The 144,179-nt window shown below is 40.5% G+C and overlaps 1 long non-coding RNA gene across 1 annotated transcript; it reads right to left on the bottom strand.

The window, feature by feature from the left end:
* Window positions 1-10,834: 10,834 nt before the first annotated feature.
* Window positions 10,835-120,524, bottom strand: LOC123386067. Its single transcript, XR_006599570.1, has 3 exons — window positions 118,429-120,524; window positions 83,658-83,729; window positions 10,835-12,943 (listed from the first exon to the last, which is right to left on the bottom strand). It is a non-coding gene; the product is annotated as an uncharacterized LOC123386067 (long non-coding RNA).
* Window positions 120,525-144,179: the final 23,655 nt, after the last annotated feature.

Consider the following 144,179-nt stretch of genomic DNA (forward strand, 5'->3'; position numbering starts at 1 on the left):
AAATCTATAAAGAACTCAACAAACTCCACACCCAAAAAACAAATAATCCAGTGAAGAAATGGGCAGGAGACATGAATAGACACTTCTCTAAAGAAGACATCCGGATGGCCAACAGGTACATGAAAAGATGCTCAATGTCACTCCTCATCAGGGAAATACAGATCAAAACCACACTCAGATATCACCTCATGCCCATCAGAGTGGCTAAAATGAACAAATCAGGAATCTATAGATGCTGGAGAGGATGTGGAGAAACGGGAATCCTCTTGCACTGTTGGTGGGAATGCAAACTGGTGCAGCCACTCTGGAAGACAGTGTGGAGGTTCCTCAGAAAATTAAAAATAGAACTACCCTATGACCCAGCAATAGCACTGCTAGGAATTTACCCAAGGGATATGGGAGTGCTGATGCATAGGGGCACTTGTACCCCAATGTTCATAGCAGCACTCTCAACAATAGCCAAATTATGGAAAGAGCCTAAATGTCCATCAAGTGATGAATGGATAAAGAAATTGTGGTTTATACACACAATGGAATACTACACGGCAAAGAGAAAGAATGAAATATGGCCTTTTGTAGCAATGTGGATGGAATTGGAGAGTGTTACGCTAAGTGAAATAAGTCATACAGAGAAAGACAGATACCATATGTTTTCACTGTTATGTTGGTCCTGAGAAACTTAACAGAAGACCATGGGGGAGGGGAAGGGGAAAAAAAGGCTAGACAGGGAAGGAGCCAAAACATAAGAGACTCTTAAAAACTGAGAATAAACTGAGGGTTGATGGGGGGTGGGAGGCAGGGGAAAGTGGGTGATGGGTACTGAGGAGGGCACCTGTTAGGATGATCACTGGGTGTGTATGGAAACCAATTTGACAATAAATTTCATATTAAAATAAAATAAAGAATAAAGTGAGGGAAAAAAAGAAATACGGCCTTTTGTAGCAACATGGATGGAACTGGAGAGTGTTATGCTAAGTGAAATAAGTCATACAGAGAAAGACAGATACCATATGTTTTCACTCTTATATGGATCCTGAGAAACTTAACAGAAGATCATGGGGGAGGAGAAGGGGAAAAAAAAGTTACAGAGAGGGAAGGAAGCACACCATAAGAGACTTTTAAATACTGAGAACTGAAGGTTGATGGGTGGTGGGGGAAGAGGAAAGTGGGTGATGAGCATTGAGGAGGGCACCTGTTGGGTGAGCAATGGGTATTGTATGGAAACCAATTTGACAATAAATTTCATATTTAAAAAAAATAAATTAAAAAAAAAAAAAGAATCCTGCAACAGTATGTGTGAGAATGGATAAGAACACTCCCTGCCCTGAGAAGTCTGTGGGCTTTTCAAAAAGCCTAATCTTTGGATAGGGGTTCATAATATAATAGAGTTAAGCAGTAAGCCTAGTTGATAGCTAAACAGAATTGTGATGTAAACACAGCTTACCCAAATGCCCTCTGCTTCTTAGCACTTCCTCATAGCCACAATTCAGCTCAAATTTCTCAGATTCTCCACATAATATTACTGTGTCATGAGCTATTAGTACATACATGAAAAAAAGGGTCTGTACTAAAGTGTGGGAAATACTGCCCACAGTCATACTCCTGGAAAGATATATTAATCTATTAGCTCTCTGAAGAAATCACTCCATTGCGAAATATGTGAAAGTATAGTTGTATATATTCAGCAATGAGTCTCAAAAGTGTTTAAAATACTTATATTTTTAACTCCACAATTGACTCCACAATTTCAAGTATAGGAATGTATCCTAAAGAAACAACCATGGACCTGTGCACAGATTTTGCCACAAGGATGTTTATCCCCCGTGTTGTATATTTAATAGAATAAACAAGGGATTATTTAAAAGCCTAGTAGAGCAGGGGATTGGTTATATAAAGCATGGCATATCCCTATAATAGAAAATAATACAGACAAAAGCAATGATACAGAACATTTAATGACATGGAAAAATGTTAATAAAATATTAAGAGGAAAAAGGTTACACCTGAATATGAAAGGATAACTCCCTTTTAAAAAGCAAACATTATTGAAGAGGGAAAAGATGAGAAGGACTCATAGCTGGGGTTTCAAACCCAAATATCTTGGGGTACAGGCAGAAAAAGCAAGACAGGGGCTCCTTTCCTAAAGATAGCAGCTCCTAGTCAGCTCTGACCCTTGACATGCCAGAGTGCAAGTCACATGATGCCAATGTTGAATATATCAGAATTAGCTAGATATTTACGTGTTTGTGAGAAATCACCCAATTTTTATATGTAGAAATTTTAATTCAAATGAAAGTAAATATTACACAGCCAAATAAAACACATCTGCAAACTACCATTAGCGTCTCTGACTTCTGCAGAATGTCAACAGAGCATTCATCAAGTTTTATTTCTTTTGTTTTGCTTTTTATGCTCTTTCCATATTTTCTACAATGAGAAATTATTTTTAATGAAAAAAAATCTTGGTTGAGTTTTTAAGTTCAATTGTTATCATTGCCACTGAGAATAAGAGGAAAGTTAGAATTTAAGAATTTAGGCTAGGGGCGCCTGGGTGGCTTGGTCGGTTAAGCGTCTGACTTCGGCTCGGGTCATGATCTCACGGTCCGTGAGTTCAAGCCCCGCGTCGGGCTCTGTGCTGACTGCTCAGGGCCTGGAGCCTGCTTTGGATTCTGGGTCTCCCTCTCCCTCTGCTCCTCCCCTGTTCATGCTCTATCTCTCTCTGTCTCAAAAATAAATAAACGTTAAAAAAAAATAAAAAAAAAAAAGAATTTAGGCTAGAGATAAAGTACAAACCAATCCATATAGTGGCAATATGAACCAAAACATTTACACATAGTGTCGGAAAAGTAGTGTACTTCCTTCCTATCCTTGGAGTGACCTGGGAAAAAAAATCTCTGACGTTTTTACAGATTCTTTCCTTCTGTTCAAAACATTGACAATATTACAATTACAAACAACCTAAGGTTATGGGAAGTTGTATTATAGCAATTTTTCTGCAAAAAAACATAAGAAAAATAGATCCATCCATCCAAAATAGTATTTTCCAAACTGGGTTCCTTGGCAGTTTCATGGTCAAATAAATTTGTAAAGTACTACATCCTATACTCCTCAAGACTCCAATGCATATTAACAAGACAAGGCTCTGACCTGTCTTGCAGTTTAAGGCTCTGACCTATCCTGTGTGAGCATGAGCTCGCGAGCGTGCGCACGCACACACACACACACACACACACACACACACACACACAAAACCAGGTGACTTTGCTTAGCCAGAGTTTCAAACTGATTTGTCCATAGAACTCTCTTTTATGGAGTATCTATTACTATCCCATACATGCTCATATTCTTTCAGACACAAATTAGAAAATGTAAAATAGTCAAGAACAGAAAAAAAATTATCTTAGAAATCCATTCTGTATTATTGATCATTTGTAGTGAATTTATGAATTACATAGTCAACCTGTCTTAAAGAAGAAGACAGATTTCTGGTATTTAGAAACTCAAAGAACAAAGAACTGGCTCTTAGGAGATTGACCCAACCATTCTCAATAAGGTGTATCTAGAAAATCCACACATTAAAGGGTCTCTTGAGGTCAGATTTTGGAGTCTAATAACAAAATGATACTGAACTCAAAATCAATGGGGGTCAGCCAAGGGGCAAAGTGACAGAGTACCTGAAAATGGCTTTCCTTTTTTGAACAATTTTACTTAGACCTCATTTAACAGGACTTCCACTCAGTGTGATGGTAAAAATAAACAGCATCACTTTACTTTAAAAGAAAACAACTCTTGGGGCACCTGGGTGGCTCAGTCGGTTAAGCGACAGAACTTAGCTCAGGTCATGATCTCGCGTTTTGTGAGCTCCAGCCCCCGTGGGGCTCTGTGCTGACAGCTGGGAGCCTGGAGCCTGCTTCGGATTCTGTGTCTCCTTCTCTCTCTGCCCCCCCCCACTTGTGCTCTGTCTCTATCAAAAATAAATAAATGTAGGGGTGCCTGGGTGGCTCACTCGGTTAAGCATCCGACTTCAGCTCAGGTCACGATCCCGCCATCAGTGAGTTCGAGCCCCGCGTCGGGCTCTGGGCTGATGGCTCAGAGCCTGGAGCCTGCTTCAGATTCTGTGTCTCCCTCTCTCTCTGCCCCTCCCCCGTTCATGCTCTGTCTCTCTCTGTCTCAAAAATAAATAAAAAAACGTTTAAAAAAAATTTTTTTAAATAAAAAAATAAATAAATGCAAAAATTTTTTTAAAGAAAACAACTCTTGAAGCTCCCAGTCAGTCTCAGGCGCTCTAGCTCAACATCAGAGCCATCTCCCCCGGGAGTCAGTGGTTTTAAAATAGACTCTAGCTTCCAAAAAGGCCTGATATTTATTCGTTTTTTCACCTACCACAGCCTGGAGAGCACCTAGCCTGATTAGACAGCAGCACACTCTCTTCTGATCCTCTCTCCTCTCCCCACGCTCCTCCCCCTGTCCCTCCCCCTCTCCCTCCCCCGCCTGTATTCCCCTGGTTCCCACCATCACCAACTGAACCCTTTGTGAGGTTTGCGCTTGCAGGAGTCAGCTTACGTTAAGGAATCTTCACACTGACTGCTATTTATTTAAAATGGATTGTTTTGTCTGCAAAGGATATATACCTGACAGCCTCCTTCGACAGACCCCAGCAGCACACATCCAGCTCAGCCTGCTTTCCCCCTCCGCTAAGCTGCAGCTGTGACTCCTCCTGTACTGGAAATGGGCAGCATGTTCCACCTGGAAAAATTTTTTCTTTCCGGGGGATTTTAGTTTGGGTTTTGCCTGTTCTTGGTTTTTCCAGGAGATTCGCTATTCCCGGCTGACACGGCATTGGCTGGCAAAGTTCAGGAAATGGCCTCTTTGGAGAACTCTACCTCTTTGCTTTTGTTTGTTCGCGAATTCTAAAGAAACCAAACTTCTGGTCAATAACCACTTGTTTCAGAAAGGGTGCAAACCACTAAAATGCACCCAAAGTACAAAAGAATTAAGAATTTTTCAGGGCCAGGAAAAAAAAGCTACCCTTTTCAACGACCCCAGTACATACAGGGAAGATAAGGACCCTACAGTCTTTGTCCCATAATAAAGCTTCTGTGAAAGCAATTTTCCAGCCTAGAGTTCTCTTTCCATGGCTTACCTCAGAAAAAGCCTGTAGTGGGATTTTTTTTCCCCTTTGAATCATGTTCCCCTTCTCATTCAGTTGATAAAAAGCCTGCTTTTGTGAGAGCCATTTGATGTTAGAAGGCTCTTCAAAATGCATGTGAACAGCCTTTGGAGAATTCTTGGAACACCCATCTAAATGTGGGTCTAAATAACAGGAAAGTTTCATTACCTGTAAACAAACTGCAAAGCCAGAATTCCAAATAGCAAGAACTCTTGTCCTCCAAGTCGTCAGCCCCTGAAGTCAATCAAGGACAGGTAAGAGTTTGACCTTTGGCACACTTTCCTCCCTCACCATTTAAATGTCAGTACTGGAGGAAGGATACTGGTAGACTGTCACGGTTAAAGTCAGCTCTCTTCTGCTGTTGTTGAATCATAACACAAGAAGTGTAAAAATATCCATGGTCCCCACCTTTCAAGAAAACTCCTACCGTAAAGTCATAGACCCAGGTTCCCCACATGCATGTGTGTAGCTCTGTGAACACACAAGGGACGATGTCATCAAGGCTTGCATCCTTTTTTCCCATTTGCATTTTTAAATACTTTCCATCAAAGAAACAGACCTTAAAGCCCTAGGAGACGTGGCTAAGAACTGGGTCAAAAAGAACAGACTGACTGGGGTGATTTTCCATTTTTTGGCTATTTAGTCCAAATACCAACCACTTTTAGGCTGGGTTTTATTTGGGGTTTTTCTTTTCTCTTGCCCTTTGGAGGAGATAGATTCTGAATCCTCTGCCAACTACATGATCTTGTAGACAATCCAGAAAATGAACCCTAGAGAACTCTAATTCTTTGTGCTGTATTTATTTGTTTTTGTTTGTTTGGTAATTGAATTTCTGGTAAATAACCTCTAGTGCCTGAGAGGTCACAGCCCCAAAAAACAACAATTCAAGTTTTTTAGGAACTCTCACCAGTTGACCAATCTTCTATTCTGACTTACTTTAGCTTCTGGCTAACTATGATAATTGAACTAACCAAGTGTACAGGGCCCTTACTAGGTGCATCTTACTGTCTCACAAAAATTCCATTTAATCCACATAGATTCTCCTTCAAGTGTGGGAAGTGCAGTGCGAGTTCTGAGCGAAGACAAAAGCTACCACTAATCCTCTATGTCCACCACCTCAAACCTATTTTCGAATCCATACCTCTCCTGGGTCAAAGACCCAAACATTCAATTCAACTGGGATATCCTACAAGCACCCCAAACTCAGTTTCTCCAAAACTTACTTTACCTTTTTTTTTACCAACCTTCTATTCTTCCTCTGTTCTCTGTAGTAGTAAATGGCATCAACATCCACCCAAGACTAAAACCAGAAGAAACCAAAGAATCATCCTAAACTCTTCCCTTCCCCTTCACCTCTAAGACTGCTTTAACACTCCCCTCTGTTGGTCTAACCCTTAGTCAGGTTTCTTCCTCAGTCTAGGCCTTGATTCCCCTTTCATAGAACATTTCCTTTAGAAAACTTATCATTGTGCATTCTTTCTGTGCCTCTTTGAAATGTATATAAATCTTTCTAAAAACTTCTTGCCAGTTTTAGAATCCAGGACTGACTTTCTGGAGGACCTGGGAACCATCTCTTTGAAATGTAATCATCAAAGAAGAGACCCTGTCTCCCAGTCTCTGTGGGAGGATAGGAGCCTAACTTCAGCTTCAAGTTGTAAAACTATTATCTGGCACAAAGATACACAGGGCATCTTGCTTTTCCTTTGGGTAAAGACAGTCAACACTGATGATCTGTGTTCTCCCTCTCACCCCAGCTCTTAGGAATCCTCTCACACTTTGTTTTGGGGAATCCACTTCAAAGTGAGTTCTGCTCTCTCTCCCCCTTCTGCAATAGCTTTGAATAAAGTCTTCCTTGCGTGTTTAACTTCCTCCCTCATGCCAAGGCCCAATCTTTCATTAGGTCTGCCAGCTCACTCCTCTGGATGATTACACTCTTTTCCTGATCAGTCTCCCTGATTGCAGTCTCTCTCTTTCCAGTCCCTTCCCTGCATGGTTGCAGCCAAATCAGTTCAAAATATGACATTTAATCATACAGTATTCCTACTTAAACATATACAGCCACATTTCCCGGAGACAGTCCTGGTTTATGCTTATTGCCCCAGATTAATTACTATTAACAGCCTCCTTTTACTATCAAAAGAGTCCCAGGTAAGAAGACAATGACACCTTAGTATGGAATCTAGGAGCCAACCTCTGACTTCATCTACCTCTGCTCTTCTACACACACTCAATTCCAACCGTAACAAACTGCTTATGCCAAAGGATCTCAATGCTGGCTGCGCATTAAAATCACCATATACGGTTAGGCTTAATAACAGACTAACCAAAACTGACTCTTTGGGGGTGGGCCTTAAGCATTCATAGACTTTTTTAAAAGCTTCCCAAGTAACTCTAATGTGGAACCCAACAGAGAACCCCTGGCATATAATTGCCAGATCAACCATATCATGTTATTCTGTTTCTTCTGCTTGAAAGGTCTTAATGCCTGGTGAATCTCCACTTTTCTAAAAAGTCCTCTCATCTGTGAAGCTTTCTCTGACCTTTTACAGTACCCTATATATGCCTTTATTACAGGACTCGGAGCACTGAACTACATACAATTACTTCTTTACATGTCCATCAATAGCTAAGTCCTATTGACCCGTATTCAATCTGTCTCTCACAACTGTCTCTCCTCCTCATTTCCCCACACTAGCTCATTATCGTCTCTCACTCAGAAGATGGCATAAGCTCCTTAGTACTTTTTCTGCTTCTAATCCCACTACCCTCCAAACTGCTCTCAGTTACTTTTTAAATATCATTCCACCATTCAAGTTCCTGATGGCTCATCACCTACAAAATAATATCTAAACTCCCCAGTGTGGAATTCATAGGCCTTCCCAAGTGACTCCAACACAAACCAGATTCCTCTTCCACTCACTCCTGATACCAGCCACCTCCAACCACATAGCGTGGCTCATCCATCTCGGATCAGGCCACCATGCTTTCGTTTGAGCAGCTCCCTCTACCTAAAATGACTTACTCTCGTTTTCCATCAGACACTCTTTATTTTTAAAAGCTCCACTAAAGTATTACTTCTCTAAAGCTGCCCCCCCAGCATGCATCACTCCCTCGTCTTTCACACATTTCCCATTTTAAATAGCTACGGGGGCGCCTGGGTGGCGCAGTCGGTTAAGCGTCCGACTTCAGCCAGGTCACGATCTCGCGGTCCGTGAGTTCGAGCCCCGCGTCGGGCTCTGGGCTGATGGCTCAGAGCCTGGAGCCTGTTTCCGATTCTGTGTCTCCCTCTCTCTCTGCCCCTCCCCCGTTCATGCTCTGTCTCTCTCTGCCCCAAAAATTTAAAATAAACGTTGAAAAAAAAATAAAATAAAATAAATAAAAATAAAAAAATAAAAAAAAATTAAATAGCTATGGATCGATCACCATAATTTGGTCTATATTATGTAAATGCCTGCCTCCCTCATGGCAGTAACCATCTCTAGGGCAAAGGCCAGGTGATACTAGTAAGAATCTCCCCCCTATAAGTGATTGGTGAATTCATTTGGGAAAGCATTTTAAAATCCCTAACTGGTAAATATAAGACAAGCATCTTTAAAATTTTCTGTTCCCCTCATCCATTGGAGGAATTGGCAATAGACACAGCTTCTAAGTCTTAACATTATAAGAATTGTGGACCACAAAGAAATCTTTGGAGACTGGTCCCATATACATTTTGCTGGTTAAGAAAAAAAAAAAAATGAGACACTTTCCAGACAAAAATACTTCCAAACAATGAAATCTATTAAGCCAGTGCTTTCTAGCTTTTCAATTTTGATTCTGTATTTCAAACATGTTCACTGGAAAGTCATTTATTGACAGAAATAGCAACACCAAGTGATTTCTTACAAGATCTTAAGAGAGTTCAAGAAGGATTTCTCATTTCTAACCTTTATAGTAGTTTCAAAACCCCTGGTTTTATGCTAAGAGCTACTATGAACTACAAATTGGAGAGGTTTGAAGGCTTTTTTGTGCCTCAGAAGACTGATACCACCCTAGGAAATCTGCTAGATTCCTAATTTTAGGTTAGTAATTGTTGATTTGTATAAAAAATTAATATCCAATGAGAGAATCTCCCAGACACTTCCATGAATTACTTCTACTGACTTATCAAATATCAATGTGGTATCTGACTCTACATTTAGGATAAATGAAGTTTAGAAGAAATATATTAGGGATAGGGTCCAGAATTTTTTCTGAAATATTCTAAAACACATACTATTCTCTGAAATTCCTCACCCAAAAAAAATGGACATAAAGACCTTGGTGCAAATGAAAAATGTTTTAACTGTTCCTTAAATCAACCCTCTTCTACAAAGAGAAGCCAAATATACATGGACCTCTTCCCTCATGGGTGATAAGATGAGGTGGGCAACTGTTGAGTTATGAGTTACACCAGAAAATATTTTTTATAATTGTGTATCTATGTTAATGCACCTTAGGAAAAAATCTATAACTGTACAACACACCCAAGGATCTTGTGGCTTAGAATGAGAAAAGTTATGACTGCAGTAACCTATCTTATGTCGATCAAAAAAGGCTCTATGCCCTGGCATGGGTATGAATGCTTCACATCTTTAGTAACTGACTTTCTTAACTGCTTAGAAGCATTACTGATGATGATGGTCTAGATCTCTAACATGGATCTTCCCATGCCATATCTCCATACATGTCACTGAGCTCTTGTACTTGTAAGCATGTGTAATTTTATCAGAAAATGCAACTAATTATCCTCGGCTCTTTCTAACCATATACACCTGTGAGTGACAATCTCAGGGATAAGTGATATCCCAAAATCCAAGTTAATCAACTAAACTTCCACTTTGTTTTAAACTAGGTGACATGAAACCTACTATTCCCTTACTATTGACTGCTCAGAAAATTCCATTCTTCTCCTCAAGGAACTTACCTTACTAATTCCTTACCAATTCCATTACCAATACCTTAGCAATTCCATTTTTAACATGATGTTATTGTTTGTCCTTATTCTTTTTTTTTTTTTTTTAACATTTATGTATTTTTGAGAGAGAGGCAGAGTATAGGCAGGGGAGGGGCAGAGAGAGGGAGACACAGAATTCGAAGCAGGCTGCACGCTCTGAGCTGTCAGCACAGAGCCCGATGCGGGGCCAGAACTCACAAACTGCAAGATCCTGACCTGAGCCAAAGTCGGACGCTCAACCGACTAAGCCACCCAGGTGCCCCGGTCCTTATTCTTTATTTAATGACAGTGCAGAGTGAGAAGGGTTTTATTTTTCATTTTATTTATTATTATAATTATCTCCTATTTGTGACTAATTAAACTGGCTTTTACTTGTAGTAATAATAGAATGTTTCTCTTTAAAAAGAATTTAAAGGGGTGCCTGGGTGGTTCAGTCGGTTAAGCGTCTGACTTCAGCTCAGGTCACGATCTCGCGGTCCGCGAGTTCGAGCCCCATGTTGGGCTCTGGGCTGATGGCTCAGAGCCTGGAGCCTGCTTCCGCTTCTGTGTCTCCCTCTCTCTCTCTGCCCCTCCCCTGTGCATGCTCTGCCTCTCTCTGTCTCAAAAATAAATAAGCATTAAAAATAAATAAATAAATAAATAAATAAATAAATAAATAAATAAATAAATAGAATTTAAAGTTAGGGGCGCATGGGTGGCTCAGTTGAGCGTCCGACTTCGGCTCAGGTCATGATCTCACATTTTTTGGCTCAGCCCAGAAAAAGGACTACATTTCCCAGCCACCATTGAAGACTGAGGTACCAATACCACTTAAATTCTGAACAATAGAATGTAAGGGAAAATATTAGATGCAACTTCCAGGAAGAGCCCTTAAAGGAATGAAGCATAACCTTCCACTTTCCCTTCCTCCTTCCTGCTGGCTGGAGAACAAAAGTGATGGCTGGAATAGGAGCACTGTCTTAGAGCATGAGATGGTCTTCAGAAGAGAAGCCAAATGCATAGCAGAGAAACAAGATGTAAGGAGGCTGGATATCTGAAACCATGTAGCAAAGGCCCTGAAGCACTTACCTTTAGACTTTCACTTGAAAATTAAATAAATTTCCATCTTGTTGAAGCTGCTGTTATTTGTGGTTTACTGTCACTCTCAGCCAGACCTAATCCTAATGCATACATGAACACACTTTCAACCACGCATGAAATGTGTTCCTTCTACCAACTCTTTACATTGCTTGAGTTTCACGATTTCAAATTTTTTTAGAACACATTTATTGTGGATTGTTTAAAGCATTAACTATTATGAGTGAATTGTACCAAATATATATACAGATAACACAGAAAGAGTTCAGCAGTTAATCACTTAATACAAATGTTTCCAATGCTTTTAAAGTCTTACATTTCACTGATGAGCAAAGGAACGACCAAAAAACAATAGCAACGATAATAAGTAATTTGTTCAAGTTCACATTCAACATTCAACAAATATTAAGTAAATGATAAATGGGAAGTGAAGCTTAGATTCTACTAGGGGAGAAGGACAAAAAAATAAGAAACAGAAAGTATGAATAGAGATGCAATGAAAGCAGTAAGGAGCTGAGACAGAACCTAGCAAGAAGGAGGAAGGGAAGTGGCAAGCCAGCTTTTGCTTAAGGTCATGGAAGGCTAAGGCCTAAAGGACAAGATGGAGCTAGCCCAGCAAGGCTACAGGAAAATACATCGCAGGGAGAAGCAGGCTCAAATACCTTCACGTGGACAATGCTTTACATTTGAATAACTGGAGGTGCCTCTTCCACATTCCTCCAGCACACTATACTTCTGCACTTCCCTAGGTACCATAAAAGCATCCATAAATGCATGATTACTTTTTTGCCCGACAGAGTAAAATCAGTGGAAGCATTTGCACTGAGACTTAAATCCGCTAATGTCAATGCTACCGTGTGGGGAATGGATTAGGAAGGAGACACCAGGGGCTACCGTGGATCCTAGCTGCCAAAATGGGACATTGGAAGAATAGCCAATCTGAAAAAAAAGGGTCAAGCCCAGTAGGTCCAGCATGAGGATCAGAAAAGCCCAACAGGCTTGTGAACTGGAACATTCTCCAAAACTATCTCATCTCCTACTCCTGTCTCTCAGTCCCTATTATACTTTCTTCTTGCCCCATGTCTACAGTTAAAAAGAAAAAGGAAAAAAACAAAAACCTAAAACAGTACAGAAAGTTACAGAATGAAAAGTAGCAGCTCCTGGCCCTTTTCTAACATTTCATAAGTTTCTGCTTTTAGTTCCTTTGGTGGGTATCACCACATATCTAAGTGGTAAATTATGCCTATTTCCTCATTTATCAGTTTGAAACTGTTTCTATTTGCTGCTTGCTTTTTTTGTTACTTAACTAAGTATCTTGTAGATCTTTCTAATATCAATATAAAGAGTCTCTTCATTGCTTTTTAACAGCAGCAATTATTATCTCCCAGATATCCACATAGTTTATTCCACCACTTCTTTCAAATCGTTATTCAACTTAACATAAGGGCCAGGCACAGCAACAACTCATAATAAAAGGAAGTGGTACATTTAAGATCAGGCCCAAGCTGACCCATAGGTCACAAGTAAGCTGCACTAATAAGTGTCCCAGAACCCCATGTTACCTACCTCTGTTGCTCTGATGTCTTCCCCTCACCTCATGGGGGCTCCCTCATGACCAGCCGATGGAGGATTAAAATTCCCATGCCTGAGTCACAAGAAAGTCAGCTCAGTAGGGGAGTGCAAGCAGACAGGCACGACACCGTAGCCCCACTCAGGTGGACCTGAAAGACAGGAGGAAGGGGAAAGTCTCCCGGTGGATACAACACCAAGTCGTCTACTTTCTCCAGAGAGAAAGGGGGAACTGAGATAAGAATATACGCCGCCACAAAGGTGGTTGGTCAGGGGCCTAGGGTGAGCAAGAGTGGAAGAGGGGACAAGGAGATCTGGGGAAGAAGTGAATCAATAGACCCATTGGAGGGGACACAAACATGAGGATCTTTGAATCGCACATTAATGTCCACCACGCTTCAGAAGAGAACACACTTCAGAAAAGGTACCAAACAATTCAAGTAGACAAGATAACTCAGCCAATGGATGCCAGTCAGATTCTGTCCTCAGCCAACCTAACATGTACACGAGGTTCTCATGAGCCTAGTAATCACTTTGGCAGTGCTGGAAGCGACTGTCGGGCCTGCAGGCTGAGATCCCTCTCACCAAAGCTTATCTAGCTACTGCTGCTGAGAAATATCTGACCTACCAGCCATAGAAACGAACACTGAGCCCCTAAGACAGTACCAACCTTCTCACCAAATCACTTGGTGGCAAGTTGATTACATCAGACCCCTTCCATCCTGGAAATGGTAATGTTTCATGCTGAGTGGAAATGATACATACTTCGGGTAGGGGTTTGCCTTTACTACTCACAGTGCCTCAGCCACACCACTCTTCAAGCATGGGATTCTATGTGTTTTCCAAGCTGGCACATCAGCTATGCCTTCAAAAGGCAGTTTCATCACTCTATCAGATTTACAACCTCTGAATGGCATAAGGTATGATAGGGCCTATACCACCTCAGTAACTTTGTAGCAAAATTCATTATTTAGTCTGACTTACCAGCTTGGAGATAACACCCTGGAGAGACGGAATATTATTCTTCAAGACAGAGCATACCTTAAACCAACAGTGTTGTGCCTCAGTAGCCAGAATATGTAGGTTCAGTAACCTAACAATAGAAAAGGAGAGACCCTGTTCATAAACACTCCTAGTGACCCACTTAGGGAATGTTTGCTTCTCTACTCCCATGATTTTAGGCTTTGTGGGTCAAGAGGTCCTGGTCTTCAGAGGGTCGAAACCCTTCCGTCATGGGGAACAGAGAGAGTCCCACTAAACTAAAAGCTACAGTTGCTGCCTGATCACTTTTTGTTCCTCATAGAGTAGACCAGCAGCAAGCAAAAGAGTTATCATACTTTCAGGGAAATTGCAATCATCATCATCAGGAGGCAGGGCTGTTGCAATAATAAAGTCTTAAAAAAGTGTGTTAGGCATTAAAATAGAGCAGTGGACATATCCAGCTATTCCCATGCCCAATCTTAACTATAAATGGACAGATCACAGCAACATGGACTAATAAGGGCATAGAGCCAAGAGCTCAGACTCTCAAGGAATGGAGCCTGGGTTCATTCACCAAGCAAGTCATTTACACCAGCAGAGGTGTTCATCAAAGAGAAGGGGAGTCTGGCAAGGGTGAAAGGGGAGGAGAATTATGATCAGTTACAACATTGGGGAAAACTACAGCAGTAGAGGGCTGTTCATCCCTCTAACCTTCCTCTCGTAAGTTATCCCAGAAATTGTGAACACCCAAAATCTTGAATTGTGTCTGAAGGTAGTGAACTTAATATAAGCAGCAAAATGACTTGGGTAGTGCAAGGGGTGTAGTTTAGTGGATGCTATTGGTACTCCTCCCCAGTGCCCTTTACAAGCCAGCACACCTATCCCTAGCTAGGAGTGAGTGATGACAACTCTGCTCCCTTCTGGGAGAATTGCCCTCTTTCAAATGGGAATATCTCACCCAAGAGGCCTCACTCACCACTACCAGGAGGCAGATCTTGGCCAATGACTGGATAGAACGTGCCTCAAGATGGGATCAACACTACAATACAATTTATACTCCAGGGCTTCCCTGTGGGTTCAGAGTGAGATGGTATATACCTGAGATCACATTCTTGCTTACCTTTTTTTCCCTGCCTTATGCTACTTTTCTCCCTCCCTTTCCATAGAGAGCACCTTCCCCCCAATAAATCATTTGATTTACTAAGGCCCTATCTCCAGGTCTGCTTCTGGGGAACCCAGTCTAGAACCACCACAATGAATTGATTCTACAAAAAATAAAATTCACTCACTACTCTCTCACAGTTTACATTATATTTTTTCCTAACTAGTAAAAACAGAACACATTAAATGTTTAAATAAGAAACAGCATACTCTAAACTGAGTCAAGGAGGGTATATCCACTTAAATTATTTTTCTAAGTGGTTTATTCAAAGCATGACTTTGTGAATAAACCATTAGGGTGATATGCCCTTTCTATAATCATACTATATGGCCAGTATAACATGAGCATTTAAACTTATAGCTATGGTAACCTCCCTAAGAAACTATGTGTATGTTCTCAGACACAGCAACTCTGATCATTGAAGGCAAGCCCTGTCACCAGCTCTGTCATGGGAAGATTACAGGCCAAAAACCTTCTCACTCTACCTGTAAAATAAACAGTCAGCCAAATAGCTTCACCTACCTACCTTAGAATCTCATAGGGGAATTGTAACCTGTCTAAAGCAAAATCGAAACCTTTGGCTGTGGGGGATACTACTTTTATTTTACTGGCAGAGTACATGAACTTTATCTGATCCACTCCTAAATATTAATCAAGTGTTTTAAAACTATCAGAAGTTTCTTCCTTTGACTACCCTAAATGTCTCTTATGGCAATTTTGTTATAGACTTAGAAAAGAGGTAACAAACTATTTTTCATCTTAAATAATTCAAATGTCCACACATTTCCTTACAGGCCCTAGCTTTCAGAACAACCAATATGTCAGGCTATTTACTAACTTTTAGAACATCTCATCGACATATCTATTGTCTTCTCAAAATTAAAGGTCCAAATATATGCAAGATTGCTCATCAATCATCATGCTAATAGTAGAAATCAGTCTTAAAAAAGAAAATCACTACAATGATAAGACATTTAGCATTACTGTTATTGCTTGGTTGCTCCTATGGCTTGTCCTTTATTCAGATTTCATTTTGGTCCCCTACTTTTTCTTCCTCTCCACTTTATCCATTGAAATTCAGCTTTTTTATCTAAATGTTTATCAAACAGTCTACCTTAACTGTTGTTAAAATCACATCAACTACTCCAAAAGCATTAGCAATGGCTCTCAGTTACATATTCAAATTTAAATTTAAATAAGTACAATAATTCTTTTTCCTCCTTCAAGATGACCTTTGAGAACAACTGCCAAATGACCCCATTCAGTGTTCACTTGGACCAGTGTTTCAGAGTCACATATCACAATCACCTGTGGATCTTTCTAAAAATAAACACATGCCTGGGACACTGCCCTGTGGATTCTGAATCTAGACAAGGTGCAACCTGGACATTTAACTTCAGAAGCTCCACAGTTAATGATAATAATTAGAATCATTGGTTTATCAAGTGCCAAGCACCGCACTAAATGTTTCAACATGATTTTGATGATTAGTTCTACTTAAGAACTACTTCCTTAACAAGCTAGAGGCCCTAAATTACCTTTGCAATAAAGATTATTAGCCTTGGAGTCCATGGTCAAGCTTAGGAGTCCATCAATCTCTTCCTGTTGTAGGCAACATTGCATCTCTCCCTCTGTCTCTCTCTGTCTCCCTCTGTCTCTGTCTCTCTGTCTCTGTCTCTCTCTCTCTCTCTGTCTCTCTCTCTCTCACACACACACACACACACACACACACACACAGAAAGGGAGAGGGAGAGGGAGAGGGAGACAGAGAGAGAAAGAGAGAGAGAAAGAATTTTCCTGGGAAGAGGTTCCATCATACCTTTCATCATTTCCTTAAAAAGATTTCTGACACAAAAGTAGTTTAAGAACTACTGCTTAGAATAAAATTCTCCTGTCATCATATCATTTATTTACTCACCCACATTTATTCATTCATTCACCAAATATTTGAGCACCTACTACATGCCAAATATACTTTCAAAGTTTGAGAATATCAATAAACAAAACCAAGTCCCTGCTTGCCCTCAAGGAAACCTCTATTTTTTTAGGAATAAATATATAATTATATAATATGTCAAACAAGTCTTTGCTCAGAACATAACTTCTTAAACTATTGACACAAATTGTACAATCAATGGTGGCATTTGAAACTCCCATTCCAAAGCTAACTCCAAAACCCATGCTATTTCCATGTCTTGCTATTTTCAAATACAACATATTTCATGATGACAAAATTCTTACCTGTTATCATGAAATACATATTTCATGATGACAAAGTTCTTACCTGTTATCTGTTACTGCTTACAGCAAATCATCTCAAAACTAAATGGCATTTTTCAGTTACATAAAATGTTGTGTAGTGTTCAGTTATTCAAAAGTATTTCCAAAAAGTTGAAATAGTCATGTTGTATTATTTCTCTAAATTCCATGTGGAAATGCAGAAACTAGCAGATGAGGCAAGCTTTTTGTTACTGTTATCACACATTTATCTTTACATGTGTTATAATTCCCAGAATACACTATGATGTTTTGCTTTAACAGTCAATTATCTTTTAAGAAGAATTAAATAATATTTGTAAATGTCTTTTATTTCTAATCACATAGTTAAAATTTCTGATGTTCATATCTTTATGTAGATCCAGGTGTCCATCTGGAATCATTTTCCTTCTGTCTGAAGAACTTTTTTTAATGTCTCTTTTAGTGCAGGTCTGCTGGTGAATAACTCTTTCATCTTTTGTGTGTCTGAAAAAATCTTTATTTCATCTTGATTTTTTAAAAGATATTTTGTTATTATGGAATTTTAATTTGAATGGTTTTTGTTTTACTTTGTTTTTTTCTTGTTCTGATTGCTTGCCTTTCCACAGTTTAAAGATGTTGCTCCTCTGTCCTCTGGCTTATGCTGTTTCCTACAGGGAACTGGCTGCCAAATTTTCTCATTAGTTCTTCAAATATTTTTCTGTCCGTTTGTTTTGCAAGAACTTCAATTATACATATATTTGGCCAGTTGAAGTTGTCCCACTAGTTCACTAATATGCTGTTTATTTATTTATTTTTTTATCTATGATTTTATTTTGGATAGTTTACATTACTGTATCTTCAAGTTCACTAATCTTTTCTTCTACAGTTTTTATTCTACTGTACGTCTCATTGAGTTTTTATTTCTTAAAGTCCAACTTAAGTATTTTTTTAATATCTTCCATGTCTCTACCTAAGATACTCAATCTTACCTCTAACTTCTTGAACATATGAAGTATAGTTACAGTAACTGTTATGATGTCTTTTTCTTCTACTTGATCTGTTTGGAGTTTGATTTTAGTTGTTTCAGTTGGTAGGTACATCTAGTTCCTATAACTCTATCTTGGTCAGAAGCAGAATTTAATTTAACTTTCATTTAACTATAATCCAATTTTTTTAAATTAAATTGTGTGATAAAAATTATTCAGTACATAAATTTTGAAGAACAGAAGTTCAGTATGAAGGAATACCTTTAGGATATAAAACATGAAGAATTTAAGTAAATGGATTTAAATAAAGGAAAAAATTTTTAATAAAGAAATCTTCAAAAAATGTAAACTTTTGAGGAAATAAACTACTTGAAATGATCTGTAAAAACCACCTGATTATATTATTAATTGCATTCATCTATGTCTTGATCTATGGGTCATTTATACTATACACCCTTTTTTGTTATATCTCATATTTTTTTTTACTTTTTTTTAAGACATGAAGTCACATCTTTAAGGAACTTGAACAGAGTAAGACTATGTACACAAATAGACTAAAAATAACGGTCAGATGTATGATCCTAACAAAGTGCTTAGTGCTTAAAGCAGGGAATAAATATTCCAGCTGAGTATAATAAAAGATGACTTAATAAAGGAAATTGTCTATGAACTGAATTACCAGCTATAATAGTTAAGATTTGTAGAACACTTTCCTGGTTACAATGGTATTTAGCCCATGACACATCATTTGAAGGACAGGTAGGATTTTAATAAGAATGACAAAAGAAGGCATTCTAAGCTGAAAAAATGAGGTATAAATAAAGACCCTGAAGTATGCTGAAAGTTCAATAAGAAAAACCCTGTTTGTCTGGGACTAGGCATTCAAACGGAAAAATGGGTTGGGCGTATATCATGGAAATACTTGAATGTCTAGATAGTGAGTATAAAACTGATCAGGCAATAAATTCCCTGGTAGGGAAATTCCTCCCCTTCTAGTCTGCCCTGTCTCTGCAGCCCAAGTCAAAAACCAAAAGCCATCTTTGATTTCTCTTTCCCTTTGCCTTCACATCTAATCCATCTACAAGTTCCATTTATTCTGCCTCCAAATTATATCCCCAAACTAGTTTTCTCTCCTTCCCTGCTGCTGCCATCCCAGCCAAACCAACCACTATCTCTCACTTTGGGACTTTAGAGTCCCAGGAAAGTTGCCCAGAATAGATGGCATCTGCTCTATTCAATGTGCCCATGATGCTTCCATGAATTTTCTGAACCCTTGGCTAAATAAATCAGAAACTTCAGTAGGCATCTGTGTGTATGGTCTGTTCCACCAAGCAGCCCATCTAATATAATATAGACTTAAAATACATTTTTTTCATAGTGTTCTGTATTCCCTTTTCAAAAATCAAATAAAACAAATGCCAAAGCTCAATGTGAAAAAGAAAAAAATAATCAGCTAAAATTAATGTTGCATCTGAAATTCTACAGAATTTCTGGTAGCAAATAACCTGTCAAACTATAAAGTTCAAGTTTCCTTTTAAAAAGTTTCATTTCTTGAGAAATACAATTTTGTGCAAATTCAGATTTCCTGTAATAAGATTTTTATAGCATCTGATTTGATACTCAAATCCATTGCTAAGTTTCTGTATAAAAGCTTCCACTCCTTTGAGTGTAGCCATTCTTGCCATATACCTATGATCTTTCCAAGATAGCCATGGAAGACTTCTTCCTTCAGCTGGTGTCTACTCTCCACTGCCAAATGAGGTCACACTGCTTTGGAGGTAAGCTCTGACTAGCTGCAGTATCAGGTAAAATTCCCTATCAGTCCCATGAATATGACCAACCACACTCTGCAGAAAGCAATGTTCATCCAAGCTGCATTATCTGCAATGCACTTTCTCAGGGAAAGGAGTCAGATGTTAATAAAATGACCCTTTTTTCTGTCTAACATTATCCCAGGTTTGCGATAAGTACTAAACAAAATGAAGTCAAGATAGACTACAAGATCCACCCAGAAGCTTGTGTTCTGGCTGAAATCCCATCTCACTTCATCCGTCATCCTTTACCCAGAAAATAGATAGTAAAAGTTATTGAAGGATGAGGAAGAGGAAGAAGAGGAGTAGAAGGGGAAGGAGAAGGAGAATCTAGAGGAGGAGGATGGGGGGAAAGAGGAAGAGAAAGAGATGGCATGGGCAATAATGCAAGCATCCATAAGGCGCTAAAAGAGATTAAGAACTGAGAAAATGCCACTGATACCAATAATCAAGAAGTCACTGCTATTATTTGAAAAAAATTTCAATATAAGAGATAAAGAGCACTGTTCAAAAAAATCTATCTTCTTTTCCATCAATAATCCAAACACAAAAGACTGACCTGCTTAAATCAGTTTCAAAATGGCTATACCAGGATACCAAGATGAATCTGGGCATTCTGTTCCCCTAATCAAAATACAACCAAGCCATTTAACCATTTACTATGATACCTTGGCTGGACAAATATCCACAGCATGTTCCTTAAACCAAATTATGGTGTGATGAATATTTTTAATGCCTAACCACAGATCCTCCTTAAGTTAATGAAGTTAGTGGTTCATAGCAAGCTGACAGCTTCCCACTCTCATGAACCTGTGTGTCTCTACATCTCTGAGGGCTTTCTCCAGAGGGGAACTTGCTTGACATAAAGCAGACTCAACTTCTAAATACATGGAATAGACCCTCAAATCTCAAACCAGTGGGGGACAGGAATTGGTAGATAATCAGCTCAGCCTCCCTGTCCTCCTCTGGGACAGTTCTGAGGTTTGCCCATGCAGTTTCTCAGAATGTCCCTACTTAGAATAAACCCCAGTTGCCCAGAGTAATAACCATTTATCAGCTTCTTTCTCTTCCTTTTTTCACTTTTCCCTTCCTCACCATCCTTGGTACAGACAATAAAATGGTATGTTGTAAGCAGAGAATTTTAAAACAATAACAAAACCAACTTAAAGTCAATCTGCTTTCTATTAATAATACCACTGAAAATTCTAAACAATGTCAGTTAAAAATCCCCTACTCATTGTGCAAACCACCCCCATACACTCTCCCCCCCCCACCTTGGTATGCCACTACTAAAGGTTGGACATGCCCGTGATGGCCTTGACACCAGGTGGACTTTAGTTCAACCCAAACTTACTAGCAAGTGGCATGTAATCTTCAGCAAATGAATTAATCTCTGTAAGCCCCATTTTGTCATGTGTAAAATAAAAATACTAGTAGGATATAAGACATAGGACACAGAGTTGCTGTATTAAATGAGAAATGCACAGCAACTGTTCATCAAAATATCTACTATGTATGGGTTCAATAAACAGTAAGCTCTATTAATATCATCTGACCTGAATATTTACCACACATTTAGTCTATAGAATTTAATACAATCATTAACGTATACATTGGTCCCTTGTATCATCCAGAAAGTATATGTGGTTAAATTAAGATTAGCACAAACTATTCATATCCCTCAAAGTATTTCATTTAATTACACTGTTTCCTGAAATAAAATGTCACCAGATATCTCAAACTCATAATCTTTTCAACGTTTATTCAACTTGTCTCTAGTTTTCTATCTCCTTCCTTCCCCTTTATCTTCAATTTTATTTTTTTTCCAGTCCCTATTGAATTCCTGATGAGGCCTACTGAATCCTATTTACAATCCATAATGGGAGCTTCATAGCAAAAGAGAAGTGAATTTTAAGTTCACTCAGGCTGCTACATTACCTGTTTGAATTTTGAATTTCTTTGGCTCTTAAGATTTTAAATATCCTTTCATCTAGCTCTAATATCTTTGAATATGACAGAATCCTGCATTTTTTCATATTCTTCATTCTGATAGGACCTTATAACTCATAAATATATTAAAATGATATTCAATTAAATTCTGATTATTTCTCATGGCCTTATCTGGCTTTGCCATCCCAGCTTTTAAGGTCATTCTACTGACAAGCACTTTATCAGTATCTGCCTTAAAGCAGCCTTACAGAGGATAGGTATATTCACTCTGGAGTCAAAATGCAGCTATGCCAATCACTGCTTGCATCACCTTGGGCAAGTCACTTACACTTTCCTTACTGTAATGTGGAGAAGACAATAATAGTAGCTCTCTTATGGAGTTGTTGCAGGGATTAAATAAGGAAAGTGCCTAAAATGCTGCCTTGCACATAAGATATATGCAATCATTTTAAGCCATTTATGATGATGATGATGATTATTATTATTTCCAACTCATATAGTTTTTTATATACATTTGTCCTCCTTGACAGTGAATTCCTATATGCCCAAATCCAAGACAGGTTCATCTCTTTGAGATGGTTTCCACAAATGTCCCATAAATATAAGTTGAATTAAGCACATAGCTTGATTATACTATATATCAGTATGCCTGGTATACTTAGGCATATGGAAATTTAAATAGTCTCAGTGCTCTCCTTTTTCACTTGCTCAATAGTGAATCTTACTAACATAACGCAAAATGGCTGAGAGGCATTCTTCATGTTTTTCTCAGGCTGACAGGATCTCCCCCAACTGCAGCTCCCCAACACTCATTTCCAGCTGAGTGCTGTCACCCTCCTTCTCTCAGATGCAGTCACCCTGCTCTGACACTCCCTCTTTGAGGTGGCTGATGAAACTTCATTCTTCAGTACCAAGCACCCTGATCATTGACACCTCAAGCCAACTTTCCTGGCTGCCTGAACTGGGTATGTGATCTGCTGTGTCCATCTGGACTTGAACCCCATGCTTATGTGGATCTATCTAGATCCATTGCCCATTCCTACAATTATATTCACCTGAGTCATTACAATAGTTATATGGCTTTATATTTTCCAAAGTTCTTTCAAGAACATTTTCTTACTTGGTTCCCCTGTGAGATAGAAGGGTTCATGTTATTATTCGTAATGTGGACTAGGAGAAATCAGAAAAGGTCAGAGAGATGGTGACTACCAGAACTGAGACTAGAACAAGGATTTACAGTATGAGCATACTATATTGACACCAACAAGAGGAAGATCTGGACCCAAAAGAAACAAACTGAAGGCAAGCGCCCAGTTTCACCTGGTTCACATGATGGATGGACTTCTTAACAGAGGAATCACCTTGAGTACGAACTTCAGAAGCTTCACCTCTAACACAGTCCTTTGAGTATCTCACAAAGAGTTAATTCCATAAAACCTTAATCCTAAAGTAGAAATTGGATGCCCTAGAGTCTTTCTCAGTCAGGGTTCCACCAGAGAACTGAATCCCACAGAAAATGATTGGCGTGACTTCTTTCTCAATTCTTCCAGGAATGGTACAAAGCCAGTACCAATCTAGATGCATTGTCAAGAAGTTAATTCATTATATTCACTGGATGCCTTAAGACTTAATTCTTTTGTGGGATCTTGGTTAAAAAGAGCTAAATGAGTATAAGAGAGTTTTCATTAGACCTACTATGTAGAACAAACTGCATCTGAAATAAGTGTTTCCTATTAGGCATTAAAACAAAATATTAGACCTGAATAAAAGATTCCTTTTAGGAGTCATTCTTAATGGGGCAGTGCCTTAAGGTTAAGTCTTGTAAGGACTTAATGTAGCAAAAGAAAAATCTACTACTAACCTCAGACTATATGCCAATTGAAGCTATATGTTTTATTATATGGGAACTATGGAATAGAATGTGAACATATTAGTGCCTTCCAGCCATCCCAGGTGAGAGAACATCTCTGGAGAATGTTCTCCAGGCAGTGGGCCAGCCAGAAAACCTCAGTCTATGAATAAGAGTAACTTCAGGTGTCAAGATGGATGATAAACTTTGGAAGCAGGCTGACTGAATCAGGCTGGAGAGCTTTTTCTCAAAGTGCTTTCAGAGATTTGTGGAGGATGTTTCTAGAGGCTGGGAAATTGATCCCCATTGACTCCAGCCAGGAAATGATGACTTACAAGCCCTGTTTTGACTGTACATTGGTAAGTCAGGGCCATCTGGCAGTAAAACCAAACCAACTGGGCCTGTTCTGAACTGACAAACCATCTCCGACCAAGGAAACAAGTCTGCCTTAGCCATTAATACATCTCTTAGTTAAAATAACAAGCAAAAGGAAATACAACCAGCTAGGTTCAAGGGAACAAAGTCAGGGGAATTTTGCTTCCCATTTATTCCCATCCATAAGCTCTTTTTTATACTTTAAACATGTTTACTTTGAAGATGAAGTAAGGAAGGAAATGTCCTCTGAGAGGGGGAAAAAATGTGAATTTAGAACAGAAGTATAAAGGCCTAAGGAAACAGACCGCCAAGGAATCAGAATAGAATATTATTTGAATAAATTGGCTTAATCAAGATTAATTCTGTTTATTGAGAAGCAGAATTGTTATCAAAGCTAAGTAAGCAGTGGTCTGTGTCCAATTAGGGCAGACCACTCCCAGGGGGAAGACAGAGAGCCAGAGTGAAAGCTGCCCTGAAAATATGGAGGAAGACAAGGTCCTCTGGCAGAGCTGTTCAACACAAAGACCTGAAAATGAGATTAAAGGCAGCTTTGAGACAACCTTTCCATTTTCTCTCCCTTTTAAAAAATTAAAATGTCCCTGAAAGAGATAAATAAGCATGGAATTTTGTATTTAAACCCTACCTGATCCACTTATGAAAGTCACAATAGCTAGCACTTCGTCTACACCAGATGCCATACTAAGTGTGTTGTAAATTCTCTCCCCTAGTCCAGTTCCCTTGTAGTCCCAACTACAACCCTAGACTATAGTACTAGTGTATCTCCTGTATGCCAGGCACTGTGTTGGGCTTTAGATATGGTTACTGCCTTCAGGACACTTCCATCAAGTACAAATTATGAAGGGGAAAAAAGAGCTGTGGCAGAAATGAGAGAGGGAAAACCTATTTGAGTGGTCAGGTCACCTGACACCTGAAAGATGAGAAGGAACCAGCCATATGAAGAGACAGAAGGAAGAGCATGCCAAGCAGAACACACAGCATGTGCCGGGGCCCGAGGACAGAAGGAACTTGGTATATCTGCAGTTTGAAAAGTTTGGTTGGTGAGAGAACAGTGAGTGATAGGAAGGGGAGAGCATGAGGTAAGTTTGCAGAGATGAGTAAGAGCCAGACACTGTAGGAGGTTTCAGAACTTGTTACAGAGCTTAAGTGTCTGTTAAGTACACTGGAAGGTCCTAAAGGGTTTTGAGCAGAAGTGATAAGACCTGATTTGCATTTTCTAAAAAATCATTCAAATTGACTTTTGGAGAGTAGATTACAGGGATTTAAGAGGGGAGGCAGGGAAACAAATGAGGAAAGTATTGTCTAGGTAACAGAGACAGTGATGGCTTTGCACTACATATGGGATGGCCATGGAGAAGAAATAGAGTTAAGCTATGCTTTGAAAGTAGAATTAATAGAAGTCAATGCTCTACACAACTCTGTGATAGCACTTCTTACATTTTCTTATAACTCTTCTTTTACATTTTTCTGCCAATTATTGTGACCTTTTTGAATGCAGGAGCAATGCTCACTAGTCTGTGCTTCCTCACAGCCAACCCTACTGTCTGACAAATTTTTAGTAAGGATTCCATAAACACATGTTAATGAGGTGGGAAAGAAGCAACTACCTCTGCAGGGAAAAACTGTCAGTTCTGTGTAGTCTTACCCAGGTTAGGATTGTGAAAGATCAAAGCCAGCAGGTAACATCCTGAGAGAGAGGGAGTCATCCTACTTACTCCTCTAGATCAAAGGCCCCACGACCACTACGGGGAGCATGGTAGATTCTAGCCAAGGAATCTGTTCATACTGTTGCGCTTGGATGATCCAATACCCTGCTGCAAAATATCAGAAGAGGTAGTACAGTATAGTGATTAAAAGAATGCACCTTTGGGGTGCCTGGGTAGCTCAGTCATTTAAGACAGACTCTTAATTTCACACTCAGTCAGACTCTTGATTTCAGCTCAGGTCATGATCTCAGAATTCGTAGGTTCAAGCCCCATGTCAGGCTTTGCACTGAGAGCACGGAGCCTGCTTCAGATTCTGTCTCCCTCTCTCTCTGCTCTCTCTCTCTCTCTCTCTCTCTCACTCTCTTTCTCTCTCAAAGATAAATACACATTAAAAATCAAACCACATCGGGGTGCCTGGGTGGCTCAGTCAGTTGGGCGTCCAACTTCAGATCAGGTCATGATCTCGCAGTCCGTGAGTTCGAGCCCCGCGTCGGGCTCTGTGCTGACAGCTCAGAGCCTGGAGCCTGTTTCAGATTCTGTGTCTCCCTCTCTCTCTGCCCCTCCCCCGTTCATGGTCTGTCTCTCTCTCTGTCTCAAAAATGAATAAACGTTAAAAAAAAAAAATTTAAAAAAAAATCAAACCACATCTAAAGAAAAAGGCATTGATAAGTGTAAATGTTTGCATCCTTTTGTTTTTAAAAGATATGTCAGAATAAAATATGTAAAACATTTAAAAAATTTTTTAATTAAAAAACAAACAGAAAAGGACCATGAGCCAAGGAATGCAGGCAGGCTCTAGAAACTGGAAAAGGCAAGGAACTGGATTCTCCCCTAGAGCCTCCAGAAGAATATAGCCCTGCCAACACCTTGATTTGTAACCCTGGGAGACTCATTTTGGACTTACAAGGTCCAGAACTATAAGTTAATAAATGTGTGTTATTTTAAGTCACTAAATTTGTAGCAATCTGTTGTAGCGGAAATATTAAGGTAATGCACTATTATCCCATACAGGTGCTGTAAGGATTAAATGAGTCAGTACGTGTAAAAATATGCTTGATACAGACTAGGTTCATATAGTGTCTTCTCTCATCCTGTATGAGAAAGATGCCTGACTAGTTCAATGCCCTTGGCTGTACAATCCACTCTGGATAGCACTACTTCATTATATGGTTAGATAAATTATGGAGAATATATTCAAATATAATTATGTAAATAGAAGCTTTCAATATACGATTTTAGACACTGTAACTTAGGATACAGACAACATTCTTAAGTATTTTCTAAGTCTCAATATTATTTCTCTCCCACCAACATGCTTTATTTGGATAGGAAACAAGTGAATTGACTCTGAAGATCAAAGACCAATAATTTCAGATGCCAGTTCCGAAACTCAATTGTCATGAGATTCCTCACCTCCTCCTCCTCACCCCCTTGAAAGGAAGGATTTTTACATTCACTGTTAAGCATTTCTGTCACTAATGAATAATGTGAGCAAAGGCAAAGAGATTCATTAATATTTTCACCAATTAAGGAAGAACATACTTTCAGTATCAACTATCATCGTTAGTTGGCTTAAACTGAAATCCTCTTAGTTTAATAAACTCATCACTGCCATTCTTTAAAATACAATACACCCTGCCAGAAACAGCCTTATGCCCTGCATACCTGGCTGTTTCACTGACAATTCAAACTGTAATATCAAGAGGTAATTTAACGCCCAACCCCATTCCATTCATGATTTTAACCAATCTTATAAAAACTGAGCCATTCCCTGGAATGTTCATGACCCATAAGGCTAAAGATGTCATTGTTTTCACGAGGACCATTTCCCCAGCAATTTATTGAAAGGAAGGCTATGTTTATTCCAGTCAGGTTTCACCCATCCGTTTAAAGCTTTCTAATTTCACTTCTTAGTAATTGTCCCCCAGCATTTCCTGTAACTATGCCTTATCTGATTCTTTCTACTCCAGAGTGTTATTTTTATTGCAATGTAAAACAGAAAACATTTTTGAATTATAATTGCAAGTCCTGACTGGTTTCCCATGTGATGCTGAATAATTTAATCCTGGCTAATTAGGCATGGGGAACCTCCAACTCACCCTGCAGAAAGGCTTACCCTGACTTCTAGTGATCCTTCTGGAATATGGCTAATTTTCAGAAGCCATGTGTAGTGATAATGAGCACATCTTTGCCTCTCTTGCCCTCATGAGGGAAACTGGAAATTTCTAAAGTGGTATTTAGATGAACAACAATCCTTTTGCAGCATTCTAAATTATCAGCTGGAACATCCTGATAATGACCAGACCATCAATCTTCTCCAACTCTCAGTTCAAAGGGAACGTGCCTGCCTCAAGTCTCCCTACTGGGGGTTTCCCCAGGATACAGAATGTTAACCTAAGTGACTTTTCTTTTTTTTATTTTTATTTAAGAAAAATGGGCAATTACCTTTGCTCTGCAGCCTTCACAAACTCGAGTTTACTCTTCTGAAGATTTTAGCAGAGTTACAAGGTGAAGATTTGTGTCTGTGCTAATTAGCAGTTCCTACTTCAGTTTGAGGGATTGCACTATGAGAAGACAAAGGAGGCCAACAGGACCAGAGTACTTCTGGGATCCTTACAGAACTACTTCTTTGACAAATGCAAATTTGCAGGCTGGAAAACTACATCTATTCTTAAATATATTTTCACCAGACTCTGACGAGACTGCAAGTGCCTGCTGCCTATATTCATTTTATTAAATGTTGACTTCATATCACCAACCATTTGCATCTTTTATAAATGTTTCATCTGTTCCTAAAAGGGGAAAGAAAGCTGCCAACATAATTTTAATTCTTTTTCTGACATGTCTTTTTATGTTCTTATATTTGCATTTTTCCTTTTTTTGCATTATTTGGTCTATTTGGTCTTCTTTCAAGTACTGATAACGGAAAATTCAGGAGGATATCAAATTCGATTGGTTTTTTTTTTAATGATGAAATGTATCCAAGGAATAAGATTTATAAAGCTGAAAAGGAACTATAAGATTCTTCTACATCTGACAGCACATATTAGAAGTCCTACTCAGTACACATCTCCCACAGGGACTCTTGTTTGGCCACTCTGCAAAGCCAGCACAAACTTTTTAAAGGCTGTGTTATAGGGCAGATGTCATCCCTGACCACAATCCAGGCAACTTTGCACCTATTGTGTTATACTTCTATAATCTCTCTCATTTACTGTGACCACATGCCCCTGGCACACAGGTGGGTTTGTCCAATAGCCTCATTTCTTTGTTTTTAATCCAGTAAAGCTAACATACAGAGTTAATGAGTTGCAGGTGTACAAATAGTGATTTGACAGTTCTGTACATTACTCAGTGCTCATCATGACAAGTGTACTCTTTTTTTTTGGGGGGGGGGGGGGACAGAGAGAGACAGAGCATGAACGGGGGAGGGGCAGAGAGAAAGGGAGACACAGAATCCGAAACAGGCTCCAGGCTCTGAGCCATCAGCCCAGAGCCTGACGCGGGGCTCGAACTCACGGACCGCGAGATCGTGACCTGGCTGAAGTCGGACGCTTAACCGACTGCGCCACCCAGGCGCCCCGACAAGTGTACTCTTAATCCCTTTCACCTATTTCACCCATTCCCCCCACCCATCTCCCCTCTGGTAACATCAGTTTTTTTCTCTATAGTTAAAGGCCTATTTTTTGGTTTGTCTCCTTTTTTCCTTCGTTCATTTGTTTTGTTTCTTAACAATCATGTACGAGTTAAATCATATGGTATTTGTCTTTCTCTGACTGACCTATTTTGCTTCGCATTATATCCTCTAGAGCCATCCATATTGTTGCAAATGGCAAGATTTTATTTTTTTATGACTGAGTAATGTTCCCTTAAAACATATATACCACTTCTTCTTTATCCATTTATCTATCAGTGGATATTTGGGCTGCTTCCATAATTTTACTATTGTAAATAATGCTGCAATAAATATAGAGGTACATTTATTTTTTTCAAATTAGCGTTTTCATTTTTTTGGATAGATACCTAGTATACCATATAGTAATTCTGTTTTTAATTTTTTCGAAACTTTCATACTGTTTTCCACAGTGGCTGCACTTGTTTACATTCCCACCAGCAGTGCACAAGGGTTTTTTTTTTCTCTACATCCTCTCCAACACTTGTTGTTTCTTATATTTTTTTACGTTAGCTACTCTGACAGGTGTGAGGTGATACTCATTATGGTTTTGATTTGTGATGGTAAATGATGTTGAGCATCTTTTCATGTGTCTGTTGGCCATCTGTATGTCTTCTTTGGAGAACTGTCTATTCATGTCTTCTGCCCATCTTTAAATCAGATTGTTTGGTGTTTTTTGTGTTGGTTTTTATAAGTTCTTTATATATTTTGGATATTATCCCTTTATCAGCAGCCTTATTTCTTAACAAATGGCACTGAAGTCCAATAATCTGTCCATGACCCTTTGCTGGTTAGTGGCAGTACCAAAGACAAGAACCAGAAACTCTCAATCACCAATTGTTTCCACTATACTAAATCATTCGCCACAATAAAGGGACTGAAAGGTTCACTGAATTGTTACTATGCATTTCAATACTGCCTCTTATATCAGGGACCTGACATCCACCCCTACACACAAAGAAATTGTCAGATAATTGACAGCTGAATAAGAAGTGGACAATTTAGAGGCTATCAAAGGCTGTGAAAAGTCAGACTTCTTGGGGCGCCTGAATGGCTCAGTGGGTTAAGCATCCCACTCTTAGTTTTGGTTCAGATCATAATCTCATGGTTCGTGGGTTCAAGCCCTGCATCAGGTTCCATGCTGACAGCACAGAACCTGCTTGGGATTCTCTCTCTCTCTCTCTCTCTCTCTCTCTCTCTCTCTCTCTCTCCCCCCCCACTCATGCTCTCTCTCTCAAAATAAATAAACTTTAAAAAAAAGAGTCAGACATCTTCATGTAAGCTTTAATGAGTGAAGATTTTTCACTAAACCCTCCAGTTTTTGGCAAATTGTTATTATTGATTGAGCAATTATTACGTGCCAGCAGCTTACAAAACAGTTTACATTCAATTATATTATATTATCTCATTTAGTTCTCATTCTCCTATGAAGTAGGTCTTGCTTTACAGATAAAGAAACTGAGACTTGGAGCCTGTTAATAACCTCCTCGGGTTACACAGCCAGTAAGTGACCAAAGCAAAATTTTACCTAACAACAGAGCTCACTATATTTCTACAATCAATCAGTAACTCCTCTCTCAAATAGTCAAATCAAGTAACATTTATTGCAAATAATTTTCACTCTATTTGTGCTTTTTTCCTGCCCCATCTTTGATCAAGCAGAGAAAATATATTACTATCATTCTCCCAAAGCTTGAAAATTTTATTATTAAACCAGGTTACAGCTTTCTTAAAAAAGATTGATGGTACATCCCAATAGTAGAACCCTTTTGGACCCTGGTCTAAATTCATTATGTTGATTCTTACCATGTTTTCAATGAAATACAGAGGAACTGCTTACCAACTACCCACCTAGGCTCTATCCTTTTACCTTTCTTTCCCTTCTTTTGTTTTCTCACAGGTTAAATAATTCTAAATGCTTGAGGCTTTATTCAAAGGGTCCATTTCTAATAGTGTAAGCCTATTTACACATCATTCCTAAATGTGTGGTTCTTCTAATTGGGGTGTATGTGAGCAAAAACTCTCTCTTGGGCTCTCAGGCAGTCCTGGAGGAGTCAATTTCAAGATCCTCAAATACCATAGAGCTCTTTCCTAAAAGTGATCTTCCTGAGAACAAATACACTTAGGGCACCATGAGGATTCTCTGTTCCCTCCTCCACTTTCACAGAAGCCCCTTTACTTTTTCCTATTCTGTGAAAGGCATACCTCACCCAAGCTAGATCTCCCATCAGTGCATGACCTTGCAATGTAGAAACCACAGGCTACAAAGAGACAATTCAAAATGCTGCTGAGAACGTGAGTGACTCTCTACTGGGCTACGTATCCTTCTATAAATCAGATGGCTTCCAATTCACTGCTTTCAATCTAGTTAAATAAAAACTAAGTGAAACAGTTCATGATAAAAACTTTTCTTTCCCTATTCTAATGAAAGACCACTAGTTGATTTCTTGGCATTTAACTTGAAAGTATTCCAAAAATTGACTGACACTGCAATAACCAACTTTCCATTTATTCATTTATGAACAAGGTTTCAAACACTTACAAATATAAAAAGGGAAAAATAGATTTAATATTGATGCTAACTCTGTTTCATTTTAGCAAAAGTAATCCACAAACATAAAAACCAATTTTTAAAATGTCTGTCTCATTATGTGATACATTTCTAATAAATTCTACTTTTTATATTTAATAATTACCCACGCTGTAATAATAACTCTACACAGAAAAAACAGTAACACTTTGAGACTTACGGTGAGAGAAATACATTAAGATAAATCCAACTTCATTGTAAATTGCTGTGGCCTTTAGACCCTTTAATGTACTGAATACATTTAACAGAAATGCAATAAACTACAAGGAATGCAACAGTTTTATTTTGAAATTTCCATATATACAGGTGGTAAGGTACCTCTTTGCATTTACTTAAATTTACATTAAAAATTTTAGGAGTTAGCTTTAAAATGTGGGAAGGAATACTCCATTTTTCAAAATCCTTTAGAGGTACACAAGGAAAAAAATTAGCAGGTAATGTCTATGACCCAACTCCAAAACTCTTTTTCTCCTTCTCAGTATTTATTCTTACAGCCTAGATTGAATGGTCTTAGTAGAAATGGCCTAAAAATTCACAATGTCTTGAATAAATCTTAGCCCAGAGCTGCATCTAGAATTACTTTGTGATTCCTATATTTTTTTTCCCAGTGTAAAAATCTGACTCATACTTTTTTTCTTCTCAGAACAGGATCATATTTTACTAGCTCAATTCAAAATATAGGCCTTAATTATATACTGTTTTTTTCTTTTCAATTTTTATTTAAATGCTAGCTAAGTAATATACAGGGAAATATAGGTTTCAGGAGTAGAAATCAGTGATTTATCACTTACAAACAAAACCCAGTGTCCATCACAACAAGTGCCCTCCTTAATGCCATCACCCATCTAGCACATTCCGCACCCACCTCCCTCCATCAACCCAGTTTGTTCTCTTTCATGAAGAGTGTCTTATGGTTTGCTTCCCTCTCTCTTTTTTTCCCCTCCTATATGTTCATCTGTTTTGTTTCTTAAATTCCACATATGAGTGAAGTCATATGGTATTTGTCTTTCTCTGACTGACTGATTTCAATTAGCATAATACACTCTATCTCCACTACATCCTTGCAAATGACAAGATTTTGTTCTTTCTGATAGCTAATATTCCATGGTGTATATATACCACCTCTTCTTTACCCATTCATCAGTCGATGGACATTTGGCTCTCTCCAAAGTTTGACTATTGTAGATAATGCTGCTATTAACACCGAGGTGCATGTACCCCTTCAGGTCTCTATTTTTGTATCCCTTGGGTAATATCTAGTAGTGCAATCGCTGTATTATAGAGTAGTTCTATTTTTAACTTTTGAGGAACTTCCATATCGTTTTCCAGAATGGCTGTACCAGTTTGCATGCCCACCAACAGTGCAAGAGGGTTCCTCTTTCTCTGTATCCTTGCCAATACCTGTTGTTTCTTATGTTGTTAATTTTAGCCATTCTGATACGATGACAGTATCTCTTCATGGTTTTTATTCATATTTCCATGATGAGTGATGTTGAGCATCTTTTCATGTGTCTGTTAGCCATCTGGATGCTTTCTTTGCAAAAATGTCTGTTCATGTCTTCTGCCCATTTCTTAACTGGGTTATTTGTTTTTTGAGCATTGAATTTGGTAAGTTCTTTATAGATTTTGTATACTCACCCTTCATCAGATAGATCATTTGCAAATATCTTCTCCCCTTCTATAGGCTGCCTTTTAGTTTTGTTGATTGTTTCCTTCTCTGGGCAGAAGCGCTTTATCTTGATAAAGTCCCAATAATTCATTTATGCTTTTGTTTTCCTTGCCTCCAGAGATGTATCTAGTAAGAAGTTGCTATGGCCAAGGTCAAAGAAATTGCTGCCTGTGTTCTCCTCAAGGATTTTGATGGTTTCCTGTCTCACATTTAGGTCTTTTATCCATTTTGAATTTATTTTTGTGTATGGTGTAAGAAAGTGGTTCAGCTTCATTCTTCTGCATGTTGTCGCCCAGTTTTCCCAAAACCATTTGTTAAAGAGACTGTCTTCTTTCCATTGGATATTCTTTCCTGCTTTATTTGAAGATTAGTTGACCATACAGTTGTGGGTCCATTTCTGGGTTTTCTTTCTGTTCCATTGATCAGTGTGTCTGCTTTGTAATATAGTTTGAAGTCCAGAATTGTGATGCCTCCAGCTTTGTTTTTCTTTTCCAGGATTGTTTTGGCTGTTGGGGATCTTTTGTGCTTCCATACAAATTTTAGGATTGTTTGTTCTAGCTCTGTGAAAAATGCTGGTGGTACTTTGATAGGGATTTCATTAAATGTATACATTGCTTTGGATAGAATAGACATTTTAACAATGCTTCTTCTTCCAATGGAATGTTTTCCCATTTCTTTGTGTCTTCTTCAATTTCTTTCATAAGTATTCTATAGTTTTCAGAGTACAGATCTTTTACTTCTTTTTTTAATGTTTATTTATTTTTAAGAGAGAGAGAGAGCATGATCAGGGGAGGGGCAGAGAAAGGGGGATAGGGTATCAGAAGCAGATTCTGTGCTGACAGCAGAAAGTCCAATTCAGGGCTTGAACTCATGAACCATGAGATCATGACCTGAGCTGAAGTCGGACACTCAACCGACTGAGCCACCCAGGTGCCCCAATCTTTGACTTCTTTGGTTAAGCTTATGCCTAGGTATCTTATGCATTCAGGTGCAGTGGTAAATGGGATCGGTTCCTTGATTTCTTTTTTGACGGCTTCATTATTTGTGTATAGAAATCAACAGACTTCTGTATGTTGATTTTATATCTAGTGACTTGGCTGAGTTCACGTATTAGTTCTAGCAATTTTTTGGTGGAGTCTTCAGGGTTTGCTACATAGACTATCATGTCATGTACAAATAGTGAATGTTTGACTTCTTCCTTGCCCATTTGGATGCCTTTTATTTCTTTTTGTTGTCTGATTGCTGAGGCTAGGACTTCCAATATTATGTCAAATACTAATGGTGAGAGTAGACATCCCTGTATTTTTCCTGATCATAGAGGAAAAGCTCTCAGTTTTTCCCCATTGAGGATATTAGCTGTGGATCTTTTGTATATGGCCTTTATGATGTTGAGGTATTTTCCATCTATCCCTACTTTGATAAGGATTTTTATCAAGAATGGAAGCTATACTTTGTCAAATGCTTTTTCTGTATCTGTTAAGAGGATCATATGGTTCTGATCCTTTCTTCTATTAATGTAGTGTATCATGTTGATTGATTTGTGAATATTAACCACCCCTGAAGCTCGGGGATAAATCCTGCTTGATCATGGTGAATAATTCTTTCATTTCTTTTAATGTTTATTTATATTTGAAAGCAAGAGATAGAGCGAGAGCAGGGAAGGGGCAGAGAGAGAGAGAGACACAGAATCTGAAGGAGGCTTCAGGCTCTGAGCTTTCAGCACAGAGCCTGACGCAGTGCTCAAACTCACAAATCGTGAGATCATGAGCCAAAGTCAGAAGTTTAACTGACTGAGCCACCCAGATGCCCCAAATTCTTTTAATGTACTGTTGGATTCAATTTGCTAGTATATTGTTGAGAATTTTTGTATCCACATTTATCAGGGATATTGGCCTGTAATTCTCCTCTTTAGTGGGGTGTTTGTCTGGTTTTAGAATCAAGATAATGCTATCTGAATTTAAGGAGTTTGGAAGTTTTCCTTCCATTTCTATTTTTTGCAACAATTTGAGAAATAGGTATTAATCCTTCCTTAAGTGTCTGGTAGAATTCCTCTGGACAGCCATCTGGCCCTGGACTTGTTTGTTGGGAGATTTTTTATTGCTGATTCAATTTCTTTGTGGGTTATGGGTCTGCTCAAACTTTGTATTTCTTCCTATTTCAGTTTTGGTAGTTAGTATATTTCTAGGAATTTTTCCATTGCTTCCAGATTGCCCAGTTTGTTGGCATATAATTTTTCATAACATTCTCTTATAATTATTTGTATTTCTGTGGCGTTGGTTCTGATCTCTCCTCTTTTATTTCAGTCCTTTCTCTTTTTTTTACTTTTTTTAACGTTTGTTTATTTTTGAGAGAGAGAGAGAGAGAGAGAGAGAGAGAGAGAGAGAGAGAGAAAGCAGGGAAGGAGCAGAGAGAGAGGGAGACACAGAATACAAAGCAAGCTCTGGCCTCTAAGCTGTTAGCAGAGAGCCCAAGGTGAGGCTCAAAGTCACAAACTGCGAGATCATGACCTGAAGTCGAATACTTAACCAACTGAGCCACCCAGGCACCCCCTCCTTTCTTTTTGATAAGTCTAGGCTGGGGGGGGGGGGGAGGGTATCAGTTTTATTAATTCTTTCAAAGAATCAGCTCTTAGTTTCATTGATCTGTTCTACTGGGGGGTTTTGTTTGTTTCTGTATCATTTATTTCTGCTCTAATCTTTATTATTTCCCTTCTTCTGCTGGAGATAGGCTTTATTTGCTGTTCCTTTTCTAGCTCCTTTAGGTGTAATGTTAGGTTGTATATTTGAGACTTGTCTTACTTCTTGAAGTAGGTCTATATAACAATATAACTTCCCCCTTAAGACTACCTTTGCTGCATCCCAAAGGTTTTGGACTGTTGTGTTTTCATTTTCATTTGCTTCCATGTACTTTATTTCTTTTTTAATTTCCTGGTTAATCCATTCATTGCTTAGTAGGTTATTATTTAACCTCCATGTATTTGTGGTCTTTTCAAATTTTCTCTTGTGGTTGACTTCAAGTTTCACAGCATGTGGTCTGAAAATATGCATGGTATGATCTCAATCTTTTTGTACATGTTGAGGACTGATTTGTGACCCAGTATGAGATCTACTCTGGAGAATGTTCCATGTGTACTTGAGAAGAATGTGTATTCTGCTGCTTTAGGATGAAATGTTCTGAGTATATCTGTTAAGTCCATCTGCTCCGGTGTGTCATTCCAAGCCATTGCTTCCTTCTGGATTTTCTTCTTAGATGATCTTTCCATTGTTGTAAGTGGAGTATTAAAGTCCCCCACTATTACTATATTATTATCAATGAGTTTCTTTACATTTGTTATTTTATGTATTTGGGTTGTTCCAAGTCAGGGGCATAAATATTTATAAATGTTAGATCTTTTCTTTTTAAAAAATTGTTTAATGTTTATTATTTTTGAGGGAGAGAAACAGAGCATGAGCAGGGGAGGGGCAGAGAAAGGGAGAGACACAGAATCTGAAACAGGCTCCAGGCTCTGGACTGTCAGCACAGAGACCAACACAGGACTTGAACCCATGAACCACGAGCTTATGACCTGAGCCAAAGTCAGACACTTAACTGACTGAGATACCCAGGCACCGCTGTTAGGTCTTCTTGATGGATAGGCCCCTTAATTATGATATAACACCCTTCTTCATCTCTTATTATGGCCTTTGGTTTAAAACCTAGTTTATCTGATAGAAGTATGGCTACTCCAGCTTTCTTTTGAAGTTTATTAGCATGATAGATGGTTCTCCATCCTCTCACTTTCAATCTGCAGATGTCTATAGGTCAAAAATGAGTCTCTTAAAGCAGCATTTGGATGGGTCTTGTTTTTTTTATCCATTCTGATACCCTATGTCTTTTGATTGGAACATTTACCCGATTTATTTCATAGTAATTATTAAAAGATATGAATTTAGTGTCATTGTGCTACCTACAGAGTTGGTGCTTCTGGTGATGTTCTCTGTTCCTTTTAGTCTTTTTTGCTTTTGGTCTGTTTTTCCCCACTCAAAGAGTTCACTTTAATATTTCTTGCAGGGCTTATCACAAACTTCCTTTAGTTTTTGTTTGTCTGGGAAACTCTTTATCTCTCCTTCTTCTACTCTGAATGACAGTCTTGCTGGATAAAGTATTCTTGGCTGCATATTTTTCCCATTCAGCATGTTGAATATATCCTGCCATTCCCTTCTAGCTTGCCAAGTTTTTGTGGACAGATCCACTGTGAACTTGATCTATCTTCCCTTGTAGGTTAAGAACGTTTCTTCCCCTTGATGCTTTCAGGATTCTTTCCTTGTCTGTATATTTTGTGAATTTGATTATGATATGTCTTGGTGATGACCAGCTTTTGTTGAATCTAATAGGAGTTCTCTGTGCTTTTTGGATTTTGATGTCTGTGTTCTTCCCCAGATTAAATAAGTTTTCAGCTATAATTTGCTCAAAGAAACTTTCTGTCCCTTTTTCTCTTTCTTCATCTTCTGGAACTCCTATAATATGAATGTTATTAAGTTTTAAGGAGTCACTGGTTCCCTAGGTCTACCTTCATGATCCAATACCTTCCTTTCCCTCTTCTTTTCACCTTCATTATTTTCCATAATTTTATCTTCTATATCACTGACTCATTCCTCTGATTCATCCATCCTCATTTTCATGGCATCACTTTGGGTTTGCATCTCAGTTACAGCATTTTTTTTTATTTCAGCCTGACTAGATTTTAGTTCTTTTTTTTTTAATTTTTTCTAATGTTTATTTTATTTTTGACAGAGAGAGACAGAGCATGAGTGGGGGAGGGGCAGAGAGAGAGGGAGACACAGAATCAGAAGTAGGCTCCAGGCTCCCAGCTGTCAGCACAGAGCCTGACGTGGGGCTCAAACTCACAAACCATGAGATCATGACCTGAGCCGAAGTCAGATGCTCAACCAACTGAGCCACCCAAGCACCCCTAGATTTTAGTTTTATCTAGTGTCTTCTATGCTTTTCTCAAGCCCAGCTAGTATTCTTATAATTGTTGTTTTAAATTCTAGTTCAGACATCTTACTTATATCTGTATTGATTAAATCCCTGGCCATAACTTCTTCCTGTTCTTTGTTTTAGGGTGAATTCTTCCATCTTTTCATTTTTTCCAGGAAAAAAAAAAAAGCTAGATCCTAGGTGTGTTTTGGTCTGCTTGTTAAAAGAAGCTAGATCCAAAAAATAATAAATGAATAAAATTTAAATTTAAAAAAAAATTTTTAATTTAAAAATTAAAAATTAAAAATTAAAATTAAAATGAAGCCAGATCTTATTTCCTCTAGAGGTGACTCTTTGCAGCACTCTATGATCAGTAGACTTGGTGCTCTCCAAGGCTCTGTACTGGTTTTCTGGGGGAGGGGTCAGTTGTGTTGATTCTCAGGCAAACTTGTCCTATAGAGATGCATCTCCATGGCACAGAGGAGCAGGGTCTTGGGGTAAGTGTCTCTGGTCTCCACTTGGTGGTGCTGTTTAGCTCACTGAGGTCAGTCAGTGAGGTCAGTCTCTTTTTAAGAGAGTTCTAATTCCTCCTTGCCCCACAAGTTCTTTTCTATCATAGGTATGTTTAACCAGTGTGGAAGTATGATGTTATGTGTCATATTAGGATAAAATTAGCAGTGAAACCAGCGGGAGCAGAAAACATTCACTCTTCGGTCCCCCTTTACTGCTTTACTGCTAGGGAACAACTTAAAGCAGGGTGGCTTTCCTTTCTTTCTTTTCTTCCCTGAGTCAAACAAATATGCCTGTAAACCTTGAGCGCAGTTAAATTTCCTCTGTGAACAGGTATAGGAGGGAAAGGAAAAGAATGTCAGTTTCCCCCTGAAATATAAAATAAAAAATTTAATACTTTATAGATTTCATATGGGGGGCCAAGGAGTCTGGTTATGGTTTCAAACTCTTTAAAAACAAGATTAGCCCCCAGAAGATCAAAGGTCAAGGTTGCCATATATACAATCACAGAGTTGTGGACAGCAAGCATACTTCAGCAATCTCATGAGAAGGATGGATCTGTTGGCTTTTGGAGAGGATTTGGGGAATTATTGTAAGTCTGGTGCTTAGACCTTTTTCAAAGCAGCAATCTCTCTCTCTCTCTCTCTCTCTCTCTCTCTCTCTCTCTCTCAACTACCTCCAGCCATTATTGATAGTTGGTTGAGTTCATGTGGTCAAAAAAATCTCCTAAGATATTAGCAGACAAATAGTGTTTCTCTTTCCTCATCCAGGACAGTGGGGGGTACAACCTTCTGAAAGGATGGGCTTACATATCCCAATAGCCAATCCTCTTACCAGTCTTCCCACTCAGGTTAGGGTAGAGGCACTGAAAGAAAATTTCCCCTTAAAAATATTAATGGAAAATACTAAATGAGCATTTGGGAGCCTCTAGTTTCAAGAGCTGCACTGGAAAGAAGCAGCACAAGGGAGGAGGGTAAAGGAGGAGGAAAATGAAGTGAGGGAGAAAGAGGAGAAGGAGGAATTCCCCAGCCCTAAAGAACATATCATCTAAGCAAGATAACAGTAGAGATAAGGTTGAAGTAAAAGAAACCATTCAGATGCTTAGTCGTGACTTAAAACCAAATACAGTCTATGGACATAGCAGGGAATAATAATTAGCAAATTTCTTAATTAGGATATTTCTTAACCTTCTAGAGTCAACTTTAATTTTTTTCATACAACCAAGAATTCTTGCTACTTGCTAAATACAGAAACACCCATGTACAAATGTGAATGAATTTCCACCAACGTGTTTGCATTTCACCATCTCACATTTCACCACAGGGACTCAGGTTCAGTCAATGTCATGCTGTGATTCCCACAAGTATGGTATAGGGTAGAAGTGAAGCTAGCATTTTCCTTTCAGATAAATGTATAATTAAAATCCTGATTCATGGATTTGCTAATTGAACTTCCTGCTGTGGACATAGGGCATTCTTGGCAGGAAGAATAAGGAACTGTTCCAAAGGGCTCAAATTGCCTTATTTTTTTTTTAACTACTTCAATTTGCCTGTCTTTGAACAGTGATTGGAAATAAAAGAATGTGAGTGGGAGTTAATTCAAGAGGGAGATAAAGGAGATAAATGATTGTAGAAATGTGATAGGTGTTTCTCAAATGAAAAGAAGTTGGAAGTGGAGTTTATCTACTATAACAGAGCTCTCTGTTCCTGAAACGCAAGAAGTCATTAAGCAGGAAAGAATTTGCTCTTTGTTTCCATCATGGCATGGACAGTACTGTCAACTCCTAACCAACCCCAGATGTTTGTACTCTTACTAAGTCACCAGGCCGTATGTCAATAGCCCACATCCTGCTCTTAGCAATGGGGTTTGGAAATTAGGAGAATATCCCCGGTCCCAGGCTACTCCTGAACAGTACCACTCTGGAAGGCCACCTCTTACCCAGGCTTTTCAACATCTGCACAAATGTCTTGAGGATCTGGTTTTCTCCATTCCTCTTCCTCTCCACTCCAAACTCTGAACATGAGCTAGCTGGCCAGGTACTACTTGGTAACCTCATTAAACATTTTTAGTTCTTAAACTCAGGTGATAAAAAAAAAATTAACAGATTTTATTTCTATAACAACTCTGCCTCCAAGCCTCTATTCTGTTGGATAAGCAAGAAAAGAAGAAACTTCAGTTTTTCTTGGAATCCCCTCCCTGCCAGATAACTTCCCAGGATTTGGCTACAGTTATTATGAAGGCCCAACACTCCAGGGTCATAGGTTTTGTTCAGATGGCTACCATCCCTATGGACATGACCCCTTCAGTTCTGGTGACTCTCTATGGCCATGCTTGAGGCATGGTAGTCTGCATCAGGGCTGCCTATGATCCAGATGCAATCCGTGACCAATAAGGATATGTTACACTTATGAATAATTATGCTGGTTTCCATCTCTTTCCAATTTTGGTTTTCTGACTTTCAAAGCCATTTCTCTATTCCGCAAGCCGCTGGATCTGCCAACCTATCCACTAAACTCTCAATGCCTACCTGGAAATGGATCAGACTTACTGCCCATTTGGTCTTCATCTCCAGTGGCTGGTATCTTTGTATAAATGTTCCCTCACTAACTTTCCACTAAAGCTTTTATTCTTTACCTCTGAACTCAGTTGCCCCCTTCATTCTCAGCATGTGTACAGCCAGCTAGTCATATAGACTATCTAGTCATGTAGTCTAATTTAGCATTCCCAATGTCTGTCCTGGTCTATGTAATGCTAATTCTGTGAGATGTTGATAAATATTATAAGAAAAAAATCACATCACTGTAAAGTGTTAGAAATTCACATCATTGGGAATTTCTGGTGATGTACAGCAGGTAAGGGGACAAAATTTTGTCTATTTAGGATTTTCAAACTTATTTTAACATGGGCTCTTTTTGTCATGTGATGTCTATTATTAATATTCCACTGAGCTTTATCTCTTGCAACACATTTTGGAATATGTTGATACAACCCACTGTGGGAACAAATTTTGAAATGATGTATGGAGGCCACACCAGCAAGGAAGTCATCAGTAGACTGACCAATGTATGTTAAGGAAGACTTTGAGAATAAAGGGGGTCTAGGGCTTGATCTCAAGAAAGTAATGGGTACAACACAGAGAAAGAAAGCAAGGGGTGCTTTCAGAATAGTGATCTCCAGGAAAGGTAAGTCTGAAAACTCTTAGACTGCAGTGAAAGTCAGAAGAGACTGTGTGAGACGTGTTGTGTGGATAGCAACATTTTTAAGGTAAATACTCTCAGTACTGAGATCCTGCTGACAGCGGGAATGACCAGGAAGGAGAGGAACCAGTAAATCACCAAATGAGCAACATACCACATCTGGTATGGGGTTCTTGTAACGTTTTAGATTTAAAAGTAGACTATTCTAAAGTCAGAAATTACACCTTATTATCCAAAAAATAAGCTTCTTTTTCAATTCTTTGTTCCTTCTGAGCTTAATATTTCACATTCTGATTAAACACTCCTCTATCTGCTTTCATCCTTAAAAAACCATTGTACAACTAAAATACTACTTGAAAGAAAATGGTGTCCAGACTTGTTATTTACCTTTCTGATTGTACCATAATATAAGCACATTTATCTCTCCAGGGATTTGTAGTGTAAACTGAATAAATCTCTCACTTTAATAATACAGCCCCATGGTAATTTAAATCTCAGCTATTTCCGAAATATCATATCGGTAAAGTAATCCTACCACACAAGGTTTTCCTTTTCACACATATGCCAAAATGAGATGTACCCGCTAAATTGTACCCCAGGTGCTGAACAGCAGTCTGTTATTATTAAGAAAGGTTGCAAAGATACCTGCTCTGCCAAGTGTTTGCATATATCAATTTCTAAAAGCTTGAGATAACAGACTATCTGTTGTGTGTCTTATGATAAAAGCACCTACTTTGTTATAAACAGGCAATAAACGGCATATGCAACACAAGTGACGCTAATCCCTGGCTAGTCTTTTTGCCTTCATAATTGGGTGACTGTTGTTTCCCAGAAAGCAGGTAGGATTAATTTCCCATAAAACATAAATAACAATTTTTCTTTAATGCCTCCCTCAACCCTAATATACCCACATATAGGACTCAACTCTCCTACTCAAAGAACATATAAACTCTTTTCTTGCCCAATGTCAAATCCTTACCCTGCTAAGGAAACTTCATGTCAAAAGACCTCACTGTTCAACGAAAAGCTCCTTTCATTGTAGAAAAGTCTTCAGAGACACTAGAACTACAATGACATATGCAGCTTTATTAACATAAGGGATTTCAATTCACATTTTCATCCTTCACTGTTGCAAATCCCTCACACAGCAAACTCTGGGACTATGACATTGGCAGAACTCTACAACTGACTCATGCCCTCCCAGGAATTATATTCTTTGGCATGTAAATTATTTATTTTGTTGTTCCTTTTCATAAATGTTCTTCCCCAACCAACTCTTTGTTAATTACCACACTGGTTGAGTGACTGAATTCAGAATTTCATTAAAATTCCTCAGTAACAATAATTAGTTTGAGCATTCACCCATATAGATTGCATACCTGCAAAAAGACGGAAAAGAAATATTTTTAAGACAAACTCATTTGTTTCCCTTCACTTCCCTATTTAAGAGGAACTGCAGCCCCCCCACCCCACCAAAATATAAATAAAATTTATTACTTCATTCCTTCTATCAGAAAATATCTATTAAGTGCCTCCTTATTAATTAAATCCTCTGTTAAATCTTGGGGAAAGCAAAGGTTATATATAACTCAAACCATGCACCAAATCCATGCACCCAATTGAGTGGTTCTCAACTGGGTATGATTTTGCCTCTTCCCCTGGAAGGGGTGGGGCAGGAAGCGGGGGGAGGGAGGGTATGGGGGTAGGTTACTGGCATATACTGGGTAGAAGCCAGGGATGCTGCTAAACATCCTACAATGTACAGAAGACTCCACACAACAAAGATTTATTCAGCTCCAAATTTCAATAGTGCTGAGGTTGAGAAACCCTATCCCAAATCGGAAATGTGGTTAGATAATAATTTGAAATACTAACTTACTTTTGTTCCCCATTTTTTTTCCTTTCTCTTCTACCGAAATTAAATAGGTTAAGTCAGCTCTATGTGCCTTGCCTCAGGGCAAATAGATGCAGGGCAGGAAAAGAGAAGCTTACAAGGCTTTCCAATTTTTATGGGAAGAGGATTTAAGAGCACAGATGGAATTTCTAGTAGAAACTTGAAAGAGGAGAGATCTCCCCAAGTTTGGAAAGGGTTGCCTCTTGCCTAGGGGAAGAGAGAAGACAGGAAGAGGGTCTGTGTGTCTCAAGTACAGGGGCCTCACTTATTGGCAGCACTCTGAATCAGAAAGAGAGTAGTGGTCATGGGTTTCAGCTGGATCATGGGAAGCCCTGCTGAAGACTCCTATGCCCCAAGTATGGCTGTAGAAAGCTACCAGACCTGAAGAGGTCATGTCCACAGGGATGGTAGCCATCTGAACAAAACCCATGATCCCAGGGTGTCAGGCCCTCATAACTGTAGCCAAATCCTAGGGAGTTATTTGTGGGGAAGAGTTCCAAGGAAAACTGAAGTTGCTTCTTCTTTTTACTTACCCAGCAGAATAGGGGCTTGGAGGCAGAGTTGCTATAGAAATAAAACCTGTTAAATTTTTTGAACACCTGAGCTTATGAACTAAAAAATTTAACACTACTTTGGGAAACAAGACTAACACAAAGAAAACAGGAGTTGATTAGTGAATCTTCAGTGTTAACAATGCCCACAATCTCAGAGACTTACAATAGTAAACATCTATGTAGTGCTCATGTTTTACCTCAACTACTGCCGTACCACCTGTTTTCTCATTTTAGGACTCAAGCTAAAGGAGCAGCTCCTGTGTGCAACACACCATTTTTGTAGCTGAAAGGAGAGAGAGAGCTGACAGAAACAGTTTCTCTAAGAAGAACATAGGCTATGTCACATTTGTTCACACTCCATTGGCCAAGGCAAGTCACATGATCAAGCCCAACCTCAATGAAATAGAGATGGATAACCTCTTACAGGGAAGAGGGAACAAATTGCAGACAATATCAATAATTACCACAGAGAACAAACATCAGAAAACATACTGTAAAGATGGCCTGAAATGAGACACTGTTGGAATCCTGAGAAAGTGAATGATAGAATGGTCAGGAAAAGCACCACGGACTATATGGACATTGAAGTGGGAACAAAGAAAGGAAACAGACCTCATCTGATGTCCTACCATGTGCCAGGAACTGAACTCTGCCTCTCATGTTTCCTCAGTTAACTCAACCATACTCTGAGAAAACAAACTCATTAACTTGTCTGTCATCATTCAAACAGTATTAAATACCTGATTCTAAAATCCACATTCTTTCCAGTACATGACACAAGGAGTAAAACTTAAGATAGTTCAAAGGAAGAGAGGATGGTATTACAGGCAAGAGAAAAGCTAAGAACATAGTCACAGAGGCAGAACTTTCATTTTCACATGACAGTAAATACCTGCCCTAATCAGAAGAGCAGGCTGAGTTAGAGAGTTGTAAGAACTCAAGATTAGCAGGAGAGATAAAGTCATGGAGGGCCTTTATAGCCCAGAAGAGTAATAAGAGAAGAAATGATAGATTGGGGTCGAGCCATCTTGCAATTAATAGCTAGGTGAACCTGGGCAACTGTCTACAGGCTCTGAAGTGGAGTTCACTCATTTATAAAATGGAAAGATGTGGATAAGAGAATGCAGTAACAGATGATTGCTAATTCTCTTATAGAGGCAATGCATAAGGGTCTAGTAGACTTTAGGGGAAGGTCATTGACTCAACCTCTTGCTTTTTTCCCTTCCCAATTCCTAGGTTTCCCAAGCCCCAGGCTGCAAGGGATGTTGGGAAGGATGGGAGACCCACCACACTCACAAAGACCTGATTGTGAAAATGGGGAAAGCAGCCAAAAATTCTGACTTTCTGTAAGAAAGCACTATCACTGACATGACGAATGAGGTGTTTAAGAGCCATAAATATGGCAGGGAGATGCTACACAAAATGGAAGGTGGGGAGCTAGCATCAGAAAAGGTAACCAGAGGGATTTTGCAGTCATTTTGATGGGGAGGCTTGGATGGGGCATTTAAAAAACACTTCCAAGATGACAGTGGAAATGTACAGGTTTGGGAGTGTTAATTTAGGGTGTGAGATCAAAACCGGCCTCCCTTCTGAAATAGAGTCTTGAAATAATTTGTGAGTGACTCAAATCCTGCCCCCTTCACCTCCTCAGGGTGAAAACTGTTCTGTGCTTTTTAACAAGTCAAACAATCAGAACGTTGGCCACTTTAAAGTGCTCTAATACCGCACAGATGGCAGTTGTCACTCCAGTAAATTAGCTAAGTATATTTTAGGTACAGTTGTAAAGGGCCCGTTATTTACAGCAGCGCTGGAAGTGCCAGGCACCCTGTGGTTGTGCATTGAATATGGAATGATAGTGATTGCCTATTAAAAGTTTTACATTTGAGTCCCACAGTTTTGCCTCCTGGCTCAACAGGAAAAAAAACAATGACTTTTCTACAGGAAAAGACATAAAATACATTCTTTAAACCATGCCACCTGAAATATGACACATTTCCAAAACCTTAGGTGACTTTTAATCCCAAAAATTCAAATGTCAGAGTGAGGAGTGTGAGATACTAGTCTAATTGCCACCTTGAATATGTATCCAAACTAGAAGGCAGACAGCAGATGAAATTCAACATCTTTGTGGAGAGGAAAAGGGAAAGAGCCAATCCCCCCAGTAGAAATGTATAAAGCATACAACACTCAAAAATCAGTTTTAGCTGGAAATTTGAGATTAAAATATACCAGAAATGGGATCTGGAAGGAAAAAAACTATGCCAGCTCTCAGCTATGGTCAGCATTCAATACAGGTTTGCTCCCTCCAAAGATTGTGCTCTCACTCAGAGATAAACCATAAACAGATGCCCCCAGAATTTTTTCTATTAATTTAGCTCACAACAGTTGGTCTGTTATGACTTAGGATTTGAGGGGATACAAATGAAAAGGAAAAAGTGAGCTTTATATTTGAAGAATGGAAATGGAGAAGAAGGGGCATTTAAAAGACATTTCAAGATCAGTGAAGGATTAAACATAAGAATTATTAAATAACCACACAAGGGAGAGACCTACACAGTTCTGTAGACAAGAGCTGTACTGAGACAGCAACATGAACTGGAAAACTCTCGAAGCCTTGGTCCAGGTCTGCTGCCAATGATGTGGGCTTCATTTTCATTTCATCATTATGCCAAGCACTGTGTGCCAGGCACCATGCTAAGAGTAGAAAACGTGATACTGTCCCCACATATAGTGGAGGAGACCATGATAGGGGTATGAACCATATGACTATAGAGAGAGCCAATGGACAGTGACAACTCAGGCCTCTGGCAATGCCAATATCCAACATCCTACATCCTCTGAGCTCAGAGAAGAGCCCGGTCAGTATGGGCTGAAATTGACAAGGAAGTCTTTATCATGGGATGAGACTTGAGTTGTGTCTTGAAGAACAGGTAGGACTTGAATTACAGCAGCCTGGAGGGTGGGGCGGGAGAGTGGGGACTGGGGAGACAATGTAAACAGAAGTGAAAGAAGTAAAATGAGGAGTGAAAAGAGACAAATTGGAGTCAGATTAAAGGAAACTTAAAAACTAGGTCAAGAAGTTTGGAACTTTTCCTCTGAGGAAACCAATAGACTGTTTTGGTTTTGGTTTTCTTTTTTAGCTTGGATCATAGAATTTGATGAAAACAATATACTGGGAGGACTGAACTTATTAATAATGTCAAGCACAGGATAGATTGAAGCAATAGGAACCAAAGAAAGGAGATGAGCAGAAGATAATTGCAATAACCCACTGGGTCTTGACCCAGGGGTGTGGAGTTTAAACAGAAAGGAGTACAGGTCCTCTGCCAAGATGAGATAGATTTCAAACAGAAGGATGGACAAGACCTGGCAAGTGACCAGAATTATAGGAAAAACAATAGAGGATCCAAAGTGTCTCAGAGATCTTAAGGCTAGGTAAGTTGGGTAGTAGTAGAAAAATTACAAAATTTTTTTAAATGAGAAAGGAACATGTGAATATAGACAGGTGACAAACTTGTCTATAGTGATGCCAAACTTCAAATGATATACAGAGAAGGGATGGTTTTGCAGTTGATATCTATCTACTGCACATCTTTATTTTTATTTTTTTTTTATTTTTTTTCAACGTTTATTTATTTTTTGGGGTACAGAGAGAGACAGAGCATGAACGGGCGAGGGGCAGAGAGAGAGGGAGACACAGAATCGGAAACAGGCTCCAGGCTCCGAGCCATCAGCCCAGAGCCTGACGCGGGGCTCGAACTCACGGACCGCGAGATCGTGACCTGGCTGAAGTCGGACGCTTAACTGACTGCGCCACCCAGGCGCCCCACATCTTTATTTTTAGAACCATCTATGAATCGTAAAATGCCTTGGCTTACCTAAAAGACAAACTGCTCCATTTTCAGCTGTTTGTGTATTAATTAACCTTCAGCCTGGTCATTTACAGACACACTTGTATCCTTGCTATAGTTAATTGTAGGTACGGCACAAGGTCACTCTTACCAAGAGAGAGGTTCAATTACAATGCATATTCCATTGTTTTAATCACGGTTCTCTACACAAAGATATACACAGACGAGATTGAAAGAGTAACTGCATTGCCTTCCCCCCAAAGAAAAATCCATTTACCTGAACCAGGTAGCACAATTATCATCATAGTGACATCCCTGGAAGGAGAGACTGGATGACAGGGTAGAGAAGCAAATTCCTTAAGCACCCACAGTCTCAGAGAATGAGCAGAAGAAATGGCAAGAAGTGAGTCTTTTTGGAGAAAAGACATAAAATATGGCATTCCCAGTAAACAAAGAGGAGAACGACGATAAGACAAAATGGCAAAGAAGGAAAAAAACCAAGAGACTAGTACTGTTCTTTGAACAGTAACATTTGAAAACTTTTCAAAACTCATTTTTCTGAGTACTTGGGGAAAAATTAAGAAATAAAAACAAAGGTACCTGGGTGGCTCAGTCGGTTAAGTGTCTGACTTCAGCTCAGGTCATGATCTCACAGCTGGTGGGTTCGAGCCCTGCATCAGGCTCTGTGCTGACAGCTCAGAGCCTGGAGCCTTCTTCGTATTCTGTGTCTCCCTCTCTTTCTGCCCCTCCCCACTCATGCTCTGTCTCTCTCTCTCAAAAATAAACATTTAAAAAAATTAATAAAAAATAAATAAATAAAAAATAAATAAATAAAAATTAATAGAAAAAAAAGAAAACAAGCAGAAGTCAGATAAGACCTTTTGGGATGTGAATATTTGAAAGAAAATATGAATGCTTTCAAATCTCAGATTCCACCAGAAATTATCAAACAGATCATTTTCTTTAGCCTATTCAATATACTTTTGCAAGCTAAAGACTATGATTTACAGTTTAGCTCTCCTTGGAAATACTTAGCATCTCTTAAAGAGCTAGCACATTAAAATATTAAAACTGTTAGCTTCATTTCCTAGTTACTTTCTTATAGGAATTTTTGAGACCCCCCACTTTCAGATATGCATAAATGGTTAAGAACTTCTTGAAACCCAGCAAAACAGGCATTCCACTGAATTTGAGAGAGGTTACAACCTTTATTTTTAGTTTCTTCTACAGATGGAATATCTAATCTAAAGACACCTTCCTATTTGGTCCTTGATATATCCATGCCCATCCTTCAGGCACAGACTGCTTCTACAAATAAACTGTTCAGCATCAGAAAGACTGGAGTTCTGGGGTTCAAGCATCCTCTTGGGTTCACTACTTCCCATTTCTCAATTTACACGGGATTTCACACATGGAAAACATCTCACACTCAAACAATAAAAATATTATTAAATTCTTGAATAACCTGGAGATTATCCAGCCGTCATTTTGTTCAAGGAAAAAGAAAAGGGGACAATGCAATTACTTAGAAGAGAAAACACGTTCACACAGCTACTTGGAGTTTCCCATGAGCCAGAACATCACCTGGCTGTTTACCAGAGTCCAGAAGATGGCAGTTCCCTGTTAATGAAGAAGAGCAACCTTCTCAGGTAAAGAAGTTTGACAATTGGAGCCCCTCCAACCCACTAACAGTCTTGCAGAATGGGACACTCTCTCTGATGAGTTCCAATCCTCTCCAAAAAGGAAAACTCACATGCTCGAATCTGATCAATCGTCAAACCTAAAAATACTCATTTCAATAGGACAAAACTATAATAGTACTTCCCTTACTCCAACTATCAGCAGACTCAAAGATGCCTATCCATGGATCCATGCCCAGCAATTTAGCAAAAACAACAAGAAAATAATCAACATGAAAATATATAAATAATAATTGTTTTCTGGGATCCCTGCCTGGCTCAATCAGTGGAGCGTGTGACTCTTGATCCCAAGATTGTGAGTTTGAGCACCATGTTGGGTATACAGATCACTTAAAAACAAAATCTTAAAAAAAATAATGGTTTTCGTATTTTTCATTGGCTTTGTATATTTTCAGAAAAAAAAAATAGTTCTTAGGAACATAGATCCAAGCTGACTCAAGCCTAATGACTTCACTTCAAAATCCAAATGAAGATGGCTCTTACCTACCTTTTTGTCGGCTTTTATTTGAGTTCAGTATGGTGTCATTTTTCTGTGGGATAGATTGTTCATTGTCCCACAGTACCCATTCTCCCCTCCATTCTTATTGTAACAGAGCATCAAAGTTTTAGCTAGGTACATGGCCATTCAGCATAAGTAATACAGTTCTCTGTTAATTATGTGACTAATTCCTCACCAGTAGGATGGGAGTAAAGTGATGTGGGCCTTCAGCTTCACTGAGGGTCCAGTGTGAGTGTGTCAGTGGTCCCAACTCAGACATTTTGAGTTCAGCAGTATCAGTAGTGGTGTTTCACTCTAGAATGATTGGGGCATTGTCCTGGCTACCTACTGCTAAGCCTGATTCTCTATCCTCTCCCAAAATACTGTTAGCTGTCTGACATCCTTTTTATAAGCTCTTTTCCTACTTAAATTAGCTAGAGTTGGTTTATAGTGCTTGCAGCCAAGAACTCTGACTGAGATTCAGACACCGTTCTAGGCTTCCATGTGAATTAACATGTGTGGTCCCTGCCCTTGAGGAGTCATCAAGGTCCAAGGATGAGTTTTTTTCTTTAGCACCTTCCTGCCAACTGGAATCCCTGCAAATGAGATTAATCTGAAAATGAGATCAAAGTAATAAAACATTTCTTTTTTTTCCTTATTTATGTGTATTTAATATGAAATTCTCAAGCTCAGTTACAGGTTTTTAAATTCCACAGTGTATTTCAAGGTTTTATTTTTTTTAATATGAAATTTATTGTCAAATTTGTTTCCATATAACACCCAGTGCTCATCCCAACAGGTGCCCTCCTCAATACCTATCACCCACCCTCCCCTCTCTCCCACCCCCCATCAACCCTCAGTTTGTTCTCAGTTTTTAAGAGTCTCTTATGTTTTGGCTCCTTCCCTCTCTAGCCTTTTTTTTCCCCTTCCCCTCCCCCACGGTCTTCTGTTAAGTTTCTCAGGATCCATGTAAAAGTGAAAACATATGGTATCTGTCTTTCTCTGTATGACTTATTTCACTTAGCATAACACTCTCCAGTTCCATCCACATTGCTACAAAAGGCCATATTTCATTCTTTCTCTTTGCCATGTAGTATTCCATTGTGTGTATAAACCAAATTTCATTATCCATTCATCAGTTGATGGACATTTAGGCTCTTTCCATAATTTGGCTATTGTTGAAAGTGCTGCTATAAACATTGGGGTACAAGTGCCCCTATGCATCAGCACTCCTGTATCCCTTGGGTAAATTCCTAGCAGTGCTATTGCTGGGTCATAGGGTAGACTTATTTGTAATTTTCTGAGGAACCTCCACACTGTTTTCCAGAGTGGCTGCACCAGTTTGCATTCCCACCAACAGTGCAAGAGGGTTCCCTTTTCTCCACATCCTCGCCAGTATCTAGTCTCCTGATTTATTCATTTTAGCCACTCTGACTGGCATGAGGTGGTATCTGAGTGCGGTTTTGACCTGTAGTTCCCTGATGAGGAGTGACATTGAGCATCTTTTCATGTGCCTGTTGGCCATCTGGATGTCTTCTTTAAGGAAGTGTCTATTCATGTTTTCTGCCCATTTCTTCACTGGATTATTTGTTTTTCAGGTGTGGAGTTTGGTGAGCTCTTTATAGATTTTGGATACTAGCCCTTTGTCCAATATGTCATTTGCAAATATCTTTTCCCATTCCGTTGGTTGCCTTTTAGTTTTGTTGATTGTTTCCTTTGCAGTGCAGAAGCTTTTTATCTTCATGAGGTCCCAATAGTTCATTTTTGCTTTTAATTCCCTTGTCTTTGGGGATGTGTCAAGTAAGAAATTGCTGTGGCTGAGGTCAGAGAGGTTTTTTTCCTTCTTTCTCCTCTAGGGTTTTGATGGTTTCCTGTCTCGCATTCAGGTCCTTTATCCATTTTGAGTTTATTTTTGTGAATGGTGTAAGAAAGTGGTCGAGTTCTGCATGTTGCTGTCCAGTTCTCCTAGCACCATTTGTTAAAGAGACTGTCTTTTTTCCATTGGATGCTTTCCTGCTTTGTCAAAGATTAGTTGGCCATACTTTTGTGGGTCTAATTCTGGGCTTTCTATTCTATTCCACTGGTCTATGTGTCTGGGTTTTTTTTTTAAGTTTTTTTTAAACTTTTTTTTAAAGTTTTATTTATTTATTCTGAGAGAGAGAGAGAGAAAGCAAGCATGAGTGGGGGAGGGGAAAAGGGAGAGAGAGAATCCCAAACAGTCTCCACACTGTCAGTGCAGAGCCCAACATAGGGCTCAAATTCACAAACTGAGATCACCACCTGAGCAGAAACCAAGAGTTGTAAGCTTACTTGACTGAGCCACCGACACGTCCCAGTAATGAAACATTTCTTTAACAAACACGTCAGTATATTTAGATTCCAGCATCTTAGGCCCCTGCAAGTGGCAAATCTCTGTTCACAGCACACTTATAATTTATTTGTTTAAACGGTAGTACTGCCACCGTTTAAAATTTGTAGGAATTGAGAATCACCTTTAGCCTGACACTTATTCTGTTCTTGTTGTTTTATGAAAATGTGTGTTTCAAAATTCAAAGATTACACAATGAAAAATTATTTACTTCTCAACCTTTCTCTTGGTTTCCTAGTTCCCTTCCCTAGAATCAGTACTCTACCTTGTTTCTTCAAATTCTTCTAGAGATGAGATAATACAGACATGTAGATACAGAATGCTTACAAGCTTATAAATTAATACATATGCATATCCTTTTTTAACAAAGGTTGAAGCACACTCTTCTGTACCTAGTTTTTACACTTAATATCTTAGAGATTGTTCCTTATCAATATATACAGCTCTGCCTCATTCTCACTAATGATGGAACAGTGTTCCAGTTTATGAATGCTCTATAATTACTTAACCTGTCTCCTATTGTCGGATATTTGTTTCCTCTAATCTTTTCCTGTTGCAGTAAATGTTCTGTACAAGATTCTTTCTGTGCTTTTAGGAGTGTGTCTGTTGAATAAATTCCAAGAAGTGTAATTGTGGCTCAGAAGTCAAGTTCATTTATACTTGATAAGCATTTCCAAATTGCCCTCCAAAGAGGTGTGTATATTTATACCCTCTTAAACAATGCATGAGAGTATCTGGTCCCTCTTTTCTACCTCTTCCCCCTCTTTAGCTATCTCTAGTGATGGTAAATTTGTATCTTTTAACAGGTTTAACTTCTCAAAACTGCACCCAAGTCATTTGAGGCCTACCCTGATAAATAAAAGCATCATCTTGTCAGGTAACACCATTCTGAGTACAAGAGGAGTTGTGACTCTAAAATAATTAAATGACTTCCCTTGTTTGGTCTGTAAAGTGATTCTGAAGTTGGCTCCAAAAAAAGATCAAAACATATTCTGGGCAACAGTACCATCACTCAAACACGTGCACTGCCTCCCAAAGGGATATGGTCGAAGGAGACAACGTTCAGTCAGCAGTCAAAGCTCTGGTCTATGGATTTAACAATTCGTATGCGTCATAGTCATGCTACAAGCGAGGGATAAAGATCAAGTCATGGGGCTACTTGGTGTCTGATTTATGCAAATGAGCATCATTACTTTATAGCCAATTTTTAATCTTTTATCCTTATAAATCCTCACAACTTCCTTGAGCTGAAGAAAGCAAGTGGCATCTTATCTTTGCTGAACCTAAGAATTCTAGAAAATCTCAGGGACTTGTTCACAATAGCCCTCTCTTACAATGCCACAGAACACAGTAACCAGTTTGCTTTCCTGTTGACGTAAGAAACCCTGGTTTCCAAGGGTCCTTGGTACAAAAGTAGAAAGTGCTGAGGATTATGCACATGCTAATGGCATTATAATTAACTAAAATTCCTCCAAATGGAGGGTGAAGACTAGTAAAACTGAAGCATACATACTACTAGGAGTGTTGTAGTAATGTTTCACAACCAACTCTCAGAGAGGGAAAAATCACTCTTGTAGCATTTGCCAATAACTGTGGCGTAAACTCCTGCCATGGCCGACTTCAGGTCACCCACATGATATCAACTGGCTCACAGAATTCCTGAGAATTCAGCAATAGGCTCTGCTGCTGGCAAAGCACACCACCGCATGGCAATCATAGTACCATCTGGATGTGTTACAGCATGAAATTTTTACCTGAAGGAAAGAACTCAACTCCCCTGGGCTTCAACATACTACACCTCTGACTTCTGTACTACCGTGGATTATTGTGTTCTTATTTCATATATTTCTGAACTCAAACTTTGCTTTAAGCTTCATTATCCCCAATGTACTGTGCTTCAAAGCATGTAACTTCAATTTTCATAAAAATATATTTTTTACATAGGTTGATATGTGAGTCTATTAATGTTCACTCATTCAGCACTTCCTTTCTAACTTTTTCTCTATCTCATAAATATGAAATGGGCAGAGAGCAGCAAGCATGTACAAGATCATTTTTCTGTATTTACATAATGAAAAAGTTACAAGTAATGTGAACAAAGGAGTCAAAAGGGAATTTAATACATAGCAATCCAGGACATCTTGATAGATGGGACATTTTGCAAGGAATCTGCTTAAATAGCTGTTGAGACAACACATTGCTCTTGAAAAGATCACTTTTTTAAACCACAAAAATGTTTAAAGATGATTTAACATGCCCACCAACTCAGTCTGTACATGTGTAAATGTGTAATATGCAAAGTGTGAGTATCAAGAAATAAAACTCTGTGGACTTCCTGATGACATCCTTCAAAGTAATCACCTCAAAGGACATATATATTCAGTCATGCTTCCATCGCCCAAAATGTTCCTAGAACTGCCTTCAGAGCAGTGTATAAATTACACAGGGGAATTAAGTTCATGCAAAGCTTTATAATCACATTTATTTAGATAAAAAATTAGAACCATCCAATTTCATGACGCATCTTATTTATCAGGCTCGATTCTAAGTGACTTGTAGATATTTCCAAAGACCAAATCCACCTTTAAAGAATAAAGATTTGTCAACATTCAAAAGGACTCCCTAAAAGAAGTTTCAGAAATGTTTCAAGCAGTGGCTGCTTTATTGAAGTAACTGTGTGACCTTCCAAGGTGAGGATCAGAAGGACACGACCCTTATTTGGATGTATATACTTTGGCACATTTGTTTAAAGTCTCATTGCATTACAGGAGGTCACATCATGTAGCACTGAAAAACATACCTGGGAATCATCTGTGTGTGATTTATTTCATTTATTCTAGATTTAGAAATCTAGAGGCACTACCACACTCTTACCTGGCCAAGAGGGCTAAACTAGGCACATCTGAGCTCTCTGAGCTGGAAAGTAGAGGCACCACAATATTAATTACTATTTGTTTATGTAGAGAAGTGGAGAGAAGTAACACCCAGATAGGAAAACCATACTCCTGGGGAGAAATTATGATTCAACTGGAGGACTAATATAATCAACTCTATTCTTAGTTGAAAATACAATAGTGGTTTTCATTAAGTAGAAATTTCACATGAAAAAATAAGAAGTTTTGGGGCATCTTGGGTGGCTCAGTCGGTTAAGCGTCCGACTTCAGCTCAGGTCATGATCTCACGGCTTGTGTGTTCAAGCCCCACGTCAGGCTTTGCGCTGACAGCTCAGAGCCTGGAGCCTCCTCAGAGTCTGTGTCTTTCTCTCTCTCTCTCTCTCTGCCCCTCCCCCACTCACACTCTGTCTCTCTCTGTCTCTCAAAAATAAGTAAACATTTAAAAAAAAATAAGCAGTTTCATTATGTTTAACCTCTGCATACCTGCATAGTATCATGAGTCCTAATCCCTGATCTCTGTTCATGCATACTATGAGTCCTATAGGCCACTTCATGGCCCCATGCCCTATGCCCCACAACACAGAAGCCCTGAAAGAGTTATCACATGGAAAAGAGGAGGAATGGAGCTGAGCCATGCCTGCTCTAAGAACAAGTTTCTGGTCCAATGTGCCAGGAGGAGTTGAATGCATCTTCAAAGGACTGTGTTACTCTCCATGACACCCTCAGATTTGGGGCTGTAGGAAAATAACTCAAAAAGCAAGGGGAGATTGTCACCTCTCCTTACTTTACATTAAAGCCCTTTGCCTCCTTTATTTAATACAGACTTCTTGAGTGTCCTTTAATATTGGCCAAAAACTCAGGAACCACTAGGCATGGCCCAGAACCTACTGGGAGCATTCTCTTCCCACTAGGAAATATTTCTAGACATTAACTTCTGGGAAATGATAAAGTGCATACATTGCAAATATAAAGGGTTATATAAATACTTAACAATTGAAGCATTTCTACTACTCTGCCCACAAAGAGCCATTACCTCTGTCTTTATGACAGAAGGTTTAATGTCGCTGAATCTTGCTCAAGTGTAATATTCACTTGAACACTAAGGTCCAATTTTATAGTGCCAATTTTTTATTCCAAATCACAGTCACAATCCAATCCAATCCAAGTATTCTGATACCACATCTTCTATGAAATAGCTTTTCTTCAGCCATACCTACTTTCCGGCTCACTGCCTTCTTATATCCTCAGAGCCAGGTCTAGTGCTCAACTCGTGGTACATACACAATAAATTATGGGTGGATAGATGAACACTTCAAAATCTTGTGTCTTCTTATGAAAGGTGTCCCAAACAAGAGAAATAATAGTAATAACTACCATATGTGCAGGTGCTCTAAGTATATTATCTCCACCACCTTACAATGCTGATAAAATTATGATCTACTCTACATACAGGAAGCTGAGACTTGGATCAGTATCTTGCCCAAGAATTCAGAATTATTAAATGGCAAAGCTAGGATATAAACCCAATATGTTGGTCACTGGAATCAGAACCCTTAACCACTTTGGTAAATTGCCTCTAACCTCAGAAGTCCCCTCAAAGATACACCGTCCTATAACGTAACAGTTACCAAATTCCTCATGTCCTCTCACGGATCCCCATGATGTTGTAATCTCGTATTACAACGCATACCACCAAAGCTTCCAATACCACCCAATCATGACACCTTCATCTGCTTCCTGTCCACTTGCAGAGGTGAGATGATGCGTGCCAAGCCTTGGTCTTATCATCCATTCCGGGTTCACACAGATTCCAAGGGGAAAGGACCCTTCGTGGATCCTTCAAGGTCCCTTCATTTCCCCTCATTTTGTTCCCTTAAGTGCAATAGGGCTAAGCCCCGCAACAATGAGCTGTGTGAAGAACAGTGTGCTGTATTCAGTATTGCCCCTTCCGCACGGACACCAGATGTGCTCTCCCCAGAACACACTCCCACCCTTCATACAAATTGCCTCCTGGAGACTGTGAGAACCTACAGTGGAGTTGCACTTAGTTAGAGACTTAGGTTCTAAAACCAGTGAGTATGGCAAAATAAAATAAATAAAATTACCTTTAAAAAACATGTATAATATATGTAAATAATTATGTAAATTATATATAAATAACTAATATGTAAAAAAATTATATATAAATTATATCTAAATAAAATTATCATTAACATCACCCACAAAGTAGTGTTTATGATTTATTATATTCAATTCTGGGGTCAGAATTCTTATTTTGAGATTTAATTTTGAGAACCACTAAGCTAGAAGGAAAGTCTAAATGCAGATGCCTACACATTTCAATCATTCCACCTATCAGAATGGGAAAAAGTTCCTGCTTGCTTACAGGATTTATTTCATTCTTTTTTAATGTGTAATACCGTTATAACCTATTTAAAGGTGTGTTTGCTGTTGTGACATCTTACGCTAGGCAGGTTCTGAAGTCAGAGCAGGCTGGGTCCTTGAGTAACGGCAGTGTGAGCCAATTACCTGCCCAGAAGGAACAAAAAGATCCAGGGATAAACACAGCTCAATGTCTCAAGCAGAGATCCCATCATGTTAAGAAGGAACAATGAGAAAACAACTCATGAGAAAATCAACCCCCAACAACTTGCCTCTATCTTCCATGTCCCTGTTGCCTTTCTCTTATTTTTCTCCTTCCTTTCAATGTGTATATTTTTTCATTCCTTCCTACATGTATTCCTTTCATAACTATTTCTTGGACACCTTTATAAAGTGCCTAGTATTGGGCTCAGTCATTATGTAAATGTCCAAATTTGCCCAGACATTTTCTTTACCCTGAAAGTTTCATGTTTGTTTCCTTCTGTTTACTCATGGCCAGTCAGAGTTATTCAAAGAAGAAATAACACACTTGGATCCTCTGACACTGTGTCCCATTTTCAAATTCACATCTCCCAGCTCTTTTTATTGACTGAAGCTGTGAATGCCATAGAGATGCCATCTGGTTGAATTCTGAATTGTTTAAAGAAAGGACAAAATCTGAGGATGACCCAGCACAGCCAATAAAGCTGGGAAAAATCTGCTCTGTCCGTCTGCAGTTCAAGGCTCACAGACACCCCACCAGTATCATATATGGGGATTGCCCCTGAACTTCTAACCATAAGATAATCTCCAATCTGTTGCTTTCATTTTCTGAGTAATTCTCAAAAGTTTTAAGAAATGTTCACAATGGCCATTTTTATAAGAAAAAAACAGTTTGGGGAAGAGTACAAAAGGAGTCCAACTTAAACTGGTAAAAGGCCAACACGAAAATCGAGCAAGGGTCCTCCCAAGATGAATAAGGAAGCCAGAAATTCTCCGGAGCTGGAAGTTAACTTGGTCATGAAGGCGAAGTCTTGAAAAAGAAAAAGCTGTAAAGCTTTGATTAAAATTCCCACTGCTGGTTATATTTATATGCCCATTCAGGTGCTCATAAAGGAAGGGCATTTTTATTAAGAACACTGTAGATCATTTTGAATACATTTCCCCGTACTTTTCTTTTCTCCTTCCTCCATCTTTCTATAATGATATAAATTAAAAGGCAGAGGCATCAGGTGATAATGATGGATTTTCTCAGCTATTTGGCTTATGCCGCAACAAACCTCAATATTATTTTAGCGATGTGAATTATTTGACCTAGAAGGATCAGCCTGTTCAATACATTCAGTGGTAGTGCTGAGGAATTAGCTTGCTTAGCCTGGGGCAATCAATAGATTGACAAACTAGCCTTTTTTAAGTCCTAGACCTATTTTATAGGAATATTAAGCTTGTGGTGTTCATACAACAAAGGAACTGAAGCCTGCACAAAAGCTTTCACAGCTGACAACACTCGCAGGACACTTTTATATCTTTAAAGAGGTTCTCATATACACAGACCCAGCCAAAGGCAGGCAGGAGGGGGGCTAAATAGACACAGCCATTCATCTGAAATAACTATGGACAGGTTTAAAAATACACAAACACAGGCTTGAACATCTGGGAAGGAAAAAAAAGTACTTTATGTGAATTATCCTGTGGCTGTTGCAACTTCAAACAATGCTCCTAGAGCTATTTTGAAAACATTATGTGAGAAGCAAAATAAGTGAGTAAAACATGAAAAGCCGTGGTAATGGGAAGAAGTGATATTCGTGCCCTTTCCCCAGATCTCACACAGGGCTCTTACCACCCAACCCACACTCCCCTGTGTCCGAAGGTGGAAAAGGATTTTAAGTTCATAGGAAGTTTGCCCTGAGACTACATAGAATCTCCTGACAAATCATCCCATTATGCGATTCTGGCTGGCTGCAGGAGGGCTGGAAAGGAAATGTCAGAGGAAGAGACATCTGGGAGGCAGATTTTCAGGGAGGAAGATGCTGCCACTAGCTTCGTGATCAGTCACTGGGAACTGCTGAAATGCATTTCCCCTTTGAAAGCTAATATAGAATGGCAGTATCTTCAGTCATTAAAGGCTACGGCAGGGAGGGGGCTTGCATTGGAAAAATGGGCTGCTTTCTCAAAGAAAATAAATATTCCTTCCAGTAGACTCCTTCGCCATTATCATGGACTTTCCCATTGTGGTAATGTTTATTGCTTTCCCCCTCTCCTGGGTTTTTTAAATGTCCCCTATTGAAAAGACAGAACTTCATGCAGTGAATTTTGATTAGAAGCTCATATCATTGCTCTCCTAATACCAAGCTGATGTTCAAAGGGTACCGTTACAGAGGCCCGAAATTCCTAGCTGGAGCAAACAAAGGCTGAGTGACAAAACAGGCAAGAAATTATTCGATTAAAAAAGACAGTGTGAGCTATTTCTCTCTAGAACTTATTAACAGCCCTCCAACTGATCCCTCTGGTAGCCACGTAGGGTGAAATCGAGCTTTTCCAAGCAGCACACTGGAAGGCCAATGCCAGAGAAGGATGCTGGAGGAGGAAAGCCAGAGCTGGGGAGGAGCAGGCGCAGCGGTACCAAGAAACATTGATTACACTCCAAATCAATGCAAGATGCTGACAGGGCTCGGCAGTAGGAGAAGCTGGCAACCAAATTGCGTCTCCTGAGCCCTGCCCACCAGTAGGTGTTACTATTCATACATGCAAATCAACAAGCACTGAGCAGAGATTAAGGGAGAGGGAGGCAGAAGATGGCATGAAGAAAAAGACTTCAGCTCAGGCTGCAGATCAGAGCGAAAAGCATTATCATAAATATAAAAACCGAAATTCTCCCTCCACTCTGGTTCACAGGTGCTTTGCTTTAAAAAAAAAAGTAAACCACAGATTCCTTTACGTCAAAAAACTGTGAAAATTTTGTTTTATCATTGAACAGCTGTTCTTTCAAGTTCTAGCTAAGTCCCCTAAATCTCTGTCTTGATTAGTCTAATTATGCAGCAGGGGTATCTATTAAAGTCTAATGCCGACCTTGAATTTAGTTCATCAGTATCCACAGCAATATCGTCATTCATTCTATTCCATGGGTCAGTCCTAGAAGTGCCAGGGGAAAATGCCTGAGGGTAATAAATCTAAGGGCATGTGTGACGTAGATCAGAATTACTCAGATGCCCTGGTAACATACAGCAGAGAAAATCCCATGAGAAAATTGCTATTAGCATAGGATTTTTCCATGATGAAGTTTGCACTCAGGCTCCTTGAGACACTTTCCTGAGATGCTAAAAACTCTGACTTGTCACTATGATCGTGCACATGCAGCGTCACTGAAGACTGACTGATGGAGACAACAGGAAACCACAGCCAACGTCAAAAGAGTATCTTCTCCACCCTGGGGGAGTCACTGATAGGCCTGGGCATGAACACTCCACAGATCATTAGAAACACCAGTATGAAGAGGATATTACTACCAACTGGGAGTAAGTGAACGGCCATTACCAGTTTCCAGCCCTAAAGCTCAAATAAAGATGAGTCACACAGCTGGATAGGCATTATCCTGGCACCACCAAGTTCCGGTGTCCCTCAGTGAAAACAGGCCCAAAATGAGATTCAGGTTAGATGAAGGATCAGCATCATCCTCTCCCATTTTTTTGGAGAAGAGTTAAATTTTGATCAAGTTACGTCAATGAAAGCTATTTTATCGGAAAATCTTTTTCAAGGTATCTTGGAGTGGTACGTAATAGCCCTTTACATTTACAAGATTCTGTCATACACACTGATTCATTTACTCTCACTGTACCCTCAAGATACTCTCTTGTCCAGAAATCTATCACCATGACTAATTCACCACCCATAAAATACTCTCTATAATAATTACCATCTTTTGCTTGGTTTTAAAATGTGCTAATTATTTTTACCTAGCATGCTAAAGTGCCCTAAGTGTTATCAGAGCTCGCTGTGGAGCTGAGAAAATGGAGTCCTAAGTCATTGAAGCAAAGCTCTCATGTTCCCAAAGTTCAGAATTAGCCTTTGATCAAAATCAGATATAACATTTTGGTGGGAGAAAAAAAAAAAATAGGTTTTAAAATAAAAGATCCCAATCACTGAGGAAACAAAGTAGGGTGTTTCTTTCACCCAACCTCATGTCCTATTTCTAATCACATTTGTATCCCCGCATCAATTCTGGGGAATTGATAGGCCTCCCAATAGTAAAAGCAGAGGAATTTAAAAATAAAAGAAAAAGTAGTTGTGAGATAAGTCAAGGGGGAAAGAGGATTTAAATTAGGATCCTGATTTTTTTTTTAGAGAGAGAGAAAGAGAGAGCATGAGTGGGTGAGAGGGGCAGGAAAGAAAGAGAGAGAGAGGAAGAGAGAGAATCCCAAGCAGTCTCCACACTCAGCATGGAGCCCAACTTGGGGCTTGATCCCAAGATCCTGGGATCTGGACCTGAGCCAAAATCAAGAGTTGGAAGCTCAACCAATCAAGAGTTGGAAGCTCCCCTGGAATCCTGATTTTAAGGCAGAGAGTATAATAAAGAGGTCTAAAAACCCCATACCCAAACATTCTTTATGAATGAAACACCTCAAACTTGCGTGTTCTACTCAACTGCAAATAAAATTCATCACCATCAAAAATTTGAAGAGTGAATCCTTCCTACACTTAACATTAAAACGTTGGTTTCTCTTCTCATCTGTTTCCATGAAAAGATAATTTACTGTCCATTATCATTCTTATCAACTTGTTCTATGACAGTGACAGCCTTTCTGGACTGATGTCAGAGACATTTTATCCTCAGATGAAGACAGTTGCTCTTGTGAGGGATTTATATTAAGGAACCTGTTTTGAACAAATCTTAAAAGCCACTGGAGTTGTTTTCAAATATGTCTGCAGATTCTTTTATATTCCTCCCTTTGGTGAAGTTTAATCTCTCTCTCTTTTTTTAACCAACAAAATATGGGAGAAATGATCGAGCGTGACCTCCTAGGGTCAATCACGAAATATCTCGCAGCTTCCACCTTGCGGTCTCTCTTGCAACACTCACTGTGGGGAAGCCAGCTGCCATGTTGTGAGGAGGCTCACCCAGCCCTGTAGAGAGGTCCACATGACAAGAAACTGAAGTCTCCTTCCAACAACCTGCACAAATTTGCCAGGCATGTGAGTAAGCCACCTTAGAAGTAGACCCTCCAGTTCCATTCACACCTTCAGAGGACTGTGGCCCTGTCCAACATTCTGACTATTACCTCAGGAGAGACCCTGAGCCAGAATCCCCTAGCAAATCCCCTCCTGGATTCCTGAACCACAGAAACTATGTGAGATAATAAATGTTTATTGTTTTAAGCCACCAGGTTCTAGGTAATTTGTTACAGAATAGAAAACTAATACAGTCACCATTATCAATAAAACTTTATTCAGTGCCTACCTTGTGCAAGACATATACATGTGACCCATGTAAGTGTGGATAGCACCCTTTCTGAGGAGGTCATGTTTTTTTCTTCAAAGGCATTCCTGGATTTGGGGGGGAAAGTTTGCAAACAGGAGTCTACTTTCTGATCTCATTTAGAGAAACAGGTTTTCCCCACCCACTCTTTTCTTCACTCTGGAAAGGATTTTGTTTGTCATTTTAAAACAAGTCATGCTGCTATCATGGGTGTCTTCAGAATCTGACACCATGCCATATTTATGTTTTGTCCTATTTGTTGCCTTCCAAGTGCAGCTGAGACACCTCAACATTTTCAAATAACAGGCGAAGAAAACAAATTCTTGGAAGAAAGCTGTCACCCGATTTTATTGGCAGCACAAAACTGAGTTTTAGCTAACAGGACACACATAAATATTCCTGATGCCTGCTCATTCTGAATGTTATGTCTCCCTGGCTTGTCATTAACAATACAGATCAACACCCTAGTCTCACGAATGGGGAAGGAACACCAATGCCAACAGAATGACAGTGCCTGTGGATGACACAGACGATCAGGCAACTATTTAGAAGAGCTCATCTCAGGAACTAACTCTCAAGCAGTGAATAGAACAGTCCTTTCATCTGATTTACCCTTCATGGCTGTTTCACTTTTAAGAGGGCCTGAGAAATGTCTGCCTGTCTCTCAACAAATGTTCTTTTCTTCTTCTGCACTCATTCTCTGAGAGACTCCATGGGCCAGTGTCCTTCCTCTCCCAGAGACTGAGCCATTGCACACACAGCCAGCGCCTCTCTCCAGATCACCAGTCAGAGCAGCCACAGGTCAAGGACCCTAGCACTTGGGCTCCAGCCTAGGTACCAGCTCCTGAGGGGAGGCAGCCCCCTTGATGTTGCTGTGCTGGGAAACTGCATTTCAGTGCATTTCAGACTTTGAAAAAAAAAAGGAAATAGGAAGGAAAGAAGGAAGGGAGGGAGGAAGGGAGGGAGGGAGGGAAGGAGGGAGGGAGGGAGGGAAGGAGGAAGGAAGGAAGGAAGGAAGGAAGGAAGGAAGGAAGGAAGGAAGGAAGGAAGGAAAGAAAAAAAGAAGGAAAGAAGGAAAGAAGGAAGGGGAAGGAAATAGATACAAAGAGATCAAAAAATCTTCAGCTGCTCTTGTTTAACATTAGCAAATGCCATGCAGAAAGTGACACACAGCAATGCTTAATGTTTTTGGCAAGAAGTAGAAGCAGTAAAGTTCAACCATTAGTCATCCTGGCTCTGAATTCTGGTTTAGCCATTTCTTAGGTTTGTGACCCTCAACAAATTACTCATTCTCTATAAGCTACAGGTTTTCAGCTATAAAATGGGATAATAGACTAGCCCCCATCTCTCCAGGTTATGAGGAGATTTAAAATGAGGCTGTATGGGTAAAGCACTAAACAATACCAGGCTTATAGCCTATGCTCAAGAGATGTTAGCTTATTGTTATTTTTATCTTAAGTGCATGATTGCAGGGCCAGTAGAAGCTGTCTCTCAGTTAGCCTTCTGGTAAAGAACAAGCACCCATCTGAGAACTAGGAAACATATCCTACTTTCCTGCTTTGCATTCCCCTATAATCATCTACAGATGCAATCACACGACTTTGCTGAACAACACCCAGGAGTCGCACAGGGTCTAGGTTGAGGCAGATCACAATTAGAGGAAAGCTCTGGGCATGGAAAACCTATAGCCAGAACTATGCCAGGTGAGTCTAAACACCTGGATGGAAATGAGAAAATTCCCTCAATTCTGGTTCTAAAGCACATGGGGGGTTCAGTACAGAGAATAACATTCTCTCTTTCCCGCACTTTGCAAGGAGCAAGTTCTTAAAACCAGCCCTTCAGGAGGCATCACCTCCAGGGTCAGCCTTACTTACAAGCCGTTAGAGCGCCACCTGCAGGACCTAATCTCCCCAGCACCCAAAAGACTTTGGAGAGTCAAGTTTCTTTATCAAGGACAAAGACTTTTACTCCGAGTGACTAGACGAAGTAACTCAAAATAGAATAGCTGATATCAGAACATCTCTCCTGAGGGTGAGTTTTCAGGAAGCGGATGGAAAGGGGAGTGGAGAAAAGGCAGAAAGTGGAAAACGGCGGAGTGCACATCATGAGGTACATCTTCTAGGAAACAGAAGCCAAAACAGGATGAACATGCACTAAATTACTCAGAGGAAAATCCTACGAGAGAAAATGGGGAGGGAGCCAGAAGAGACTTTGGGAGTCATCAGAGAACCATGCCAGTGTGAGTCCGAGTGAGGGAAGGAAAGATCTAATGGAAGCAACTTAGGATGTAATGCAGTTCGGAGTTCACCGAGGCCCTAGGGCAGCCCCTGCCACAGAGATGCCCAGAAACAGTCACTGGTTGGGAGCAGCTGAGGTAAAGCACGGCCTTGGCAGGATATAGTTAACAAGACTCTATCATGTACTTGAAAGTTGTTCAACTTGTTGGGATAAGAATTGGGTGTTATATATAAGTGATGAATCACTGGATTCCACTCTTGAAGCCAAGACTACACTGTATATTAACTAACTTGAGGATAAAAATAACAATAATAAAAAGAAAAATTTTCTCACCATAAAAAAAGATAATTATAAGGTCATTATATAAATATAAAGGTGATAGAAGTGTTAACTAACCTTAGTTTGGTAATCATTTTGCAATCTGTACTTATGTCAAATCACCATGCTGTACACCTTAAATTTACACAATGTTACATATCAAGTATATCTCCAGAAATCAAAAAAAAAAAAAAAGATAAAATAAAATAAATAAACTTGAAATTAAAATTTTTTAAAAAAGAAAGAAAGAAACATGGGATGGGTTTCAGAGCACAGCAGCGGGGGCCCTCCATCCATTGTGTTTTCTAGAGATTTGAGAGGCTCGTGCCCTGGTTCCCAAATAAAAGGAGGCTGGAGTTGATAAAAACCAGCAATAACTCCTGCGGTGCTAGAACCAGCTGCCATAAACATCAGATAATGTTTTTAGCACCCCTCACCAGTTCACAAAGAGCCGTGACTTCCTTCTGATTCCACACAAAATCCATGAAGACCCACTGGGCCAAGCAATCTTCCTCAATCCTTAGGCGTTTTTTGTTCGGCATATGTTTTGGGATTCCCACCCAGAGCCTCTAGAGAATGTAATCTAGAACAAGAAAGTTTCCACGAGGGCAGCCCCTATTCTCTCCTTTCTCCCCTCTCCCACTGCAGCAATCATAAGCCCTGGGAAGAGAAAGAGGGCATGGTCTCTGAGGCTGTTGCAGCAGGGAGATCAAGCCTTGGGTGGGCAACGTGGGATGGTCAGGGGAGAGGGTGAATCTGGGAAGCCAAAAACAATATTTTTCTACTTCATAACTTTGCCACGTATCTATCTAGACATGGGAGAGGAGGGAATTACACCATCTATGGGAGCACTCACTAAGATTTCACTTTCCAGTGAGAACCAGTTTTGGAGTTTCTCCTAGCTCTCAGCCCCTCAGGGGACAGGGGGTAGAGAGGGTCTGTCTCTTTTTGACCCTGAATTGAGGCTCACTTGCTCTGAAAAGGGGCCCAGGCTCTCTTTGACAAAGTTGACTAAGAAAGCTTTTTATTGGCAAATAACTGTTTTCAGCTCCCTAATAGCCATCGTGAGATTCCACGGGTACCTTGTAAGAGATGCTTGACTCAAGAGGCACATTAACAGAACCGAAAGAAAGGGGAAGTAGATAGTCCTATAAGACCCACTTTGACAAAGAGCATCTCTGCAGGTCTTATTTAATTTTCAAACATCCTTGAAGAAGGTTGCTATATGCTCTATAAGGTTTCTAAATCATAACAGGAAGTATATTCATAAATTTTATCCAGATCATATGGAACATTCAGGGGATTAATGTGGCCAGACAAGCAAAACTAAAATAAATAACTCTGCCTAAAGAGTAAAATAATTAAAATTTTATTACCCAAAACAGAGAAGGAAGGTGGGAGGTACTTAATTGTGCTATTTTTTGCATTAATTTTTTTTATTTTAAAGATAAGATTTTATACATAAATAAATAGACATTATATGTAAATAAAATAATTTCTTTTGCAAACATACACAGGAACTTGTCTGGGTTGGTTTTTTCCACACTCTATAGAGCAGTGCTTGTTTTGCATTTATTCCTGGGACCCGAGAGATATGTTATGCTTATTGCAGAAATTATTTATCCCATGTATTTGTTAAGTTTGAATATTCATCTATTCTTGAATAGCAGACTGATTGTGACATTGAAATCTTGCATAATTTTTTTAAAGATTCCGCTTAATAACTAAGCTTAATGTGCATTCAAAACAGTATCTGAGGAGCAGTAGATCCTTGGCTCCTACACTGCTTCCTCTTCCAACGTAAGTCAAGTGGCTAGATTAGCTCTCTACCTCCTGGCTCCTTTGTGTTAAACTCTGACTAAAACTCTTCACCAGGAGGGGGAACACATCAACTCGGACTCTTTCCTCCTCTCAAACCAAAGGATACCGGAAAAGGAAGGAGGATTTACAAAAAGTCTACCGTGAGCCTAGCATCACACTGGATCAATGTTTCTCAACCTTTGTTACATTATTACCCTGCAAGGAGCCTTTTTAGACATTTCTTTTCTAATCATTCCCTTCCCTCATTAATTTTTATTACTACAAATATATTCTATATCTCTTTATGTACTGTATGAATGTCTTTCTAAATACCTATACAAAAAAAGAATAAAAGTTTTTTCTCCCACCCAGAACCAGTTTTTACCCCCTTTTATCCCAATGTGGGGAGACATCACCCCCATTGAGAATGCAGGTACTAGATACTTCACATTAAGGATTTGATCTCATTTGATTTGATTTGATTTGATTTGAGGCAGCAAAGTGTCATAAATATATATCTGAGCCATAATGCCTGGATTCCAATCCATGTACTACCATTCTCCAGAGATATAACCCTGAACAATGAACTACAGCGTGCCTCGGTTTCCTCATCTGCAAAATGAGGATGATAATAATAATATGTACCTAATAAAGTCATTGTGATGATTAAATTAGTTAATATAAGTAAAGTGCTTAAAACAGTGCCTAGCACATAGCAAGCACTACACACAAGTGGTTGTTGTTTTATTTAGCAAACCCAGGAACACTATAATGTATTATAAGTATTATAAAGCCTATTTTAGCAGAGAAGAGACATACATTCAAAGAAACATGAAAGCCATTCTCCAGGTTGCAGACTGCCCGCTTCTCACTTTGTCCTCTCATGGTGGAAGGTGGAGGGATCTCTATGGGGTCTCTTTTTCAAGTACACTAATCCCGCTCATGAAGGCTCCACACTCATGAACTAATCGCCTCCCAAAGGTCCCATCTACTAATACTACATTAGGCACAGAACCTTCTGAGACAGCCTCCCCAGGTAGACAGTAGTGCTTTCCCAGCAGAGACACTGAGTTCCTTCCTCCCATCTTAGAATGAGGGATGCCATTTGGTATTACACGAAGTATCCTGATCTAGGAGTCAAGAAGCTGAGTCCAGCCCTAGGTCCTCCTAGCTATGAGCTTGGGCTGTTTCTTCTCTTATACTTTGAGCAGAGTCAGCTCTACTAATCCCGTAATTCCTTTTTTTTTAATGTTTATTTATTTTTGAGAGAGAGAGCTCCAGCGGGGAAGGGGCAGAGAGAGAGGGGGACTGAGGATTCCAAGCAGGCTCCACACTGACAAAAGTGGGCTCCATGCTGATGGAAGTGAGCTCTTCACTGACAGTAGCAAGCCCCATGTCAGGCTCAAACTTACGAACCATGAGATCATGACCTGAGCCAAAGTCGGAAGTTCAACTGACTGAGCCACCCAGGCGCCCTAACAATTCCACAATTCTGGGACCACAAAGCTCAAGTGGGAGGTGGGAGTCATGAGAGGCATAAACCCAGGACCTCATGAGTCTGCCTTTTACCCACATCTCTTCAGCAAGCTGACTCCAAAGCCTCCCGAGATAAGCAAGCACAAGCCTTCCCCCACAACTTCAGGAAGGCAGCGCCTAGGCCCTGTGCCTCTGGCCCCTCCCCTCCATGTCATCTAGACAAAAGGGACACTCCATCCCCACCCAGGCCCAGCAGAAGAGCAGGGGTGAGGAAAAGAAGTTCAAAATAACTCATTAGCAGGTCCAGCCCCTCCAAAGATGCCGGGTTTCCTTAAACTGAAAAGACTGAGTAGCAATTAATGAAATGCCATTATGTAATAACAATGATGGTTTTATGGCTCTTTTATATAATTTTTAAAGGTGCTTATGGCCTACAAAGGTCTTAGAGTAACCACCAGGCATTTGTTTTATATTAACATTTTGTTACGTTGGCATAGTTTTGTGCGTGTGGTTTTGTCCTTTTTTTTTTTAACTTAACAGTCTACTATGAACATTTTCCCATGCCTTCAAGTAATTTTGAAAACCATAATTTTTAATGGCTGTTAATGTTCCATCATAAGGATAAGCAAGGCATCAGTTACTTAGTAATTCCTCTCTTGTTGGATCATTGGATTGTTTCCATTTTTTCTATTAAATATAAAACCACCAGAAATTCTTATGCATACATTTTTGTGTGAATCTCTCATTGTTTCCAAAGAATAAATTCCTAGAAGTGGAATTACAAGGTCAAAGTAGGTGAGTGTCTCAAGGCTCTTGGACAAAGTGTCAAATTACGTAATAAAAAGATAATGCCAATTTTTACTCCCATAGTCAGAACAAAGAGCCCCTATGTCATCTCTGTGCCTCAGTTTCCTCATCTGTAAAATGGGGATAACAATAATGTACCTAATAAGGTCATTGTGCTTATCAAATCAGTCAGTATAAGTAGAATATTTACAATAGTGCCTACACTCTGGTCATTTTGAAAAATATTTGTCAATTTGTTAGGTTAAAAAGTAACAAATTGTTGCTTTAAGTTATATTTCTTTGATTATTATTGGAGCTGAAGACACTTCCATATGTATTTCTTTTGTGTATCTGTTTATGTCCCTTACTCATAAAAGGAAAACTTTCAAAAATCTCCCCCTAATAATGCTCGTTATGACACAACGTAGTTAACGATTCTTAAAGCTACTGGAAATTTTCTTGCTGTATCTTTGAGGCTTAAAATTTCAAATAATTCCTCATTTTTTATTACTTGACTTTTTTCTTATAGCAATTATCACTTTCCTACAAGGCCAATAAAAAAATTTGCACAGGTTTGATTTTTTTTTTAATGACTTTCGGCATGAGCCACACATGAATCAGCTTATACTTATATTCTTATGTCTCAAGAAGGCTCATCATCTGTTCTTTAAGTGAAATTACTATATGGAAACAGTAAAAAAGCATTGCACAAATGAACAAATTCTGCTCCCAAGACACTCAAACATCCAGACTCTCAATGTTTCTTTACTGTGGCTCCCAGACACCCCAATACTCTGAGAGAACCCTGGGAGATTCCATTCAAAGGGGAGACCCCAAGGCCCTTCCTCACACCCCCTAAATAGAATCTCAGACGACTGAACCTTGGAATCTGCCTATTTCACAAGCTTCTTGAGTGATTATCTAAGAATCACAATGCTCAATTATGTCTCGTTTGCCAGAGCTCATGGTTTGTAATCGGTCTTACAAAGAATAATTAAACCAAAAATAGAAATTCTTTGTCAGAACTATAGTAAATACCTACTAAAGTGTTATTATTTCTGTTAAACATGGATCTCCCAGTAATTTGTTAACTGATCAACATAGGTAAATATAGAGACTTTGCCCCCACCCCTGCCCCCATTTCTAGCTGTGTGGCCTTAATAAGTGTCTTAATTTATTGCACCTCGATCTCCTCATTTGTAGGGGGATAATTAAGGTACCCGCCTCAGAGATTCATTTCAGGAATTGACTTAGACTGTATATAGTCAGCGTCTAACACAATTTCTGGCATCAACAAAAAAGAATGGCGGTTGTTACGTCAGCGGGATGAGAATTTGTGCAACTGAGGAGAAGGAGGAGAGATCGGTCTACAGCAACAGCTAATAATTATGGAACACCATAGTTTATAAGCCACTTTCACAGAAACATCTTATTGGATCCTCTGAACATTTCAGTGAGATGGGAAGAAAACATTGCTAATATATCCCTTTTATAGACCGAGGCAACTGCAGGCTGATCAAGGCTGCAAAGTTACACGGTTAGTAAGGGGTAGAGCTTGAACTTCTGCCTCTAGAATCCAGTATCTCAACCCTTGTTAAAAACATAAAAGCACAGAGTCTCCTAGAGACTACAGTCCCTATAGTTAGTTATTTTATGATTGGAAATGTTCTCTAGTGTACTCAGTCTAAAGAACACTGTTTCAGGGCTTACAGAATACAATAAGCAACAGCTAAATGACAAGGAGAGCGATTACCATTTTTCCCGAATCTTAGCTTATCCTAAATTGTACTCAGTTTACCTACAGTTCAAGGAATACCACCATGGCCATTTTTAAAACTTCCATATTACAAAACCATCTCAGACAGGTTTAAAGGACAATTCAAAATGCCCTGTCTTCCTCTGAGACCCCACAGCCTCTCTCACTTAGAGCTGTTGGTTCTTTGCTGGCTCCCCTTGCAAATCCCAAGCATCCTCCTTTGCTTTAAAGAGTGTTTGCATAACATTCGTGGTAAGATTTAGGTCCAAATTATCAAAATGAAAATCCTGTGTCCTGAGGTACAAGCTAATGAAAACAGATCTTATTTTTATTCAATTCCCTAAACTCCTGATGCAGAAGATGCTCTCGTCCGCACCATTTTTCTTCAGTTTTCTCCGCAACCAGAAATATTATCTGAAGAATCATAAAACTATGGGGGAAACAACTCACTGAGATTGTAAACAGCATATCACTCTTCACAGATCAATGCGTCATTTGAATATAGCCTCATTCTGTGTTCCCAGCTTCCAGTCAGGGCCATTCATAGTTCGGCACTTCATAATTACATACAATTAGCAGCTCGAGGCTGAGCAGCAGAGTGACTGGTAAGCACTAAAAGCTACAAATCTGTTCTGCAGTAGTGTATATTTTTTCCTCCCTTGATTTTCTTTATTGTTGTTTTGCTTGTTGCCTATTAGCATACCTCTGGGGAATGTTTCAAAGATGTAATGTTAACGAGCAAACACTTGTGAGATTGCCAGCCATTTCAAAATGACTTTCTTTCTTTCCAGGGCACAGCAAGGGGAAAAATGAACGGACACATTGTTATGCAGCAAAATAGAATTATGCAGAAAATGCAAAATTATGCAAAACATTATTTATGCAGAGCACATCCCTGAACAATTCAGGGCATCATTGATTAGCAGTAAGAAAGTAGGAATAGATCTGAATATTACTGTCTACTAAAGAATCTTGTGGGGCACCTGGGTGGCTCAGTCAGTTAAGCGTCCGACTTCGGCTCAGGTCATGATCTCAGGGTTTGTGAGTTCGAGCCCCCCATCGGGCTCTGGGCTGAGAGTTCTGACAGCTTTCATTTCTGTCTCCCTCTCTCTCTGCCCCTCCCCCTGCCCCGGTGTGCTGTCTCTCTCTCTGTCTCTCTCTCTCTCTCTCTCTCTCTCTCAAAAATAGATAAACATAAAAAATAATAATAATTAAAAAAAATTAAAAAATCTTGTTAATACAAGAATATCATGGATATTTCGCTGCAAGAGTCAGGAGTTACTGTCCCTGAGCTCATGGACCAAATGCTAAAGTAATAATAACCTGGAGGGGTAAAGGAAGTAGAGATTTACAAGAGGAGTAAGGGACTCAAAGGTCACTGGATAATAACAATAAAACAATAAAAACAACAGCTGTGACATGAACACTGCTAACATTGAATGCTTCCTGCATCACAGGCATTAATCCATTTATTCCTCACACCATGCTGTGAAGTAGGTAAAGTTACCAACCCATTTTACAGTTGAAGGAACTAAGGCTCAGAGTGAAAAAAAATGGTCAAAGTGAGACTTGAAACCCTAAAACCTGCTCTGAAGCCCTTTTTCCTCATGGCTGCCAACGAACGGTGCTCCACCGATGAGGTGTTCTTGACCCAGGCTTCTAACTTCTCAGGTGTAGAGGTCCTTGTCACATTGACGACAATAGCGGACATTTCCTCAGGAAAATGTAAGCTCATACCAAATTTCGTAAATAATCTGAAGATACAAAGATTCCTTGAGGTGCATCCTTGGACCCTTCTGCAGAGCCTTATTCTAGATGAAGCCAGTAATGAAATTGACACATGGAGTTGATTTTGGACACTCGCAGATGCAACAGATCTCTCATAAGTCACAAACCATCATTCTTAAGGTGCAGTGAGACAAAGGACACGTGCACCATCCCCCTTCTTATCGAGAACTCAAGACCATGGCCCTCCTTTTTGCTCTCCAATTCTGTGCTAAGGTTTTGTGCTTGCAATTATATGTTATCCTTGTAGTTCTAATTTGTTCAATTAGCACTCATTTAATGCTTCTTTTCGGTGCCCTCTCTACCCAAGAGCAGTTATTATTACTGTTTGTGGCAAATGGAAGGAAGGGAGGGAGGCCTGGAGGGAGGGAAAGGGTTCTATAAATGCCAGCCTGCTGTGGAACTCCTCTGGTCCCCAGATCCTCTGAACAACTCAGTTCTCATCATGTCCTCCTTTCTCTCAGAAAATTTTTGCTTTCAGAATTTCCAGGTGGAACAGGCACCAAACTAATAGACCAATTATGTTTTCTTTGAGAAAAGTAGTAATTATATTGGCAGTTTACTAACATATCCAACATACTCATGCAAGTAGAGCCCATAGCTCCCACCATAAGGGGGTTTGAGGGTGATGTCCACTGTGCCAAAATCCAGGAACTTCCCAGAAGTGCCCACAGACTGCGAGTGCCACGTAGAAGGCAGGAAGGGATGAGAAACCCCTCCCACCAGACTCAGGGAAGACGTCACGAGGACACCGACATTTGAGCACGGTCTCGCAGGATCAATAAGAAGTGGTCAGTAGAGAAAGGAGAAAGGGTGTGCCAAGTGGAAGGAAGGTCAGGAGCAAGAGCATGAGAAGAGAGGAGACCATGAGAAGTTCTGAGTCTTAGAGAGAAGGCCAGAAGGATAGGCTGGGGCCAGGCCATGCAAGGACACACACCTTGGGCCAAAAAATTAATTGTATCCTTTAAGCTACTGGTTCTCAAACTTTAGTGTCCATAAAAGCTACCTGAGTATTTGTTGCAAGTCCCTGGGCCTGCTCCCAGAACTCCTGAATAATAGGTGCACATTTGACAAGGAGGTGATCCGAATGCAAGTGGTCTTGAGACCACACTTTAAAACAATTAAATAAAAACAACAAAACTCTGCTGAAAGCAAAGGAAAGGCTGCAAGCAAACTAAATGGTTTGCTGACAAAGGAGCCGTCTTTATACCCATCGCACAGAAGATAATGTGCACATGGGAACCCAGAGCCCCATTTGGCTGGATCCATAGTGATTCCTGAGTGTTACAATCCCATCCAAAGACACTCTGCCCTTACACCAGAAGACAAGGGCCAGAAACAGTCCCCACCACTCAAGACAACCACACACATGGCCCATACCTGGAAACACTTACCTATGGAAAGTGCCAGTCGCGATGCCTGGCCTTACTAGGTACTCGGTGATGACTGTGAAGAGCATCTCCTCTCCGAAAGAGGAAATCTAAGACCCTCATTTCAGTAATTCAGAAATTCTAAATAGTAACAAACACCTAGCTGCATTTCGGTCAGCAAAGACACCATTTCGCCAACATAATGCAGGTGAAACAGCAATCCCCTATAATGGGTATTCACCCTTGCTTTATAAAGGGGTTTTGAAAGTTCTTCTTTGAAGTTGTATGAGGACAAGATCTTTCTAGGCTTCTGGCAGAGTTTCCACCTACTCCTGGCTGAGGTAGGAAGACATTGCCCAGATCTTTGTGCTCAGCCCTGAGAGTCTGAGCTGAGTAGCTGGGAAGGTTTGGATTTATGCTCTTGGTTATCAGCAGATCAGAAATACGCATTTAGCCCTTCAGAGAGCTGTTGAGAACCATTATGTCACACACACCAGTGAGCACAGGATGTCTCTCAGAGGCACCAAACAGCCTCTGAGTGAACAATACGTGACCCACTCCTGAGCTCTCTGAGGCCTGCCCCCATTGGAAGGTTTTCAGTGATAGTCAAACTTTTCATCTTTAAAAAGGGAGGATTCAGAGGGTGCATGGGTTGCTCAGTCAGTTAAGCATCTGACTCTTGATTTCCAGACAGGTCATGATCTCATGGTTTGTGAGATCAAGCCCCAGTCAGGCTCTGCACTGGCAGCATGGAGCCTGCTTGGGATTGTCTCTCTCTGTCCCTCCCCCACTCACATGCACACACATGTGGATGTGCTTTCTCTCTCTCTCACTCTCTCTCTCTCAAAATAAATAAACATTTAAAATACATATATATATGTATATATATATATACATACATATATATGTATATACATTTATACATGTATGTATATATACATGTATGTATATACATATATACATGTGTGTATAAATGTATATACATTTATACATATATGTATGTGTATATATATATATACACACATATATATATGTGTATATATATATATATATATATATATATATATATATAAATTAAAAGGGAAGATTCAGCTGTCGATGCCAGGAACCACCTTCTGCAGCCCACCTCTGTGCTTAACTCATCTGCTTCAGCATTCATCACATCCCAAGGTTTGACAGCCTCAGCCTCGCCACTTAGAAGGAATGTGTGATGTCCATTGGTTAGCTGTTGAGACCTAACAGCATAAATATTTGTCCAGGGTCACTCTAATAGTCAACAAGTTTCTCCTGAAATGGATCAGGCTTCTTACAAGACATGCTGGAAAACGGTAAATACCTTCCCTCTAAGACTGTTCAGTGTTTACTTCACTAAAACACTCCATTATCGCACACTGAGTGAGAGAAGGGACATGGGGAGGACCCAATTTTGTGGTGATTAAATGCAGAGTAATTGTTGAAATTATTTGCATTTGTATGAATAACACTAACTTTTAAGACTGTATCATTTAAAGCAAATTGTCGGATATTATTTTTCTGGCAGCAATAATCAGGCATTTTTCATAAAATGGCTTCCTCGCAAGAAAATCGCCAAATAATGGCAGAAACACACCCAGCTCTAAATACAATGAAGCGTGAGGAGGCAAAGTCAAGATTAAAATGGCTCTCACGCTGTGGATACACTGAAATGATGTCTTGCTGTTCCCGGGCACACTGGGAGCCGCTGCTGAGGCGCTAATGGGCCCCACACAGGTCTTTAGAGTGGCATCCTTGCAGGGCGTCTGTAATAACTGGGCTTAGGGGTATGCCAGACGAAGTAAACGCAGGGCCCAGTGCTCTTGGGAGAACAAAAGCTTGTCTGCACCAGAGGAGATGTGGAGGCTTCTGCCCAGGACTTGTGCAGGTTCTGACAGCCTGTTTGCCCCCTTGTTCCATGAGGCCACACATGTGGTTCCTTGTTCACAAAAGCCACACAAGAGGCCTCCACACAGGCCCATGGTAGGGCCAGAAAACACTGGAATCCCAAAGCTAATTATTTTCCTACTGCCACCTTACCTCCCTTACCCCCACCAAAAAAGAGATTGCAGGGCCCTTTAGAAGAGTGTCACCTTTTGAGAATGAGTTTAGAATGAGTTCTTACGTTATACCTCTCCCAGCAATCCCAGTCCCATAAAAGGCTACCTCTAATGCTTGGGAACAATGTCCGAGTTATATTTTCAAATAAGAACTACAGATTTAAAACCTCTTCTGATTTGTTTCATGTATTACTTTTGAATTTGTTTTCAGTTCTGTCAACAAGTGTGTGTTGAGTGTCTTCATGTACCCATACCTTCCCAAGACCATTCAGATGAAGAGCAAGCCTGGTGACCTGGGCCATCAGTGAGCCAACCCTCTTCCTCGTCCTACTGCATCTCCTACCTTCCCAAGTTTGCCTTGTGCTGGCTCCCTCTCATCAGCTCTCCACCAGCTTCGGAACTGCCACACAGGTCTTCCACAGAGTTCCTTCTGTTCTTCCTGTGATGCATCATATTTGTGCCCAGGCCTACATCTTCCTGGAAACTCTGCCCAGACGGGCCCCCTCCTCCTACTTGCTTTCAATTTATTCCTACATTTCCTTCCAAGGGCTCCTGCCGATTTATCCAACATTCACCAAGTTCTTGCTGAAGGCTGTTATTCTGGAATGCTCTGTCCCTACTGATATTTGTCCCACTTAAATATCCAATTTTCCTCTTTTCTTTCATATATGTATAGTTTCTTCCAACTGGGATTTGGAATTTGCAAAAGTGGAAGCCAGGTCTTTTAGTTCTCGTTGTGGATTCATCTCACATCCCTCTGATGCCTACTATGTGCCAGTCATGCTGTCTCTCAAAGGATCAAAAATGGTACTTACTATAGAGTATACACTGAATAAATGAATAAACATTTGATGGCTTAATAAACAGACTCTGGAATTTAAGAAACAAGGCAAAGAAAGAAAGAAAAACAGAGACAAACAAAAACCCCCAGACTTTTAACTGTAACAAACAAACTGACGGTTACCAGACAGGAGGTGGATGGGGGATGGGTGAAATGGATTAAGAGTACACTTATTGGGGGCACCTGGGTGGTTCAGTCAGTTGAGCATCCCACTTCGGCTCAGGTCATGATCTCATGGTTCGTGGATTTGAGCCCCACATCAGGCTCTGTGATGACAGCTCAGAGCCTGGAGACTGCTTCAGATTCTGTGTCTCCGTCTCTCTCTCTGCCCATCCCCCACTTGTACTCTCCCTCTCTCTCAAAAATAAATAAATAAACATTTAAAAAAATTTTTTTAAATGAGTACACTTATTGGGGCACCTGGGTGGCTCACTCAGCTAAGCAAAGGACTCCCGATTTTGGCTCAGGTCATGATCTCATGGTGAGTTCAAGCCCCATGTCAGGTTCTGCACTGACATTGTGGAGCCTGCTTGGGATCCTCTGTCTCCCTCTCTCTGCCCCTCCCCCGCTTGCACTGTCTCTCTCAAAATAAATAAATAAACTTAAGAAAAAAAAAGAGTACACTTAGGATGAGCACTGAGTAATGTATAGAATTGTTGAATCACTATATTGTACACTTGAAACTAATATAGCATTGTGTGTTAATTCTACAGAAATTTCAAAAAAAATTTTTTAAACGATTCAATAAAAATAAACAATAAACTCAGAATAGATAAATAAATAAAAAATAAACTCAGAACCCAGCAAGGTCATCGGATTCCATAGTTCCTTCTTATCTTAGAGGGACAAAAAGTTTAATAAATATGTACACATCCACTCTGTACATTTTTTTTAATATTTTTTAATGTTTATTTTTGAGGGAGAGAGAGAGTACAAGCAGGGGAGGGGCAGAGACAGAAGGAAACACAGAATCTGACGCAGGCTCCAGGCCTCAGGCTCCAGAGCTGTCAGCACAGAGCCTGACGCAGGGCTCAAGCTCATGAGCCACGAGATCATGACCTGAGCCTGAGAAAGAAGGTTACCCCAGCAGCAAAGTCAGACGCTCAACCGACCGAGCCACCCAGGCACCCCCCACTCTGCACATATTTTTAACACATAGGATGCTATCTCTGCATGAGCAGGGATGACATCATTTTAAGCATTGAGCTTGACACTCCCTACCACGGCAGGGAAAATAGTCCAACCAACACCAAGTAAGTCATCCCACAGCAGAGAAGGAATAAGCCTCTGACTCTCTGGGACCCTTTGCATTTAGTGGGATGCAGAGTCAGTCTGGGAACCTGGCATGAAGGAAGCACAGCTCCATACCCACCTAGCCCCTGAAGGCCCTGACTTCCCAGCAATGCCCCAGAACCTGCACAGCGGAAACCAGGTGGTGGTGGCCCAGTCTCTTAGCTGAAGCAGATAGGCCGAGGCTCTCCTCCAGCTCCCCACTCCCAGACTTGTGCTTTGTTCACACCCAACACTGACACACACCAACAGTCCACTGTGGAGACAGCAATTCCCTAAAGTGGTCACATCAGGGAAACTTCAGAACACCGGCTCTCGGGACAACTCTGGGGGACCAGCCAGGCAACAGACATTGACAGCTGAAGTGTTGACTTTCCCCAGTCCAAGTCATTCCGGGGATGACAAGGGACAATAGATAAATGGAATGGGATTTAAAATCCTGGTTCTAATAGCTGTGTGACCTCCAGCAATTTGCTTATTTGCTTAACGTCCTCTCTCTCTCTCTCTCTCTCTCTCTCAACTTCCTCATCTATAAAATGGGGATCCTAATAACACCTACTTCACTGAATGTGGAGAATTCAGTGATCCGGACAAGTGACATGGTTAACACAGTGCTTGTCACTCCATCTCGGATCATGATTATTATCATTAACTGTTATCACTGAAATCCAAATTTGGACTTTTTCTCTCCCATCCTAACTGGCCACATACCAGGTGTCTCTGCAAGAATCCATTCGCTTTTCCCTTCCTCCTTGCCCACTCGCATCCTCCAATTTTCTCTTTTGTTTCCCCTTCCCCCACGCCTATCCCTATCTACAACCAGGAAGACACAAGGGCTTGTTCCAAACTTACATCTGAAAACAAAAGGAAGAAATGCCTTTGCATTAGACTCAACACCCAGTTGTGTTCACCACACTGAAGCTGTATCACCTGTCCTAGCTCATGCTCACAACAGCCCTTCATCAGCATTCCGTCATTACCATCTCCGTGCTGGAAACCCTCTAACTTCTCAGAAAACAGGGTGCTGTTTTAGAGATTTTTCTTGCGGACCACCTTAGGAAACCATAATAAAAAGTTTTCTCATTCAGCTTGTTGCAAGATAATGAAGCATTCTAGTATCTTCTATTTTGACCAAGACTCACCCAGAAAGTAAATTATTTAGAAAAAGGGAAAGTATATGTATGTATGCTGAAAAAATGGAAACTTGTCTTTGTTCATGAGAAATGCTCTGTATTCAGTGAAGCTGCCTGGGAAGCTTATCTTTTCTTTTAAAAAGTAAAATACAGTACAGAACATTTGTCTGGATTTTCCTGGAATTTTGTATGCTTGGGGATCTTGTTTTATTCTCCATTTACTGAATATTTTGTTATTAATATTTCAGTCTTTCAGTATGTATCTCGTGTAGTTATGGGAAAAGCATTTTGCTCTCTAGGAGACAAATACTACATCGAATACCTCTGTTAACATGCCTTTTCATAAATTAGCAAACAATGTAGCTTTATCTTTTATTTATTAAATAATGAGACTGCTTTCATAAATAGCATTTTTCTTAATTTAACATACACCTGAAAAGATTATATGGCTTGAATTATCTCTCCATACCCTACTGTGATAGGCAGAATAATGTCCCCAAAAGTATCCACATCTTATTCCCCAGAACCTGTGATATGCCTTATATGGCAATGACTGGCACTAAGTGCCAGATGAGGAGATTATACTAAATTATTTGGATGGGCTCAATTGAATCATATGAGTTTTAATGGTGGAGATGTTTTCCTAGCTGCAGTAAGAGAGAGACACAGATACAATGACAGAAGGAGGGTCAGAGACATGCATGAGAACTCTACCCACCTTTGCTAGCTTTCAAGATGGCGGAAGAAACACTAGCCAAGGAATGTAGGCAGCCTCTAGAAGCTAGTTAAGGCAAAGAAACATATTCTCCTCTAGAAGCTCCAGAAAGGAAGGTTACCCCACCAGTTCCTTGATCTTGGCCCAGTGAGACCTTATTCTTGACCCATGTTAGACTTTTGAACTACAGAACTGTAAAATAATGAGATGGTATTGTTTAGTCCACTAACTTAGTGATAATGTATTACAACACTAATAGAAAATAAATAACATTGACTCAGAACTAACCCTTTGATTTCAAAGCCAAGAAGAATGTGAGGTTCTTCTAGCATTCCAGAGTTTCTGTTAGAAATAGACTGGGTACCAGTTACAGCTCTTTGCATATGGTATTCAGTTACTGGTATGGAGAGGAAGGAAGGAAGGGAGGAAGGAAGGAAGGCAGGTATGTCGGTCCAGTGACTGGGTAGACACACAAAAGAGAGAAAAAAATAGTGTAGTGGTTTATAGATTATACAAGTTATGAACTATATGATTATTAAGGAATATTAAGCCACTACCAAACCAATCTGCCAAAAGAGAGTCTCTATCCCTTAATTTGGAATAAGTATAACCACAATTAGGAAGTCAATATGTGGGATGGTATTATTTTGTGAAGGACATTGAACAATTACATAATTTGATGTTTACTGTGGTAGAATAGTATTGCTTCTGTTAATGAAGAGAGTAAATTCCTAGGCACAATTCTTTGTCAGAAACTTAGTTAAAATTAAGAGACAGAGGATTCCCCTAAGCAGAAAAGAAAATGCTTAACATATAAACGCCCTGTTGAGATAGCCCTATAATGAAAATATAGTGAACAAACATAAGTGATTAGTCTCAGATCTTCCCCACCTTCAGATGAGGAAAGGAGGGTGCTGAGATGGATAGGAAACACTAACAGGCTAAGTTGAGAATACTGAAGTCCAACCCCACAGAGGCAGTCACCATCGATTAGACAGAGCTAGGGGTATTTCTTCAAAATGATACAAACTCAAGCCCAGCACTGCACAATTTATATAGGCTTGAGGATTATTCTTTTTAACACTGCTATTGCAATAGATCTTCCTTTCCAGAAAATTCCATAATCAAAGTATCAGCATATATTATGATTTCTAAAAATTATGTACTTGCAATGGTAAAAGAGTAAACAGAAGCAGCCACCATTAGATTTTAGATTCAGTGAGGTTTCTGCATAATTGGCTATGTAATGTGAAAATTCCTGGTTGCACTCACTCTTCCTCCAAAGCCAACTGAATTCACAGAACTGTGAGTAGCAGTTCCCCTGGAGGTTCACGATACAGATAAAAATATTACAAATTTGAGGAGAATTCCATTTTTTCCATTAGGGACTGTGTACCAATCACATTGTATTTTTTCATATTTGATAAATTGACAGATGACAGAGCCCATGGTGATAATAGTGATAGGTCTCCTAATTGCCCTTTGAAGTAAATTAATACATTCCTACCCTTAGCCTTCCTGCAGCAAGTACAGCCAAGTATTCTCATTAAACTTGCACAAAACAGAAAGGCACCTTCTGGGGAGTTTTGGCTAAATATAATCAGAACATGCACCAGAGAAATCAGAACATATGTACATCTGGAGACTTCAGAGTCAGTACTATTTGACTGCACATTTTTTCCATTCATTTAGGATAAAGTAGTAGCTTGGTGGTGATTGTATTGTCTCAAGAAGCCAAATTTTTATTAAGAAACCAACATCAGAGGAAACTTCTACTCAGCCTATCTGACTTCTCTCAAACCAAACTGAAAGAAAGTTTTCTGATTATAGCTACTAAAAGACTCAGGCACTCAGAGAGATGATTCTGAGTTCCAAACTTTCTATTTTGCCATCTCCAAACCCAGTAAAATGCCCCCCAATCTATAATATTTCTGTATCTAAAAACACCTTATACCTTTGCACTCCCAAAGCAACACAAAAGTCTTGCTACAGGAGCTGAAGAATATGGCATCATCATATCATATTCCTCATCAACTTACCTCCTTCAATATGTGAAGTCTCTTCAAAACAGATGGTCAAATCAAAGATGATCCATACGATATCCAGGTTCACTAAAAATCAAAACAATAGATACAAATGAAACAAATTCTCTACTTCTGTGGTAGAAAGCCTGCTCTCAAATTACACAAAATCAATTCTTGAAGATTTTTCAAAAGAAACTAAAGAAAACCATTCTCCCTAGATTGTCACTTAAACTTGAAAACTTGAATATGTGAGTTTTCCCGTGATACATGAAGGTAGCCAAAGTAATGGGGATTATGAAGGTCTATACTTCTGCTGGATTCCTTCTCCACCCATCCCATCTTACATGTGAAGGGCCATAAACCCAACAAACAGTAGAATCAGGGGAGGCAAAAGAACAATAACAGATCTAGTATAGTTCAGTACCAAAGGTGTTTATAAAAAGTGGGAATGCAAAAGCAAGGAGCAAATTATATATGAGATTTTGAAGATATGAAAATTTAAGTTCAGGAGTAATTGTGGTTCCTTGGCTGCTCTTGGGGTGGCTTTGGTACTAACAGTCACTGAAGTGCTTAACTTCCACAGCAAGACGCAAGATCCCGAAACCAGTTCAAGGTGGATAGGACTGGTATAGCGTACTATGTAGTGTACTGTAGGTTGAAAGCCTAGGGTCTAAATCCCACATCTGCCACTTACTGGCAATGACTCAATCTCTTAAACCTCACTTTCCTCGTCTATGGAATGGAGATAATACAAGACAATACAATATCTCATAGGACTGTTATGAAGATGAATGCATCATACATGCATATAAGTCCTCCACATATACTAGAAAGTTAAAGTGGAGTTCGTGTAAAACATGGCTTATGTGAGACATGGGATGAAGGAAAAGAGCTGAGTGAAGAAATTTCAGCATAATGAGGGATCCCTAGCAGGCTGAAGGGAAGACCAAGTGGGGTGCCTCTGGTGGGAAACTTTGAGGATGATCACAAGAAGCTGAATGTAAGCGGAACAGTAATGTTAGAAGACCTAGAAGAATGACCACCATTTGAATCCAATCCAAATGCCACTAGGCCAAATATAGAAACAGAGAACTAAAAAGGGGATTGCAAACATGTGGCTCACTCCCCCTCCATGGTCAAGAGGTTAACAAGAGAAGTAAAAAGCTGTTAACTATAGCAATAGAGCTCCACTGTCTAATCCTACTGTCCCGGAGATCCCTGAGCTGTGACTGATATGAGGAGGTGCTGAGGTCTGGGGCAGAATTCCAGAGTCGGTCCATGTGAGGAGGGCCACCAGGACCATGAGGCTCTCAGGGGATAGATGCACCTGAGGCATTTTAAGAAACAGATAACGGACAATATTCAAGCCTCACCTACCACAGAGCCTGGCCTGCTGGAACTATAGACCTTTTGGGAGACAAGCTCCTACTTGGGAAGCACCAGCTTGTACCCATTCCACAAATACTCTCACTGGGGAAGAGTGTAGGAAAGAAGGTGAAGACCTCACTCCCTTCATGCTCCACATGCCCAAAATCTCTCCCAAAATTAAACTGTTCTTACTTAATATCCCAAAAAGTTGATAGCATTCAAGAATGGGGTTGCGATGCCATCCAAATGAGCAAGTACTGATGAATAAACCCGAGTGTCTCTATGAAGAGCAGAAGAATGTCAAACAGCCATATTGAGTGCACACGGCCCATGGTGTGCCAAACAATGTAGCTGCCCTTCACCAAAGGATGAACCTAAGTAGACAAATACAACAGCAGGACATGTGCCTCCAAAGCGGCAGAAAGCTGAGGGTGAGGGAGATACAGACTCCGCTCCACTCTAACATATCATGTGACTTGGGGAGGGCCCTTCTCTGGGTCTGTTTTCTCATTTGTAAAATGAAGGATGGGAACTAAATAATCATCAGAGTTCTTCCTAGCACTTTCCACCTATAAATCAGGGGTTTGGGGTTTGAAGCTTCAGCCACTATTTCCTGCTATAACAAGATTCGTCACTACATTGGGGACCACAGTGAAAGTCAGGGGAAATTGGCTCTATGCCCAGAAATGGTTCAGAGTTGATCATGGAGCCCCTCAAGGTGGGACCAGGGGGGAAGGGGTGAGGAGGATGATATTTTCCTCTAGCTTAGGGCAGGGTGGGGAATACCATCTGGCATCAGAATGAAGAATGTGGTTCCATTTCTTCCTTGTACTCCCCATTCTTCTCCAAAGCTGCCTGAAGTAGTTACTGACTTAGTAAGAAAGTATTAGAAGCCCAAGTTATTTCAATTAAAACTGTCCACAAGTCTAAATGTGAGGAATGTTTATTAAGAGAAAAAAATTAATTCTGCCATGTGCCTGAACCACAGATTGTCTGCAAAGTGGCCCATGTGGTACAGCCATATAAACTTTATTACCTAGTAAAAATTTGTGTCTTAAAACTCTTGGCAAGAGCCCTCCTTTAACTGACTCAGACTTTTTTTCCCTTGGCTGGCCCAGATATAGAAGAATTAGTGCCACTGAATAACATATTATATTAGGCACTTGCTTTTTGTAGTAGATACACTGTTCTTTGTACCGTTCTAATGCTTTGTCATATAACTTAACTGCCACCTGAACAAGGAAGCAACTGTTCACATTTTTTTATACCTCTTAGCTGAAGATTCAAACTAAATTCAGGATCATTTGATTCTTGAAAGGTCCTTTCCTCCTTTGGATCTTTGATTCTCTACTCTCTTTGATATATGTGTTTATACAATCAGCACAGGAATGATTATTTAAAGTTTGAATTTTTCCTGAAATGTATTGTCTATTGAGTTCAAATGAAATGCAGAGCAGTACTTCAACATCTCACTGGTTTTGAAATTTGGGTTCTGGCTGACAATTCTTACATTTCTTTCCATTTTCTTTGAATTGCTAAGAAGCTGTGTGTTTGTGTATGTGTGTGTGTGTGTTCTTTTAAATTTATAGTCAGCTCTGAAATTACAATGTAATAGCTTTAAAACAGTCCAAAGTGCCTCTAATGGGAATGAATTATAATGGAAAGTATCAAGAAAGGCACTGAGCATTATTTGGAATGCAGCTTTGTTTCTATCTTGGTTTATCCTTTGCCAGTGGCTCCATTAGGGTATCACTCAATCAGCCTCTCTGCTGGATAGCAAGTTTACATTCATCCATGCAGTAACCAGTCAAAGAAGAGGCTCTACTTTTGTAGAGCCATGGGCCCCTTGAGAAAAGAGGAGCGTTCTGTCAAACAGTTTCTAGTTCCACCAATGGTAGGAATGCCAAATGGGAAAATTCTGTCTCTTTTCACAAAATATATTTCATGTCTCTTCCCTTGCCCCTTCTGTAAGAGCTCCATGAATCATCAACACTAACACCCTCTTCTAAATAAATGAGAAGATATTTCATACCACGGGTGTGATGAAGTGAGGTAGTACTTAATTCTTCAGCCTTCCAGAAGCACATGTTGTAGCTCTTGATTATTTTTAAAAATGTAACAATGAAACTAATATAACAGTAATAATCACAGTCCTAAAGAACTATTACATACTGGGCACTGAGCTAATTCTTTAGATACTTGAGCTCACTTAATCTTCACATACATCCGTACACAAACTCAATGGGACAGTATTGCCCCAATGTGATAGATGAGGAAATTGAGTCTTAATAATTTTTTTAATGTTTTTATTTATTTTTGAGAGAGAGAGAGAGAGAGCGCGCGGGGGGGGGGGGGGGGGCGGGTGGTGGGAGCAGAGAGAGAGGGAGGCAGAGGATCTGAAAGAAGCAGGCTTTGCACTGACAACAGAGAGTCCAACGCAGGGCTCAAACTCAAAAAACCGTGAGATCGTGATCTGAGCCAAAGTCGGATGCTTAACCGACTAAGCCACCCAGGCTCCCCGAGTCTTAACAATTTAATTAATTTCTGAAGATCACATCAGGAAATCAGGTAGAACTGAGTTCTAAGCCCATTCTGATCCTGAGCTGGCATTCTTAGCCAGTCCTATATGCTTGACAATAGTCCAAAGACATCTTGGAAAATCAACAGATGACTTGGAATTCATGTAATGAAGAAAAAGCAGTGTTGCTTAGATAGCTTTCTAAAGAATTCTCTCAAAAAGAAAGCTGTTTTGATTATGCATACATCTTAATTTGTGTTTAAGTTAAGATTTACTAGGTGTTTGGTATGTGCCAGGCATTTTTTTCTAAGTATTTTACAGGTATTAACTTGCTTGATACTTACTACAATTACCACTTTACATCATTACAATGACCATCTTACAAGGGCCCCTGGGTGGCTCAGTCAGTTGAGCATCCAACTTCGGCTCAAGTCATGATCTCACAGCTGGCAAGTTCGAGTGAGTCCTGCATCATCAGGCTCTCTACTGTCAGCAGAGTCCACTTCAGATCTTCCTTCCCTCTCTCTCTCTCTCTCTGCAACCCCACTTTCAATAATAAATAAACATTTTTTAAAAATTACCATCTTACAGCTGAGGAAACTGAGGAAGATAGAAGCTAGGTAACATGGGGAAGGCCACACAGTAGTAAAAGTGGAGACTCAATTTGGAGCTAGGTTGTTTGGCCCTAAAGTCCACCTTCTTAAGCTGACCCTATGCTGCCTCCTCTTAGTGATTATGGACATATTTGCTTATGAAAATAAAATCCTAAGGACAGCACCTGGAGAAGCAAAAGCCAGACAATGGAACAGCTAAGTTGGGTCGGCATAAGACACTAACAGGAATTTAGGAATAAGGGAGAAGACAAAGAGGGACCCAGAATCATCACAGGGACCTGCCACCCAAGTTCAAAAGATGCACAAGAAAATTTTCAGAGGTGGGAAATGACATAGGACCATTCAAAAAGGAGATGTGTTATAATTTATTTTAAGCAGCTTGCTAAATAACCACCTCACGACACACAGAGCCTTGAGAGAGGGCACTTTCAGTACTAATGGAATGGGGATGGTGTCTGTGGCATAGAAAAACACCAGCAGGCAGAGGAGATAAATCGCAAAAAGTCTGCAGAGATGGCTGGGATAAATGGGACCATCCTCCAGTGACCTACAGAGATGAGATTACCCACCATAAATAGGATGGAGACTCAAGCCAATTTCATTCAGTCTTTTAACTTTATTTATTTATATTGAGAGAGAGAATGTGAACACATGAGAGGGGGAGGGGCAGAGAGCAAGAGGGAGAGAGAAAATCCCAAGCAGGCTCTGCACTGTCCATGCAGCCTGACACAGGGCTCGAATTCAGGAAGCATGAGATCATGATCTGAGGCGAAATCAAGAGTCCAGGGCTTAACCAGCTGAGCCACCCAGGCTCCCCTTCATTCAGGCTCAATGGATAATCTCACTGCAACAAATGGAGAACTTGGGGACACCAAGACACCTGAAATCTAGGTTGAGTTAGACTGAAAACTTCTAATTTCTAAAATTAAACACTAATTCAGTCAGTATCTATGGAGTGCCCACTGAGTGCCAGGCTTTCTCTAAGACAATAGGCATATAACAGTGAGCAAAATAGACTTGGTCCCTGACCACTTGGAGCTTATACTATAGTGGGGAAGTCTGACAATTAAGCAATAACATGCACTGGATTGTGACAAACGATTTCATAAGGGAAGTCCAGGTGCCAGGGACCAGATGGCAAAGGACCCTAAGCTAACCCAGAAGAGGTGAAGCTTCTGAGGAGGTACGTTTATGCAGATAAATCGAGAAAGCACTGAGGAGAGTCTGCAAGGAGCCCTGCAACGTTTGGGAATGGAAAGGAGGTCACGTCTGGAACTTCACTCAGGAAAAGGAAAAATAAGGGCAGCTGTGGCACGCGATGGGGCTGTGGAGGGCAGGCAGAGTCTGGTCACGTGGGGCTTGGAAGCAGTGCTGAGAAACTGGGGGCAAGAGGAAGACAATCTGAGTGTTGAAGAGGGTAGTGATATGATCAAATGTGAACTGCACGTTGTACAGTTAAAAAAAATAATAATAAGGACCCTAAAGCCTGAAGGCAACATCCTCCGCGACCGGTTCAAGAGCTTCCAGAGGAGAAACATGGTCGAACCTCGGGAGAGAGCCAAGTTCAAGTGCAAATACAAGGTGAAACTCTCAGAGAAGTGGGCGTTCCTTGCGTTATAGCCTCAGCGGGGTACTGGAGCCTTACCCTGCAATAAAACACCTCTGACCAACAACAAAAAATAATAAAATAAAGTTTATAAAAGTAGGTGAAGATGGCATTAAAATTATGTTTTATTTTCCTGAGCCGAAGACCTGTGGTATTTTCCACTTGATAAGGATGTCACTCCTACAGTGATCTATTCTGGAGTCATCTCTAACCATCTTCATATAGGATAGAAATTTGTATGGTGCCCATCAACAAAGATCATTCTGCATATACTCTGAGGACTGAACCCACAAGTATCACCCTTCTGTCTACTGTGTTTACTCAGATTCCTCAAAATTATTTAATTATTTAAAATGCACCTTCAGGGGCGCCTGGGTGGCTCAGTCAGTTAAGTGTCCGACTTCAGCTCAGGTCACGATCTCGCGGTCCGCGAGTTCGAGCCCCGCGTCGGGCTCTGGGCTGATGGCTCAGAGCCTGGAGCCTGCTTCCGATTCTGTGTCTCCCTCTCTCTCTGCCCCTCCCCTGTTCATGCTGTGTCTCTCTCTGTCTCAAAAATAAATAAACGTTTAAAAAAAATTTTTTTTTAAATAAATAAAATGCACCTTCAGGAGCATCTGGCTGACTCATGTGACTCTTGATCTCAGGGTCATAAGTTTGAGCCCCACATGAGATGTACACTTAAATTAAAAAAAAAAAAATTTTTTTAATAGGGGCACCCGGATGGCACAGTCAGTTAAGCGTCCAACTCTTGATTTCAGCTTAGATCATAATCACAGGGTTTGTGAGTTTGAGCCCCACATCAGGCTCCACGATGACAGTATGGAGCCTCCTTGGGATTCTCTCTCTCTGCTCCTCCCCTTCTTACTCTCTCTCTCTCTCACACACACACACAAAATAAACTTAAAAAAAACTTTTAAAAAATAAAAATCAATAAAATGCACCTTCAGTGTATGTCAAACACTATTCTAAGGACTTGACAAATATTAACTCATTTAATCCTTATAACAATTCTATGAAGTAAGTACTGTTATGATTCTCATTTTACAGATGAGGATACTGAGGCTGAGAACAATCATACAACTAGTAAGTAGTAATGCAGGATTCCAACCAGTAGACTGGCTTCATAGCCCATGCACTCAAACCACTACCCCATGCAGCCTATCTGATTGATTCTGGGGAAGCTAAAGACAAAGTGGTCTAAGAAGGCATGACATGCACTAGTCATCTGCACAAACATTTATTGAGTCTGGGCCAGGATGGGGATACAACCATGAGTATGGCCTAATCTGTCCCTCCCATCTTGAGACTGCAGTGCTCAGTCTAGCAAAACAGGCAATAACCCAAAATCACAATCCATGTAAGAGGAGCAAAGAGAGAGGATGTTAGCGCCCAGTGGAAGGACATCTCATTCCCTCTAGGGCAGAGATGCCACCAGCAAAGAATTCCTGCAGAGGATGATGCTAGAACTTACACTAAGGGGAGGTGGGATTTGACCAGCTGGCAAAGAAGGAAGGAACACAAGAGCACATAATGGTTTTGTTTGGAAAATAGCACATTGTTCATCTTGGCTAGTGACTAGGGATCGCTGGGGGAAATGGCAGGGTATGGGACTGGAGAGGTGGGATATTTCAGGCTTGCCTGAGCAGGACTGTCCCTGATATGCACAGAACAGCCAGGTTCTCAGAAAGCACATGTTCTACTCATGTAACAGATCACATGATAAAAACACCCTGAGAGCAATGGCCCAGTTGTCTCTGTGGATTGTTACAGTGTTTCCTTGGCACCTTTACTAAAATCTTTCTCGCCAGATCCTGAGTCTTTGCTGTAGGGCCCAATTTTGAAAATACAACATCCCCCAAGTTCCTTCTCTGTGGACCTGGCATCCAAACCTTGTGAGTAAATTGCAGATTATCCCCATGCCAGACGGAGTAATACCTTATAAAAGGAGTGACTACCTCAGGACTTCTGTCCCTTTGAAAAATGACTGAACTCTATACCAAGGATAAAAGTAAATCCCTAAATCCCAACACAATCTTTTTAAAAAACTGTATCAACTTCTGTCCCATAAAAGACCCAGAGCAGAGTTTCAGATGTTCATGAATGCATCTTCAAAATACCTCCCACCTTCGTGGGTTTTAACATTTCTAATTGTAATAGTCAAAACAATTCTACTTTGTAATTAATTGTTGTGATTTCTATAAGCATTATGGCTAGAGCAGACTTTAAGCCAAGAACATAATTTGACTGACCTAACTGCACACATGTTCATATATACATTTCGTATATAAATACATATGTATGTTCAAACGAAAAGGCCAGGTTGGAGCTGGAACCAAATAGGCATAAAATTAACTAACATGACTTTATTGTATTCTCTACCTAATGCAAAGAGTTTTCCAAGAACTTTTATTTATTTCCCTCCCACAAGGAACACTAATACTTTTTAGGCATGAATATTGTAAACAGAAAGAGGTCCATAGAGATTGCAGTGTGGCTATGACTTTGTGTGAAGCGGTGAGAGAAAGCGTGGATAATTCAGGAGAGAAAAATGCTAATGAGGCAATAAGGAGAACCTCTATTCCAACCTCCCCATTTTACAGATGAGGAAACAAAGGTCCAGAAAGAGCAGGCAGTTGACCCCAAGATACACCCGTAAGTGGAGAACCAGGACCAGAGCCGCATTCTCTGATGTCTAGTTCAATTTTCTCTCCAATTCTTTACTTCTCAAACTATTTTATTTATAACTCCCAGGGGTTCACAGAAGAGAGCCACAAAGGGCCCGCAGTCACAGGATAAAGTTCAAGTATCAAATGTGCTTGAAGATTGGAGGGGAAGTCGTGTTTTATTAACTTAGTGTTTAAATATTAGAACAATACAAAAATAGTATGGATTTGGGGATTTTTAAATTTTTAATTGCACGAATTTTTGCAGAAAACTGCAGCAGACTTCAAAGAAAGGTTGTGCTTGTGGAAGCCTCTTGGACCACCCCACAGATTGCCCAGGGGAGCACAGGCCCACTGCTGCCTGCAGCCCACACACCACAGAACCTGCTCCAGAGAATCAGGGTGTCCCACAAAAGCGGAGCAAGCTTTTCTCACCCACCCTGCCCCAGACTGGGTCTGACCCTGAAGAGCCTAAGAAGTGGGGTGGGAAAGGAAAACCTTCAAGTAGGACTAACCCCCAGAGCCTGGGCCATCCTTCTCCAAAGGAAGGAAGAAGAATGAGTTAACTTGCAGGAGAAGTAAAGGGGGGAAAAGAACCCTTCGGGAGAGCTACAAAGCCCAGAAAGGACAGCCAGCCTGTCAGAAGTGCTAACGCTCAGAAGAGCAGAAATATTTCTGACACTCTAGTGAAAAAGGCCTTATTTTTGCTCTTAATGGCAAAGCAGAAAGGCTTGCTCGCCCAATGGATGTAAGCCATTGAATGAGCCTCACAGCCAGACCCAAGGGACCACAGAAGTCTCTTACAATAGGCCCTCACAAGACTATAGTTTAGAATAGAAGCAACACAGTCCTGGGGCGCTTGGGTGGTTCACTCGGTTAAGCATCCAACTACTGATCTCGGCTCAGGTCACAAACTCAGGGCCATGAGATCAAGGCCTGTGTCGGGTTCTGTGCTGACAGCATGGAGCCTGCTTAAGATTCTCTCTCTCCCTCTACCCCTCCTCTGCTCGTGTGCATGTGCACACACACTCTCTCTCTCTCTCAAAAAAAATTTTTTAATTTTTAAAAATAAAAATAAAAAACAAATTTCTTACAAATATCCATGCCTAGAGAAAACTCTTCCTCCTTTACCTGTGATTAATTTTTCATTCTGCATGTAACATTTTTAAAAGCATTTGCTGTCTTTCCAGAATGTTCAATGTGTTTGATTTTTTTAATTCTATTAACTTAGTCACAGAGCCTCAAATATCACCAGGAAAGCAAATTATAATAGAACTGAGAAATATCAACTTAAAAGCTTTGGCAAGGCAGCTGAATTGGCATTATAATCACCAGGCCAAGAGGCGCTGTGAATAGAGGGCAGGAGCCAGACAGCACACTAAAAACAGACACTAATGTAAGCCTGATCACTAAAGGCTCCGTCCTAGGTCCAGGATGCTAACAGCCAGGCACACATCTCTTGTGAGGAGACCAGGGAATCCTTCTGGGGAGAAACTGAATGACCCAGAGAAAAATAAGATCTAATGATCCTAATCTCTTAAGGCTTCCTTGAAAGCAAGGTTAACTTACAACCTGATCACCTTACAGAGAAGCCAACCTTATATTTACAATTTTCTATCAGCCCTTTTGTGCCTCAAATTTATTTTTTTAAGTTTATTTTTTTATTTTTTAAGAGAGAGACAGCAGAAGTGGGGGAGGAAAGCGGGGCGGGGGGGGGGGGCGGGGTGAAGAGAGAATCCCAAGCAGGCTCCAAGACGCCAATGCAGAGCCCAACGTGGGGCTCAAACTTACAAAACTATGAGATCATGACCTAAATGGAAACCAAGAGTTGGGTGCTCAACCGACTGAGCCACTCAGGCACCCCTGTGCCTCAAATTTAAATGGGAACAGACAGCAAAGGATCATTAGAAATTGGAAGAAAGACTTCAGTATGAAAGAGAGAGATCATAAAAACAAGTAGGAAAGAAGCACTTGGAGGAAAGGGATAAACTGCAAAGAAAGGAAAAGAGAAACTTTTTAAAATCCATATTAAATGCCCTCAATCAGTGAAAAGAAGGTAGGGCAATCAAGAAACCAGTGGAGCTGATAGGATGAGCTGTGTGCTTGAGCATTTGGAAAAAGCTAGTGAGTGGCATTCATCAGCTCTGTTAAAGCACTTAGGAAATATAACAACAGGCACAGAGACAAAGCCAATAAAACATGAGATATTAACAATTCCAGAAATAATAAAAAGAAACTTGGAAGGGGCCTCATTACTTAATTATTGACTTTAAATTTCATGGATTACCCTGGAATGGTATAGTCAATCTGAAAAAAAAATAGTACAAGAATGGAAGCCTATCATTTTATATTTTGCCAATACGGGCTCAGCAGTGTAAAATATTTACAACAGTCACAATAACATAAGCACCAGTTACTTAACCAAAATTTGTGATATAGAAATGGGTAGCTAAATACTTTGTTTATGTGCATATGTTACTTTGACAAAAGTAAAAATTAATTTAAAGTGAGTAAGAAAAGCTATGGAGGGGCACCTGGGTGGCTCAGTAGGTTAAGTGTTCAACTCTTGGTTTCTGCTCAGGACATGATCTCACAGTTCATGAGTTCAAGTCCTGCATCAGGCTCTGCACTGACAGTGTAGAGCCTGCTTGGGATTCTCTCTCTCCCTCTCTCTCTCTCCCCCTGCTCACACTGTATCTCTCTCTCTCTCTCTCTCTCTCTCTCTCTCTCTCTCTCTCCCTCTCTCTCTCATTCTCTCTCTCAAATTAAATAAATAAACTTTAGAAAAAGCTATGGAAAATTGTTTGTCAGTTCCTCGACAAATGGAATTACCACATGATCCATCAATCCCACTTGTGGGTATATACCCTAAAGAATTGGAATCAGAGTTTCAAAGAGGTATTTATACACTCATATGCATAGTAGCCTTACCTGCAATAGCCAAAAGGTAGAAGCAAACCAAGTGTTCATCGATGGATAAATGGATAAACAAAATGTGGAATGTTCATGCATTGGAACATTATTCAGACTTAGAAAGGAAGGAAATTCTGACACCACATATATGAAAGTTAAAGACATTATGCTACATGAAATAAGCCAATCACAAAAAGACAAATACTTATATGATTTCACTTATATATGAGGTACCTAGAGTACCTCAAATTCATAGAGACAGAAAGTAGAAGAGGTCTGGAGGTAGGGTGGAATGAGAATTCTTCTTTAAGAAAATTTTCAGTTTTGCAAAATGAAAAGAGTTTTAGAGACCAGTTTTGCAACAATGTAAATATACCTAACACAACTAAAGTGTACATTTAAAATGGTTAATGGGGCGCCTGGGTGGCGCAGTCGGTTAAGCGTCCGACATCAGCCAGGTCATGATCTCGCGGTCAGTGAGTTCGAGCCCCACGTTGGGCTCTGGGCTGATGGCTCGGAGCCTGGAGCCTGTTTCCGATTCTGTGTCTCCCTCTCTCTCTGCCCCTCCCCCGTTCATGCTCTGTCTCTCTCTGTCCCAAAAATAAATAAAAAACGTTGAAAAAAAAATTTAAAAAAAAATAAAATAAAATGGTTAAGAAGGTAAATCCTACGTTATATGTATTTCACAACATTTTTTTTATTTTTTAAATGTTTATTTTGAGAGAGAGAACACACGAGTGAGTGGGGATGGACAGAGACAATCCCAAGCAGTCTCCACACTGTCAACACAGAGTTCGACATGGGGCTCCAACTCACAAACCTTGAGATCACCACCTGAGCCAAGATCAAGAGTCAGACACTTAACTGACTAAGCCACCCAGATTACCCTACAACAATTTTTTAAATCTTTAAAAGTGAATAGGAAAAAACATCATGATGATCCAAAAATATGTATAAGGTTTAAATTCAGACATGAAAAATTTGGGGGCATCCAGGTGGCTTGGCCAGTTAAGCCTCCAACTCTTTGCTTCATCTCAGGTCACGATCTTGTGGTTCAGGAGTTCAAGCCCCACACCCGGCTCTTCACTGACAGTGTGGAGCCTGCTTAGGATTCTCTCTCTCCCTCTCTCTGCCCCTCCCCCATTCACACTGGTGCTGTGTTCTCTCTAAATAAATAAATAAACAAAAAAAATTTTTTTGAAAATGAAAACCTTTAATATACATAAAAGGGACTTTGTTATCTAGTGATTGACTTTAAATTTCACTGACTGTCCTAAAATGTTATTCCTAACCTGAAAAAAAAATTTTTTTTAAGAACTATTATGTTTCTGTTCACACAGAGATAAAACAATTAAAAATGAAATGCTGCTAGGTTCGTGGTTTCAGTAATGTAAAGTTTACTTTCGCCACATTTTAGTTTCAATCACCATAATAAAATAGCACAAATCCAGGTGGTCATTGTACAAACAAAAGTACAAAAAAAGAAACCTCCAAATATATCAAATGTAGGTCACATATAGGAAATTATCACAATGTCACTATAAAAAGATAAAAACATAAATCAGAATATTTCTGCTAAATAATAAAGCACCTTTAAAATTGCACAGCTGCATATCCTTGACTATGAGTTTTACCTAATAGTTATCCTGTCCATAATTCCAAAAAACAGAATCTACAAATTTAAACATAGTTTAATTTTTTTTCTATTTGATTCTATTTCATGTGGTGAAACCATCAAGAACTGCTACTGTGGCTCACCTGAGTTTCAAATATTCATTAAGGACCCATAACATAAAGGCACTATGTGAAAGAGTGAGACCCAAAGAGTTCCTGTACTCAAGAAACTCAATCCTTAACCATCTTCCAAGTATGAAGTGTCCTCCCTAGGTGCCTAAATTGGGTACTGATCTTCGTTTTAATTAAGTAACTCAGCAGCATCTGTTCTGGAGCATAGTTTATCTAAGGAAATGAGTGAGGGAAAGGACAGCCAAAAATAGATGGAGACTTACCATAAATCATCTCTATATATTCTTCTACAAAATGTAATTGAAGATTACAGTTTTATTCTATTCTTGTCAAAAACTGGACAGTTTCCACCTGCCTGAAAGAGATATTTCTGGTTTTCTACCTCTACTCTCTTGGGAATTCTTTATTGTTCTGTGTTTCAAGGTTTTTTTTTTTTTTGAATTACAGATACACTCACTTTTTCTATCCCTTTGGTTTTAAAAAAAAATAATAATAAGGTAAGGAAGCCTGGCTGGCTCAGTTGGTAGAGGGTGTGACCCTTGATCTCAACCTTGTAAGTTTGAGTCCCACATTGGGTGCAGAGACTACTTAAAAATAAAATCCTTTAAAATAAATAAATATTAATTTAAAAATTAAACAATAATTTAAAAAATAATAATGTAACAACCACACGCTGCCAGGGTGGTTTTCAACTTTCAAATCCCTTAAAACTAATCTACTTACAGAAATGGTTCAGCAGACTCCTCCACCTTGACTCCCACATCCCCGTATGAAAGGAGTGAAAAACAGCTCAAACCATATCCCATACTCTTTACCAGCTAGGTGGCCTTGAGCATGTATTTTAGCCATTGTAAGTCTCGGTTTCCTTATCTAAAAAATGAGGGAAATAAACATATTTCACAGGACCACTGTGATGATTTTTTTAAAGAAGATAATGTATGTAAATCCAACACAGTGTCTAGCTCAAAGTTGGCTCTTCATAAATGTCAGTTCCCTTCCCTGGTGATGCAAAGCTCTTAGCAGCTTGGCCTGAACCATAATCCAGCTTCCAAAATGCCCAGTCCATGAGCCCTGGCATCAAAATCATCACAGAATTCACTGTTTTAAGAATTTCAGGTTGGGGCACCTGGTTGGCTCAGTCAGTACGGCATGCGACTCTTGATACCAGGGTTGTGAGATCAAGCCCCACGTTGGGTGTAGAGATTACTTAAAAATAAAATCTTAAAAAAATAAAATTTCAGGTTGGCATAAGAGAAGTTCATAGTCTCCCTATATTCTTAGCTTTATGTAGGCTACCCTAAGGACAAAACGGTCAAACAACAGTGGCCACGTATTTATGGAAGAACTCTGATGTAGTAACACCCACTTTTCTAGTGCCTACATCATAGGACATCCAACAAAAGAAAGAAGCTTTTGCCTTGCCCATTCTCTGAAAGTTTGCATATTTTGCCCTCAGCAAATAGACGTGAAGAAGCCCCCAAACCAAAACTTAATTGCTTCAACAGAAATGGCCTTGACCACCTGCCTCCTCTCCATGATTCCATGACTCCTCTGAAAACCATTTCTCCAGTCTAAGGAAAACATATCACATGCCTTTGTAGCCACATTGAACCTCGTCATCAACCAAAAGAACCATAAACTGTGAGCCCCCTTGTGACAAAGAGCCATTGATGGTATTTATGTTAAGCAATTATATAACATTTACTCTGTTCTAGGTAACATTTGAAGCATTTTACAAATAATAACTCATCTGATTCTTGTAAATGATTAGGTAGATAAGATACTATTATTACCCATTTTACAGAGGAAGAAATAGAGTCTGGGAGAGGTTAATTGCCAGACAGGCTGGTTTCAAAGTCTCTGCTCTGAACTACCAAATCATGCGGCCCCCTCATGCAGCTCACGGCCCACAGCCAGAGTGGTGACATTATAGAAGGTCTTTCTGTGCATATAATATTAATAGCAAATCCAGAGGCCCGGATAGATGATAAAAGTTGTTTTGCTACAGAATTATTATGGGTACATGGAAGCTACAAATTACAGTGGGCAGAGGCTGGGATGAGTAGTCAAATTGACTTGGATCAAATCCCAGCTCCATAAATTGTGTGTCTCTGAGTTAGTTGATTAACTATTATGAGTCTCTGTTTCCACATCTCTAAACAGGGATCACAGTACCGATTGCACAGAAGTACTGGGGAGATTAAAGGAGATAAGTTAGGTGAAATACCTATAATGTGCTTCCCACATAGTACATGTTCAATAAGCTACAGCCTTTAGATTTAAGTTTCTAATTGTCTTGCTGTGCACAGGTGATTTTTTTTATTTTTCTGTGAGAGACTCACAAGTAATGAAAAACAACAACAACAAAATTCCAGTAGAGCAGTGCCTAGGTGGCTCAGTCAGTTAAACATCTGACTCTTGATTTCAGCTCAGGTCATGATCTTGAAGTTCGTGAGTTTGAGCCCCGCATCAGATTCTGCACTGACAATATGGAGCCTGCTTGGGATTCTCTCTCTCTCTCTCTCTCTCTCTCTCTCTCTCTCTCTCTCTCTCGACCCCTCCCCTGTTTACACACACACACTCTCTCTCTCTCTCTCTCAAAATAAACATTAAAAATATTTTTTTTTAATTCTAGAAGAAACCTTATAGGCAAAGGGATATTTATACTCTAGAAATTAGAAAGCTAACCATTTATTTCAATACTTAAGTACATTTTCTGAGCATTTAATAAATAGGTATGGGCTCAAGGGCTGTAAACTTTAATTGTAGCAGTAAAGTGTAGAAGCAGTAAAGGAAAGTGTTTTAAAACAACCTACCTGGCCTTTTAAATAAAAATCAATCATTTGTCCCTGGAAATATCGTTCTCCTGTTTCATTTATTAAAAATGCAAAGAGGACAGCATTACAGACACTACCTTACCAGTTCAGTGTGTTCCTGTAAGTATAATCATATCATCATCCCTTTTCCTCTTTCCAGCCCCTTGGTGGGACCGTGTTTCTGTGACACCTTGAACTGGGTGTGGGCATGTGTCTCACTTCAGCTAATGAAATGTGAGTAGAAATGATGTGTGTCTCTTCCAGGCAGAAGCATTTAATTACCAGGGTGAGGCCTGCAAAACTTCGTTCCCCAGTTCTAAGCATCACGGGAGCTCATATTGAGTTGAAATCTTCATCAGCCTAGGTTTCTGAGTGACTGTACACAGATCTCTCCTACCAGTTCTCGCTGGTCATGTGGCATGGGCAAGATATAACCTGTTATCGTAAGTCATAAAACCTTAAGAGCTATTTGTTACTGAAGCTTCGCCTAACCTAGCCCCGCTGACAGGATAACGGGTAATTTACACAGAAAATGGAGTTAATGCTACAGACACCTCACCTCACTAACCTCACAGAATGGGGACTATTCAGTTCAACTACTGGATGTCTAAAAGAACAAATATGGGGGCGCCTAGGTGGCTTGGTCAGTTAAGCATCCAACTTCGGCTCAGGTCATGATCTCACGGTCCATGAGTTCAAGCCCCGCATCGGGCTCTGTGCTGACAGCTCAGAGCCTGGAGCCTGTTTTCCTATTCTGTGTCTCCCTCTCTCTCTGCCCCTCCCCTGTTCATGCTCTGTCTCTGTCCCAAAAATAAATAAACGTTAAAAAAATAAAAAAACAAATATGGTTGACCATATCATTGTAATCTTACTCTTCAGTAAGAAGCTGCTTCTCATCTATTCTAATTGTAAGGGATTTCTGTTTCTTTGATGGTAAATACGATTAAAACTTGCTTTTTAAACTCTCTTGGCTTTCACAGACTTGACAAATTCCTAGACATATTCAATAAACATTAAGTATAAATACTTAATGTTGTTTAGGCATTAAGATTATCCATTCCTGTTAATGTGGGCCTAAGTTGCCTGGAAGGACTAAGAACCTTTATCTTTTTTTTTTTTTTTTTTTTTTTTACTCTCCAGGAAGAAATAGTTATGGTGGCTTCCCACTGCTTACTGACTTATCACAACATCATAAAGAGTTAAAATTCTAAAACATAGAGAAGCCTACTAAAGAGATAAGTACATATCAGGACTTGAAAGGCTAGCATGATCACAGAACAGGTCCCAGCCTAAAGATTCAAAGTAACCTTTCATAAGAAAAGCTCACCAGAGTGCTATAAAGACAGGGTAAGTCATATCTTCTCTCAGCCCACCAACCAGTAGCGTCTCCTATTTCCTACCCAAGTCCCATGTTTGCCAGCTCAGTCACACACTCAGCTGGAACTCTGTGAGATAAACCATAACTGACCTGCCGTAAATTGCTGTGGAGTTCAGCATGAAAATCAAAAACTTTCATTGAGCCTTTCAACACCGCTAGAGCAAGTTATAAAATCCTGGTCTGTGAACAGGCTTCACTTGATGCAGTAGGTTCCTGGAAACGTTGTACATAAATCTTGATAGGTATGTAGATAGACACATAGATAGACAGATAGATTCACACCCATATATAAATACAGAGAGATGTTTGTATATATATATTTCTAAAGACTCCTATGTATATAATTTTTACTAGCAAACCAAAGGAATACCTATAGTAAAATACTTTGCACAATGACTAATCATCTCCCAATATCTCTGTATGAATCTTAGAATGTATATGATTTTTGCCTTATTTTATAATTTCACATAAATGTCTAGAGATCAACTGCTTTAACAAAACACCTGCCTGCCTAAGCCTTCTGAGCAAGTGGTCGTATCAAGTGAAAACCCACTGGGACCTTGAGACTGTTGTTTTTCCTATTTGTTTTAATTTCTTCCTCTGGCGAGAGTCAACAGATGAAGGAAACAGACCCTCAGCTCCAGGTCAGGAGAGCTGGCTTCCCATCATGGCTCATCTGGGTTCTGCAAGTGGACTGGGCGTGTGCTCTCAGGCAAGTTCTTTACCTCTCTGAGGCTGTTTCCTTATTTAGTAGATGGCGTTTGGGGTGGGGAACAATATTCCAGAAAATCTCAAAAACCGCTTCTAGATGTAAAGCCTCCTAAGGAATAAATGAGTGATTTATCATCTACTTTCATTGCAGGGCAGCAAGAGAATGAATTGGTGGAACAGAATGAGGCTGACTCAGCACAAACTGGAGAATTTCTGGGGCATGGGGATAGAGAATATAGTTTTGTGGCTGCTGTAAGTATTCCTCTTCAAGAAAAGTTTTCACTGAACTCAAGTGTGCAATTTCTCCTTCACCTGAAGTCCCTATCCCTTTATCAAGTCTTTACATTCAGACTCTGCCCTTGCAGGACCCAAATGAGGAGCACTTCCTGCCCTGGTAATCGGAGGAGGCTGATTCCAGAAAAATAAGAATAAAAAGATAGGGGTGCCTGGGTGGCTCGGTCAGTTAAGCATCTGACTTCAGCTCAGGTCATGATCTCACGATTTGGTTCGTGGGTTCAAGCCCCATGTCAGGCTCTGTGCTGACAGCTCAGAACGTGGAGCCTACTTCAGATTCTGTGTCTCCCCCTCTCTCTGAGCCTCCCCGAACTGTGCTCTGTCTCTCTCTCTCTCTATCAAAAATAACATTAAAAAAGTTTTAATAAAAGGATAAACATAAAAGACCAGAAAGAAAATAGACTCACCAATAAAATGTGTAAATGTGTCTTGCTTTCATGTTATCTACTACCGGTTGGAAGCTGCTGTGGCAGAACCTTTGCTGCTGTGATATTTTCACACACTCATGGAGAATAAACAAAAGAAGCAAACACTAAACTAGACTAAATTAAGAGCGGAGAGTGTTAAGACCAGTGATCAATCTGCAGTGGCTGATAGTGCATCCTGATTCATCCTTGATTCATTTCTAACAAGCTTGTTGATAGAAGAGAGGAAAACCCTCTCAAACAAAATAAAACAAAACAGGTCAGAGGACAGAAACATGATGGAAGTCTTCTATTTGGAAGTCTCATGGCTTACGAGGGCCTGTTCTATAATCTGGTCTCATCTTCTATGTCTTCCCAGCATCCTTCACTTCCTTCACTTAAGGCACTCTGAATTTACCCTTCTCATTTCTTGTCCTTTGCACATACCACTCTCTCAGCCTGAAATATCGTCTTCCTACTCCCTTGCTTTTGCCTAAATAATTCCTACTTATCTCACTGGTCTTCTTTCTCCAGGAAGTCCCCCTTGATACTCTAAGGCAAAATTAGATATTCCTCCAGCGTGCCCCAAAGTCCTTTATTAAAATTGCCTGTCTGTTCATCTGTATGCCCCACAAGACTGCAGGCATCATGGGGACTGCTACTGTGTCTTACAGTCCTTATATCCCCAGCACCCACAGTACACCTGGTACATAGTAGGTGTTCAACAAACATTCATCAATGAATGGTACACCCCACCTCTCCTGGCCTAGTCATCAAAATTCTAGAAGAGACTCAGCCAAACTACTCCTGTTTTGTTATCCAGGATAAAACCAAATAAACTGGATGAGCAAAGCAGTACTTTTGGCAAGAAGTTCTATTTTCCTTGACTAATAGCACAGGTAAGCCTGGGTCTGGCTCTCCAGGCCTGGCACAGACATTGAGTCACATGCTTCTTTCCCTTTTTTCCCCTTCACTCCATCCACACCTCCTCACTCCCTTCTTCAGATCCTTTTTTGTCAAGTGTACATTTTAAGTATCATTCATGGACCACAAATGGTTCAAGATACTCTCCTAAAAATCTTATAAGAAAGTTCCATGAGAGAACCAAGGATGAAAGTGATTCCATTTATGTGATATGTCCTAAAAATAATTTTGGTCAAAGCCTTAAAGGTAGAGACTGTGGGCCTTGCCATCAAAATATGTCAAGAATTGGGGCGCCTGGGTGGCGCAGTCAGTTAAGCGTCCGACTTCAGCCAGGTCACGATCTCGCGGTCCGTGAGTTCGAGCCCCATGTCAGGCTCTGGGCTGATGGCTCAGAGCCTGGAGCCTGTTTCCGATTCTGTGTCTCCCTCTCTCTCTGCCCCTCCCCCGTTCATGCTCTGTCTCTCTCTGTCCCAAAAATAAATAAACGTTGAAAAAAAGAAATATGTCAAGAATCTGACCATTTCTTACCAACTCCACCGTCTCTCCTGCATGCCTGTGACAGCTTCCTAACACCTGCTCACTTCTGTCCTTGCTCCACATCTCAAGGGAAGGTCTGATTTCAAGACAGCCACCACTTTGTCCTTCCAAAATGTTATTAGATCATCTCACCTTTCTGCTCAAAACTCTCCAATGGACTTCCCAATTCACCCAGAGGAAAGACCACATACTCACATGACTGAAGGTTCTTAGGACCTGCACAGCTAAAACCCCATACTTCCTTTTGGTCTTCACTCAAACGGCACCATCTTGGTGAGGCCATCCCCAGTCATCCTATCTAAAATGACAACAGGGGCCCCTGGGTGGCTCAGTGGGTTAAGCATCCGACTCTGGCTCAAGTCATGATCTCCCAGTTCGTGAGTTTGAGCCCTGCGTCGGGTTCTGTGCTGACAGCTCAGAGCCTGGAGCCTGCTTCAGATTCTGTGTCTCCCTCTCCCTGCCCCTCCCCTCGCCCACACTCTGTCTCTCTGTCTGTCTGTCTCTCTCTCTCTCAAAAATAAATATTTAAAAAAAAATTTTTAATGGCAACAATTTAATTTTTTTCACATGCCCCTTCCCTGCTTTGTTTTTCTCCTTAATACCTCTCATTAATAAGCTCTATGTTTTCTTTTTTTTTTAGAGCCATTGCAACATGTTTAATATTATTATTCCTCTTTTATATGTAAGAAAGAAACATATCGTGCTTAACAGTCTAGTTCTCTTCCTGTGATACATGTAAAACCACCCACATAGATAGTATTATTATTTTTTTTAATATAATTTATTGTCAAGTTAGCTAACATACAGTGCACACAGTGTGCTCTTGGTTTTGGGGGTAGACTCCCATGATTCATTGCTTACATATAAGCTCTGTTTTCTAATTTATGTTGTTCATTTTCTACCCCCTCTCACTAAAATGTAAGCTTCCCCAGAGTTCTCTTTTCTGTTTGGATCACTAATGTATTCTCCACCTTTAGAACAGTAGCTGGTACCGAATGGTTACGCCAAATTTGTTGGATGAATGAATGTAAAAACTGTTGCCATCATACCTGGAAATAGAATTTCTTGAATTTAACTACAAATCTACCAACAAATCATTATTTTAATATATTCATCAGTAAATAATGTTCTAAGAGTCAACTCATCTTTGCTAGCAATCTACAAGTGTGTCATGAGAAACACCATTACAGGCATAGTGATGCAGATGAAATTTTGCTGTTAATTGTAGTTGACAGAAGAGAAAAACAGCTCAAACATAATGATTGCTTTTCAACGTATGGTGGTTTCCCTTCTCAGCTGAACTTTCCATCTTACTCCGGAAGCCATTTATTTTGCCAATCATGTCCCTATTCTATTCCTTATAGCCTGTCGTTCCAAGCACTTGTCACGTGCCTCAAGCTTTCTACCCCAATCCTCATTTGCAGAGAAGAGAAGCCATCAGTATCTTTCTCTTCCATTTTCAAGTGTATTACAGTAAATAGCAAAATGGGTCACAGCTGTTCACACCTCCCTGTATCCACACTATGCAATTTGAATTTCAAGCTCCTCCCATCAAGAGTAAATTGGGATACCCCTTAATCACTACTCCATAAATCTGGGCTAACCTCGGGACTTGTTTTGTCTAATAAAATGCAGCAGATGTGATGCTGTGCAATTTCTGATCTTAGGCCTCAGTAGAATTGAGCCCACTCTGGCCCCTCTCTTGGCTGGTCTATGGGAGGGTACGACGTGGAGCAGAGAGAGTCATCGCAGCCAAGGCCATCCTAGAGCAGACATCTCCCAGCCACACAGGGAGCAAGGACAGACACACACGTGAGTCCAGCAAAAACCAGAAGAACCACCCACCTGAGCCCAGCTCAGACTGCTGGCCCCACAGAATCAAGAGATAAATAAATGGTTGTTTTAAGCCACTAAGTTTGGGTGGAGGGGGTGTTAAATAACAAAAGCTAAATGATAAACTCACCTAAATATTTTCATATGCTTACTTATTACCTTCTTTTTTGTCTCAGTAGTGATGACTCAGCCTTTCCAGAGCTTCCTTTGCCTAAGCACATTCAATTCTTTTTTCTGGGATGACTTGTCCCACCCCACCCTGTTCACCTGGGAAACTCATATTCAGACAGTTCAATATTACCTCCATAATCTCCCCTCCCATCCTCTACCACTCGCGCTTCCTTTTGAGCCCATAGCATACGTACAAACTCCATCATAGCACTTATTTTTGCGTCCATCTACCCCAGAAACTACATAAAGGAGATGCTCAATAAATATTGAGTAAACAAACATCGAATGCTTTGATGTCTCTCATTTCTGCCCCTCTACTCTGTACCTACTGCCTCTGCATTCAGGACAGTCCTCATCATGACTAACCCAGAAAATTTAAACAGAAGCCTTTTTTGTTCCCTAGCCTCTAGTCTTGTCCAGTACTCCCATAGCACATTGGAAATACTTTGACACAGGATCACAATTATTTACACAGCGGTCTTCCATCAGACTTTTAGCTATGTCATGGCAAAAACCATATACCCTTCATTTTTTTATATCTAACACCCATCCTATTAATAAGAGGTGGTTAATTAATGGTGAAATTTTTTGACCATAAAAAAATTACACTGTTTCTGAAAAAACTTTAGTTCACCAATCTGACTAATGAGGTGTTGATTACAGCCAATACAATCAAGAGTGCTATACGGTCCCACTCACAGCCCTAAGGGAAGTCTCCTCTATCAACCCATCTACTGTGAAACTTTTGATATTCAAGAATGAGGAGACATCGGTATGAAAGAAATTACTACATTAATTTTCCCAGGAGTTGTCAATTAGTGGGTTAACATTAATCAGCTCAACAACTCTGCCCTTGATGTTCAATGTCATATCAGCAACTAGTAGAAAAACACAGAGTAGGTTTGTCACACCCATGGATGACTTAATGTTAGGATGAAAGCCTACTACTTCAAGTCCAATCATTCCTTCAGCAACTATTTTTTGCATACCTAACCTACTGTGTGCCAGGGCACTGTTTTAGGGATCAGAATCGGCAAGGAACAAAAAATACAAAATCTTTTCTTTCTTAGAGCTTTCATTCTAAAGGCAGAAAGTAGACATTGGAAAGATAAATTAATACATATAATAAGTAAGCAAACTAACACCTTGCCCTGCCACCATCGAGACCAACATACAACATACTACAGTCGGGAGTGGGGGAAGCACTTCACATCCCGAGATAAAGTTCAAAAATAAGAATACCCTGTCTAACCCTTTCCTCAAAATAAATGAGGGGCGCCTGGGTGGCTCGGCCGGTCAGGCATCCGACTTTCACTCAAGTCATGACCTCACAATTCATGAGTTCCAGCCCCGCACAGGCTCTGCACTCACAGCACAGATCCTCTGACTCCCTCTCTCTCTGCCCCTCCCCCACTGGTGTGCGCTCTCTCTCTCTCTCTCTCTCTCTCTCTCTCTCTCTCTCTCAAAAATAAATACACATTTTGGGGCGCCTGGGTGGCGCAGTCGGTTAAGCGTCCGACTTCAGCCAGGCCACGATCTTGCAGTCCATGAGTTCGAGCCCCGCGACGGGCTCTGGGCTGATGGCTCAGAGCCTGGAGCCTGTTTCCGATTCTGTGTCTCCCTCTCTCTCTGCCCCTCCCCCGTTCATGCTCTGTCTCTCTCTGTCCCAAAAATAAATAAACGTTGAAAAATAAAATAAAATAAAATAAAATAAAATAAAATAAAATAAAATAAAATAAAATATAGTAACTGGGGGCACCTGGGTGGCTCAGTTGGTGAAGCATCCAACTCTTGATTTAAGCTCAGGTCATGATCTCACAGTTTGTGAGTTCAAGCCCCACATCAGTCTCTGTGCTGACAGTGTGTGAAGCCTGCTTGGGATTCTCTCTCTCCCTCTCTCTCTTCCTCTCCCTGCTGGTGCACTCTCTCTCTCTCAAAAATAAATAAACATTTGAAAATAAATAAATAAAATATTGTAACTGAAGTGAAGTGCCTGAGTTGAGGAAGATGATGCTTTCAGTATATTCCACATTATTCAGGTCACATCTGAAATCCCCTCCAATGCTAACACTCATAAATCCTTAAATCTATCACCTAGGAAAAGCAGTATGTGCTTCTAGTGGTCTCAGTGTGTGATGTGTATAGAGGCCACTCCTCTCTTTGGAAGGAATCACAGAGAATGCCATTTTAAAATACCAAATTCTAGGGGCGCCTGGGTGGCTCAGTCAGTTGAGCGTCCGACTTCACCTCAGGTCATGATTTCATGGTTCGTGGGTTTGAGCCCTACATCAGGCTCTGTGCTGACTGGCAGACAGCTCAGAGTCTCTCTCTCTCTCTCTCTCTCTCTCCCCCTCCCTCCCTCAAAAATAAATAAACATTTAAAAAAAATTTTTTTAATACCAAACTCTAAACCACAATAGCATCCACTGCATGCTAAGCACCTCACTAGCACCTGACTGCTGGGCTCTCACTGTGATTCCTTCCTCACACAAGAGTGAGCCATCCATGCATCCACACTGAGTACCTGATTTGTCTTTGGAGATTCTTTCTATGGATAGGCAGGGAGGTCATTAGAAGAGAGCATTACCTGGCACAAAAACAGACACATAGACCAATGGAATAGAATAGAAACCCCAGAACTAGACCCACAAACGTATGGCCAACTCATCTTTGACAAAGCAGGAAAGAACATCCAATGGAAAAAAGACAGCCTCTTTAACAAATGGTGCTGGGAGAACTGGACAGCAACATGCAGAAGGTTGAAACTAGACCACTTTCTCACACCATTCACAAAAAGAAACTCAAAATGGATAAAGGACCTAAATGTGAGACAGGAAACCATCAAAACCTTAGAGGAGAAAGCAGGAAAAGACCTCTCTGACCTCAGCCGTAGCAATCTCTTACTCGACACATCCCCAAAGGCAAGGGAATTAAAAGCAAAAGTGAATTACTGGGACCTTATGAAGATAAAAAGCTTCTGCACAGCAAAGGAAACAACCAACAAAACTAAAAGGCAACCAACGGAATGGGAAAAGATATTCGCAAATGACATATCGGACAAAGGGCTAGTATCCAAAATCTATAAAGAGCTCACCAAACTCCACACCCGAAAAACAAATAACCCAGTGAAGAAATGGGCAGAAAACATGAATAGACACTTCTCTAAAGAAGACATCCGGATGGCCAACAGGCACATGAAAAGATGTTCAGCGTCGCTCCTTATCAGGGAAATACAAATCAAAACCACACTCAGGTATCACCTCACGCCAGTCAGAGTGGCCAAAATGAACAAATCAGGAGACTCTAGATGCTGGAGAGGATGTGGAGAAACGGGAACCCTCTTGCACTGTTGGTGGGAATGCAAATTGGTGCAGCCGCTCTGGAAAGCAGTGTGGAGGTTCCTCAGAAAATTAAAAATAGACCTACCCTATGACCCAGCAATAGCACTGCTAGGAATTTATCCAAGGGATACAGGAGTACTGATGCATAGGGCCACTTGTACCCCAATGTTCATAGCAGCACTCTCAACAATAGCCAAATTATGGAAAGAGCCTAAATGTCCATCAACTGATGAATGGATAAAGAAATTGTGGTTTATATACACAATGGAGTACTACGTGGCAATGAGAAAAAATGAAATATGGCCTTTTGTAGCAACGTGGATGGAACTGGAGAGTGTGATGCTAAGTGAAATAAGTCATACAGAGAAAGACAGATACCATATGGTTTCACTCTTATGCGGACCCTGAGAAAGTAACAGGAACCCATGGGGGAGGGGAAGGAAAAAAAAAAAAACAGGTTAGAGTGGGAGAGAGCCAAAGCATAAGAGACTCTTAAAAACTGAGAACAAACTGAGGGTTGATGGGGGGTGGGAGGGAGGAGAGGGTGGGTGATGGGTATTGAGGAGGGCACCTTTTGGGATGAGCACTGGGTGTTGTATGGAAACCAATTTGTCAATAAATTTCATATTAAAAAAAAAAAAGAAGAAGAAGAGAGCATTACCAACAGGTGTGTTAGTTAGTTAGTTAGTTAGTTAGTTAGTTAGTTAGTTACTTACTTACTTACTTACTTAGTTACTTAGTTAGTTAGTTAGTTGTAGAAGCAATAGAAACACAAGAGCGGTCAACCAAGTCAAAAGACTGGAGTTCTTGGTGGGTCTCAGGCTTCAACTTTACACATAACCTCAAGCAAGTGTCCTTTCCCTACATTTCAGTGTCCTGAGCTGTAATGGAGCAAATAATGGCAGCCTCCTTGCCTACTGAAAAGAGAGGCTCTCAAGACAAATGGGGTGTCCTACAATCAACAGCCACCTATGGAGCACTCACGGAGTAAAGACAGTATAATTAAGCCCTTAGGAGAAAAATGTGCTCTGAGCTCTCCAGAGAGAAAGAGGAAAGAGGAAAAGTAAATGAGAAAGTGAAAAAGGGCACTGGGCAGGAACAAAAGCCCCTCCCTGGGAGCTAGTTTAAGAAGTGTATCTCTCCAGAAACGTCCGTCCAAAGTACCAGAGCTTTTGAACACACCAGCCAGTAATGGAGTGCGAGAGAGGTCACTGCCAAAGATGAATGCGGTATTCGGTGAGCTGCAGAAATGGATGGTTTGTGTAACAAGAACAGATGGGTCTGCCAGGGCAGTGTCTCCCCTGCCCTTGCCGCCCACATTTATAACGCCATGTGCAATGTCACGGGACAAAGATCAGAGAAGGAAATGACAACCTCGCGGGCAGCACATGAACACTCGGTGAAAAGACCCTGTAGGCAGCTGAGGTAATCAGTGTTAATTCTCAGTCATCCCAACACCCATTACAGACCATTCCAGGGAACACGTCACCAACTGGAAAGCACTTTTCTTTTTTCACCTCTCTTTCTCCAGACTGTGGGTATTGAATTCCCACACAAGAAGAAAAAGCCTTAAAATGTAAGAACCCAGAAAACCAAAAGTACTATTCTTTTTCAGCAATTCCAAGCCAGATCTACTAAAAACGATTTGGTCCACCGGTTTGCTACTGAGAAGTTCGGCTGGCTGAAAACTATACTATTTTACAACCGCAGCGAACACAAGAATCTGGCAGAACAGAAGTCCTTCCGTTTCCAAGCATTTCCATCTTAAATCAACATCACTTCTAAGATGGAGATTTTATTTCTAAACGGCTGGACATGACCTTTACAAGCGTGTGGTTTCCGTCTGCCGCTTGAAAAAAAATGTCATTCCTGCTTCTTCTTCTCTTTTCTATTAATCACTTTTTCTCTTTATATACTACATAATCAATAGGGACATGTCCATTGCCCTTCTAGCTGATTTCTATTATTCCTCATTACAGCCTTTGTTCCAATTCCCTGCTTCCCACTGGGTATTAAATATTTAGACACTGAGTCTAAACTGTCTTTACCCTTGCTGCTGTCAGGATGACTATCCTATAGTTGTGTAATCAATTAGCCTGGCATCTGATCTCTGTTTCAAACGTCTTCTTAGAGGAAATTTAATTATGATTAATATCTTTTCATGACTTTGAAATTATATAGGCATGATTCCTTACTCAGTCATGCTTGTTAAAAATCATAAATCAATTTATTTTATTCCCTCTAGATATGAGGAGACCTTTCCAATTCTGACTGAATTTTAACAATGTAAAAAGTCCAGTAGACATCAGATGAATATACTTTTTTTTTTCCTTTCGCTGGGAAACCCTTTTGGTAAGATCTTTCTGGTTGAAAGATTTGGAGAGGTTTCAAAGCACGCCATACAAATGCGATTTAAAGAAAGCATTCTATAATTAAACAGAAAGATATCTTCAGAGAAGCATAAAATTTAGATCGCAAACATACTTTGCTTCATGCAAGAGATGTTATTTATGGAAAAGTGGAGTAAATCGAGTTTTTTATAAATCAAGTCTTTTAAATAAATTCAGGAAAGTGGTTATTAATAGAAATAATCCTGGTGGCAAATCCTTCTGTGAAGTGCAGGATCCGTTTCTAAAGAAAATATATACCTCTCAACTTAACGGTTTTAAATTTGGATTTTGGTGCTGAATTTTCTAAAAGTGGGGCACACTTACACATGGATTTTGAAAGTACTTGGCATATCTATCCTGTCTTATCAAAAACTTTAGACAACCCAAAAGTAACTGTACAAACTCAATAGCAGACTTTAATCTTCACCATGTTACCTGCACACATATTCCCGTAGCAGATGCCCATCCCCTTTCTTGTCCTAGGAAGACTTCTCCAAAACTTGGCAATAAAACAAAAAGGTGACTGCATGTTCTTTCAATGTCCTATTGATGCATTGCCTAACAGGCTCACACACAGATTCTCTAGGAGAATAGATTTTCAACTCGCCATACTATTAAGTAGGGCCCACGTGCTATGATGTTACACATTATATGTTTTTGTAAAGGTATAGAAGAGATACCAATGATTTTGTCTATTCACGAAGACAACACCAAAGGTTATGGTTTATTTATTATTAGCCAGTTTTGTCTCTAACATAGCAAACCGATTTCGGCAAATTCTTCAAAATTCCCTTTTGAACCACATTTACCTATCCCTGCTGAGAACCTCATTAATAGATTAAACAAATATTTGACACACACTCATTCTTATTTTGTATGAGAGTTATCGTTTAATTTCTTCAAAAACTATACTTTGACACCACCCCTTACTTTATGTCCAAGCCTCTTTTGTAGTTAGAGAGAGCCATATAACAGAGCTCCAGTCAATCGAATACAAGTAGAAGCCTGACTGGAATTTCTGGAAAATTCCCAGAATTCTGGAAAATCTGCACTCCTGGTAAAAAGACAGCTCTAGCTGGCACGCTCTCTTTCCTTGACTTTGTGCCTTGATTGCCAGCATGACTTCTGGAGGTGGAGCAGCTAATCTTGCTCCCAAGAGGCAATAAGAATGAAAGAAAGGCTAAGAGACAAAGACATGCTGGCCTGACATCACTGAGCCCATGAATCAAGAGCAGCAGCCCTCAGCCTCTAAACCTCTTCTGTGAGAAAAATTAACTCCCGTTTGTTCAAACCACCGTAAGTCAGGTTTTATTCTTGCCATCGAACAGCACATTGTTAGCTGATACAATTCCTTGCCTCTTCTGTGTTCCTCATTTTGTGAGGTACCAGGTTTTCCATCAGAAGAGCAAGTTCCACTCAACCTAAGGCTGCACTGCAAAAGAGCACACTTTGCAGAGGGATCATGGAGCAATCTTAATACTTTATAACAGTTTCTAAAAACAATTCATATTGTCTCCATGTGTGAGGAAAACAAGTAATAAGCTGCCTCAAGCATTCATTCCTCCATCCGCCCCCCACAACCCCAAACACCAGAGGTGATGAATCATAACTAAACAGACTTCTTCCTTCTTGTTTTCACTCATATGTGGAATTTGAAAAGCTTAGCAGAAGACCGTAAGGAAAGGGAAGGAAAAGTAAGTTACAAACAGAGAGGGAGGCAAACCATAAGAAACTCTTATATACAGGGAACAAACAAACTGAGGGTTGATAGGGGTACGGGAGGTGGGGGGGGGCTGGGAAAATGGGTGATGGGCATTCAGGAGGGCACTTGTTGGTACAAGCAGTGCGTGTTGTATGTAAGTAATGAATCACAGGAATCTATTCCTTAAGTCAAGACTACACTATATGTTAGCTAACTTGACAATAAAACATTTAAATAAATACATACATAAATAAATAAATCAACCAACCAACTAACCTACCTCTTCCTTCCAAAGTCATTTCTTCCTAAGGGTTTAAAGACCTGAGAAGTCCCTATGGGGCCAGCAAATGGGAATGGTCTATAGTGGCCCTGCAATGCCTGGGGCTCACCCTTCCCATCCCCTCCCACTCACCAGAACTAGACTGGACTGAGACCTGGCCCTGCCTCTTCCCTAACTCACATTGCCAGAGAGTGGAGCCCCAGGGGGACGAGAATTGACCCTGAACATAACTAGACTCTGAGTACTAAATGTGTAACTAAACTCAACTCAAACCTGTTGACTGAAACTTTGCTTTCTTCTCACACTTGGGTGATCTGAGGTTTTTCATCCACAGCTGCTGATTGTGTGCTCAGGGCTTATTCCTGGTTTCTCATCAAAAGGAGAATGCCTATTCCTCTGTAGGCATCTCTTCTAAATAAGGAACATTTTCTTTATTTATCCAATAAGACGTTGTACTTGGCCTACAGGTATGAGATCTGAGCCAGTCTGCTCCCTGCCACATGTTGAAAGGAAGAAAAGCAAGCAAGCAAGAAGGGAGGGAGGGAGGGGAATGACCCTAAGTAGAAACAGGAAGGAAATAGAACACATACACACACACACACACACACACACACACACACAAAATTCCCATATTCTCTTTTAGTACTCTCACTCTTTAAAAAAAAAAAAAAAGCCAACTCTTTTCCATATTAAAAAACTCATTATTCAGGAAGCAAATGACCTATAAAAACTCGCCTGTTTCTTAAGATTTCCCTAGAGGTTCTACAGACCCTTCAATAATCCCCTCTGAAGTAGCTCTCGCAGAGCTATCTCAGGATAGGACATGAGCCTATTAAACAGGTTTCTAATATTCCTTCTGTCTTGTAACATGATGGTGGGTATATCTTTTTCCTTTTCTTTTCTTTTCTTTTTCTTTCTTTCTTTCTGACTCAAAGTTCTGAATGGTCACTGCCATTCTCTTAACCTTCCAATCCCCCATTCCCTCCACCCTTCTCTCCTTGATCCTTTCTTCCAGATTCTTTCTGCCACATGTGCAGAAAATCTGGGTGAAAAAGAGGGGGTGGGTGAGAACAAGTAGAAAAAGAAGATGACATAGACTATGAAACAAGCAATAATATAATAATATGAAAATCGCCTGAAAAGAGACTTCAGAGTCTTCTAGCAGAGTCAGATATCTGTAAAGTGAATGCAGGTTTACCTGAGGCCCTATCAACTTGGCACTTGAGCCTGGACAGTCCAAGCTGGTCACCACTGCAGACCCTGTGGGAGATGCAGCCACACAATGGTCCCATCCTTCTGAGAGAGTTATCTGTCCCCAGAATTGGGTCTCATAAGTCACCTAGCCACTTCCTAGCCATCTTCTGAATTTGAGCCCCTAAACCCACAGATGGACCTAACAGGCTCTTTCCTTAATTGATAGAGCAGAGAAGCTGAAAAATGACCTTTGAGACCAAAGCAACCATTCCTTTGCTGCAAGAAGGTAAAGGGATGCACATTTCTGTTGAGGTTGCCTCTGTGACGGTCATTCCTCAGAATGGAAGGCAGCTGAGGCGTGTCTGGTGCCTTTGGGAGACTTTGGGTCCCGTGGCAGATTCCCTGCTCCTCCTAACATAGATCTTCAAAGGCGCTCTAATATAAGGGAGCACAAGAACATCAGACACACTTTCTCAAAAGTGAAAATAGAGATTTAGATGTTTTTTTTAAGTTTCCTCATTGTTCTTTTCCATATTGATGAATTTTTTTATGGTGACTTAGCATTTTTGCCTAAATAAATAAAAACCTTCTTGTAAAGTGACTACAAAACACATCCCAGAGCTAAATGGAACTGCCTCCCGGGTTCCCTGCCATTTGGGATTGTTCATGCTGCTGATTCCTCCAATAAGTGGATAAGTGAAGTTAAGGCCACTTGCAATGGTGACCCCAACCCTAACCCTCTCAAGACTCCTTGTTGTTTTAGGAACCTATGGGCTTTTGGGAAAATGGATCCTGTTTAAGCAAAAAGCAAAACCCTCTTCCAAGGATAATTATTTTGTCCAACTTTCATTTTGTACAAGTCTTTCTCAGAATTGACATTTCCCTGAGAGTGGCAAAGTCTTCAGCTCAATGTCAAGTGCAGCGAAGCCTTCTATTTTCCTTAAAGCAAAAAGGTTTCAAATATATTTTACCATCCTGACAGCTGTGACAAATGGGACTTTAACTCAAATGGATTACAGATGGGCTTTCTGAACCACATAAAACTTCATGCAAATAAAGAACCACCAACATTTTTTTTAAATGTCGGGATTACTCATAGGGTTTTTTGACATTTGTTTAAGAAAATTATCAGCACCCCCCCCCCTTTATTCATTGCCTTTTTCATTTATTAATGGCAGTAGAGTGATGCAAGATGCATGGCAAGGGGGGGAGGGGGGGTGCGAGGTAAAGCCAAAGTCAGGAAAACAAGAGGTCTCTTGGCCAGGTAACAGTGCCGAGTCGCAAGCACAGACCTGCTGCTGGTCTAAGGAATGGATAAACAGAGTTCAGCAAATTCTTTTCTGCAAAAATAATAAATATTTTAGGCTTTGTGGGCAATGAACGAGGTCTCTGCTGCAACCACTCAACTCTCTGCTTGTCGTATGAAGGCAGCCATGACACTATACATGAATGGGCGTGGCTTCGTCAAATAAAACTCCTTTGCAAAAAAACGAGAGAGGTGACCAGACTTGTCCCACAGGTCAGAGTTGCAGACCCCTGGATTACGATGTGACTGGTATTTTTAAAATAGTGTTTAGCAAGGAAAGGGTGCAGGGCAGGGAAGGAGGGGAGCTGTCACAAAACAGTGTTCCCCCAGAAGCTCCTGCTAACAGCGGAGCTGGTGTGGGTTGGGAGGCCTCCTATGGGACCAGGTATTAACCCCCTTTTATTATTGGGTTATAGAAAAAGGGGGGCTTTCCAGATGAGAAGCTGGAGGAACTGTCAGGAGCTCCAGGGTAGCAGCTAACTCCAACCAGTATGACAAGTTCACCAATATTTTAACGATTGGTAGGGCCATGTGGGTAGAAAGCAGTTAATAACAGCCTGTACAGAGTCTGGATTCTTGCATTAAGATACCCCTCCAAGGAAAAGACTCAGAAAAAAAATTAAAGTCTTTCACATCTGGGAGATTATTTTTTCTAACCACCACCCACCAAAAAAAAAAAAAAGCTCCAAATGAAAATAACTGATTCTTTTATAAGCAAGAAAAGATTAAAAGACATTAGAAGGCAACATAATTAGTCAGTTTCAGGGTCATTTTAAAGTAGGAAAAAAGAGTAGGTGCAGTGAAATGCTTCCAATTGGCTCTAATTGCTTGTCTACACTGCTCAAGAATTGGGTTAGCACTGGGCACCTGGGTGGCTCAGTTGGTTGAGCCTCTGACTTTGGCTCAGGTCATAATCTCATGGTTCGTGGGCCTGAGCCCCACATCGAGCTTTGCACTGACAGCGTGATGCCAGCTTTCAGATTCTCTGCCTCGCTCTCTCTTTGCCCCTCCCCTGCTCTCTCTCTTTCCCTTTTTCAAAAATAAACATTAAAAAATTTTTTTTAATTAAAAAAGAATTGGGTTAGCATTAAGGATAGGGAGACCACAGTGGCTTGTGACCCCCCCTGGCAGGTGGGAATGCTACAGAAATAATGCCCTGAGGAAAACCACAACAGAGGAAGAAATTGCCTTTGAAGCATTCCACCCCTGGAACCCAGGGCTCAAGAGCCTCCTCATCTACTCCCACTCTCCCAACACACACACATACACATATATGCCAACTAACCTACAACTTCTCCCTCTCCATATAAGCCCTCACCCAACTACCATTAGAAAGTTATTAGCCAAACTAATTCAGATTAAAGTATTAATGAATAACAAGAGCTGCAGGTCTTTTACCTCTCAGAGGTTTAAGAATTTTTTTTTTAATTTTTTTTAACGTGTATTTATTATTGAGAGACAGAGAGAGACAGAGCATGAGCATGGGAGGAGCAGAGAGAGGGGGAGACACAGAGTCTGAAGCAGGCTGCAGGCTCTGAGCTGTCAGCACAGAGCCTGATACGGGGCTCGAACCTACAAACCATGAGATCACGACCTGAGCCAAAGTCGGACGCTCAACCAACTGAGCCACCCAGGTGCCCCAGAGGTTTAAGAATTTTTAAAAAGAGGATCTTGAATGAGTAATTCCTTCACCCAAATGAAAGATTCCATAATGGGGAGAAGGATAAGCAATCATTTTCAGTCAGGGAGTCCTCTCCTTCTGAAAACATGCTACAGTGACAACTTGCCAGTTCTTTCCTTGAAAAAGCAGCCCCTAATTACAGCACAGGATAACAAAAGCTTTGAATTTTTTTAATTGAAGTTCTTGTCCAGATATCCAAATATCCAGAACATCAGGAAAACACATGTTCCCAACCGCTTCTCGCTGTTTCGTAAAGGACTAGATGTTAAGGGAACACACTAGAACCATGGAAAAGTGTTACAGAGGTGGCATCGTGCAGCTTGGGAAGCTCAGAGGGAAAAAGAGAGATGTCTCTGCAGCTTTCTCCCCTAGGAGCCCCATAGGCCCCTCTCCTACCTCTGGTGCAGACAGAACGAAATCATCTGTGGCAGTTAAACTGCCTTTCTGGAGTTCAGCTTGGGCCCACAAACAGCCAGGCAGTTTCCTTTGCAATGATAGTGTCCATAATCTGAAAAAAATTTTAAAAGATCAATGCCAAAGCACATGACTTCTAAGTCACCAAAGCAAAATTGAGGGAGGACCTGTGACTTTCAGCTCCCAGGCCCACAGCCCCTTATGCTTGATCCTGGTCAGCCCAACCCTACCCTTTAAACATACAAGCTGCATTTCCTAACAGTGTTTAGCCTTTAGCTGACCACATTTAATCCAAAGAAGGAATTCTAAGCCCCTGGCTGCATGCACTTCAACAGCAGTGACCTTAGAGGCACCCAGGGCCCTATTTCCTGATAAATGCAATGAAAGCCTCAAGGTTTGGGCTAATAAAATCCTCACTAAAAACTCTCTCTCTGGCCTTACCTGAAGCATTGTGGAGTGGTTTTAAAGCCTTTTGCAAAGCCTTTCACAGAGCCATTTAGCTTAGCTAAAGGGATGGAGGTGGAAAGAGAACGGATTTCCATTCCAAACCATGGGAGAGCAGTATGGGAGAGAAGCCTCTATCAGCAATGAGAATTAGATTACTGGCTTCTCTGGTCAAGCACTAAAAATGGGGAGCAGACTGGGGTCAAGACTGTGCCCCTTGATTAAGTATGATAATCGCCACCATAAGCAAGAGGATCTTTCTCTAATTAAACTCTCTTTACCACCACGGGCCCCCACCCAGGGAGAAGCACCGCCCAGCCAAGAGCCCCAGGACCAAGTGAGTCACACAGCTGTGAGACATAGAATTGCAAAGCAAAGTAACAGCATGAATGGCAGCTTTGGCTCCTTGGAGAAAATCATGCTGTGAAATGCCTCCTGCTGGATAGGCCTGAGATGAGGTTGTAGTGGGTAGCCTGTGAGAGAAACACGTGTGCCCAAGGGCACTTCCAGAGATCCAGGGCCTGCCTCTCACAGCGTCAGCTTTGTGACAGTGTCCAAATCCTGAGGCGGTGTACGAAAGCATCCGAAAGTACTAACACACAGTGTTACTGCGGGAATTAATGGGAGGGACCAAAAGAATATGAGCTTTCCCGGGAACGTGGACCAGGAAGGAAATCCAGAGGCCTGTGGTGCAGGCTCAGCACTTGCCAAGCCACGCCTTGGCCCAGAACCTGGCCGAGACTCCCTGGGACTGAACCAGACAGGGCAGGGGGCAGACAAGATTTGTCTTTGAACAGGGAAGAAGACAGGCTCAGAAGGAAACGGCACAAAGACACTGAGGGCAAGGGGCGTGGAGAGGACAAAGTAAAGGCTGACAGGGAGATAGACTTCTTCCTAAGCAAGACTCCCAGCCCAGAAGATTCTTCCTTCTCTGTCAGAACACATTCTCTGGAACTGTATTTTTCCCAGGACCTTGTTCTCAGCCAGCAAGTTCTTCTGATCTGCTAACCTCAGTTAGCAGGTGGTAACAAGGATAACTTCTTCATGTTAGATATTTGCATATTAACAAGTCTTCCAGAATCAATGCCTGCACCAAAAACTGTGGTTCAAATGTTCAGAAGAGTAAGAGGAGAGAGAATTGGCACAGTCACCTCCTGTAACCAAAGCCCATGGGTTAGTGTCACCTGGACGTGACTGAGCCCCATCATCTCCTCTTAGTAGCTAAATACCAGCAAACTTCATGGAATCTTGCAAATAAAGCTTTACAAGCTAGGAGTGAGTGAGAGGAGGTGCAATTCAGAAGCAATGAAACTACCCCAATTGCTTAATGCAAGTCCTACCTTCCAAGTCGCACTTACTTGGAAAGCATGGAAACTCCCCCACAGACTCAAATCCAGCACCGGACTATAGGCCAGAGAGACAGAGTAAGGTACTCATAACCACTTCAACCCGCCCCAGCTACAAAAGAGCAGAAATTTGGCCAATGCATTCCAATGCTAATTTTAAACTCTGAGATTCTTTTTTTCTGAAATTATTCTTTATGATGCATACGCACCTATATTTTTTCCTATTTTTTTTTTTTCATTGTGGAAAGATCAGCATTCTCTGTCTCTTGGTGGTTAACTTGTTAAGGAAGAAACATTTCCCTATAACACTTAATCAGAAACTAAAAACGTAGTTCTAAAACAAGAAAGTCAGAATACCCATCTTTGATTCAAAAAGATCTCAGCTGGAGCAGTGGCTGTATAAGGTACACTGAGGTATGTTTACCACTGAGGAAACGAAGCCAGAGTGAGGAAGTGGATGGATGGATGTATAGATGGATAGATGGAAAACAAACGAGGGTAAAAATAGACCCAGCAGCCCCAGCAGACTACACAGGATGTAGAGACAGGGAAAGGAGACAGGACAGAATATATCTTCGTACCATAAAGATTAATTCTTTTTTAATATCAAAATTACCTATAACTAAAGGATCTTTCTAAATCTTTCCCATACTAAATGAGATCCTGTCAAAGCAACATTGTTAAAAGACCGAGACCTAGTTTGATAACTATGATTTCCCTCTCCCCCTTTCACACCTTTAGAATATGTAGCATCTGTAGAATATGTAGAATATGTAGCAATCTGAGGCACCTGAGTGGCTCAGTTGGTTAAGCATCCAACTCATGATTTCGGTTCAGGTCATGATCTCATGGTTTGTATGATCAAGCCCCGTGTCAGGCTCTGGACTAACAGTGCCAAGCCTGCTTGGGATTCTCTTTCCATCTCTTTGTGCCCCTCCTCCACTTATGCTCAAGCTCGCTCTCGCTCTCTCTCTCTCTCTTTCTCAAAAATAAATAAACGTTTTTAAGAAATAGAATATATAACAATTTTTCCATGGCCATTAATAAAAATCAACAAAACAAAAAGTCCATTCCTTTCTACTGAGTCTGAAGCACATCTGAGAGGCAGAAGAGAGTGAGAGAAAAGAGTATCATGGGTGAAGAATCAGTGGGAGAAAAAAGGAAGGTGAAGGTGAGACACCTGTCTCATCTATGCAGACTCAAGATTCTTTAGATACCCCACAACTCAGTGGGAAAACAGGAGCACAGACCCAGGTCTCCTGAACACATACTCTTCAAAATACAGCACTAAATTATTCTGGAAAGAGAAATTGTTGCTAAATTGCACGTAGGTGAAAATGAAGATTCCCAAACTACATTCCTATGTAGTCTCTCTGCCACCATTTCTTTACCTGTTCTATCCAAACAGCATTTGTCAAATGTGGAAGTACAAACTGAAAACAGGAAAAATCAATTTAAAGACGTATCTTTCTATAAGCTTACAATGAACTTACAATGTTCAAAATAGGATTGAGCACTACCCACTTTCACCAAAGTACTTGATTTCTTGTTCTGGGCCCTTCCACAAAATATGGTGCCCCATTAAGTCCTACGTTCCTAGGGTTTTTAAGATTGCTCCCTGTAGTGTCTTTCTTAGAGTATCTGAATAAATCATTTCTTCTCCATCTCTCATGCTTAGCAAGTTGAATATCTTACGACTAAATAAGAGAATCAACTTAGGAGTGGCTACACTTTACCAGCAAAACCCAAGTGTTTTTTAGTAGGGAAACTTGAGTTTGCCTTACAAGAGCGCCGCCTAGTGTCTATTTGTGGAATGGTACCAAATTTTTCTTTAATACCAAGAACCCACATAATTTTTGTTGCGGTACAGAAGAGAGGCAGTGCTAAAGCATAGAGTAGGCAAATTTTTTGCAAATCAAATTATGTTCTTATTGATTTACGAGTATTTCAATTATGTGTTCATATTGAAATGGTCCCTCCGAGGCATCGTTAAGATCAGATCTTAAAATACAACAAAACTTTTAAAAGTACACATTTAGTAGAGAATTAGTTTCCATCAAAATACGGACATTAATTTTCAGTCATAAACACACTGTGCTTTAACTATCAGAGACAGTGGTAGTTGCTAAATAACAGTCTCTATTCCCTAGTGAAATATTTGTGGATTGTTCTGGGGGAAAAAAAGTATTTCTTATACAGTACATATGATAATAATGAATAATAATAATGACAGATATTTGCTGTACAGTTACTATGGGCTTGACATTGTGCTAAACACATCACCTACATTATTCCCACTTAACCCTCACTTAATATGTACAAAGTGCTTAAAGCATCACCCGGCATATAGTGAATGATATGTAAGTAATGTTAAATGAACACCCCAATTATGCTGAAGAGATTATACTAGGATTCAGCCCAGGTATAGTGGACCCAGAGGCTGCGTACCACACTGGATTGCCTCTCTATAAACAATTCCTGTAGTAGTCTGCCAGGGCTATGCTAACAAAGTACCACAGATCAGGTAGATGAACCAGCAGAAATTTAACTTCTCACAGTTCTGGAGGCTACAAGTCTGAGATCCAGGTGTTGGCAGGATTGATTTCTTCTGAGGCCTATTCCCACTGCTGCCCCAGCCAGCCTCCAACCTTTACACCTCTTCAAGAAAGACTCAGGCATAGCTTCCAGGCCTCCCAAACTTCAGGGACACACAACCAGACTCTCCCAAGAACCTTCTCCCACACTCTGCTCCAGTCCCTCAGGCCCTGAGTCTGTGGCTCAGTTGCTCGGTAAGCACCCAGTCATGCATGAGATGCTGGTCTCCAACCTGGGCCTTTCTAAGGGGTCCTCTTGGAGAAACCCCTCCCTTGATTTGGAACATATAGGAGGTGAAACTTCATGGCATTATCTATTTCTTATAAAATACCTCACAAATCTAACAAATCCTAGCTGTCTCTTATAAAAGTCATCAGGCAGGTCACTGGGTCAACCAATTTGGCCATCTTTTTTATAGCCATCGTCCTGGACTTAAGTTTCATTCAAGTCATTCAACCAATTTTACCAAATCCAAATAGGAACACTGCACATATATGGTGGCAAACCAGCACAGCCATACCTAGATATTCCTCATTAAAAAGGTAGCTGTGTTTTTCTGCTCCATCTTCTCTCTGTGTGTGTCCCCCGTCTCAAAACTAAAACCAAAGGACAGTCATTCCCCCCTTTGTACTTGCTTCCTGCCCTTCACATTTTGGATGTGATTTATCTGTTAAGTAATCATGCCTCTTCATTCATATAGTCTCTGGTCTACCTTAACCAGTGGGATTTTTTTCCCCTTTAAAGAAAGAATTTGATGACTGAGAACAGCTAAATGGAACTTACAGTTAAAGTTGGTAAATAATGTGGAGAATATAGCTTGTTAAAACTACTTTTTTATCCAAAATGACTATAAAGCAACGAGACTGAATTTTGAAATGTACATGGCTTATAATACCAGTTTGAAGGCAGACTAACAATTCCTGTTATGTTTTAGACAACAACTGCAATGGAATACATGTGTACTACCAATTCCATGGGGATCTCTTAAGAAGACAACAATTGCTTGGATACATAATTTCTAGAGAATGCATAACATCAGGGGTACAGGACATAAAATGAAGAAACCAGGGCTCTCAGCTTGCATCCCCAGCCCACCCACAAAGTAACACCCTGCAAGCCCAGGAGGAGGCAAAACTTTTGGAACCATAAGACATATAGTAGAATCTTCAGAGCTACATGGAAATAACTGCATAGATTGTGAAATAGTTTAAGCACTATAAATTTTTATTCAACACAGAAAATTAAAGCAAGGTCTATGAGAGTACCATGAGCGCCATGCTGAGGACTAAACTCCCATTCACAACCACTCCAAAATCATTTCTCCATCTACTTCTGAGTATTTTTTTTCAAAAATGCAAGTTTCAGGGGCGCCTGGGTGGCGCAGTCGGTTAAGCATCCGACTTCAGCCAGGTCACGATCTCGCAGTCCATGAGTTCGAGCCCCGCGTCAGGCTCTGAGCTGATGGCTCAGAGCCTGGAGCCTGTTTCCGATTCTGTGTCTCCCTCTCTCTCTGCCCCTCCCCCGTTCATGCTCTGTCTCTCTCTGTCCCAAAAATAAATAAACGTTGAAAAAAAAAATTTAAAAAAAACAAAAATGCAAGTTTTGCCTTGCATATGTAAGTCATTTTTAAGATATATGTAAAGTAGCTGGAATAAGGAAAGTGTTCAAAAAATGGTAGCTGTTGTTATTAAGCTTCCTATCACCCATGCAGGGCTGGGATGAATTATTATCTCTGTTCTTAAGTAGAGAGAGACTATGTCTAAGATAACCAAATTACTAAATCCTAACTAAATTTGTGGAGTTTCACAAATTTTACATATTTATATGTAATTTATTTTTACATTACAATTTGTATAGCATATTTACTTTAATTAATATATACTTATTTATATAACTTATTTATGATACATATTTATAATATAATACACATTTATAATATATTTAAATAAGTATATTTCATTATATGTGTGTTTTTATAATATAATTTTTATTTTTATTGATGTATAATTAATATACAGTGTTATAGTAGTTTTGGGTGTACATGATTCAACAATTCTGTTACTCAGTGCTCATATCACGATAAGTGTACTCCTAATCCCCTTTATCTATTTCACCCATCCCCCACTAACCTTCCCTCTGGCAACCACCAGTTTGTTCTCTGTACTTAAGTCTGCTTTTCTGTCTGTCCCTTTTTTTATTTATTTGTTCATTTCTTCTGTTTCTTAAATTCCAAATAAGAGTGAAATCATAAGTTATTTGTCTTTCTCTGATTGACTTATTTCACTTAGCCTTATATCTTCTAGGCCCATCCATGTTGTTTAAACGGCAAGATCTCATTCTTTTTTATGGCTGAGTAATTTTCCATTGTGTGTGTGTGTGTGTGTGTGTGTGTGTGTGTGTGTGCGCGCGCGCGCGCGCGCGCGCACTACATCTTCTTTATTCATTAATCTATTCATGGACACTTGGGTTGCTTCCACATCTTAGCTATTACAAATGTATAATATATATTTTATATATCTTTATATTATATATAATTTTTAATTTATATAATAAATATGTTTTATAGTATATATTTATATTTTATATATTTATATTTTAAATATGTGTGATATTTATGTAATTTTTCTAATATATCATAATACATATTTGTGTTATATAATTATGTTTTTAAAAATATATATACATATATAATTTATATGTATAGATTATTTATAGATTTCTACAAATGTAATTCACTTGAAGCCAATCATTTATCCTAGAAATTCTCAAAATGCTAAAGGAGAGAAGAACTGGAAGTCCTGGTGCTCTTGGTAAAACATACAAAGGACTGAGGCAAACATGATAAAGGGTCCTCAGTTTCTGCCATGTCTTCTACCTTTGTCGCCTTTTCTATTTTTTTGGTAAAATACTTCCCTGCCCCCCTGACACCAACTGGCCAATCAGCTACAAGGCTTAGGAAAACTGTCCAGGTGTCCCCAGAAAAGACGGTTGTTATGGCTATCTGGACCTCAGAAGAACAACATCCAACTGCAAGTTTCAATTAACATCCAAAACCACTGCCTAAACCAAAACCATGCAGATGAAATAGCTTTCCCTACCCAAAGCCCTGACCATGCTTAATGGAGGAATCACCCAGCCTGCAGGTGCACCCTGATGCACCCCAGCTGAGTAAAGCTTTCAGCTCTATTTGAGTCACCAAAATGCTTTTCTTTTGACACCGTGAAATGCATTTATTCTATCACACAGCTTAGAAACATTTGTATTAACAGGGAAAAAATGATTATGTTATATTATAGCAGGTGTATGCGAGTTAGCAACACTATGACTGTCAGTGCCCGGGTCCACAGGAAAAATAACTCAACCAAAGCCAGATGAGCAGTTTCAGAGTCTCCCCACTAACATTCACCTGCTCCTTGGTCAGTCATTTGCTATGTGCTCAAGTGTGCCTGCAACAGTAGATGCCAATAATCTCTTCCTTTCACTTATGTATTTCACCCTTGTCTTTTCCCAGAGGTAAACCACCAGTGCTCCAAGCAGCACAGCCTGAGAACAGGTGACTCTCAATATGCCATTCCTAGCGTCTTCACTGGTTACATTTCCCAGATGAAAACATCATCCAAGATGCAGCGAAGCAATGACCATAATTAACCCAAAAAGAATACACCTGGGTAGATGTAGCCATTTCCCCAGAAGACAATTACATCTGTCCTCTGAATAATGAATCCAGAGGTATCCAGAGGTAGCCCAGAAATATAGCCTAGAGCAAGGGATTAAGTGACTTTCCTGAGATGGAGATGAGATGGAGAATCCCTTGGCTCAGAAAAATGTAAGTGGGGATTAAGAACAAGAACTAACACAAGGCAAGAAGGGGAATGTATTTTATTACTAACTACATTTTTTGTTAATATACTGATAACCTTCCATGCCAGCAGTTCCTGTTTTAAAAAGGTAAATGAAGGGAAAATTCTGCATACAAAGAGCCAAATTAATGAACTCACGTTTAAATGCTAATTGGGTACAGGAAAGTTACCTCCTAGGTCCTTAGTGGTTCCAAGTTTGGATCTAGCTACAGCTCTAACCCTTGTTCTGAATGTCAAAACTCTGCCTTGCTTGGTGTCGGCAGCCTAATTAAAGAAGCACCAGGAGAGTAAAACCAATAACCTTTGTTAAATTACACCATTTTCCCAAAACCTTATCAATAGCAAACAGCGTTGCCAAATCCCAGGGATGAGTTTAGGGGAGAACACATCCCCTGGGGCTTTCAACAAGCTATAACAAGCCTCAAGGAAGACTTCAAAGTCAAGCCAAACTTTCCTAATGCCCTACACAGACCAGCACCAAACTAAGTTACTCTACTAAACTCAAGCAAGAATCCTGAGCCCCACCTGAGGCTCCCTCCTACCTCCTGTGGCTTCTAGGTAGCTGGGTTCCAGGGGTACAAGGACCCTGAGAAAGGAATGCTTCTCTCCATTGTTGAGAGGTAAGAGGAACTTCAGTTAGGATGAGGTTTCTGTGAGCCTCTTTGTAAAGAAATAGTCAGTGCTCTGCTCTCCTGAGTCCAGAGCAGATCCGTCTGTCACACGTAATACCTGTGGTGGGCTGAACTATGGTACCCAAAGAAACCAGCCTCTTATCCCTGGAACCTGTAAATGTCACCTTACCTGGCAAAGACTTTGCACATGCAATCCAGTCCAGGATCCTGAGATGGGAACATTATCCTGGATTATCCAAGTGGGCCCTAAACATAATCACAAGTACCCTTGTAAAAGAAAGGCAGAGGAAGATCTGACACAGACAGAAGAGGAGAAGATACCGTGACCACAGAAGTGGAAATCAGAGGGACGCAGCCACAAGCCAACCAATGCCAGCTGCCACCAGAAGCTGGAAGAGAGAGCCTGTGAGGGGGGTTGCAGCCCACCAACACCCAGATTTCAGCCAAGCGAGGCTGATTTCAGACTTCAGGCCTCCAGAACTGACAAAGAACTAAGTTCTGATGTTTTAAGCCACCAATTTTACGGTAATTTGTTATAGGGGCAGCATATAACAAGTACCCAAATTATCCAACAGGAGCTTTCTCAAATTAAACTTTCTGAAATTAAATTAAATTCCCTAAAGATTATTTCAGGCTTGAAAAGTACCCTTCTTGGGCGCCTGGGTGGCTGAGTCAGTTAAGCGTCCGACTCCAGATTTTGGCTCAGGTCATGATCTTGCGGCTTTTGAGATCCAGCCCCGTGTCAGGCTCTGCACTGACAGAGCGGAGCCTGCTTGGGATTCTCTCTCTCCCCCTCTCTGCCCCTCCCTTGCTCATGCCTGTACTCTTTCCCTCTCTCTCTCCATCTCAAAATAAATATATAAACTTCAAAAATATTTTTAAAAAGAAAAGTACACTTAATGAGCAACTGCTATGTATCTACAAAAGGGAAAGACTGAGACCACATCCCTGACAAACACCCTGTACCCCCACTCACTCCTGTGTGTCCCCCAGGGAGTTTACACATGCATCTAGTCGGACAAGACCGGCCCAGGGAATCTGCCTATAATAGGATGCAACTTGTTTTTAACATGAAACCTCACTTTGTCTTCCTCTTTGCTACATTCACACAAAGTCATTCTGCCCACTCTGGGGGATAAAGCAAGCTTTCCAAGAATGGACTGCAAGCCCCTCTTCCCTTATTCTATGGCCTACAGCATTTGTAAAAGCTAAGACTTTCTGCCAGGAAAAGTAGACATTCTCTTTTGTGGTCCTAGAGTCTCTGCCTAGCTAGAAGAAGACTCCCGAGCCTCCTGATAAGCCAGTAGCCCCACTCTGAAAGAAACTGGAGGGGCCCAAGGGGTGGGATGGCAAACATTTTGCTAGACTGGAAGAGAAGGCAGTGAATAAGGAAAAGGGTCATTCTCCTAGGAAGAGGAGAAGAAATCAGAGGGTGCAGATGGAGGGGCCCCTGGGTGGCTCAGTCAGTTAAGCATCTGACTCTGGATTTTAGCTCAGCTCATGATCTCCAAGTTCATGAGATGGAGCCCCATGTCAAACTCCACGCTGTCAGTGCATAGCCTGCTTCAGATTCTCCCTCTCCCTCTCTGTCTCTGCCCTTCCTCTGCTCTCCCTCACTCTCTTTCTCTTCTCTCTCTCTCTCTCAAAAAAAATAAATAAATAAACTTAAGAAAAAAAAAAAAAAAAACAGAAGTTGCAGATGGAGACCAACCATCCTGCTTAGGAGTAAGTCCCCAGAGATGGCAAGACAGCATTATGAGAATGAACAGTGAACATTTCAATGATGACCCTGATGGACTTAACCCCATGGTACCTACTCCAACCCCAGTGAGGGGAGATGGCCATGAAAAATGACTTGTTCAAACCTCGCACTTTTGATAGGAGGGAAGGAGTCAGGAAAGACCAAGAACATGGGGCATCACTAGGAGAGGCCCAAATGGACCTTGATTAGTACCAGGCAATGATCCTATTGGGTGTCAAAAAGGAACATGACAGCTAGGAGCTGTCAAAAAAAAAGAACCCTCAAAAAAAAGGTAAAGTTCTTACAATAAATGGCATCAAAGTCATCATTTTGCTTCCCTGCTCCAAAATTCTAGTAACGGAGGATATGTATGAGAAACTCCTTCTTGATTATTTCAGGTTCGATATGGGAAGCCTTTTGTTATGGGTTAAATTTATCATCCCAAAAGAGATACATTGACATCCTCACCCCCAAGTACTGACATGTGACCTTTTTTGGAAGTAGAGTCTTTTTTTTTTTAATGTTTATTCATTTTTTGAGAGTGAGACAGAGCACAAGTGGGGCAGAGAGTGAGGGAGACACAGAATGTAAAGCAGGATCCAGGCTCCTAGCTGTCAGCACAAAGCCCGATGTGGGGCTCAAACTCACAAACCATGAGATCTTGACCTGAGCCGAAGTCGGGCACTCAACCAACTGAGCCACCCAGGCGCTCCGGAAGTAGAGTCTTTACAGAGGTAATCAAGTCAAAATGATATCACAGGTGGGCTCTAATCCAATATGCCCAGTGTCCTTACAAAAGTGGGAATTTGGACACAGAGACTGACAACGTGCACACACACAGAGAGAATGCTGTGTGAAGACAGCAGAGTGGAATCGTACGTCTGCAAGCTGAGGAATGCCAAGGATTGTTTGGCAAACCAGCAGGAATCAGGAAGTGGTGAGGAAGATTCTCCCCTAGGGGTCTCAGAGGCATGGCCCCGCCTATTCCTTGATTTCGGACTTCTAGACTCCAGAACTGTGAGACAATAAATGTCTGGTGTTTTAAGCTGCCCCGTCTGTTGTCATAACAGCCGTAGGAAACTAATACACCTTTCTTTTCCAGATGTGTAATGCATGACAAACTTCTTCAAAATATTCATTTTAGCTGCCACGCCATCATCCAGTGATTCCCACCCCACCCTGATGTAGTGGGGTGGGAATGTAGTCACATCCCTCCCTCAATGACTCAGGAAGGTAGTGGTAACCTTCAACACATGCTATCGAGAACTTTCAAACTTTTTTTTTAATGAAAGCAAACTCAACCTGTCAATGAAGTGAAAAAGATGTTTCTCCCACATGCTTTTACTTTGATGAAATATTTATTTTAAACAACATTACCTTATTGCTGTTTGACAGGCCTCCCTTCAAACCTGGCTCCAGGAGGAAATAATCGACGCTGGATGCTCTGAAGACAACAAGCTGACAACAGTGCTTGATGTGACACTGTCTCCTGGGCGCCTCAGAAAAAGGTATCCCACATATTAGAAGTTTTAAATTCAGTTTCTCATAAAACACACAGCCAATGCCAAAGACAAAGAACAAAAAAATTTTACTAAGCAAACACATTTTTTTCCTGATCCTCAAGGTCTTTTTAAATTTTTGCAAAATGGTTCAAAAAATAATTACATTAGGGGCATCTGGGTGGCTCAGTTGGTTAAGCATCTAACTTTGGCTCAGGTCGTGATCTCCCAGTTGGTGAGTTCGAGCCTCACATCGGGCTCTGTGCTGTCAGTGTGGAGCCTGCTTCAGATCCTCTATCCCCCTCTCTCTGCCCCTCCCCTGCTTGAGCTGTCTCTATCTCTCTTTCTCAAAAATAGATAAACATTTAAAAAATAAATAACAGGGACACCTGGGTGGCTCAGTTGGTTAAGCATCTGACTTCGGCTCAGGTCATGATCTCACAGCTTGTGAGCTTGAGCCCTGTGTGAGGCTCTGTGTTGACAGCTCAGAGCCTGGAGGCTGCTTTGGATTCTGTGTCTCCCTCTCTCTCTCTGTCCCTCCCCCACTCATGCTGTGTCTCTTTCTCTCTCTCTCTCTCTCTCTCTCTCTCTCTCTCTCTCTCTCTCTCAAAAATAAACATTTTTAAAGTAATAAACAAATAAATAATTACATTAAAGATCAATAAGTATAAAATCATCAGCAAGTAAGAATACTCTGCTAGAGCGGCACCTGGGTGGCTCAGTCAGGTGAGCATCAGATTCTTGACTTCAGCTCAGGTCATGATTCTAGGGTCATGGAATCGAGCCCCACATCAGGCTCCACACTGAGCTTGGAGAAAAGATGCTCAACATCACTAATAATCAGGGAAATGAAAATCAAAACCACAATGAGCTATTACCTTACACCTATCAGAATGGCTAGTATCAAAAAGACAAGAAATAACAAGTGTTGGCGAGGATGTGGAGAAAAGGGAACCCTCATGCACTGTTGCTGGGAAGGCAAACTAGTGCAGCCACTGTGAAAAACAGTATGGAGATTCTTCAAAAATATTAAAAATAGAAATACCATACAATCTAGTAATTCCACTACTGAGTATCTGCCCAAAGAAAACAAAAACACTAATTTAAAAGGATATATGCACCCCTATGTTTATTGCAGCATCATTTACAATAGCCAAGATATGGAAGCAACCTAAATATCTATCAATAGATGAATGGATAAAGATGTTAAATATATATAAATTATTATATTATATAATCTGATATATATTGCATTATACATCACATATTACATGTTTTATATATTTATATTTTTTATATAATGTATTATAAGATCAACATGTTAACATATATATATAATACACTCACACAATGGAATATTAGCCATAAAAAGGAACGAAACTTTGCCGTTAGCAAGAACATGATTGGACCTAGAAGGTATTACACTAAGTGAAATAAGTCAGACCGAGAAAGATAAATACCATATGATTTCACTCATGTGTGGAATCTAAAAAACAAAAGTAACAAACAAAAAGGAGAAACAAACCCATAAATACAGAGAACAAACTGGTGGTTGCCAGGGGGAGAGGATGGGCAAAATGGGTGAAAGGGTGTGGGAGGTCCAGGCTTCTAACTGTAGAACAAATCACAGGGAAGAAAGACACAGAACAGAGAATACAGTCAGTGGAACTGTGATAGCATCTGTGGTGACAGAGGGTAACTACACCTGTGGCACAGCACAACATACAGAGATGTCGAATCACTATATCGTACACGTGAAACTAATGTAACATTGTGTGTCAACCGTACTTCAGTAAAAAAATTTCCTCTCCCTGGGGTCCCCAGGTGGCTCAATCGATGAAAGCGTCTGACTCTTGATTTCGGCTCAGGTCACAATCTCATGATTGATGAGCTCAAGCCCCACATTGGGATTCTCTCTCTGCCCCCCACTCCCCCAAAATAAATAAATAAACATTTTTAAAAATGTCCTCTCTGCACATACAGTACACAGCTCCCTTGTAGCCATAAAAAAAACAAACATCTAAGGCAATATTTTGTTAAAGTTTCCTCTTAAGAGAGCTAGTCAACCTGTCCTCCAGACTTCACCTGGTCAGTCCCAGAAATGAAAGGCAAGGGTTAGCAGATCAGCACACCCAGGCAGAGTGAGCTCCAGCAAAGTCAGCTAGACCTGTGTCATCACCACCTTAACCTGACATGGTCAGGCAGGACAGAGGAGAGTTAAGGGTGCAGGCGTTTTAGTTTACAACAATCATGGACTGTGGACAGAAGCAGAGAAAAGCCAAGCTGAAGCAAAGGAGAGTGATAGCATAGCCTGCCTTCCATTCACACGCATGCACGATCACTCCTGCCACCTCCCCCATCACCAAAGAACCAAAGGATATACAATAATTGGTTTGCCCTTCGACCAGTATCACAGTAGACCCCCCTGCCCCTGGAGAGAGGCACTCTTTCCCCATTTTGTTCATCGCTAGCCATCAACTAATAGGTGAGTGCTGGGGAGCAAGGGGCAGTCCGTCCCCTCTGTATCTATTCGCAGCTGCCTATCCCATTTGCCTTCTTGGCTGGGTGTAATCCAAGTCACCTAATCTATTTCTTCTTGCTCTTTGTTCCACATTCTTCTGATTTTCCCCTCATTTTCTCCCATATTGTTCTTGCACCTTGAAGAAGTATTGAGGAAGAGAAAGAGGACTTTGAGGAAAGGATGGTGGAGAGAAGAGTAGAGATTTACAGGGTTGGAGTTAGCCTATTCCTATTTTCTGGTTTATTTTCCCATTGCCACAGACCTTGCCCTGGGGGTGAGTATCTCCTTACACCCGAGAATTTAAGGCTTATGGGATGTAGTAGTGGAGAACAAGCTGGCTAGTGTGGACATCTAGAATCAGCCGTCCAAGCCACCTTCCTGGCAAATGTGTGCCTTTTTGCCCCAGACTGGCCCACCTTCAGTCTCTCCAATGTGTTTGCTGCTTCACTAGTGGGACCAAGACAGGATTCTTTTAAGGTTGACACTAGATGGGTACATGTGTTTGGGGAGAGAAGGTGTTGAAGTTAACCCGGGAAAACTGAGGCCCCCACCTAATTCAAAAACAATGAAATAACGCTCATTAAGACAGCAATAACAAGGCACTGGCACCCCAGAAAGAGAGGATCAGACCCCCACTTTACGTGTGAGGACATCAAGGCTTCCCACCCAGGCCTCCAGACTTCCGGAGTGCTCATCTTCCCCTAAGCCACATAAGCGCACAATAGCTCCATCAATCAGGGAGTCCGTGATCCTTTACAGATATGAGTAAAGTTTCCAAATCTAGTCCCTTGGAACCGTCAATACAGTGAACAAAACTGTGAGGCACTACATCACTTTGTTTATTGCTTTTTTTCACAGCCCGTACTGGCATCTGTTCAGCCCAGGATTATTTAAGGCCTAATGTTCATGGCGTTGGAGTGTACAGTAAAATAAATGGGGTTTCAGCTAATTAAATGCTGGCGCAAAGCTGAGGTGTTTGAAAAATCTCAAAATCTATCTATTACCAGCCTGTCCCAGAGCCAAGAGCTGGGGCTGTTATACAACACAATAAAAGAGATGCTGTGTAAATTTTAAATATTTTATTGAACATAAATAATTAGAGTATCTAGCCATTTTCTAAGGCAGAAATATCTAGCAGCTAATGTGCAGAAAAGCATTGCAGATGTTCACAAACTACAGAAATGTCAATTTGCTTTTAAGTTCCTTTTAAGCAATTTTTTACTCTAAAGAAGTAAACATTTATAACTGTGAATAAATCATTTGTGGTTCGGGCAAATGTTTGGGAATATTCAATAAAGCATCCATATAAATATTCAGTTATGGAGATAATTTGATTTAAATAGATGGCACTTTCAATAAATAAACATTGTTCAACATGAATAAACATTTTAAACAACCAACAAGCATCCAAACCCAGCTGATGTTTCATGCAAATCTTTGGAAAACATTTTATTTAGCAGTTCTTATATACACCACACATTGTCGATGATTCTTTCATACTCTTTATTATCAGGAACATTTGCATGAAAGCAGCACCTTTTCCTGAAAGAATTCATCTTTTTACAGCACCACATCTTATTACAATCTTTTCTTCTTTGTAGAGATGCTGTATGTCACAGCTGGTGTGCTGTGTGGCTTTGCGGTGTCCAGGGCTAGGCACACAACCGCAGGAACCAGACTGCCTGGATCCAAACCCTCTCTGCCATTTACAACTTTGTGACCTTGGGCAGTTTAATCTTGTGTAGCCTCAATATCATCATTTTTTGAAATGGAACTCATAATACCCTCTTCATAGGACGGAGGATTAAGTAAGATTATGTAAGTAAAGTGCCTAGCAAACGCTCTATAAACTTATCTGCGATCACCTTGTATGATTTTGTATAAATGGAATATTCTATCTGAATCATTTGAAACAGACCTTATGCTTCTATTGTTGTAGCCTGTAACTACTTTCATACACCGTTGATGGGAATGCAGACTGGTGCAACATTCTTGGATAGCAATTCGCCACTAGCCATCAAAATGCACCTTTCCTTTGATCCAGCAACTCTGTTCCTGAATGTACTTATCACTAGTTAGTCAGAAAATATATTACTAGATCTATGTCTCAGGATGTTCCCTGCTTCATTATTGTAAGAACAAAATAAGGGAACAATTGAAATGTCCATCAATAAATTAGTAAATTGCCATGAACCTCGACTTAAGGGATGTGTCAACAATGTAAATTTTACCTCTGTATGTTTGATATCCTCTCTCCCCTGTGAAGAAAGAACACTTGTCCCCTTCCATATGGAGAGAGCTTCCAGTAGTATGCACTATGAGCCCTCTTTGCCCCTTTATGCATTCAACCCACAGGAGGTAGAGTAACTCAGATACTTGGTAAAATTGGAAGAATTAACTGGCCATGCCCTGCTCAGCAGCTCCCTCTTACCACAGGGGACAGGAACTCTTTTCTACTCCTCCCCAGCACCTTACCGAGCAGTCCCTCACCTGGGGAAGCTCATTCCAGATCAGCCCTGACTGTGACTGGGTGGGTACAGCTGACCAGCTCTGACATCAGCATCAGGAAGACCATGTGGTTTGCACACTGTCTTATATCTTTTAACTTAGCCCTTAGCAAAAATAGAGGTAAATAATCATTGGTCAAGGACTTTTGATGTCAGCCTTTTCTTTTATATTTCAACTTGATCAGAATTTGGGCAAGGAAAAGGATCTTTTTGAAGGTCCTCATGAAGGCCACCACATGTGCCACAAATGTAAAATTCCATGAAGACAGGAATCACATCTGTTTTTGCTCACCACTGTATCCCTAAAACAGAGTCTGGGCCCAAAAAAGAATGAATGAGTGAGTGACTCATACAAATAGTGTGCTTTAAAAGTACATATGATACATCTGTATGCAATGATATTAATGTGGCTTCCCTTAGGGACTAGAAGAGAAGACAGCCTTTTCAGTGTATACCTACTGGCACTGTTTGGATTCTTCTAACCATATCTATACATTAGTTATATAGTAGTTACATGTTTAAGTCACCCCAAAACAGTGACTATAAAAATAACAATCCTATATTTTGTTCATTAGTCTAGAGATTGAGTGTGCCCAGCTAGGCAGTTCTTGTCCAAGGTCCCTTATGAAATTGCAGTCAGATTGTGGGTGGGGCCTGGGGCCTGGGTCATCTTGAAGGTTTGTTCACACACAAGTCTGGCTCCTGAGCTGAGAAATCTCCATCTCCTTGGATCTCTGTGTGTGTGTGTGTGTGTGTGTGTGTGTGTGTGTGTGTGTCTGTCTGTCTGTCTCTGTCTCTCTCTCTCTCTCTCTCTCCCAGATGCACACATATACCTCAAATACACCCCAATGCATATATACATATATGTATATACACCTACATATATTTATCATACACTTGACTCTTGAATAACATGGGTTTGAACTGCATGGGTTCACTTATACATGGATTGTGGTTTTTTTTTTTTAACATTTTTTTAACGTTTATTTATTTTTGAGACAGAGAGAGACAGAGCATGAACAGGGGAGGGGCAGAGAGAGAGGGAGACACAGAATCTGAAACGGGCTCCATCAGCACAGAGCCCGACGCGGGGCTCGAACTCACAGACCGCAAGATCATGACCTGAGCCGAAGTGGGACGCTCAACCGACTGAGCCACCCAGGCGCCCCTGGATTGTGTTTTTGATAAATACAGTACTATAAGTGTATTTTCTCTCCCCTGGGATTGTAACATTTCTTTCCTCTAGCTTTACTGTAATAATACAGTATATAATATATATAATATACAAAATATGTTAATTGACTGTTTATGCTATTGGTAAGGCTTCTGGGAAACAGTAGGCTATTAGTAGTTAAGTTTTAGGGGTAGTTAAAAATCACATGCAGATTTTCAATGGCTCAGGGGCTGGCACCCTTAACCCCCACATTGTTCAAGGGTCAACTGTTTATATATACATACATACAGTCCATCCATGTGGTCTCTCCACATGGAGGCCTCAGAGCTGGACCTTTCACACAGCAGCCAAAGGCTCCTAGTGTCCCAAAAGAAATTGGCAGAATCATCATGGTCATAGGATGTCCCTTCTGCTGTGTTCCAGTCATGGAAGCAGTCACAATGTCTTGCCCAGATCCAAGGGCAGGGACATGGACTCTATCTCTTAATGAAAGAAACGTCAAAAAATTAGCAAACCACTACAAGCAGAAAAGAAAAAATGTTAAAGAATAAAATCTCAGGGCTGTGTTGAGTGTCCATTTGATATAAGTGGTCGTGAATTTAAAGAACAGTAGGTAGGGTTGTATATTTTTGTCCATTGACTGTTGGCGGCATGGGTACAGATCCAGGAGGGAGGGCAGCTGGGTTTGACATGGATTTGCCAACCACAATAATTTCTATGAAAATGTAAGTACTGTGAGGGCAGGGACCTGGCCTATCCGTTTTCTGGCTAGATCTCAGAGATTGGAACTGGCCCTGATACAAAGTGGTCCCTCAGTATATCTACATGTGGTCGGCCTGGCTCTTTGTCACAGCTTTTGTTCAAGCTATGCTTTCTAACGGGATGCCTCTCTGCCTCCCTGCCTCCCTGGTCACCAATTTCACCATATGACTGGGAAGATCACTTAACTACTTAGAGCTTCCATCTTCACACCTACAAAATGAGGATTCGATGATCTTTAAGGTCTCTTTCAGGTATAAAAATCGTATCTCGCCATCTTATTCCACTCATGTGATGACTTGAAACAACAATGCCAAAATACCTCAGCTAAGATGAAGGCACTAACACAGGTGCCCTCCAGTTTTTACCTTACAGGTAATCCGCTTAAGATGCAGCCTCTAGAAACACAGTGAATCTAAAAGCAAAGCTTCCTACACTCAATAAATCCTTGTTGGATTTCAGCATGAGACCACAGAGAGAGCAGTATTGATGATGGAGCTGTAAAGTACCTAAAAGAAGACAGATCTAGCCCATTCTCTGCCCTCTTGGGTGTTCACATCCTTTCTTAGCTATAGCCCAGCCCAGTCAGATAAATATGTCTCTTTTTATCTTTCCTCATATGTCAATCCTTTTCTTTCTTGAATCATTTTTGTTGCTTTTCTCTGAAATATCCCCACTCTGTCTCTGCCTTTCCAATACTTAATGTCAGAACCATCCACAGAGTAGGAAGTACGGGGACCTCAGAAGCAACGGAAGGAGTAGACACTAGAGACAAATAACACTTAGTAAGGCAGCAATATATACTGAGCACTCACTGAATGTTGCAAGACACCTTCAAGTCAGATTTGCAGAATGGACAACTGCCTATGAGGTGGGTTTGAGAGCTTGCTCAGAAATGGCTAGCCTGGGTTCAAATCCTAGCTCCATCACCAACCAATGTGTGTGTGAGTGTGACCTTGGACAAGGTATTCCTTAACCATCCACTTCTCAGTTTCCTCCTCCAAAAAGTGAGGATGATAGGGTTGTTGTGAGGATTAAGTGAAACAGTACGCATGAAATGCGTTCAACAGTAAGTTGAAAAGCATTACTATCTTTCACATAGGAAGTACTCGATAAAAGTGAGCTATTATCTACTATCTTCATAGTGCCTTACATTCTACCACTACAGACTTATTTCTTGGGATTAAGTTAGGGAATCTAGCCTTGTTGCTAGTCCTATTCTATCCACATTTCCAAGTTAAGAAGTTCAGTCATACTCCTGCTTTATTCTGTGAGGAGCAGGATTCCTACCTTGGGCCCCTAGAACTGCATCCCATACCCAATTAGAGCCTTGGTAATCTGCCCAATGTCCAATCTCTCTTCTACCAACTCCACACAATTAGTCTCCTTCTTGTGACTAAAATCCAGCTCCTGAAATCCAGACACATGAATGGAGTTCTGCCAGGTATGAAGTAGCTATTCAATTAATATTAGTTGACTGACTGACAAGCTCCCTTCTGCCGGTCTCCCTGATGCTGACCTGGAACAGTGCCCCCTCTGCCTGCACTCTCCACCCATACTCAGTGACTGCTTGCTCACTGCCCACCTCTGAGCCCTCCCATCATCCTCCATGTGAAGATAGGCCCAAAATATCAACCAAACCACTACCTTGTTCTATCTTTTTTTGCTAACTAAACCAAATAATCAAATCCCTGAGGGCTTCTCCCCAGAATACATCCTCCATGATTCTGTTGCTCAAAAACTCTACCACTCCGGAGGCAGACAACAGGGATTCACTGTACATTTATCATCATGTGATCAGGTTCCTCCAACCTCTACCACCTCTGCAGTGCTCCATGAGTGTCCTAGGGAGTTTCCCTCATACCTCCCCAGTGGTCCAAATCCCAAGCCCAGGCCCCCAGAATCCCTGCAAAGTGCAGGAGGAGAGCTAGGACTATGATAGAAGAGAGTGGGCTGCCCAGAACAAGGGTTCAGAATAAGAGGGCAATGTAAAATTATGCTGGAAGCGTAGGATGGGGCCTGATTAAGGAAGGCTTTGGAAGAAGTCTGAAAAGTCTAAACTGGAACTGGCAGGATGAGACTGGAACTTCAGGAGGAGACCCTGGTCGGGGTACACTTATGTTGGGATGAGAAGAGCTTGGAGGTGAGAAGATCACTTAGCTAGGAAAGTGCAGACGCTTTGAAAGTCAGTGGAAAGATGAGACTTTGGCCCACAAAAAAAAAAAAAAAATACACATCATACCAAACAATTTGCATTATGTTTCTGAGGGTTGACAGACCCATAGAAGTGTCTGGGGGCATCCCTGAACTCTAGGTTTAAAATCTCTGGAGTAGAATCTTAAGCAATCAGCACCTCACGTAGGTGATACATCCAAATAAGAGATGTCAGTTTTTTTGTTGACTTGTTTTTTTTCCATGGCTGGTGAAAAGGGATGTGAAGCCTGATTTGTTCATTCAACAAGCTTGAATGAAATGTCTAGGATGTGCTTGACCCCAGAAACATCAACCAGAAAAGTCAGAACCCTGCTCTCACAAAGCTCACACTGCATTGGGGAAACAGGCAAAGAACAAACACAATACACTGGTTGCTGGAGGGCACACTCTGGCCCTGGAATCAAGTGCTTGAGTTGAAATTTGAGGAAAGCTTTGAGTTTTACCTAGTGGGATAGAAGGCTGGTGTCACAGAGCCTTAAAGCTTCAAAAGGGAGAACTCCGTATTACACTTCCATGGACCCAACAGCCCACATCTCCTCTTTTGTTCTTGTCTGAGTGTTGCCTATGGGAGATGGGAGGAAAGGAGTCCGATTAAATATAAGAAAGATCACACTGACAGCTGAAGGGAGGGTGGGAAACAGGAAAAGATTTGAGATACTAGTAGAGAGAAACAGGAAGCTGCATTCATGAGCCTAAATTCCAATCTGTTTCTCCTACTGATAAGATAGAGGAAAATAACAAAATGTGGAAATCTGGACTAGCACACCCAGATAGGATCTAGGTTGGATTTACCTCTGAGGAAATAGGAAAATCACCCTGCAGGAAGCTCAAGGAGCCTGGGTCTTTGAATTGGGTTTTAGCAGCAAAAAAAAAAAAAAAAAAGCCAGACTTTCGTCCGCAGTTGTGTTGGCCTCTGTGATCTCTGAATAAGTTAACCAAGGAATTTTTTCTTAAGTAGGAAGCCTTTCAGGGCTAAATTCTTGGGAGACTTGAATGCTGTGCTTGGGCAGGTGTGTGATTGCCCAGCAGGGAATCCCAGAACTGGGAGCAGGCCTGGCAATTGCTGGTGAAGCAGATCACAGAGCTCAGGAATTTCCTTCTTAAAAAGAAAGCAAAAGTGTCTAAACTTACAGAAGAGAAGCAATGGGTGTGGAGAGGAGGCAATAAGTACCAAAGTCTCTAGAAAATCAAATAAACAAGACTGATGAATTGGAAGTGTAGAAGCAAGATAAAAGGAAGAAGTTAGAATAATGCCCAGGTTTCTTCCCCCAGGGAACATGGGCTCTGATAGGCTGCTCCACTGAAATAAGGAGTGGTGGGAATTCCACACAGGTGAGGTGGGGATGTGTGTTGCTGGAAGGACAGCATGAGTTCGGTTCTGCTTTGGAAGTAGCGTTTCTTGTGTAGCTTTGGAATACACAACAAAAATATGTTGAATATGCAAACCTAGAGCTCTGGAGAGTAGTCTAGTGTGGGCACGAAGAATGTGGAAATAACTGCACAGAAGTGGTGGCCTAAGTCATAAGCATAGATGAGAGGCTGCCCAAGAAGAAGGTATAGAATAAGAAACACAAGGAGGCTGAGAAGAGGACCCTGGGGAAAACCAATTTTTAAGTACAAAACAGAGGGTATTGAGAAGGGAAGGAACAAGACAGCTAGATTAACCAGGAGAGTAGTGCCAAAGAAATTAAGGGAAGAATTTCAAGAATGGAGTGGTCCAAAAGGCCAAATGTCCCATAAAGTTCAAATAAAATGTCAACCGAAACGTGTCTATTGGATTTAACAACTGTGAAATCATTGGTAACCTTTTCAAGATGGGAACAGAAAGCAGATTACTGAGGGTTGAAGAGTAAATGAAGGAGAGGCGGTGTAGACAGCTCTTCATAAGCCTTGACTGTGATGGGAAGGAGAGAGCTGGGGATGTGGAGGGGACTGACTATCTTGAAGAGTTATCTGTTTTTTTTGAGTGGGAAAATTTTAAAAGTGTTTTTGTTCTGTGGGGAAGGAGCCAATGGAAAGAAAGAGAAAGCCAACGACAACTAGACATATAGGCTGGTGCTGACATAGACGAATGTGTATAGGGGAGCAATTACTGCTTGTCTTCTTCCTTGGAAATATTAAATAAGATTTTCCACAGAAAGTGAGGAAGCTGGTGCGGAGATGAGAGCCTGGGAAGAATGGGAGAGGGTTGGAGGAAACGTTAAAGGATCACCACACAGAGTTGTTTACTCTGTTGACATGGGGCACCATAAACCTACATCTACACCAGTACATGGCAGAGAACGAGCACCTCTCATGTGAAGAAGATATGATTTGGGGGCTTCCAGGACAGGTGTAGAAGATGGACATGGGGACAAACAAATTAAAGATGCCAACAAGAGAGAGACTGAAGGATGAGTACACCATAAAATGTCATCTGGAACAATAAAGAAATGAAAAGAAGGGACCTGATAGACTCAAGAGAAGAATAAGGGAAAAGAGCCTGGGTGGCTTAGTTAGTTGAGCGTCTGACTCTTATCTTCAGCCCAGGTCTTGATCTCGGGGTCATGAGTTCAAGCACTGGGCTTCACACTAGACTCCATGTTAGGAGTGAAGCCTACTTTAAAAAAGAGTGAGAGAGAAGAATAGGGGAGACTGGAGATTAGCACAAAGATGGAAAGTAGGTGGAGATTTCAAATCCATATTAAAGGAAATATTAAAGGGTGGATCTTATGTTTAATAATAATGGGATATTACCAAAGCTATCTCATTGTGATTATCCTACATTGGGACATGAGGAGCTAAGTGTGTTTATTAATTGCAAATATTACTTTTATTTTTTTTAATGTTTATTTATTTTTGAGACAGAAAGAGACAGAGCATGAAGGGGGAAGGGCAGAGAAAGAGGGAGACACAGAACCAGAAGCAGGCTCCATGCTCTGAGCCATCAGCCCAGAGCCTGACGCGGGGCTCCAACTCACGGTCCGTGAGATCGTGACCTGAGCTGAAGTCGGACGCTTAACCGACTGAGCCACCCAGGCGCCCCGCAAATATTACTTTTAAAAGAAAAAGCAGTCTTCTAGTCATCTAAAATGTCTAACTGTAGAAAATGTGCCAATTATGAGGATTGCTATATAAAAAGCTGGAGGCGGTGAAACCAATGGGAAATAAGGTCCTGCTCCTGATGTCACAATCAAGAGAAGACAGATCAATGAAAAGCAAACACCTGTTTCTGACAATAGTTGCAACTAAAATATTCTATACCAAGACTGATCAAGGACCGTGGCTGCAGAAGTGTAAATCTAGCATTTTGGGATAGCAGGTTGAATTCATAATCTCCTAGTGATAGCCAAAGTCATGTTCCAAGAGAAGTGATCTTCACTGCCCAGCCATGAGTGTCATCTACTTTGTGACCCCACACTCTTCCCTTCTTCCCATCTCCTACCTTTGCCTCTCACTGGCTGAACCCAGTGGGAAGCCAGATAGAAAGGCCATTGATGCAGGACATACCAGTCAGCCCCCCAGGACAAAGATTAGGAAAAAGAAGGGTGAATAGTGGATGAGGAGGAAGAAACAACAAATATCCAGCAGAGTTAGCAAGGATTGAGAAAAACTGTGGCAATACCCTAAGATGTATCTTTAGCTCAAAGACACTGGTTTAAAGAAATACATGAGGGGGTGCCTGGGTGGCTCAGTCGGTTAAGCGGCCGACTTTGGCTCAGGTCATGATCTCGCGGTCCGTGAGTTCGAGCCCCGCATCAGGCTCTGTGTTGACAGCTCAGAGCCTAGAGCCTGTTTCAGAATCTGTGTCTCCCTCTCTCTGACCTTCCCCTGTTCATGCTCTGTCTCTCCCTGTCTCAAAAATAAATAAAACGTTAAAAAAAAAAAAAGAAATACATGAGGCTTAGCATGCAGACTAGGACTAAATGAGGAGCCACAAAACAAATCCACAGGAAATTCAGCATGTAGACATGTAGCATGTAGGTTTTGTTTGATCCATAGAACATATGTGTATATATTTTTTCAAATAAAAGATTGCACATATTTTCAAGTGTTTTCAAATCAGGAGATATCACATGAAAAGATTTCTTACTTTTCTTTAATAATTGGATCATCTAGAAACACCAGATCCATTTCCTATAGGGCAACAACCATCTTGACCTAACTACAGCCCCTTTAGAGAGGATATGCCTTCTCCAACTTTCCTCAGGCCTGACCACCTTCTCTCACATGCCTAATATTGAGGTCAAGGGTCAGTTTTCACCTTGAAGTTGTCAATCAGCATCAGGCTTGCAGGGGTACTTTCTCATAGTAGAAAAGCATTTTTCTATATTTATGTCTCTACCAAAGTGGGAACACAGAAGATAGACCAAGAAGGCAGAATTTTTCCTGAAAAATGGAAGAGGACATTTTCCTTATGGAAGGAAGGGAAAAGTATTCTTAACATGTTTTAATATGCACA

This window comes from Felis catus, chromosome B3 (genome assembly GCF_018350175.1).
Source record: "Felis catus isolate Fca126 chromosome B3, F.catus_Fca126_mat1.0, whole genome shotgun sequence".
NCBI lineage: Eukaryota > Metazoa > Chordata > Mammalia > Carnivora > Felidae > Felis > Felis catus.